We start from the raw sequence: 131,146 nt of genomic DNA on the forward strand, positions 1-131,146 counted from the left end.
TACTGGAGTATCTGAAGAGGAATAACCTCATGACCCAGTATCAGCACGGGTTTACTAGGGACCGTTCATGTCAGACTAATTTGATCAGCTTCTATGAAGAGGTAAGTTCCGGACTGGACCAAGGGAGCCCAGTGGATATAGTGTATATGGACTTTTCAAAAGCTTTTGATACGGTGCCACACAAAAGGTTGTTACATAAAATGAGAATAATGGGGATAGGGGAAAATATGTGTAAGTGGATTGAGAGCTGGCTCAGGGATAGGAAACAAAGGGTGGTTATTAATGGAGCACACTCGGACTGGGTCGCGGTTAGCAGTGGGGTACCACAGGGGTCAGTATTGGGCCCTCTTCTTTTTAACATATTTATTAATAACTTTGTAGGGGGCATTCAGAGTAGAATTTCAATATTTGCAGATGACACTAAACTCTGCAGGGTAATTAATACAGAGGAGGACAATTTTATATTACAGGATGATTTATGTAAACTAGAAGCTTGGGCTGATAAATGGCAAATGAGCTTTAATGGGGATAAATGTAAGGTCATGCACTTGGGTAGAAGTAATAAGATGTATAACTATGTGCTTAATTCTAAATCTCTGGGCAAAACCGTCAATGAAAAAGACCTGGGTGTATGGGTGGATGACAAACTCATATTCAGTGGCCAGTGTCAGGCAGCTGCTACAAAGGCAATTAAAATAATGGGATGCATTAAAAGAGGCATAGATGCTCATGAGGAGAACATAATTTTACCTCTATACAAGTCACTAGTTCGACCACACTTAGAATACTGTGCACAGTTCTGGTCTCCGGTGTATAAGAAAGACATAGCTGAACTAGAGCGGGTGCAGAGAAGAGTGACCAAGGTTATTAGAGGACTGGGGGGTCTGCAATACCAAGATAGGTTATTACACTTGGGGCTATTTAGTTTGGAAAATTGAAGGCTAAGGGGTGATCTTATGTTAATGTATAAATATATGAGGGGACAGTACAAAGACCTTTCTGATGATCTTTTTAATCATAGACCGGTGACAGGGACAAGGGGGCATCCTCTACGTCTGGAGGAAAAAAGCTTTAAGCATAATAACAGACGCAGATTCTTTACTGTAAGAGCAGTGAGACTATGGAACTCTCTGCCGTATGATGTTGTAATGAGTGATTCATTACTTAAATTTAAGAGGGGACTGGATACCTTTCTGGAAAAGTATAATGTTACAGGGTATATATTAGATTCCTTGATAGGGCGTTGATCCAGGGAACTAGTCTTATTGCCGTATGTGGGGTCGGAAAGGAATTTTTTTCCCCATGGTGGAGCTTACTCTTACCACATGGGGTTTTTTTGCTTTCCCCTGGATCAACATGTTAGGGCATGTTAGGCTATAGGTTGAACTAGATGGACTTAAAGTCTTCCTTCAACCTTAATAACTATGTAACATTTATCTTAAAATCCCATTCTACAAGTTATGTCCTCGCTTCATTTGTCCCTTTGAAGTCATCAAATTAATGCGGTGTCCTACAAATTGAAGTGGTCAGCCTCCTTACTGATACCCAATTCCTTCTTTGAATACAGCCGGAGGCCAATCATTTTAAGTCCCTTCTTCAAGGATGTCTTCCAGATGTCTAAACATTATTTCTAGGATCCATAGTAGAGATGTCTCCAGTTTAAGATTTTCTGTTCTCGAAAAAGTGTATAAACCCATACGTGGGGGAGACCATAAACGTAAACTATTTAATACAGAATCCTTTTGGATATTTATGCTAGAAACCAGATGGGTTTCTTTTAATACAAGATCTTATTCTTCAATATTAACAATATTTTTATATGCAAATGGGGTTGTCATTACTTGCTATGCTTTGCTTAATAATTCATTTGTATTTCTATTTTGTACAAGCACTTTTTTTTTTGTATGGAATTTGATATTCCCTAATTGGATACCACACACGTGTATGGTAACGCCTATTACTTGACTATCAGTTTCTTAAATGCCTAATTGTTCAGACAGCAAGTAGACCACGAGTAAGACTTTTGGCAAAACGCGTAGATCTGAAACCTTCTTGTTGCACTGTCATATTACCATCAAGTTTGTTTGGAGCATGTTATATATGGCTAATTAAAAGCTAAGTTTTACAAACAATGTACAAGCTTCCTCGCTGAATTTTTCACACTTTTGGTGTTCGTGCTGCAGCTACTCTGGCTTATTTCTTGCGAAGTATTTCATGCTTAATACCCTGAAAGGTGAGTGGACTTTTTTATTTGTTTGCACTGCCTCCAGTCTATAAGACACACTCACTTATTAGCAAGATCTTTTTCTTGCTAAAAGTGTGTGCGTCAAAGATCCCGCTCAAGGGGGTAATGCTGAACCCCACCGCTGCCAACAATTGTCAAGACATGAACCGGAGAGATCACACAGAATCCCTCCACAACCACCAATTGTCAAATATCACCACCTCAGAGGTTGCGCACTGTTATCTTTCTGTCAAGAACAGCGCTCTGCTGCTCCTATCTTCCGAACAATTACGCGATTGACGGACGATTAAGAGAGCAGGCCTCAGGCTGTTTCCACTAATAGGACTGTTATTGGGAAAATAACAATAAGCGTATGGTATATACACCCCTCATTTCAATAAATGGACTGTATATATATCCCGGGTACGGTAAGAACAACTTGCTGCCACCAAGTTATTTATACAGGCTGACTGGATGCCTGATTTCTGTTAGCATATGGCTTCAGGGTGCGGCTTACAGAATAAAAGGGACAGAATTATTAAATTTTATGTTTAATCCAGAACGATAGGCAGAGTTTATTAAAAAAAATATACAAAAAGTTTTACAAAGGGGACAAAAAATACAGCATATGCAGTGCATAAAATAAACAAGGTTAAAGCAGGAAGCTTACTATGGTGATCAGAGAGATGATTTGGCTTAGGGAAGGAGAGCACTTTGATTGGGAATGTCCAGTGAGAGAGATTGTGCATACACCGATATACAGTATATCTTTCTGCATGAACCCAGATCTTAATTAACCTTGATCTTTTATCAGCACCTAAGTTACACCCAGACTCCCCTCCTTGATGACCTCACGTGGGCTGAGTAGTGGGATGTTCTCAGTCCTTCAGGATTTTATATAATTACCAACAATAACAATAGCATCACTCCTGAAGACTGCAGAAGTTCAAGATCACCACTATGCTTTTTAGCGCGATTCCATATAGATAGTAAACATGACATAGCTGGAGTCAGCGATCTACTGATTTGGGGCTTATAGGCAGGCATTGCTTTATGGATTTTAAGGTTTTCCATGAAAACTATGGTAAGTTGTAAAGTAATTTCCCTTTCTTATTTAATTATACGACTGTCTGTTACATCTTTTTGTACAATTTGTCAATAACAATATATATATTGTTTCTCCTCTAATGAGTTATTTTTGACGGTCAATCAAATATGATTTTCCAGTAATTAATTTTTCACGCTATAGGTATGATAATGGGTTCTCTGTCTGGCATTTTCCAGCGGTGTCGGCACCTGCATTCCTGGGGTTGATGTAAAGTTGTTACATTATGTGAAACCTGCCCCCAATCAGCACTGGTGTCACCATCCCCACATCCCCAAATCAAACATCACAAAGTCAGAGAACAGCTGCAGCCCTGGCTTCCAGTTGATATTCAATACATCCAAGGAGGGGAGGACAGTAAAGCTGGCACTGATTGGGAGCAGGGCTCATGTGATGCAACGACCTCTTGTGAGTCTCGGGAATGTAAGTCCCGACACCACTGGAATGGCACCGGCACCACTGGAATGGCACCGGCACGAAAGCCGAGATGAGTGTTTTTATTTTAACGAGGCCAAACATGGGTAATGACATGGGGTTGTCACGTAAATCATTTCCAACATGATGAACATGGAAAAAAAGCTTCTCCCCTGTGTGACTGCTCTGATGTTCATTAAGTTGAATTACAAGCAAAACAGTTACCACATTAAGATTATAAAAAAGGCTTCTCCCCTAAGAGACTTTACTGGTCAAAAAGAAGAGTTGATTTCTTCACAAAATATTTTCCACATTCTGCACAGAAAAAGGCTTCTCCCCTGTGTGAGTTCTCTGATGTGCGTTAAGACTTGATTTCCTTGTAAAATATTTCCCACATTCTGAACATGAAAAAAACTTCTCCCCTGTGTGAATTCTTTGATGTTTGACAAGACTTGATTTCTCTGCAAAACATTTCCCACATTCCGAACATGAAAAAGGCTTCTCCCCTGTGTGAGTTCTCTGATGTGCGCTAAGATGTGATGTATATCTAAAACATTTCCCACATTCTGAACAAGAAAATAGCTTCTTCCTTGTGTGACTTCTCTGATGTGTGATAAAATTTGATTTTGTTGTAAAATATTTCTCACATTGTGAACATGAAAAAGACTCCGTGTGAATTCTCTGATGTTTGACAATACTTGATTTCTGTGTAAAACATTTCCCACATTCTGAACAGGAAAAAGGCTTCTCCCCTGTGTGAGTTCTCTGATGTGCACTAAGATGTGATGTATTTGTAAAACATTTCTCACATTCTGAACATGAAAATAGCTTCTCCCCTGTGTGACTTCTCTGATGTGTGATAAGATTTGATTTACTTGTAAAATATTTCTCACATTCTGAACAGGAAAAAGGCTTCTCCCCTGTGTGAGTTCTCTGATGTTTGACAAGATTTGATTTCTCTGTAAAACATTTCCCACATTCTGAACATAAAAATGGTTTCTCCCCTGTGTGAGTTCTTTGGTGTCTATCAAGATGCATTTTCCTGTTAAAACATTGCCCACATTCTGAACATGAAAATAGCTTCTCCCCTGTGTGACTTCTCTGATGTGTGATAAGATTTGATTTCCTTGTAAAATATTTCTCACATTCTGAGCAGGAAAAAGGCTTCTCCCCTGTGTGAGTTCTCTGATGTTTGACAAGATTTGATTTATCTGTAAAACATTTCCCACATTCTGAACATGAAAATAGCTTCACCCCTGTGTGAGTTCTCTGATGTTCGAGAAGATTTGATTTCACTGTAAAACATTTCCCACATTCTGAACATAAAAATGGTTTCTCCCCTGTGTGAGTTCTTTGGTGTCTATCAAGATGCATTTTCCTGTTAAAACATTTCCCACATTCTGAACATGAAAATAGTTTCTCCCCTGTGTGACTTCTCTGATGTCTGATAAGATTTGATTTACTTGTAAAATATTTCTCACATTGTGAACATGAAAAAGGTTTCTCTCCTGTGTGAGTTCTCTGGTGATTAACCAGATTTGGTTTCTTGTTAAAACATTTCCCACACTTGGAACAAGAATAGTTATTCTTTACTGAGTGAATGTTTTGATGTTTCAGTGAAGATTTTTCAGAAGGAAAATGATTTCCATATTCTAAACCTGAAAATGATTTTTTTGCTTCATGAGCAGTTAGTTTTTGAATGCTTAATTTGTGACTTTGATTTTCCTTAGTAGTCTGTAATGAATCAGAAGCCAGGACATGTTTGAAAGCATCAGATGAGAGATCATCGCTGTGAAGGGATGATGGTGTGTTTGGAGTAATGGCAGTCCCTTTATTTGTATCCCGTGGAATCTCAAGATCATCTGATTTAAAAATTGAAGATATCAGCTCTCCTTCTGTTCTCCTGGTACAGTCATCTGCCAAGAATAAAATCAGTTATTAATTTTTAATAAAATATCCTTAATTTATATTTTTGAACATTTCTAACTGCCTGTAAAAATAGCAAGTTATGCAAAAATATTGATTCACCAAGACAATGACAGTTCATAGGCTAATCAAAAACCTCATAACATGCACGAGTAGATTGTGGTGCTCGAATAAAAAGCCACCAAACTGTATTGTAGGCAAAAATAATACCAATTAAAACTATACTCATTTGAAAAAAAAAGTCCCCACTCAGGTCCATCATCTGTCAGTGGAAAAACAGATTTCCACATTATTAGTGGCTCAAAGTCTTTTGAAAAGCAACATGGCTTCTAAAAACCAATCCAGCAATGTCAGCTCTGTTGGAAGGTGCCAGATACAAGCTTATTCTCCTCTGGTTCAGTTCTCTGTTCTCAGCTCCCGACTTCTGAATTCATTACCTGTTGTGACCCTGGCCCCTTTACTGACTACTCTTGCATCTTCTGATTTGGCATTTTCTCCGCCTTCCTTGTTCTGACCCGGCAACCTAACTATTCTTCTTCCCATCTCTCACAACAGAACAGCAGGTAACAACGTGGCCCAAGCCTAGGTGTCTCTATATCAGTCCAAATCCGTGTATATCTTTAAACCTCTTTCTGACATATGGGCATAATAGTACGCCGCTGTCGAACACTCTGCCTTTGATGAGGGCACTGGCGGTGAGCTTACATCTTTCCACTCACGTCAGCTGTTTTGAACAGCTGACGTGCCCAGAACAGCCGCGGGTGGAATCGTGATCCACCCGCAGCTATTAACCCGTTAGATGCCACTGTCAAACGCTGACAGAGGCATTTTAACATGCTCTTCTGGTAATCATGGCCAGAAATCTCACCCACTGGTGACCCGTAATGTGATGGCAGGTCACCGATGCATTGGCATTACTACCAGAACTCTCCTGGAGACCTCTAGGTATGTCACTGCTGGATTGCTATGAGTGCCACCCAGTGGTGGACACTCATAGCAAGTGAGTAATTCTGCTACATACAGGTGATCTGATCATCTCCAGTATGTAGCAGAGCTGATCGAGTTATGGCAGCTTTTAGTCTCCCATGAAGACTATTGAAGCATGCCAAAAGTTAAAAAAAAAAGGTTTTTAACATAAAAAAAATATAAGAGTTTAAGTTACCCACCTTTCTCCCCATTCAAAATAAAAGAATAATAATAATAAAAAAAAATCAAACATACACATATTTGGTATAACTGCATTCAGAATCGCTAGATCCATCGATAAAAAAAAAAAAGGATTAACCTCATCGTTAAACGGCGTAGCAAGAAAGAAGTCAAAACACCAGAATTATGTTTTTTTTTGGTCGCTGCAACATTCCATTAAAATGCAGTAACGGGAGATCAAAAGATCGTATCTGCACCAAAATGATATAATTAAAAACGTCAGCTCGGCACGCAAAAAATAAACCCTCACCCAACCGGAGATCCCGAAAATTGGAAACACTACTAGTATCGTAAAATGGCACAATTTTTTTAATTTTTTTTCTTTTTAAACAAAGTTTGGATTTTTTTTTCACCACGTAGAGATGTTTGGTGTCTATGAACAAGTAATGACCTGGAGAATCATAATGGCATGTCAGTTTTAGCATTTAGTGAACCTAATAAAAAAGCAAAAACGAAAAACAAGTGTGGGATTGCACTTTTTTTGGCAATTCCACCGCACTTGGAATTTTTTTCCTATTTTCGAGTACGAGACATGGTAAAACCAATGGTGTAGTTCAAAAGCACAACTCGTCCTGCAAAAAACAAGCCCTCACATAGCCATTTTGACCAAAAAATAAGAAAGTTATGGCTCTGGGAAGAGCAAAAAATGAAAATGCAAAACCAAAAATACCTCTGTTCGATAAGGGGTTAAAGGAAGATGAGCAAGGCAATCCCTGTGATATGGAAAACGGAGTAGATCGCGCCAAGCTTGTTCGTAGTAGCCATATTTGTTTTGCCAGGTGACCATGAACAGTGCCCCCACTATATTGTGTCTCCAAACTATTCAAGCAAGATTTAAATTCAAAAAGCTAAATGGCGCTCCTTCTCGTCTTAACTCCACCATGTGCCCAGACAGTAGTGTACAATTGTATATAGGGTATTGTTGGATTCAAGAGAAGTTGTAAAATTATTTGTAAGGTCCATTTGTTTCCTATTACACTTTTTGATGAATTCCAAAGATATCACAACATAAAGTGACACATGTCAAATTTGAAATATGAGACCTGACTAGGAAGATATCAAAGTATTTTGGGAACTAACTACTGGAGTCAAAAACCGAGTATAGAAAATAACATCTACTGAAATGATCAAACTCAACGGTCTTCATCAGTAAAACATGAGTAACTAAAGGTGAACTTCTCTGGAATAATTAGAGTATGTGGCTTGGTAATTCTTGCACGTTTTGTGGCTGTCTAACAGTCGCAAAACATGCGGCCGCAGAGACTCACACAAGTCATTCAAGAATAGAGAAATTAAGAGTTTACAGGGAAAAAAGTACTTTACTTTTACTGTATAATGACTTGCATATAAAAAGTATTTATTAAAAAAATTATCAATTAAAGTAAACCGAAATTGATTTTTTTAATTCAAAAACTGGAAATTTCAGTGTAATTTATGAAGAAAGCAAGAAGAGCCAAAAATTAAGGACTCAGATACACCCTTTATTAGACATAAGGGAGGTCCTACTACACATTCTGTTCAAATTGTCATGCAGTGGTACTTGTAAACCCATAAAGCTATATGCCAAGTGCCAAAAATTAAAAGCAGGGTCATTCATACTCACTTCAAGGCACCAACTGTACTACCTTATTCAAATATTGTGAACAAAGTGTAGTTGTAGTACTGCTGTCATCTGGTGGTGTGAAAAAGCCGTGTCTAATCCTGGCTTTGTTCATTTCTATCAGAGTGAGCCTGTCAGCAGTTTCTGTTGACAGGTGAAAGTGCCAGTCTTTTGAGATCCCCCAGCGGCACTAAGAACTCGCTCAGACAAGATGCTAGCGCAGGAAAGCACAACACCTCCAAGGCATAGAGGGACAGATCATGCCAGGTGTCCAGCTTTGAGACCCAATATCTGAACGTCACAGAGGAATTATGGAGTATGCTTGTTTTGTAAGCCAGTTACTGCATGACCGTATTTAAAAACATTTCCATCCTTGACAAAAATACCAAGTAATCAGGGCCTGGAAGCTAAGAGGGTGTCATGAAATTGGGCCAGGTCTTTGACAGTGTACCCCTGCATCTGCTGTACATGGTGTGCGTCTCACTCGCCTTGCCTCCTTGGATGGGCAAGCTGCCCCCTGCTGCTAGTGTTGTCTGATGGAGAATGTGTCAACATCTTTTCCTTCTGACCTTCTGGTATATCACCATTTTAGTACACCTCTCCATCTCAGGAGGGAGAGGTGCAAACAGGGGCGCCGCTATCATGAGGCAAGTTGAGCCCTTTGCTTCAGGCGGCAGTCGTCACTCAAAGAAAGGGGGCGGCAGAGAGGCAGTCAGAACACATGATGCAGACTCTCCATAATCCCTGACATTTGCTGAGTGTCACTAGTGCGGTGCGCGCGCCCCTGCTCACAACCCAGAACCTATTGGCTGCTCTGTGCGCACAGGACCTGTGATGAGATCACAGGAGGGGAGGAGTCAGGGGTCACATGATCGGGACCTCCATGGATTGCAGGACTCTGCTTTGCTGTTTGCCATGGTAAGCATGGCATGCTACCTTATGTGTGGGGTCAGGAGGGGTTTACAGTGTGGATGTAGCAGAGAAGTGTGTGTATGAGGTGTATGGAGTGGAGCTGCATGTGGATGAGGTGTACGGAGCGGAGCCGCGTGTGTACAGAGCGGAGCCGTGTGTGCAAGGTGTGTAGGAGTAACTATGTGTGGCCATTATACGGTACACAGTATCATGTGCGGCCATTATACAGTATTGAGCACTGTGTGTGGCCAATATACAGTATGGAGCATCATGTGGGGCCATTATACAGTATGGAGCACCATGTGTGGCCATTATACAGTATGGAGCATCATGTGTGGCCATTATACAGTATGGAGCATCATGTAAAGGCAGTATACAGTATGGAGCACTGTGTCGCCAATAAACAGTATGGCGCATCATGTTTGGCCATTATACAGTATGGAGCTTCATGTGGGGCTATTATACAGTATGGAGCATCATGTGGGGCCATTATACAGTATAGAGCATCATGTGGGGCCATTATACAGTATGGAACATCATGTGGAGCCATTATACAGTATGGAGCATCATGTGGGGCCATTATACAGTATGGAGCATCATGTGGGGCCATTATACAGTATGGAGCATCATGTGGGGCCATTATACAGTATGGAGTATCATGTGTGGCCATTATTCAGTATGGTGCATCATGTGCGGCCATTATACAGTATGGAGCATCATGTGTGGCCAATATACAGTATGCAGCATCATGTGTATGGAGCAATATATGGGGCTCATTATTCTGTATGGAGCACTGTGGTGCCCAGAATACTGTATAGAGGACTTTACTGTCTGATATATGACCTATTGTAGAATGTATGCAGCGCCCCAGAGTCCTGGTCGTTGCAGTACTGATGCTCCGCCGCTAAGGGGAGTGATGGTACGTCCGATGGCACTTAAGGAGTTCACCTGACCAGGTATCACAGACACCAATACACTTCATAGTCTGACCTCCAGGGGGAGCAAAGGGCACTATGCATTAGGCCACTCATCACAATCTGGTAAAACTGGGGGTTGGATAGAAAGTTAGAGAGAAGCTGACTGGGTTGGAACCAGGCAACATCCTGTGGCAGAGGGTGTTGCAGGGGAAGATTCAGGGGGGTCCCTGTCAGGGGTGGGATCCTGACAGAGGACTAGCGAACAGGAAAGAACGTTACAGGACCGCGCCTGCACTTCATTGCGGCGGTACCCCAAGAAAGGACAAGAAGCAAGGTTTATTGTGAAGAGTGAGAAACAAGATCATAGCAAAAAGGAGACAACACCAGTAGGAGTCGTGCTGTAAGATCGAGGCAACATCCTACTGAGGCGCGACGCCGGTGGCCGGAAATGCCGAGGAAGTATTGGCTCCAAGCATTTATTCAAAGCAATGGCAGAACAGTTAATTATAGGTTGGCTGTCTCACCTAAATCACCTAAGCAGACATAGGGGGCAACTGTGGGAGAGGGGCGTCACTAGGGTCCCGGAAGAACTCCAGGTCTACCCGTCATACGGTTGCTTCCTAGCCATATCATCTGGGGGACGGAGAAGAACATTAGAATAGTTGTGTGAGAAGAGAACATCAGAGAAAGAGAACATCAGAGAAAGAACAAAAGGAAGAGAGAGAGAGAACATCAGAGAGACACAACAGTTGGGAAGACTATCCCGTGGGTTCAGCAGGGACGTACTACAACACACAGGCGCTAGAAGGTAGGCACAGATTTCCACCTGCAAAGGGAACTCTGGATGTGCCATCGGACCGGCCGGTCTCAGCCAGCCCTGTTAGCAGTACTCTGGATTGAGGATCCTGAAGCCTTCAGTAAAGAGGTAAAGAGACTGCAACCCTGAGTCCTCGTTATTCACCGTGACTTGCACCACGCACCACCATCACACCTTTTATTGGACGCCCCTTAGCCGGGTCACGGACCGGGTCTAGCCACCGTGACAACCCCAGAACTGAGACAGAGAGGCCCAGTACCGGGTACCCAGCGGCCCTGCATCTGGGGGCGCTCCATGTACAATAGTTATCACTCATGTAATGTATGGGGGACTGTATATGAGATGGGAGCCCTATAGGGGGGCTGTACTGTATATGTGTTTGAGGGGTCGCCGTTTTGAAGTTTTCCTCAGGCAGCAGTGTGGCTAGGTTCACCCCTGGGTGCAAACTTCTCCTTGAAACGTGGGTCTAGCAGGGTGTACAACCAGTACTCTTTTCTGGCTAAAATGAATATAACACGAGAGTCACGGGAAAGGCAGCAGTACATGAAGTATGCCATATGTGCCAAGTTCCCTACAGCCAACACTTCCCTGTCTCCACCATGCTGACTATTCCCCATCTCCTCTAATCTCTTCCTACTCATTCCCCTCCTCAGCCCATCCACATAGGAAACTTGTGTGTGTACTAGACTCTGTTGTGCTCCTATTCCTCTACCTCCTCATTGTTAGCCAATTTCCCCCTAGCATATTAAATGAGGCTGAGCTGGGTAGTATCTCCATGTCTCATGCCTTCCTCCATTTCCACCTGATCTGCAAGTAAAGCTTCATGTTTGTCAGCAGCAACTGTTGAAGTAGGCATAGAAGCGGAAGCATTGTGCTGGTGATGGCATCATCACTGCTCATGATCTTTGTGGAGTTCTCAAGTCTTGGAGAACCGCAAACATGTCATACATCCATGCTGACTCTTCAGTTATGTGCAGAGTCTGACCAGAATACAGACAAGCACGATGGAGCTGGTATTTCACAACTGGTCTCTGCCACTCACAAAGCCTTGCCAGCTTGTGCAGTGTGGCATTCCAATGCATGGCCACGTGGCACACCAGTCAGGGAGCTGGCACCTGCATGTGCTGCTGCAACACTGCCAGAGCGACGGTAGCTGTAGCTGACTGTGGAAATGGGCGCCCATGCGGCATACTTTGATCAGAAGCTCTGGCAACTATGTAGGTTTTCAGCAACTGAGGGCTAGGGCCAATTTCAGTAAGTGTCACATTCAGTTAGAGAAAGTGTGGTGAGGTGACTGCAGCAGTCACAGTCAATAGGCTGCTAGGGAAAGTGTGAGTATGTTACTCAAGGCAGTGCATTGTCAAAAACCCTTCCATGCAAATCCATCTGTAGGCTTGGGAACCTTGAGATGGACATCAGGGCCTTTAAGTGCTCTAAGCCTGCGGAGCTGCAGGGAAAGAAGGACTTCAACTCTCAGAGGCAGGAGGTGATGGAATTTGGGTGCATTGCTTGTGATGGAGAAGAATTCCTAGGGCTAGCGGAGTTAGCAAGAGAGATGCTCTGCCCATACCGAGAATTAGGGCTAAAGTTAAGTCCAGTACCTGTGGGAAAGTCCTTAACCCATTGGGCCCTATCCTATATGCCTTATTGTAATGACCGAAAGCTGTCAATAAAAGTTTGACTGCTTTAACAAATTCAATGTCCCCCGGATTGTTTGCTTTGAAGGTTCTGGAATATGGGAGCATAGAGACAATGGAAGCCTATGGGCCACAAGTAAATGTGGTGCACCCCACACACAGCAGCACTCTGGGACTGGGACACGTTTTGTCTGTAGGGTGCCAGAGTGTGCAGAAGCAGCAGCTCGCCCACAAATACCTCAATCAGTCACCTTACACAAGCATGGTACGTGTGTGAGCTTGCCAACCTTCAGAATCTCCACCAGGTTACACCCATTATCACACACCACCATAGCTGGCTGTAGGGTCTGCGGAGAGAGCCAGAGATCTGTCTGGTCTGTTATTCCTTTCAATAACTCTGCAGCGGTATACAGTTTGTCTCCTTGACAAATTACTTTCAGCGGAGTCTGTTTCCGCTTTGCTAAGACAGTGCTGCAGAGCTTCCAGCTGATGTAGACAACATGCTCTGAGATAGCAAATCAAAGATGATAGATGAGAAGTAGGGGCTCCAGGAACTGGAGTAGGATGTGGAGGAAACCCTGATAGAAGTAGGTCCAACAATCCTACGTGTAGGCAGCACATGTGCCATGCCATGGTGGGACTCGGGCCCAGCCTCCACAAAATCACTCAGTGTGTTGTCAGGGAATTGTAGCATGCCTGAGCACACGTGATTATCAACGTGTTGGACGTTAATTGGACAATCACAGTAACCATGTTGGAAAGGGCACGGGTGATCATAATGAACACGTGCTGGTATAAGGCGGAGACGCCTCACCGGGACAAAATAGTGGCGGCTGGGGACCAAGTAGCAAAGGACCAAATGTGTATACCTGTAGCAGGCCATTTCTTTAATTTATTTCTAGCTATGGGAATTTCACACAAACCAAGTTCTACAGTATATATGACAATAGTCAGTTTTGGAACAACCAAATGTGCAGACCTGTAGCAGGCCAATTTTTCTTTTTTATTTCAAACAAAAAATTTCACCCAAAGCAGGTTATACAGTATGTATACTCCCTGACAGAAGTTATGTGGCTTATAACCTGACGTTAAATTCATCCATTGGTTGTATAAATTATTCTTTTGAAAGCTGAAACCCTCCGAAATGTGGTTTAGGTTAAGAAAATAAATTGGCATCAATGCAGAAATATTGATTAGTTAATATTTCACAGAATGGTCAGATTTTGGCAAGACAAAAGTTTTGTCGCCCACAGAAAGTAATGTGATATTCAAACAAATAATTAACTTAAAATACAAATATATGTTGCCTAACATTGGTGAATGAAGTTGTGGTGCTATTTCATATTTTGTGTGACTTCCATGAGCTTGAAGGACTGCATCCATGCGGTTCAACAATGATTCATACAATTTAATAATGAAGTCATCAGGAATAGCAAAGAATGCCATCTTACATGCCTCCCAGAGTTCATCTAGATTCTTTGGTTTTGTCTTCCAAGCCTCCTCTTTCATCCTACCACAAACATACTCAGTGATGTTCATATGTCTGGTGACTGGGTTGGCCAGTCCTTGAGCACCTTGATCTTTCTGTTTGGAGTATCTAGGGTTAAATCTGGATAGCCTCATTTTGGTTTCTCTGAGGCTTTTTATAGCCTCTTTCTGGGACCTGCTTTGTCGGTTATTCTTCTGCACTCGGCTTAGAGTGACGACCCCTGTGTGCCTGTGCCTGTGTTTGTCAGGACTCTGAACATTTTTTACCTTTTGTGCATTACTGCCCTTTTCCAACATGGCTTCTTTGGTCTCATGTGCACTTGTCTTCCTGCTATAAAACTCCACCCCAGCCTTCAGTCTGTGCTAGATTAAACTGCTTTGCATCCAGCTCCTGATTACTCCCTGGCCTTGCACCTGCACCTGCTCCTGTGAACCTGTGTTGGAGATCCTGCCACTCTGCTCTGAGTTCCTGCTGCCTACACAAGTGTTCAGTAATCCTCCTTTATCTGCTGCTCGTGTTACTTCCATCTGCATTTGCTGGACATGTAAGCTGTTTCTGCTCTGCAAAACCTGAGACTATTAACCAGGCCTCCCTGGTTGAGCTAAGATATGATTTGAACTGCCTAATAGCATATCTATCTGTGTCTGGACTAAGTCAAGGATCTATTCGTGTCAAGTTTCCTCAAGAATAACTGTGCTTCATAGACTTTCTGTTTGTTTGCATCTACCTCTGAAGTTTCCTCTTGACTGCTAAGCTGCGTTTGTTATTTGCACCAGGTGTTGTGGACTTGAGTTTCTCTCTGCACCTGCTTGAATCACCGTGTGATAATATAAACTTTAACACTTATAAAACTGTGTCCTGTTGTCTTGTTCCACACAAAGAGTCTCCTGAATTATCCCCTATAATTATTACAGGATAATCTAGCCATAAAAAAAAAAGGAGACTGCTGGAACAATGACTGCAGAGAGCAGATTAGAGCAGGTGTTTTCCATAATTAGATCACTGCAGAAAGATGTGGAAGGTCTGCAATAGAAGTTTGGAAGCTTTGAACACAATCAACAAGTGTTTGGACAAACTTTGCAGGACTTAAGCAATCGCATGGCAGCCCAGGAAAACAAACTTACTGGCATAGAGTCCCAGTATGGATGGGCTTTTCAGGACATAAGCACGCAAATAGCTGCACAAGTGACTTTACCCTCTGGGCAACCGCCACCAGCTAGCCCACCTAAGTTGCCCCCATTCAGATTTAATGGTGATCGCAACAAATTTCGTGGCTTTGTGAATCAATGTATGCTATATTTTGATGTGCATGCTGACCGTTTTCCTACTGATAGATCCAAAGTATTGTGTGTAATAATGCTACTGACCTCACGAGCGCTCGCCTGGGCGAATCCTATGATTGAGTCTCGTGACCCACGGTTACATGACTTGGATGATTTCTTGGCCGCTATGGCATTAATGTTTGATGACCCTAATCGTCGTGCAACCGCTGAATCTGCTTTGTTGTCTTTACGCCAGGCTAAAAGTTCTGTTATTGAGTATGCCACTGAATTCAGGAGATTGGCGGTAGATACCAATTGGGACAGTTATGCACAATTGCCTATTTTTAAAAGGGGTCTGTCTAGTATTATAAAAGATGAACTAGCTCGCTCAGAGTCACCACAAGAACTAGAGACATTTATACAGCATTGTGTGTGCATAGACATTCGCCTTACTGAGCGTAGGCAGGAGAAATTTGCTGCATATAACCGTATTTCTAACTTTTCCCTTCCTTCCAAAGACCATGCAGGTAAAACATCTCGGGAAGTGGAGGAGGTGCCCATGCAAATTGATTCCGTTCAGAGATGCGAGATCAATGAATGCCGGGAGCATCGCCTTCGTGAAAGTCTATGTTTCTACTGCGGCCAGTCTGACCACTTCTTGATCAATTGTCCTAAGTGTCCTAGACGGCCTAACAAGGTGCTAGCAGAAATAGGGGAGTATGACAACTGTGATGATGAATCTGACATCTCTGAATGTAGCCTGCCTTTAAACGCTGTATTCCATTCACTTTCTATGACTTCACCCCCCAAGGAGCTGAAGGAAAAGAACGCTCACTGTTCTCTCCCTATTAAGATCCTGTGTTCAAGAAAGTGGATTTCCAGTTCAGCTATGATTGACTCTGGTGCAGGTGGCAATTTCATGGATGTCACATTTGCCAAGGAACATGGTATTAAAATTCAGCAAAGAGCCTCTCCAATTACCATGGAAACAGTGGATGGGTCACCTTTAATCTCTGGGCCTGTGGATTAGGAGACCGTACCCCTTGAAATTTTGTTGGAGCCTAATCATCAGGAGCAACTTTCTTTCTTGCTAATTTCTTCTCCTCATTTTCCTGTGATTTTAGGCATTCCTTGGTTGCGTTCTCAGAACCCAATTATCAACTGGGAGACAAAGGAGATTATCTTTCCAACAAGGAGCAACTCAGCGTTAACAGAAGCTGTCCCTGAGTCCACGGCTACGGAACCACATGTACAGGTATCTTCTTTATCTCCAGCATATAAAGAGTTCTCTGACCTCTGTGACAAGAAGAATACAGATCAGCTTCCTCCACACAGGCATTATGACTGTCCCATTGAGCTGCTTCCCGGGGCAGCCATTCCTTTTGGTAACATATACTCTTCGGCCGCACCTGAGCTTCAAGCCTTAAAGGAGTATATTGATGAAAATCTGGCCAAAGGCTTCATACGTCCTTCTTCCTCACCAGCAGGGGCACCCATTTTTTTGTAAAGAAGAAGGATGGGACCCTGAGACCCTGTGTTGACTATCGGGAACTCAATAAGATAACCGTACGAAACCGTTACCCTTTGCCTCTGATTCCCGAATTACTGGAAAGAGTCCGCCATGCTAAGGTGTTCTCCAAGCTGGATCTTCATGGGGCTTATAATTTGGTGCGTATTCGTCAAGGGGATGAGTGGAAGACAGCATTCAGATGCCGGTATGGACACTTTGAATCTCTTGTGATGCCCTTCGGGCTTTGTAACGCCCCTGCAGCATTTCAACACCTTGTTAATGACATCTTCAGAGATTTGTTGGACCAGTTTGTGGTGATCTATTTGGACGATATACTAATCTTTTCTGACTCTCTACAGGAACATGAAGAACAGGTCAAAACTGTTTTAAGACGTCTGAAAGAGAACCAACTGTATATCAAGCCGGAGAAATGCGAGTTCCATCGTTCTGAGATACAGTTCTTGGGTTATATCATCTCTCCCCAGGGGCTGAACATGGAATCTGGTAAGATTTAGGCTATCCTTGACTGGCCGGCACCCAAGAAAATTAAGGAGGTCCAACGTTTTATTAGTTTTGCAAATTTCTACAGACGCTTCATTCGAAATTTTTCTGATATTGTCCGTCCCATTACTTCCTTGACAAAGAAGGAAAAGCCCTTTAAGTGGTCATCACAGGCTCAAGAAGCTTTTGATCTGTTTCACATCAGCACCGCTGTTGATACACCCAGATCCAACACATCCTTTCATTGTGGAGGTGGACGCTTCTGATAATGCTTTGGTGGCTATTCTCTCCCAAAGAACTGGAGAGAAGGGTCTGCTACATCCTTGTGCTTTCTTTTCCCGTAGACTAACCTCAGCAGAGAAGAATTACGACGTGGGAGACAAGGAATTGCTGGCTATTATTGCGGCTTTCAAAGAATGGAGGCATCATCTGGAAGGAGCTGCACAACAGATCATAGTGCTAACTGACCATCGCAATCTAGAGTTCCTTAGATCCGCTAGAGGTCTTTCTCTTCGTCAGGCTCGTTGGAACTTATTCTTAAATCAATTTAACTTTGTTATCTCGTACCGTCCAGGTTCTCGTAATGGGAAGGCTGATGCTTTATCCCAAATCCATGCAGCGGATTCCGTACCTGGAGTCCCGTCCAAGACCATTCTATCTGACGCCAATTTCATCGGAGTTATCCACGATCAGGACTTGTGGAAGGAGTGCAGGGAGGCCTATGAAGGTGATGTATTTCTGGCCAAACCACCTGTTAATATTAATCTTGTCTTTAAGGGTGGCATGTGGTTCAGAGATCGACGTATCTATGTCCCGGAGGTCATCCGTCTGCAGATCCTCAAGTTGGTACATGGCTCCAAGTTGGCTGGTCACAGGGGGGCACAGAAGACACAAGAGTTCCTGAGCCGATTCTTCTGGTGGCCAACTTACCTGAAGGATACCAAGGACTATGTTCTCTCTTGCGAGCTATGTGCCCGTTACAAGACTCCTCATGTGGCACCTACGGGTCTTCTACAACCATTACCTGTTCCATCCCGCCCTTGGGGGTCTATATCAATGGACTTTATTGTGGAGCTGCCTACATCGGGGGCATGAATACAATCATGGTGGTAGTTGATCGCCTGACTAAAGCTGCTCATTTTGTTCCCTGCACCGGCCTCCCCTCTGCTAAAGATACAGTGAACTTGGTTATACAGAATGTCTTTCGGTTGCATGGGGTGCCGGATGAGATCATCTCTGACCATGGAGTACAGTTCACTTCAAGATTCTGGAAGGGGTTTTGCTCTGCACTCAATATTAATGTCTATCTCTCTTCTGCTTACCATCTCCAGACAAATGGTCAGACTGAGCGTATCAACCAGACGCTGGAACAATATCTAAGATGCTATGTCAGCCATCTCCAGGATGATTGGTTGGAGTTGTTGCCGTTAGCCGAATTTTCATATAATAATTCTCAGAGCGCCTCCACTAAATTTACACCTTTGTTTGTCAATCTGGGTTATCATCCGTGTATTTTACCTAGGTCTCCAATTAATTCTCCGGTTCCAGCAGTGGAGGAAAGGCTGACTGAGATGAGACAAAATCTGGAGGTTCTGAAGGAATCTCTGACCACGGCTCAAGAACGTTATAAGAGATCGGCTGATAGATTCCGTAAACCTGCACCCATGTTCAAGGTAGGAGATTCTGTGTGGTTAGCAACTAAGAATCTGAAGTTAAACGTTCCTTCACAAAAACGTGGACAGAAATTCATTGGCCCTTTCAAGATCAACGGTATTGTGAGCTCTGTTGCCTGCCGGCTGAAGCTACCTAGGACAATGAAGGTACACCCAGTTTTTCATGTATCTTTACTAAAGCCTGTATCTCCTAATACCTTCCAGGGACATGTTGTGCCACCTCCGCAGCCTGTGGTGATTGATGGGCAAGAACAATTTGTGGTGGAGGAAATTATTGATTCCAGGATTTGCAGGAATCGGCTCCAATATCTGATAAGATGCCAGGGATATCCCTCTGAGGAAGACTCTTGGGAACCTGTGGAAAACATCAATGCCCAACAGAAGATATCTCTTTTTCATCAGAGATTCCCTGAGAAACCAGGTCCAGGATCGTCCTGAGGCCGCTTCTAAGGAGGGAGTAATGTCAGGACTCTGAACATTTTTTACCTTTTGTGCATTACTGCCCTTTTCCAACATGGCATCTTTGGTCTCATGTGCACTTGTCTTCCTGCTATAAAACTCCACCCCAGCCTTCAGTCTGTGCTAGATTATTCTGCTTTGCATCCAGCTCCTGATTACTCCCTGGCCTTGCACCTGCACCTGTGAACCTGTGTTGGAGATCCTGCCACTCTGCTCTGAGTTCCTGCTGCCTACATCAGTGTTCAGTAATCCTCCTTCATCTGCTGCTCGTGTTACTTCCATCTGCATTTGCTGGACATGTAAGCGGTTTGTGCTCTGCAAAACCTGAAACTATTAACCAGGCCTCCCTGGTTGAGCTAAGATATGATTTGAACTGCCTAATAGCATAGCTATCTGTGTTATGGTCCTGGTGGTTAGGAACACATGCAATGACCTGATAGGTAAACCAGAAATAAAGGACAAGCTCTGGGAATGTGGGAACTTTACTGACCGCAACCCTGATCCTATCAACACACACTATAGGCAGCCGTGGAGCGTTCCTGACTCTGCCTAGACGCCTCTTCACAGCCTGAGAACTAGCTATCCCTAGAGAGAAACAAAGCCTCACTTGCCTCAGAGAAATCTCCCCATAGTATAGACAGCCCCCCCACAAATAATAACGGTGAGTTAAGGGGAAAACACAAACATAGAAATGAAAACAGGTTTTAGCAAATGAGGCCCGCTAATAACTAAATAGTCAGAAGATAGCAAGGAATCTGTGCGGTCAGTATAAAATACTACAAAAATTATCCACGCAGAGAATACAAAAGACCCCCACACCGACTCACGATGTGAGGGGCGCAACTCTGCACCCCAGAGCTTCCAGCTAGCAAGAAAATAGCATATAAGCAAGCTGGACTGAACTCATCATATACTGAGAAACATTTTCAAAAAAGCACTGAGCAAAAATGAACTAGCATGAACTTAGCTTCTCCAGGAGGAGACAGGTCACAAGGGAAGTCCCAGAGAGATCTGAACCAGTACTGAACACAACTACAGCAGGCAACAAGTAAAGGTCCAGGTGGAGTTAAATAGGCAGCCAGCATAGCAGAAAACGAGGCAGCTGGAGCCCAGCTACAGACCAGCCGTATCACTCAAAGCCACCAGAGGGAGCCCATGAACAGAACTCACAAAGTACCACTCATGACCACAGGAGGGAGCCCGAGAACGGAATTCACAACAGTACCCCCCCCTTGAGGAGGGGTCACCGAACCCTCACCAGAGCCCCCAGGCCGATCAGGACGAGCCAAATGAAAGGCAGGAACCAAATCGGCAGCATGGACATCGGAGGCAACAACCCAGGAATTATCCTCCTGACCATAGCCCTTCCATTTAACCAAGTACTGAAGCTTCCGTCTCGAAATACGAGAATCCAAGATCTTCTCCACCACATTCTCCAATTCTCCCTCGACCAACACCGGAGCAGGAGGATCAACAGAAGGAACCACAGGCACCACATACCTCCGCAACAATGACCTATGGAACACATTATGAATGGTAAAAGATGCTGGGAGGTCCAAACGAAATGACACAGGATTGAGGATTTCTGAAATCTTATAAGGACCGATGAAACGAGGCTTGAACTTAGGAGAGGAAACCTTCATAGGAACATAACGAGAAGACAACCATACCAAATCCCCCACACGAAGTCGGGGACCCACACAGCGACGGCGGTTAGCAAAGCGCTGAGCCTTCTCCTGTGACAACGTCAAATTGTCCACTACGTGGTTCCAAATTTGCTGCAACCTATCCACCACAGAATCCACCCCAGGACAGTCAGAAGGCTCAACCTGACCTGAGGAAAAACGAGGATGAAAACCAGAATTACAAAAAAAAGGCGAAACCAAAGTAGCAGAACTAGCCTGATTATTGAGGGCGAACTCAGCCAATGGCAAAAAAGTCACCCAATCATCCTGATCAGCAGAAACAAAACATCTCAGATAAGTTTCCAAGGTCTGATTAGTTCGTTCGGTTTGGCCATTCGTCTGAGGATGGAAGGCCGAAGAAAAAGACAAATCAATGCCCATCTTAGCACAAAAGGACCGCCAAAATCTGGACACAAACTGGGACCCTCTGTCAGACACAATGTTCTCCGGAATACCATGCAAACGAACCACATTCTGAAAAAACAGCGGAACCAAATCAGAGGAGGAAGGCAACTTAGGCAAGGGCACCAAATGGACCATCTTAGAAAAACGATCACAAACCACCCAGATGACAGACATCCTCTGAGAGACTGGAAGATCCGAAATAAAATCCATGGAAATATGCGTCCAGGGCCTCTTTGGGACCAGCAAAGGCAAAAGCAATCCACTGGCACGAGAACAGCAAGGCTTGGCCCGAGCACAAATCCCACAGGACTGCACAAAGGAACGCACATCCCGCGACAAGGAAGGCCACCAAAAGGACCTAGCCACCAAATCCCTGGTACCAAAAATCCCAGGATGACCCGCCAACACCGAAGAATGAACCTCGGAAATAACTCTACTGGTCCATCTATCCGGGACAAACAGTCTCTCCGGTGGACAACGGTCAGGTCTATCGGCCTGAAATTCCTGCAGCACCCGCCGCAAATCAGGGGAGATGGCAGACAAAATCACCCCCTCTCTGAGGATATCAGCCGGTTCAGAAACTCCTGGAGAGTCAGGCACAAAACTCCTAGAAAGGGCATCAGCCTTCACATTCTTTGAGCCCGGAAGGTACGAAACCACGAAATCGAAACGGGAGAAAAACAGCGACCATCGAGCTTGTCTAGGATTTAACCGCTTGGCAGACTCGAGATAAATCAAATTCTTGTGATCCGTCAAGATCACCACGCGATGTTTAGCTCCCTCAAGCCAATGTCGCCACTCCTCGAATGCCCACTTCATTGCCAACAACTCCCGATTACCAACATCATAAATTCCGCTCAGCAGGCGAAAACTTTCTAGAAAAGAAAGCACATGGCCTCATCACAGAGCCATCAGAGCTTCTCTGCGACAAGACAGCCCCTGCTCCAATCTCAGAAGCATCAACCTCGACCTGAAAAGGAAGAGAGACATCCGGCTGATGCAAGACAGGAGCCGAAGAAAACCGACGTTTAAGCTCCTGAAAGGCCTCAACGGCCGCAGAAGACCAATTCATCACATCAGCACTCTTTTTGGTCAAATCCGTCAAAGGCTTAACCACACTAGAAAAATTAGTGATGAAGCGACGGTAAAAATTAGCAAAGCCCAAGAACTTCTGAAGACTCTTCACCGATGTAGGTTGAGTCCAGTCATAAATGGCCTGGACTTTAACTGGATCCATCTCGATAGTAGAAGGGGAAAAAATAAAGCCCAAAAAGGAAACCTTCTGGACTCCGAAGAGACATTTAGAGCCCTTCACAAACAAGGCATTGGCATGCAGGACCTGAAATACCATCCTGACCTGCTTCACATGAGATTCCCAATCATCAGAAAAGACCAAAATATCATCCAGGTACACAATCATAAATCTATCCAGATACTCTCGGAAGATGTCGTGCATGAAGGACTGAAACACAGAAGGGGCATTAGAAAGCCCAAAAGGCATCACCAAGTACTCAAAATGGCCTTCGGGCGTATTAAATGCTGTCTTCCATTCATCGCCCTGTTTTATACGCACAAGATTATAAGCTCCTCGAAGATCTATCTTGGTGAACCAACTAGCCCCCTTAATCCGAGCAAACAGATCGGACAGCAGAGGCAAAGGGTACTGAAATTTGACCGTGATTTTATTTAGAAGGCGATAATCTATACAGGGTCTCAGAGAACCATCCTTCTTGGCCACAAAAAAGAACCCTGCACCCAAAGGTGACGAGGACGGACGAATATGCCCTTTCTCCAAAGACTCCTTTATATAACTCCGCATAGCGGCATGTTCTGGTACAGATAAATTAAAAAGTCGACCCTTAGGGAACTTACTACCAGGAATCAAATTTATAGCACAATCACAATCCCTATGAGGAGGTAGGGCACTGGATTTGGGCTCATCAAATACATCCTGGTAATCCGACAAAAATTCAGGGACTTCAGAAGGAGTAGAAGAAGCAATTGACACCAAAGGAACATCGATGGAACCCCTTGACAACCCCAACTTGACACAGACATTGCTTTCCAATCCAGGACTGGATTATGAACCAGCAGCCATGGCAGACCCAACACGACAATGTCATGCAAATTATGTAACACCAGAAAGCAAATAACCTCCTGATGTGCAGGAGTCTTGCACATGGTCACTTGAGTCCAGTACTGAGGCTTATTCTTGGCAAATGGCGTAGCATCAATTCCCTTTAGTGGAATAGGGAATTGCAAAGGCTCCAAGATAAAACCACAGCGCCTGGCAAATGCCAAATCCATCAAATTCAGGGCAGCGCCTGAATCCACAAAAGCCATAACTGAGTAGGATGACAGAGAGCAAATCAAAGTAACAGACAAAATGAATTTAGGCTGTACAGTACCAATCAATGGTGACAGACTTAGCGAACCTTTTTGTGCGCTTAAAACAATCAGAGATAACATGAGTGGAGTCACCACAGTAAAAGCACAACCCATTCTGACGTCTGTGATTTTGCCGTTCAATTCTGGTCAGAATCCTGTCACATTGCATAGACTCAGGGTTCTGCTCAGAAAACACCGCCAGATGGTGCACAGGTTTGCGCTCCCGCAAACGCCGATCAATCTGAATGGCCAAAGACATTGACTCATTCAGACCCGCAGGCGTGGGGAACCCCACCATAACATCCTTAAGGGCTTCAGAAAGACCCTTTTTGAAAATCCCTGCCAGGGCACACTCATTCCATTGAGTGAGCACAGACCACTTCCTAAACTTCTGACAGTAAACCTCTGCTTCATCCTGACCCTGAGACAGAGCCAGCAAAATCTTTTCTGCCTGGTCTACTAAATTAGGTTCCTCATAAAGCAATCCAAGCGCCAGAAAAAACGCATCCACATTTAGCAATGCAGGATCTCCTGGCGCCAGGGAGAATGCCCAATCTTGAGGGTCACCACGTAACAAAGAAATAATAATTTTAACTTGCTGAGCAGGGTCACCAGAGGAACGGGGTCTCGGAGAAAGAAACAATTTGCAATTATTTTTGAAATTCAAAAACTTAGATCTATCTCTAGAGAACAAATCGGGAATTGGTATTTTAGGCTCTGACATAGGACTGTGAACTACATAATCCTCAATGCCTTGTACCCTTGCAGTGAGATGATCCACACTAGAGGACAGACTTTGAATGTCCATATCTGCAGCTGAGTCCTGAACCACCCAGAGATTAAGGGGAGGAGAGAGGCTAAACACACTGCAGAGGAAAAAAAAAAAACCTCAGAGCTTCTCTTATCCCTCTTTTGCGATGCATTAACACTTTACGGGCCTGCTGTACTGTTATGGTCCTGGTGGTTAGGAACACATGCAATGACCTGATAGGTAAACCAGAAATAAAGGACAAGCTCTGGGAATGTGGGAACTTTACTGACCGCAACCCTGATCCTATCAACACACACTATAGGCAGCCGTGGAGCGTTCCTGACTCTGCCTAGACGCCTCTTCACAGCCTGAGAACTAGCTATCCCTAGAGAGAAACAAAGCCTCACTTGCCTCAGAGAAATTTCCCCAAAGTATAGACAGCCCGAGAACGGAATTCACAACATATCTGTGTCTGGACTAAGTCAAGGATCTATTCGTGTCAAGTTTCCTCAAGAATAACTGTGCTTCATAGACTTTGTTTGTTTGCATCTACCTCTGAAGTTTCCTCTTGACTGCTAAGCTGCGTTTATTATTTGAACCAGGTGTTGTGGATTTGAGTTTCTCTCTGCACCTGCTTGAATCACCATGTGATAATATAAACTTTACCACTTATAAAACTGTGTCCTGTTTTCTTGTTCCACGCAAAGAGTCTCCTGAATTATCCCCTATAATTATTACAGTGTTCTAGCTTGCTTGTATGGTTTTGACCTGGTTCTGTTCCCCGTTGTGATTTTGTCCTTTGATTCTGTACTGTGTATCTGCTTCTCCGAGGTACTGACTCCTGCTATGTCCCTGAATTTTCTTGATTAGCCTGCCCCGTGTACTGTGTTTGCCTTTCTGGTTCACTGACCACCTCTTGTCTTGGATTCCGTCTTCCTCCTGTTTTCTGTTATTTCCCTGGTGTCTGGCATGCCTCTCTCCCCTCTCCCTGGCCCCGGTAGCGTCCATCACTCATCTTCAGGAGCAGCGCGCAAGGCCCCGCCTCCTTCCCCTCTGACCTGCGGTCACGTGCCACAGGTCCTGTCAGTACACTCAACCACCCAGTGCTCTGTTGTCTGCAGCCCCACTGTACAGCTGTAATCTCGCCCAGCTCCTGGATGCTGCGAGTTCAACTGTCACAGTTTGTCTGAGGCGCTGGCTCTCACTATCAGGACTGCTGAAACCGCTGTTAAGTGCCCATCCGGCGGATTCTCCTGACACTTTTCTCTGCCAAGGGCCATTTGGATATTTATACAATCCTTGTACAAACTCCGCCCAAAAAGTACATCCTGACTGGCACTGATTTCAGGACGTAATCTTTCATTGCATGCCCTTCAGTATTCAGTAGTGGACACTGCATATGTGTGCTAACAGACCAAGAAGAAATTAATGAGCTGGTTGTAATCAAAATAGACCTCTCTGCCCAAGAAAGCGGTCCCTGAGAATCTGCCAGGGGCCTGATAAAGGGTCATTGAGGGCTAGAAATGGCCCTGGAGCCTGAGGTTCCCAACCCCTGTTATAAAGGAAGATAATCCATAGACCCCTGAAAGGCAACAACTGGCGGGCCTCATTCAAATATTTTTAAAATGTATTTGCGGTACTCCTACAATCAAAAAAGCTAGGTAAAATGTGCAAAGCCATGAAAACATTATAAGTAGTGATGAGCGAGTATACTCGTTGCTTGGGTTTTCCCGAGCACGCTCGGGTGGTCTCCGAGTATTTGTTAATGTTCGGAGATTTCGTTTTCATCGCTGCAGCTGAATAATTTACAGCTAATAGCCAGCTTGATTACATGTGGGGATTCCCTAGCAACCCCCACATGTACTTAGGCTTGGTAGTAGCTGTAAATCATTCAGCTGCTGCTATGAAAACTAAATCTCCGAACAGTAACAAATACTCGGAGACCACCCGAGTGTGCTTAGAAAAACCCGAACGAGTATACTCGCTCATCACTAATTATAAGGAGGGTAATGCAGTAATCCTCTTCAAGTGTGAGCATCTTCTTCCTCGGTAGGCTTGAGTGACTGCGTCCCCTGTTTCCTGAAGCCCAGTGCAGGGCTGCCATCAGGGCATTACTGCCCTGACTGGCATATGGGGCCCGGTGGGCAGAGGGGGCCCGCATTGGGCCACGTCTCATCTGCTCACCGGGCCCCTACTGGCAGGCTAAACCGGGCCCTTAGTGGCGCTGCGGCAGTTTTTACGCTACTGACGTGCGGGAGGCTGGGAGCTGACATCAGCCACAGCACGCACGTCGCCGACATCTGACATCATTGTCAGTCGCGGGCGAGTGCGCATTTCAGCTGCATGGAGGGAGCTTCGCCCGCTGCAGGAGTGTGGCTAGGTAAGAAGAATTTTTTTTTTACTGAGAGTGGCGATCCGGGGGGCCCGGGGAAGACTGAGACATGGGGACAGATTGGTGAACATGGGAGGGCAGAATGCTCAACAGGGGGGCCCAGAATGCTGGACACGGGGGGGGGGGGGCAGAATGCTGGACACTGGAGGGCAGAATGGTGGACACGGGGGGGCAGAATGGTGGACACGGGGGGGCAGAATGGTGGACATGGGGCAGACATGGGGCAGAATGGTGGACATGGGGGCAGAATGCGAGATACGGGGCATGACGAGACACTGGTGGCATGACTGGAGACACTGGGAGCATGACTGGAGACACTGGGGGCAGGATTGGAGACAGATGGGGCAGAATTGGAGACACGGAGCATGATTGGAGACACGGGGCAGGATGAAAGACATGGGGGCATGACTGGAGACAGATGGGGCAGGATCATGGGGCAGGATGGATACGATGGAGACAGATGTGGCAGGATGGGGAGATCATATGGGGCAGATTGGATACTCATGATGGCAGAATGGGAGAACATATGGCTGAAGCCAGGAATGAGACACACAGGGGCCAAGATGGGGAATATTATTACCATAGGGGCTAATTAAGGGATATTATTACTGCAGTGATGTATTTATGTTTTGAGTATACTGCTTTAAATGGGGGGGGCGGTCCTGTTACTGTGTAGAGTGATACTATGTAGCCTTTTTTTCTTCATGTGGTGTAATGTAGAAGTTGGGAAAAATTAATTAATGTGTTCTGCAAGCGAAGCTTGAGATAACTGTTATTTCCTGCAGAGACGAGCCCAGGCTGTGCTGGATAAAAGATGAAAAACAAAGATGAAGGACTTCACCTAGAGACGTCACTGGTGAGTCAGTGTGTTAGGCCGGTTTCACATTTGCGTTGCAGACGGCTGCGGACTTCCTCAGTGAAGCCCCGCCCTTGGCCGCACCTCTACCACTAGCTCCGCCTATTTCTGTATGCAGCCGGCATGCGGCCAGCGTACCTATCTTTAACATTAGGTACGCAGGTCGTGCCGCTATATACGGATGCTTCCGCATGCGTCGTTTTGACGATGCGGTGACCAGCGTAGAACGCAGCTTGTAGCAATTTTTTTTTCTCCGCATCGTCAAAACGACACATGCGGAAGCATCCGCATACAGCGGCACGACCTGCGTACCTAATGTTAAAGATAGGTACGCAGGCCGCATGCAGAAGTAGGTGGAGCTAGCGGCCGAGGGCAGGGCTTCACGGAGGAAGTCCGCAGCCCTCCGCAGCTCCTCAAAACGCTAGTGTGAAACTAGCCTTACCTATACACTGACACTATACACTGTATACTATATACAGAGCTCCTGTGTATAATGTCACCAGTGATCACTGTATTACCTGTACACAGACACTGCATACTAAGTAGATCTCCTGTGAATACTGGCACTTATGGTGATAGTATTGTATTATTTTTATTATTGCTGATCAGTATTGTGGTATTCAGTCACGATGTGGTGGTAATATGTGGTCTGGACATGGTGTTTTAGCATTTATCCCTTGTATATGCTATTTGGTCATTTTGTGGTGGTAATATGTGGTCTGGTCATGGTGCGGTGGTATTTGTTCCTTGTAAGTGATATTATTCGGTCACTGGTGGCAATATGTGGTCTTCAGTTTTTGTTTTGCGGTATTTGTCCCTTGTTTGTGATATTATTATAATTTATTTATAAAGCACCATTGATTCCATGGTGCTGTACATGAGAAGGGGTTACATACAAGTTACAGATATCACTTACAGTAAACAATCTTACAATGACAGACTGATACAGAGGGGCAAGGACCCTGCCCTTGCGGGCTTACATTCTGCAGGATTATGGGGAAGGAGACAATAGGTTGGGGGTTGCAGGAGCTCCGGTGTTGGTGAGGCGATAGCTTCGGTGGTGATGAGGAGGCAGCGAGGTCAGTGCAGGCTGTAGGCTTTCCTGAAGAGATGAGGTTTCAGATTCCATCTGAAGGATCCGAATGTGTTTGATAGTCGGACGTGTTGGGGCAGAGAATTCCAGAGGATGGGGGATATTCGGGAGAAGTCTTGGAGGCGATTGGATGAGGAGCGAATAAGTGTGGAGGAGAGAAGGAGGTCTTGGGAGGACCTGAGATTACGTGAGGGAAGATATATGGAGATTAGATCAGAGATATATGGAGGAGACAGGTTATGGATGGCTTTGTAGGTCGGTATTAGTAATTTGAACTCGATACGCTGAGGGAATGGGAGCCAGTGAAGAGATTTGCAGAGGGGAGAAGCGGGGGAGTAGTGAGGAGAGAGATGAATTAGTCGGGCAGCAGAGTTAAGGATGGACTGGAGAGGCGCAAGGGTGTTAGCAGGGAGGCCGCAGAAAAGGATGTTGCAGTAGTCAAGGCGGGAGATGATGAGGGCATGCACAAGCATTTTAGAAGATTGAAGGTTGAGGAAAGGACGGATTCTGGAGATATTTTTGAGCTGGAGGCGACAGGAGGTGGAAAGAGCTTGGATGTGCGGTTTGAAGGACAGGGCAGAGTCGAAGGTTACTCCGAGGCAGCGGACTTCCAGTATGGGGGAAAGCATGATGTCATTGATTGCGATAGATAGGTCAGGTAAGGAGGATCTGTGGGGTGGAGGAAAGATGATGAGTTCAGATTTGTTCACTTTGATTTTGAGGAAGCGAGAGGAGAAGAAGGAGGATATAGCTGATAAGCACTCTGGGATTCTGGACAGCAGAGCGGTGACGTCTGGGCCAGAGAGGTAGATCTGAGTGTCATCAGCATAGAGGTGGTACTGGAATCCATGGGACTGTATGAGTTGTCCCAAGCCAAGTGTGTAGATTGAGAAGAGTAGGGGTCCTAGAACAGAGCCTTGGGGGACTCCAACAGAGAGAGGGTGGGATGAGGAGGTAGTGTGGGAGTGGGAGACACTGAATGTGCGGTTGGAAAGGTACGAGGCGATAGGGATAGGGCGAGGTCTTTGATGCCAAAGGAGGAGAGGATCTGTAGTAGGAGGCAGTGGTCAACTGTGTCAAAAGCAGAGGACAGGTCTAGAAGGAGGAGTATAGAGTATGGTCCAGTAGCTTTGGCGGTAAGTCGGTCGTTGGTGATTTTGGTCAGGGCAGTCTCAGTTGAGTGATGGGGGCGGAAACCAGATTGTAGATTGTCGAACAACAAGTTAGATGAGAGGTGGGAGGAAAGTTCAGCGTGGACGTGCTGCTCCAGGAGTTTGGAAGCGAATGGGAGCAGCGATATTGGGCGATAGCTGGACATAGCAGTTGGATCGAGGGTTGGCTTTTTAAGGATAGGCGTGATTGTGGCATGTTTGAACGCAGAAGGGAAGGTGCCAGAAGTTAGTGATAGGTTGAAGAGGTGGGTTAGGGATGGGATTAGTGTGGTGGTGAGGTTGGGGAGGAGGTGGGATGGGGTCGAGCGCACAGGTGGTGAGGTGCGATTTGGAGAGGAGACAATTAAGCCCCCCTTCAGTGATGTTGGATAGGGAGGTTATGGGGTTTGGGCATTTGTCTGGTATACAAAGGGGTTGTGGTGGTTGAACAATGAAGACTTGCCTTGTCTGGTCGATCTTATTTTTAAAGTTGGTGGCAAAGTCCTCAGCAGAGATGAGGGAGGTTGGAGGGGCAGTGGGGGGCGGAGGAGGGAGTTAAAGGTTTTGAATAACTGTTTGGGGTTGTAGGATAGGGAAGATACGAGGGTTGTGAAGTAGGTCTGTTTAGCAGAGGTGAGAGCAGATTTAAAAGCGAGTGTTGCCTGTTTGAATGCAGTGAAGTCATCTTGCGAGTGTGTTTTCTTCCAACGCCGCTCCGCAACCCTGGACACTTGCCGGAGCTTTTTAGTGGTGTTATTGTGCCAAGGTTGTCTACTGATACGTCGCACTCTGCCATGGACGAGAGGGGCAACCGTGTCAATAGCTGATGCGAGAGTGGCATTGTAGAAAGCAGTGGCAGTGTCTGTGTCGTGGAGTGAGGATATGGATGCCAGTGGTAGGATGGAGTCAGAGAGTGTGTGGGCGTCTAGGTGTGCAAGGTTTCTGCGGGGGTGCGCATGTTGTTGGACATGGATGACCGGTGAGGAGGACAGGGATGAGAAGGGGAGCAGATGGTGGTCGGATAGAGGGAGATGGGAGGTGGTGAAGTTAGATAGGGAGCAGAGACGGGTGAATACCAGGTCTAGTGTATGCCCGTCTGTGTGGGTGGTTGCGGAGGACCATTGAGTAAGTCCAAAGGATGAGGTAAGGGACAGAAGTTTGGAGGCTATTGACTGAAGGGTATCAATGGGAATGTTGAAGTCACCCATGATGATGGTGGGAATGTCAGCAGAGAGAAAGTGAAGAAGCCAGGTGGAGAATTGGTCAATAAAGGCAGTTGCTGGGCCCGGAGGTCGGTATATGACTGCCACTTGGAGGTTGGAGGGAGAGTAGATGCGGACAGAATGGACTTCAAAAGAGGGGAGGATAAGGGAGGGAGGAGGCGGGATTGGGTTAAAGGTGCAGTTTTAAGAAAGGAGAAGACCCACTCCTCCACCATGTTTGTTGCCGGGTCGAGGAGTGTGGGTGAAGTGGATGCCTCCGTAACACAGAGCAGCAGGGGAGGCAGTGTCAGAGGGTGTTAGCCATGTTTCTGTGAGGCCAAGGAAGGCAAGATTGCAGCAGAGAAAAAGGTCGTGAATCACATGAAGCTTATTGCAGATTGAGCGGGCATTCCAGAGTGCTCCAGACAGAGGGAGCAGGGGGGTGGGCGTCAGGGGCACGGGTTTTAAGTTGGAAAGATTGTGGTGGTTCATGTTGGATAGGGAGCGATAGGAGGGAGTAGTAATGGGAGGTATGAGATGTGGTGGTCGAGGGATGGGAGATATGTCTCCAGCAGTGAGGAGAAGCAGAGAGAGAGAGAGAGCAGGTGGGAGAAAGAGAGTGGGCGGCTTGTTTTATGTGTTCTTAGGACAGATTTGAGGTTGAGGAGCAGGTCAGCAGAGGAGGACAGGTGGGGAGGAAAGAGGGAAGGGGAGATGATTACTAGGTTAGAGAGTGCTGGGGTTTGTGATAGCGAAGGAGAGAGAGGATTAACTTTTGCCATGCTTCAATAGTCTCCATGGGAGGCTAGAAGATGGCACCACTCGATCGGCTCTGCTACATAGCAGCGATCTGATGTTCACTGCTATGTAGCAGAAATGCAGGTGTGCTGTGAGCGCCGACCACAAGGGGGCTCTCACAGCAGGCCGGCATTAGTAACCATAGGGGTCTCAAGGACCTCTATGGTTACCATCCTGATGCATCGCCGACCCCCGATCATGTGACGGAGGTCGGCGACGAGGTCATTTCCGGCTGCCCGGCCGGAAGCGCCGCTTAAATGCCACTGTCTGCGTTTGACAGCGGCATTTAACAGGTTAATAGCGGCGGGTGAATCGCGATTTCACCCGCCGCTATTGCGCGCCTATGTCAGCTGTACAAAACAGCTGACATGTTGCGACTTTGATCACCACCGGAGCCCACATCAAAGGGGGAGACACGACTTGCGCAGTACTAGTACGGCGCATGTCGTGAAGGGGTTAAAAAATCTTTACACCAAACCAAAAGCTGCCGGCTATATGTGTGATCTAGTGATGGGAACTGTTAATGTGTGATAGGTGAGAAGTGGAGTTTTTCCAAGAGAGAGAGGTGGGACTGTGGACAGTTCGAGGGGTGAAGGCGGGGTGGAGTCTCAAGGGGGTCCCGAAAATTTTGCCAGTATGGGGCCCCGAAATTTCTAGTGGCAGCCCTGCCCAGGTGCAAGGGCTGTAAGTGACCTGACTGCGGGCTGTGCCGGAGTCCCCGACCTATAGAAATGGGCAACAGAATTCTGTCACCTGCACCATCGGATGCTCCTGTATAAGAGGAGGAGAATCCGGGGACAGTACGATCTCTCGGGAGTGGTCTCAAGCGGCATCGAGGAGCTTCTCCCAGGCCCGTTCATTCTTCAAGAAGGGTTGATCCTGCTCCCTTCCTTCTCAGATCATACCCACTGCATAACAGCGATGTTGCCCCTCCATTTTGAGGAATGTGACAACTGGTTCCAGCAGTCAGCAGTTGCAGTCTTCAAAGCCAGTGTTCCTCCTCTACTGCCCACTGGTTGAATGAGATGTGATGAAGGAACCTGAACTCTATGGGCTCCCAACTCCGATGCCAGTTGTATGCAGTGACCTCACCCAAGATGCCAATTGTGGGTACCTTGTGGCTAGTGGGCACCATAGCATTTCTCCAGTCCTGGTCCTGCCTCGCCTCCTTGTTTCTTCTGACAACCCTAGGTCCCGCAGTCCGTGCACCACTTCCTGGGTCCTAACTCTCCCAACTGCAGTCCACAATAACAACCAGCAATAAAGGCTGCAGCCTGGGTTAGTCCTTGGAGGTTCCAGGAAAACATTCTGCTCCTGCCACCCCTGCTGTTGTGCATGCTTTCTCTGGCTCAGACATTCCTCCGGTCACTCCCTCGGGAGTCTGACGTGATTCCACCATCTTTGCTGTCCACCAAGGACGTTTCCCTGTATGGATGACTAATTGAATCCGGAAACATTTTTTAACGCTTTTTTGGAGTGTTATATATCACATATAAAATTACAGGAGGGGCTGGGGGGGCATACACATCACAGGAGATGCTGGGACATATTCATCACTGGGGAGGCCAGGGGGGAATAGACAACACTGAAGGGCTATATACATTACTAGGAAGCACAGACAGCACTGGGGGTATATATGTCTCTAGGGGGAATATACATCACTGGTGGCACATACATCACTGGGGGCTATATACACATCACAGCTGGGGGGATATACAGTACATCTGGGGTAAATGCAGCACTGGAGAATATATATATCATTTGAGGGCACATACAGCCCTGGGGGAGATATACAGCACTGGGGGAAGGGGGATATATAGCACTGGAAGGGACAGACCACCTGGCAGGCACATAGATCACCAAGGGGTCACAGATCACCGGGGGGGGGGGGGGGGGAAGGGGCATGAAGAAAACAGGGTGGCACAGAGATCACAAGGGGGCACATAGCTGAAGGGGACAGAGATCACAGGGGGCACAGGGAACACATGGGTGCACAAATACCACAGGGGGTACAAACTAGGGGGACACAGGAATGACATAGATCACAGGGGTTAAGAAATGAAGGACAGCATCCAGTCCAGGTGAAAGTGTTCACAAAACGATTCCTTTATTTGCCAAAGTGCAACGTTTCGACCCAAATGGGTTTTTATCAAGCATAAAACACATGGGTAATGGCGGATTCTTATAGGGGATGGATTAACATAAACCAATCCCCACAAGGTATCCGCCCACATCAGAAATAACTCTTAAAATTACATATAATAAAAATACATATATCACATCTTAAATATATTACAGATTCCAAGGCAGAGCACAGAAACCGTCGTATAATGGGCAATAAAACCCGCATAACATGCTGGTTAAAGATCTATCCCTGCGTCCTTGGTAACCATCAACCAATGGGTATATATGTAACAACCACTCAAAACTCATCCCACCTATCAGGTTCAATTAGACAATCCAGCCGGTCACATGTATAGAATCAACCAGTCTAATCCATCAAAGTGTTGCACCAATCATGTATAGCACCCAACATGCACTGTGTCACATAACGGCCAACCAAAACAACTCATTCAGTGATGTTTACAAACATCAGCAAGCCAATAGATGAGCTGCTCAACCGTCCAGCATGTTACTCACCTCCAATCAGCAATCCAGCCGGTCACATGTATAGAATCAGCCAGTCTAATCCATCAAAGTGTTGCACCAATCATGTATAGCACCCAACATGCACTGTGTCACATAACGGCCAACCAAAACAACTCATTCAGTGATGTTTACAAACATCAGCAAGCCAATAGATGAGCTGCTCAACCGTCCAGCATGTTACTCACCTCCAATCAGCAATCCAGCCGGTCACATGTATAGAATCAGCCAGTCTAATCCATCAAAGTGTTGCACCAATCATGTATAGCACCCAACATGCACTGTGTCACATAGCGGCCAACCAAAACAACTCATTCAGTGATGTTTACAAACATCAGCAAGGCAATAGATGAGCTGCTCACCCGTCCAGCATGTTACTCCCCTCCAATCAGCAAATGAGCTACGAACATGTAAGAGCCGTGCTCCACGCCCGTGTGCCGGCGTGCGGGCCTGTACGGCTCCACCCACTTCCGCGCCGCCACATAGTGAGGGGAGCAGCCCATGCCCACCGCCGCATCAACGCGCATGTGCACCGGACTCCAAGCACCCAGTCACGAGCTACACATCCAGAGGAGACACCACTAAGAAGAGACGCTTCCTCAATGGGACAGCGCCCCCTGGCTAATTAAAGCAACCCTCAGTGGTATTATTAAATATAATGGAATGTTTGTATAACTATAAAGCTGGCCTATATAACACCGGGTGGGCCCCATAGCTCCACTTACCGCAGCGTCACGCCAAATGACGCAACTCAGTGGGGTGTACAATGTAAGCCCACCATCGCTGCAGACATTTAGACATATATCATATCGGCCACAACCACGTAACCAATCAAATATTAAGACCCTTATTTAGGCTAAGAAGGGAGGATCATGTGTATGTTACATATTATCCAATGGGTATCAGTCCACCCGTAGGGCCATCAGATCTCATGTCTTCTACCCAACTGAAAATATATGTATGAAAACCTAAAAAACAGAACAAAAAGAGAGAAAAACGAAACATGTAAAAACCAATTAAAAACAATCCTATATTCCGATTAAGTCACTGAATAACCTCAGAGCTCCTCAAGATACGCAAATTTGGAGATTGTAATCAATGTTTAGGCCTCCAGGTTGTAAAGACCCTAATTTGGAGATCCACCTCAATTCTTTCTGCTTTAACATCAAGATACGGTCTCCACCTCTCCTAAGTGGTGGTACCCCATCTATCACCCTAAATCTCAGTTGGCTCACAGTATGTCTATTATTGCAAAAATGTTTAGGGACTGGCAACTCCACCATTTTATTTCGAATTGTGCTCTTGTGTTTACCAATGCGTATCTTAACCTCCTTTGTTGTCTCGCCAACATAAACCAGCCCACATGGGCACACTAACATGTAGACCACAAAATTAGACAAACATGTATATCTGCCTTTAATTTTGATTTCTTTCCCTGTATGGGGATGGTAAAAAACCTCCCCTTTTATCATATTACCACAACATGCACAACCAAGACAGGGAAAATTTCCTTGTCTCGGAGGAGCCAAAGTACTTTGTATAGTGGTCTTACAGGAGACCACATCAGAGTGTACCAACCTGTCCTTAAAATTGCGTCCACGTTTATAGGAAAAGACAGGGGGGCGTGAAAATTCGGCTACATTTGGAAGACCTTTATTTAATAGATGCCAGTGCCTTCTCACAATCCCACTAATCTGGTTACTGGCAGTATTGAATGTAGAGACAAATGGTATACGCTTATCAGCACTTTTAGTTCTCTTATTGCTAAATTGTTGTCGTGTCCCACTCAAGATTTTACTCTTATATGTCATCACATCATCAGGGTAACCCCTATCCAGAAACTTCCTGCACATATCATCCAATCTCGGGTCTAACAGGGTGTCATCAGACACTATTCTTCTTACCCTGAGTAACTGGCTCCACGGTAAGGACTCAACCATCTTCCTAGGGTGATGGCTATCAAAATGTAACAAGCTGTTTCTGTCGGTCTCCTTAACAAAAAGATCCGTCATCAGAACAGATCCCTCCTTGTACACCATTGTATCCAAGAATTGGGCCCGCTCCGATGAGTATGTCAAGGTAAAGTTTAATTCAGGGAAAATACCGTTGAGTTCACCCTGGAATTCCAACAGCTCTATCTCATTGCCATCCCACACAACAAAGATGTCGTCGATGTAGCGCCACCAAGCCCGGACGTGGGACCAAAACTTAGAACTGTACACATGCCGGTCCTCGAGTACCGCCATATAGATGTTAGCATATGTGGGGGCCACATTGGACCCCATGGCGGTACCCCTGCGCTGCAGGTAGTAAACATCCCCAAAGAGGAAATAATTCCTCCTGAGGATGAACTCCAGCAGCGAGAGGACCAGCTGTGCACAATCCCGTCCCACATCCGAGCCCGAAAGCGCCACACCGACGGCATCCAGTCCCCTAGAGTGTTCAATGGAAGTATACAGCGAGACAACATCGAAGGATGCCAATATAGTATCAGCAGTCACAGACAGGTGTTCAATCTTTTTCAAAAAATCACTGGTATCCTGTACATATGATTTGGCAGCCATAGCAAACCCACGCAAAATTTTGTCCAAAAAGATGGCCACCTTATTGAAAATAGAGCCCCTGCCAGACACTATAGGGCGCCCTGGTGGATTATAATAATCCTTGTGGATTTTGGGTAGCACATATATTAGTCGTCTGACAGGGCATCCAACAATAAGGAACTCAGATAGCTTCAGGTCAATGAGGCCCTCACGAAGGGCATCACTGACCAGAGACCGTAATTCCTCTTGAAAACGGGCCGTGGGGTCATAAGACAATTTACAATAGACATCTTCATCAGTTAGCTGTCGCATAATCTCCGCCTTATATTTATTAGTATCCATCACCACCACCGCCCCACCTTTATCGGCGGCCTTGATGGTGATTGCAGTATTACTGGAAAGATTGTCAATTGCTTTCTTCTCATCAGATGTCAAATTAGGCTGACCACGATACCTAAACTTCTTTTTAAGGTTTCCAACATCTCTCTCGACTAACTGTATGTAGGCCTCTACAAAATGATTATCGACGGGAGGCTGAAATTTACTCTTATTGTACAGACCCACCCCTTGCAGAGAATAGCCCGTTACAGGATCATCTACCACGCTATCTCTATCTTTCTTATCAGAAAAAAATGAAGCAAGACGACATCTCCTGAAAAATGAAAATAAATCCACTTCCACATTAAACCAATCAGGTCCATTTGTTGGACAGAACGACAGTCCCTTCTCCAACACTCTTACTTCTAATTCAGTCAATACAACAGATGAGATATTTACCACCAATGTCTTTTCAATTAGTTGTTGGTCCCCCGTTTCTCCTCTATATTCTTCATCCTCGATGTGGTATTGCGTGTCAGTCTCTGATTCTGCGGCGGTCTTTTTCCTTCTGTGTTTCCTGCCTCCTCTCCGGCTCCTTCTCTTTGAATAGCATTTTCGGCAGGGCCTCTCCCTAAAAAATGCGTTGAAGTAGACGTGCCTGCATTAGTATCGTCCGCGGAGTCTGATTCACCTGTAGTGAAGCCGAATTGTTGGTTCCTTTCCACCATGCGCTTTTTTCTCCTAGTCTGGAAAGAATTCCTATTCTTCCTGTTTTTAAAAGAAGATGGTTGCTGTCCCATTTGCCAGGAGAAGACACGGCCGTTTTTGTAATCTTCCGCGTCACGGAACCATTTAGTTCTTTTAGTACCCTCGATATCTCTCCGAAATTTCAATAGGGTCTCTTCCAATAAATTTTTGCAGGAACTTAAATCTTGCACCGTCAATTGTACAGCTAACTGCTGCTCCAAGTCAGCAATGTTCTTTTGAATAGTCACTGCTTCCAATTGTAAATACTCGATGTTAAGGAGCATCAGGTCAAAGCAGAACTTATTAGTTATAGACTAATAAGTCTTCCAAATGTAGCCGAATTTTCACGCCCCCCTGTCTGTTCCTATAAACGTGGACGCAATTTTAAGGACAGGTTGGTACACTCTGATGTGGGCTCCTGTAAGACCACTATACAAAGTACTTTGGCTCCTCTGAGACAAGGAAATTTTCCCTGTCTTGGTTGTGCATGTTGTGGTAATATGATAAAAGGGGAGGTTTTTTACCATCCCCATACAGGGAAAGAAATCAAAATTAAAGGCAGATATACATGTTTGTCTAATTTTGTGGTCTACATGTTAGTGTGCCCATGTGGGCTGGTTTATGTTGGCGAGACAACAAAGGAGGTTAAGATACGCATTGGTAAACACAAGAGCACAATTCGAAATAAAATGGTGGAGTTGCCAGTCCCTAAACATTTTTGCAATAATAGACATACTGTGAGCCAACTGAGATTTAGGGTGATAGATGGGGTACCACCACTTAGGAGAGGTGGAGAGCGTATCTTGATGTTAAAGCAGAAAGAATTGAGGTGGATCTCCAAATTAGGGTCTTTACAACCTGGAGGCCTAAACATTGATTACAATCTCCAAATTTGCGTATCTTGAGGAGCTCTGAGGTTATTCAGTGACTTAATCGGAATATAGGATTGTTTTTAATTGGTTTTTACATGTTTCGTTTTTCTCTCTTTTTGTTCTGTTTTTTAGGTTTTCATACATATATTTTCAGTTGGGTAGAAGACATGAGATCTGATGGCCCTACGGGTGGACTGATACCCATTGGATAATATGTAACATACACATGATCCTCCCTTCTTAGCCTAAATAAGGGTCTTAATATTTGATTGGTTACGTGGTTGTGGCCGATATGATATATGTCTAAATGTCTGCAGCGATGGTGGGCTTACATTGTACACCCCACTGAGTTGCGTCATTTGGCGTGACGCTGCGGTAAGTGGAGCTATGGGGCCCACCCGGTGTTATATAGGCCAGCTTTATAGTTATACAAACATTCCATTATATTTAATAATACCACTGAGGGTTGCTTTAATTAGCCAGGGGGCGCTGTCCCATTGAGGAAGCGTCTCTTCTTAGTGGTGTCTCCTCTGGATGTGTAGCTCGTGACTGGGTGCTTGGAGTCCGGTGCACATGCGCGTTGATGCGGCGGTGGGCATGGGCTGCTCCCCTCACTATGTGGCGGCGCGGAAGTGGGTGGAGCCGTACAGGCCCGCACGCCGGCACACGGGCGTGGAGCACGGCTCTTACATGTTCGTAGCTCATTTGCTGATTGGAGGGGAGTAACATGCTGGACGGGTGAGCAGCTCATCTATTGGCTTGCTGATGTTTGTAAACATCACTGAATGAGTTGTTTTGGTTGGCCGTTATGTGACACAGTGCATGTTGGGTGCTATACATGATTGGTGCAACACTGTGATGGATTAGGCTGGTTGATTCTATACATGTGACCGGCTGGATTGTCTAATTGAACCTGATAGGTGGGATGAGTTTTGAGTGGTTGTTACATATATACCCATTGGTTGATGGTTACCAAGGACGCAGGGATAGATCTTTAACCAGCATGTTATGCGGGTTTTATTGCCCATTATACGACGGTTTCTGTGCTCTGCCTTGGAATCTGTAATATATTTAAGATGTGATATATGTATTTTTATTATATGTAATTTTAAGAGTTATTTCTGATGTGGACGGATACCTTGTGGGGATTGGTTTATGTTAATCCATCCCCTATAAGAATCCGCCATTACCCATGTGTTTTATGCTTGATAAAGACCCATTTGGGTCGAAACGTTGCACTTTGGCAAATAAAGGAATCATTTTGTGAACACTTTCACCTGGACTGGATGCTGTCCTTCATTTCTTATCTGGTATGTACATCTTCCATGGGGGTCCAGTGGAACTAGGACGTGCATCCGTTTATCCGTGTGCTGTTGGCCAGCTACCCTTTATATAGATCACAGGAGTGGCACAGATCACAGGGGGGGAATATAGCTGGGGGAGCAGAGAGATCACAGGGGGAACAGATCACCGGGGGGTGGCACAAAGATCATAGAAAGGGGGGCACACAGCTGGGGGGGGGTCACAGAAATCACAGGGGACATATAGATTTGGGGCACAGATCACAGGGGTGCCCATAGATGGAGACACAGATCAGAGGAGGGTCATAGAGTGGGGGGGCACAGAGATCATATTGGGGCAAATAGCTGAGGGGCAGAGATCACCAGCAGAAAAGTACAGAGCTGCAGACACAGATCACTCTGAACTCTCTAGCAGCAGCTCCTCTTCCGGAACAGGAGGACGGGAGTGCATTGGGCACTAACCCCGCCCACCCCAATGACATCATTCATATGCAGGCAGCGTTCTGTAATGAACGCTGAATACTGTGCACTTGAGGGTTAAGGGGCCGGCAGCTGGCAGGATATGGCTGCCGCCCGAGCCTTGTTGACTCCGGGACCTGCCTGCGGGCCGCATGAGGTTCCCCACCCCTGCCCTAATCACTGCCTACAGACTGTATTCAGCCACTCTCCCTGCTCCTGCAACTCTCCCTTCCTCCCTAGGCTAAAAGCAGATTGCATCTGATACAAACTTCAAAGCACAAGATTAGAAGGGCTGTTAGTATGATGGTTCAGCTTCAGCACCAGTGTCTACACTACAGGACTCGGAGATGTTGTACTGAGCACACACACGCCTGGACAAGCACTCTCTCCCTCCAATAACAACTGTCACAGAGCTCTGCAATGGTGTCACTGTGCCAAGCCTGACGCCGCCTACCATTTTAACAACCCCCTGATGATGTCACATAGCAAGGAATGAGTGTAATGCCACTACTAAGATGGCTACAGCATTACAGTGACCCACAGACAATCCCCGCATGCTTTTTGGCTGTGTAACAGGCGCTATACATGTGGGGTGGGGATTCAATTTTGAAAGTGAGCACTGGATAATGCTCACCGAGTAACGAGCACATCCGAGCACCCAGATAATCAAGTGATATCCGAGTATCATAGAGCACATTCGCTCATCCCTAATCGGGATTCTAAGAAGCCAACAGCATCATTACCCTCCGCTTTCTCTTACAGGCCCATCATAACATTTTTTTCAAGTGATTTTCTAACTTGTCAGCACATTCTACGTGCACTGTTATTTGGATTTTACAGATCTGGACAGGTAAAGATCAAAATCTTCTAATGGGTCGTCCGCCAGGGCCTGGGGTACTCGGTACCAGGTCCGGTCTTAAAGGGAATGTCACGGTGGCTGGGCACCCAGGGCACGAACCGGGTCGCAATTAACCCCTTCCCGACCTTTGACGCATACGCTGCGTCATGAAAGTCTGTGCCTTCCCGACCTATGACGCAGCGTATGCGTCATGGAGGGATCGCGTCCCTGCAGATCGGGTGAAGGGGTTAACTCCCATTTTACCCGATCTGCAGAGACAGGGGGAGTGGTGCTTCAGCCCAGGGGGGGTGGCTTCACCCCCCCGTGGCTACGATCGCTCTGATTGGCTGTTGAAAGTGAAACTGCCAATCAGAGCGATTTGTAATATTTCACCTAAAAAACTGGTGAAATATTACAATCCAGCCATGGCCGATGCTGCAATATCATCGGCCATGGCTGGAAATACTGAAGTCACCCCCCCCACACCCACCGATCGCCCCCCCAGCCCTCCGTTAGTCCTCCGGTCCCCTCCGTCCGCCTGCCGGCTCCCCCGTCCTCCTGTCCGCTCCCTCCTTGCTCAGGATCCCCCCCCCCTGTGCTCCGATCACCCCCCCTGTGCTCCGATCCACCCCCCCACCACCCCTTCATACTTACCGATCCTCCCGGTGTCCGGCCGTCTCCTCGCTGGGCGCCGCCATCTTGGAAAATGGCGGGCGCATGCTCAGTACGCCCGCCGAATCTGCCAGTCGGCAGATTCCTTACAAGTACATTTTGATCGCTGTGGTAGGTTCTATCACAGCGATCAAAATAAAAAAAATAATAAATAACCCCCCCCCCTTTATCACCCCCATAGGGACAATAATAAAATAAAGAATTTTTTTTTTTTTTTTTTCCACTAGGGTTAGGGTTAGAACTAGGGTTAGAACTAGGGGTAGGGTTAGGGGTAGGGTTAGGGTTACGGGTAGGGTTAGGGGTAGGGTTATGGCATGTGCACACAGAGCGGATCGGCCGCGGATCCGCAGCGGATCGGTAGCGGATTGGCCGCAGATCGGCAGCGGATTGGCCGTGGATCCGCAGCGGATTGGCCGCTGCGAATTCGAAGCAGTTTTCCATCAGGTTTACAGTACCATGTACACCTAAGGAAAACCAAATCCGCTGTGCCCATGGTGCGGAAAATTCCGTGCAGAAACGCTGCGTTGTATTTTCCGCAGCATGTCAATTCTTTGTGCGGATTCCGCAGCGTTTTACACCTGTTCCTCAATAGGAATCCGCAGGTGAAATCCGCACAAAAAAACACTGGAAATCTGCTGTAAATCCGCAGGTAAAACGCAGTGCCTTTTACCTGCAGATTTTTCAAAAATCGTGCGGAAAAATCTCACACGAATCCGCAACGTGGGCACATAGCCTTAGGGTTAGGGTTGGAATTAGAGTTAGGGTTGGAATTAGGGCTAGGGTTTGAAATAGGGTTAAGATTAGGCTTGTGGTTAGGGTTACGGATAGGGTTAGGGGTGTGTTGGGGTTACAGTTGTGGTTAGGGTTGGGATTAGGGTTACGGTTGGGATTAGGGTTAGGATTAGGGTTGGAATTAGGGTTACGGTTGTGTTGCGGTTAGGGTTATGGTTAGGGGTGTGTTGGGGTTAGGGTTGTGATTAGGGTTATGGCTACAGTTGGGATTAGGATTAGGGGTGTGTTGGGGTTAGTGTTGAAGTTAGAATTGAGGGGTTTCCACTGTTAAGGCACATCAGGGGTCTCCAAACGCAACATGGCGCCACCATTGATTCCAGCCAATCTTGCGTTCAAAAAGTCAAATGGTGCTCCCGCCCTTCCAAGCCCCGACGTGCGCCCAAACAGTGGTTTACCCCCACATTTGGGGTACCAGCGTACTCAGGACAAACTGGGCAACAACTGTTGGGGTCCAATTTCTCCTGTTACCCTTGCAAAAATAAAAAATTACTTGCTAAAACATAATTTCTGAGGAAAGAACAATTATTTTTTATTTTCACGGCTCTGCGTTGTAAACTTCTGTGAAGCACTTGGGGGTTGAACGTGCTCACCACACATCTAGATAAGTTCCTTGGGGGGTCTAGTTTCCAAAATGGGGTCACTTGTGGGGGGTTTCTACTGTTTAGGCACATCAGGGGCTCTGCAAATGCAATGTGACGCCCGCAGACCATTCCATCAAAGTCTGCATTTCAAATGTCACTACTTCCCTTCCGAGCCCTGACGTGCGCCCAAACAGTGGTTTACCCCCACATATGGGGTATGAGCGTACTCACAACAAACTGGGCAACAAATATTGGGGTCCAAATTCTCCTGTTACCCCTGTGAAAATAAAAAATTGCTTGCTAAAACATCTTTTTTGAGGAAAGAAAAATGATTTTTTATTTTCACGGCTCTGCGTTGTAAACTTCTGTGAAGCACTTGGGGGTTCAAAGTGCTCACCACACATCTAGATAAGTTCCTTGGGGGGTCTAGTTTCCAAAATGGGGTCACTTGTGGGGAGTTCCTACTGTTTAGGCACATCAGGGGCTCTGCAAACGCAACCTGATGCCCGCAGAGCATTCCATCAAAGTATGCATTTCAAAACGTCACTACTTCCCTTCCGAACCCCGACGTGTGCCAAAACAGTGGTTTACCCCCACATATGGGGTATCAGCGTACTCAGGAGAAACTGGACAACAACTTTTGGGGTCCAATTTCTCCTGTTACTCTTGCAAAAATAAAAAAATTCTGGGCTAAAAAAATATTTTTGAGGAAAGGAAACATTTTTTATTTTCACGGCTCTGCGTTATAAACTTCTGTGAAGCACTTGGGGGTTCAAAGTGCACACCACACATCTAGATTAGTTCCTTGGGAGGTCTAGTTTCCAAAATGGGGTCACTTGTGCGGGAGCTCCAAAGTTTAGGCACACAGGGGCTCTCCAAACGCGACATGGTGTCCGCTAATGATTGGAGCTAATTTTCCATTCAAAAAGCCAAATGGCGTGCCTTCCCTTCCGAGCCCTGCCGTGCGCCCAAACAGTGGTTTACCCCCACATATGGGGTATCATCGTACTCAGGACAAACTGGACAACAACATTTGGGATCCAATTTCTCCTATTACCCTTGGGAAAATAAAAAATTCTGGGCTAAAAATCATTTTTGAGGAAAGAAAAATTATTTTTTTATTTTCACGGCTCTGCGTTATAAACTTCTGTGAAGCACCTGGGGGTTATAAGTGCTCACTATGCATCTAGATAAGTTCCTTGGGGGGTCTAGTTTCCAAAATGGGGTCACTTGTAGGGGAGCTCCAATGTTTAGGCACACAGGGGCTCTCCAAACGCGACATGGTGTCCGCTAACGATTGGAGCTAATTTTCCATTCAAAAAGTCAAATGGCGCTCCTTCCCTTCCGAGCCTTACCATGTGCCCAAACAGTGGTTTACCCCCACATGTGAGGTATTGGTGTACTCAGGAGAAATTGCCCAACAAAATTTAGGATCCATTTTATCCTGTTGCCCATGTGAAAATGAAAAAATTGAGGCAAAAATAATTTTTTTGTGAAAAAAAAGTACTTTTTCATTTTTACGGATCAATTTGTGAAGCACCTGGGGGTTTAAAGTGCTCACTATGCTTCTAGATAAGTTCCTTGGGGGGTCTAGTTTCCAAAATGGGGTCACTTGTGGGGGAGCTCCAATGTTTAGGCACACGGGGGCTCTCCAAACGTGACATGGTGTCCGCTAAAGATTGGAGCCAATTTTTCATTCAAAAAGTCAAATGGCGCTCCTTCCCTTCCGAGCCCTGCCGTGCGCCCAAACAGTGGTTTACCCCCACATATGAGGTATCAGCGTACTCAGGACAAATTGGACAACAACGTCCGTGGTCCAGTTTCTCCTTTTACCGCTGGGAAAATAAAAAAATTGTTGCTAAAAGATCATTTTTGTGACTAAAAAGTTAAATGTTCATTTTTTACTTCCATGTTGCTTCTGCTGCTGTGAAACACCTGAAGGGTTAATAAACTTCTTGAATGTGGTTTTGAGCACCTTGAGGGGTGCAGTTTTTAGAATGGTGTCACTTTTGGGTATTTTCAGCCATATAGAACCCTCAAAATGACTTCAAATGTGAGGTGGTCCGTAAAAAAAATGGTTTTGTAAATTTTGTTGTAAAAATGAGAAATCACTGGTCAAATTTTAACCCTTATAACTTCCTAGCAAAAAAAAAAATTGTTTCCAAAATTGTGCTGATGTAAAGTAGACATGTGGGAAACGTTATTTATTAACTATTTTGTGTCACATAACTCTCTGGTTTAACAGAATAAAAATTCAAAATGTGAAAATTGCGAAATTTTCAAATTTTTTGCCAAATTTCCGTTTTTTTCAAAAATAAACTCAGAAATTATCGACCTAAATTTACCACTAACATGAAGCCCAATATGTCACGAAAAAACAATCTCAGAATCGCTAGGATCCGTTGAAGCGTTCCTGAGTTATTACCTCATAAAGGGACACTGGTCAGAATTTCAAAAAACGGCAAGGTCATTAAGGCCAAAATAGGCTGGGTCATGAAGGGGTTAAAGGGGAACGGTCATTAAAGGGGTTTTTGAATAAAGTTTGTCTGGACGTCACCTGCGGTGTTTGGTCAGTGGGGACCGACGCCGCTTAAAGGGGTCCTCTGGGCTGATGGTACGGCAGCTAGATGGTGATGCTTCCCACAGGTGAAGTGGAGTCCCCAGGGCTCCCAAGGTATATGGCAAAAATGGGGGGTTGCCGATAAATAGAGGACACAGGGTTGCAGTCTTTACCTGGTTTACTGAGATGATATTCAGCCTCAGTCCAGGGTACCGGCAACAGGTACAGAAGGAGTCCAGGCAGCCCGGAAACAAGTGGAACTCCCCTTGGCAGGTCAGGTTGGGAGCCTTCCACTTTGCACTCACTATTAGTCCCTTGCTACCTGAAGTGTCCTCACAAGGTCCTCGTTTTTCCCTGTCCTGGGACAGTATCTGTATGGAAGGCAGCTTGAGCAGTTCCTTCTGGGGTCTCTGCACGGTGACTCCAGGCTCCTGAATGCTGCTGTACCACAGGTGTGGTGTGGGCAACTCACGTATAGTCCTATGCCCTCTGGTTTTGCTATGGGGCTTGCAGTTCCCCACAGCCTAGCCTCGGGCTCCCGGTACCCAGTTTCTGCGCTCTGGCTTAAGGAGGCCCACTCGCAGCCTCCTCTAGCCCTTGATCTCTCCTCTGCTCCTTTCCCTTCACTGTCTGCTCCAGACTAAACTGACTCCTCCTCCAGACCAGGATCTTTATTCAGGGAAGCTGCACTGAAACCGGGTTTAGAGCTTCCCCTCCTGGCCTGGATTCAGGTGTTGTGTGCATGGTTTATGTGCCAAAGAAATTCTTCTTGTTTCCAGGCATAGCACTACCCTCCCCGAGAGGAAGGCAGCACTACTGTGGTACCCGAACTCCTGGGGTGCCACACTAATCCCAGGGGGTAGGTGGATCCTCCATGTTGTAAGTTCAATAGAAAAGGGCTTTCACAAAATCATTTGAACATTTTCAGGTGGAGGAGAATGTTCAATTTTAGAGGCAAAATGGTGATCACACAATTGTGATACGGCCAAACTACACGACTGATAAAGCAGCCACAGCCGGTGACTGAAAAGAATCTGTGACTTCTCTGTATTTAGTGGTCACTACTCACCTGGGTAGTCATATGTTGGAATCTCCTCTTTACACCGCTCATCACCCCTCACATATGTCTCTGTAGTATTAATATGGGTCAGATCTTCACCCTGAAACAAATGTTGTAAATGTCACAGACAGATGGAGAAGTCACATCTATGAAGAGCTCTAATTCTGCCATCTCCACCGTTCTCATTACACAAGTATAAAACATATAATACTGGTGGATAAAACAAGACTGAGCACAAGACCTTCACAGCCGTCTACACATCATAGGGGAGATCTCATGACACCTTCTCTCCATCTACCTGATGATCCTGAGGAACATAGAGATCTTCTTGTTTACAGTCCTGTGGAAGAAGAGGATGAGGACATCTCTCTGGTGTTGTCCTCTTACTGGATAGATCTGGGGGAAACACATACAGGGACTGAATTCATTCTTTACATGCAGATAATTAGGCCATGTGTATTTAGTCCTGTCTATTACCTGGTGATGTGAGGGGCTGGGGAACCTCCATCATGACGTCCTTGTACAGATCTTTGTGTCCTTCTAAATACTCCCACTCCTCCATGGAGAAATAGACAGCGACATCCTGACACCTTATAGGAACCTGACACATACAATGATACCGTCATCCCCCGATCCCTTCATAGTGTTACTGTATAATGTCCCAGCATTCCCAGCAGTGTCACCTCTCCAGTCAGCAGCTCAGTCATCTTGTACGTGAGTTCTAGGATCTTCCGGTCATTTCGGTCCTCATTTATCAGGGGGTGAGGTGGAGGCCTAGAGACTGGGCTCAGGGGACTTCCCCATCCCTCAGACACAGGGTCCTGACAGCGCTCACTAGAGGTCTTCCTCACTACTGTGTAATCCTGGTTATGGAGAGACACATTAATAAATCTCACTACAGACATTTCCAGAGTCCTCACCTCTCCAGTTCTGTCCATCTGTTATTCCCAAAGATAAGAATGATGTAATGTGACGGTCATCAGAATCTCTCACCTCTCCAGTAAGCCGGAAGAGGATCTCTAGGGTGAGGTGTAATATCCTCTCCACCATCTTGTTCCTGTCGATATCCATCCTTGAGGATTCATTCAGAAAAATTCTCCTAATATACAAGATGTCCACTGAGAAGATCTGATACTGTAGGGAAATGAATAGGAAGAAAATGAGCCAATGTAACCTCATAAAGAATGACAACAAGGTGAACCATACTAGGAGAAAGAATATGTAGATATTGTATTCTCTAGTCTTGTACAGACCGGAACACAAGTTGAATTGCTGACCACGACATCTCTTCCATGCTCCCAATCACTAGCTAAGTTGGCCACTGCTTAGGCAACTTATTGGCTGTAGGAATCATTTGTTTTTTTGGACTGAAACCATCATTGATTGTGGATACTTCACACTAGACCTTGGAAATCAATGTCCCAGAGTCTGGAGGAAGAGCGGAGAGACAGACAATCCAAGCTGCTTGAGGACTAGTGTGAAGCTTCCACAATCAGTGATGGTTTGGGGAGCTATGCCATCTGCTGGTGTAGGTCCACTGTGTTTTATCAAGACCAAAGTCAGTGCAGCAATCTACCAGGAAGTTTTCGGGCACTTCATGCTTCCCTCTGCCGACAAGCTTTTTGGAGATGGAAATGTCAGGGTATGTGCACACGTTGCAGATTTGCCTGCGATTTTTCTGCACTGAATCTGCATCTCTTGGCAGAAAACGCAGGTGCATTTTTGATGTGTTTTTTGCGCGTTTTTGTAAGCTAAATAAAGATGTATTATTGAACAAAAATATTTGTGATGTAATTTCTTGTCCAACCTCCTTTTTTACGTTTGTCCAACCCACACTCCATTACACACACAGATAGATAGATAGAAGGAATGAGATGAAGGAATGAGATAGATATATCTATCTTATTCCTTCTATCTATCCCTCCCGTTCCTTCTATCTATCCCATATCTATAGATAGAAGGAATGAGATAGATCTATTATATAGATAGATCTACATATAGATAGATCTATAGATATATGAATAGATAGATCTATTTATCTATCTATAGATATATGTATGGATAGATATATCTATGGATAGATGTAGATAGATATATGGATAGTTAGGCTACTTTCACACATCAGGTTTTTTTCAGGCAGGCAGGATCCTGCAAATTTTTGAAAAAACGGATCAGTTGCAAATAGTGAAAAACTACTAATCCTATAGTAGTGAAAGTTAAAAAAAAGAGCCAGAAAAAAGTATTTTAATATTCTTAATTTCACCATACTTATCATATTCGATCACCTGCAAAAAATTAAAAATAATATACCAACCGTATACTCCCTGTCCGACGCAGTCCAATTAATAACGAGTGTCCCACGACGATCTCCCCTATAGAACAGTGACATCGGGTGATGTCACCGCTCTATAGGCCTCCAGTGATACACTGACAGGAGACAATGATCCGATGGGTGTTGAGGTCCGGTCCGGGGCCTCCCATCTTCTTACAATCACATCCTCTTCTTGTCTTCATGCTGCAGCTCCGGCGCAGGCGTACTTTGCCCTGTTGAGGGCAGAGCAAAGTACTGCAGTGAGCAGGCGCCGGGAAAGGTCAGAGAGGCCCAGCGCCTGCGCAATGCAGTACTTTGCTCTGCCCTCAACAGGGCAGACAAAGTACGCCTGCGCCGGAACTACGGCGTGAAGACAAGAAGAGGACATCATTCAATGAAGATGGGAGGCCCCGGACCGGACCGCAGCGGGGAATGCCCCTGGGTGAGTATATTATAACCTCTTTTTCTCATCTTTCAGAATACATCGGGGGCTTATCTACAGCATTCGAGAATGCATAGAGAATAATGGAGCCTCCAGCACCGACCTCCACCCGCAGAGCCGCACTCCACATAGAGAATAATGGAGCCTCCACCACCGACCTCCACCCGCAGAGCCGCACTCCACATAGAGAATAATGGAGCCTCCAGCACCGACCTTCACCCGCAGAGCCGCACTCCACATAGAGAATAATGGAGCCTCCAGCACCGACCTCCACCCGCAGAGCCGCACTCCACATAGAGAATAATGGGGCCTCCAGCACCGACCTCCACCAGCAGAGCCGCACTCCACATAGAGAATAATGGAGCCTCCAGCACCGACCTCCACCCGCAGAGCCGAACTCCACATAGAGAATAATGGAGCCTCCAGCACCGACCTCCACCCGCAGAGCCGCACTCCACATAGAGAATAATGGAGCCTCCAGCACCAACCTCCACCCGCAGAGCCGCACTCCACATAGGGAATAATGGAGCCTCCAGCACCGACCTCCACCCGCAGAGCCGCACTCCACATAGAGAATAATGGGGCCTCCAGCACCGACCTCCACCAGCAGAGCCGCACTCCACATAGAGAATAATGGAGCCTCCAGCACCGACCTCCACCCGCAGAGCCGCTGTCATGTCCCACGACTTGGGAAATCATTCAATGTTTTGCATTGCTTGTGTTCTATCCTTCTTTCTAGGCAGAAGTTTGCTTTTCCCTGTATTTTGTCCCAACTCTCTCACTGTAGTCCTGTGATGTATGTTTGGTCACGCCCTTATTCTCCATTTTGTCATCATCACCATATCTGTATGCATCTTCTACATGTCCTCTGTTGAATATTCCTTTTTACCTGCTACTTTCATCATAATACAAGAATTTCGGTTAAAGCAATCCTCTTTTCCTGGAGTCTTCTTACATGAGATCGTGGCTGAGTTAAGCTATCTGATAAATCGGTATGAACGTGAGTACAGGTCAATACGGAAGCGCCCAAAAGAATAGGTCTATCCAGGCACCACTGCGTTCTACATACCCATGAGTCAGAATAGTAAAAAGGAATAGCCTGCCTTCAGAGACAGTAACTCAAGGTCTGTGCTGAACCTCAGTGGAAAAGGACATTTCCCAGATACACAGTAACCCAGTTCCCAGCCAGACCCCAGCGTGCATAGAAGCACACACTGCAGATAAACAGTGAGAAGTATAACCCTCATCATCCACTCTTCCTGCCTGCAAACAAATCATGTCTGAAGCGAGGTATACAATGTCCCTACCAGACTTACAGACACAGGAAAGAGACCTAGATCCCCATCCACCAGCTAGTGAAAGGGGAAAACGTACAGTTAAACCTACATGGAAAGTCATGGAGAATTTAGAGACTGAAAAAGGTGTTGTATATCGTGATGTGTCTTCACTATGGGAGAAAGTGCTGAGTCACATAGACACTGTATCAAGGCCTGCTTCTCATGAGTTACCACTAGAGGGAGTCCTAGAACAATTATGCACAGCATACCAAAGGTATATGGAGAAGACTGACCAATACATTACTCTCCTGAAAAAACTGAATCTGCCAGAGACTTTAAAAGAATTGCAAAGTTTCCAGCAACTTAATTCTGAAAGGGACTACACCGTACGCGACATTAAGACAAAGATAGAGGCTAAAATTGCACGGACACCAGATGCATCATCTCGCTCATCCAAATCGTCTAAGCACTCAAAACGCTCATCTAGGTCAAGTTCATCAAAATATTCCACTCTCAGCCAGCAGCTTATAAGGGCACGTGCTAAGGCAGAAACGTCTAAGATACAAGCAGCCTTTGCGCAAAGGAGAGCAGAAATGGATGCAGCCACAGCACAAAAGAGAGCAGAAATAGAAGCAGCCAGAGCAGAAATGGATGCAGCCACAGCACAAAAGAGAGCAGAAATGGATGCGGATGCAGCACGCAAGGAAGCTCTGGAGAAGGAATGTGAGCACGCAACAGCCATGGCGGAGTTAAGGATCCTGGAGCGAGCTATCAGTGGGAGTCAAAGAGACAGCATCAGTTTGTGTGAAGTGGAGGCGGAGGACCCTATTGAACGCACAAGAGACTACGTGCTAAGCCAAAATGGCGAACCGCAGATCATCACTAACACTTCTGATGGCGTTCATGCTTCTCCAGGACACCAGGATGCCAATCAACTTACAGAACCCTACACTCAAGGTCAGTACAATGCTCCCAAACTTGAACTTCCTTCGTATTCCAGTATGCGCCAAGACCCTGCATCTCATCAAACTCCACAGGCTATTATCTACACGCAACCCAATATACCGGCAGGTCATTATACTCTCGACAACCGCATAGTGCCAGCTCCGCATGTAGCAGAGACTATACCCACCAAACCGGTTGCTGGACTAAATGCATATGCCACTCCATACTTACCCACGTTTCAAGGCCAAGACGTCTCCACTCCTATGTACAACACCGCTCAGCCCACATTCGTGCATCCTAAGTCAGAAAGAACAGACATGTCTGACTTCGCAAGGTACATGATTCGCCGCGAACTTACTAAAACCGGTCTCACAAGGTTTGACGACCAACCTGAAAATTACAGAGGTTGGAAAAATGCCTTTAGAACCGTAACTAGTGACCCCGGCATCACTGCTGCCGAAGAGCTGGACCTGCTAATCAGATGGCTAGGACCACAATCCACAGAGCGTGTCAAGAGACTCAGGTCTGTACATATCAGTAATCCAATGGCTGGTCTCATGGCTGCATGGGAAAGACTAGAGAAAAACTTTGGCAGTCCAGAAGCCATAGAGGATGCACTGTTCAAGCGTCTACAGAGTTTTCCAAAGATAGCAAGCAAAGACAGTTCAAAGTTCCTGGAGCTCAGTGACTTGCTGTTAGAGCTCCATCTGGCCAAGGCAGACACCCACCTACCTGGCCTCAGCTATCTGGACACTGCTCGTGGAGTAAATCCCATTATCTCCAAGCTACCGTACAACGTGCAAGAAAGGTGGACTACACTAGGGTCAAAATACAAGAAAGACCATCAAGTGTCATTTCCTCCATTCTCCTACTTCTGTGAGTTTATAAAAGATGTGGCAGAACGCAAGAACGACCCAAGCTTTTCCTACCAAGAATCCAGTGGCCCAGCTTCACCTCCTTCTAAATACGTCAGCGCACGCTCGAACGACAGAAACCGCAGGGGTCCAGTGTCAGTGAAGAAGACGGATATTCTTCCCATACCAACATCAGCCCCAGGCAAGAGTAACAAAAGTGAAAAGATAGAGAACCCAAATCGTGAGTGTCCCATCCACAAGAAGCCACATCCCTTAAAAAAGTGCATCGGCTTCAGGAAGAAACCGCTCCTAGAACGCAAGGAGCTTCTAAAGAAGTTCGGGGTATGCTACAGATGTTGTGCTTCTACTGAACACCTTGCTAAAGACTGTAAAACTACAATTAAGTGCATGGAGTGTGACAGTGAGGACCACGTACAAGCACTCCACCCATTCCGTCCTGACTCTACACTTACTCCTTCCCCCACCACGAGCCATGGCGGGGAGGACGCAGCTCAAACTGCAAGCCATACCACAATATCTTCTTCATGCACAGAAGTCTGCGGAGAAGACCTCTGGGACAAGTCCTGTGCGAAGATTTGCCTGGTGAACGTATATCCCAACGGTCACCCAGAGAAAGCCGTGAAGGTGTACGTCCTTCTGGATGATCAGAGCAACCGATCACTTGCAAGGTCAGAACTCTTTGATATGTTTAACTTAAAGGGAAATGCCTACCCTTACACCTTAGGTACCTGCAGTGGTGTTACAGAGGTTTATGGGAGAAGGGCCAGTGGTCTTACAGCGACATCTCTCGAGAACACCGTCGAGATACCGTTACCTACACTGGTCGAGTGCAACCAGATTCCATCCAATCGAGAAGAGATCCCAACGCCAGAGGCTGCTCTTCATCACCAACATCTCAAGGGGATAGCAAACAAGATACCAGCCCTCAACAACAGTGCAGATATCCTGATTCTGCTTGGCAGAGACATTCTCCGGCTGCACAAGGTGCGTCAGCAAATTAATGGACCACACGATGCACCATTTGCCCAACGCTTAGATCTAGGCTGGGTAATCATAGGCAATGTTTGCATACACAAGATGAAGAGACCCAACAACATCTCCTCTTACAAGACACACATCTTGTCAAATGGTCGCAGCACCCATTTCCAACCATGCCCACATCACTACTGGGTGAAAGAGAAAGTGAGCAACACCAAGTGGCAACAGGAATCCTTCAACAACATGAACACACTCCAGTCCTGGGAAGAAAACCTCGGGTCATCAGTGTTCGATTCCACAAGTAATGACAACAAGTTGGCACCCACAAGGGAAGATAAAGAATTTATAAAGGTTATGGATAAAGAATTTGTTCAAGACGACTCCAACAGTTGGGTAGCTCCTTTACCCTTTCGTTTCCCAAGAGTGAGGTTGCCGAACAACCTGCAGCAAGCAACTGCAAGGTTCTCATCCTTAAAGCGTACCCTAAAGAGGAAACCAGAGATGGAGAAGCATTTCATTGACTTTATGCAGAACATCTTTGACAGAAATCATGCTGAACCTGCGCCACCACTGAGGGAGGGAGAAGAATGTTGGTATCTTCCATCCTTTGGTGTCTATCACCCTCGCAAGCCTAATCAGATCAGAGTGGTGTTTGACTCCAGTGCTCAGTTTGAAGGCCTCTCTCTCAATAACCTGCTCCTAACTGGGCCCAACCTGAACAACAGCCTCCTTGGAGTATTGATCCGCTTCAGACAAGAACCTGTTGCCATAATGGCCGACATTCAGCAGATGTTTCATTGCTTCATTGTGAAAGAAGACAACAGAAACTATCTTAGGTTCCTATGGCACAAGGACAACAACGTCAACAATCAGGTCATAGACTACCGGATGAAGGTCCATGTCTTCGGCAACAGTCCCTCACCTGCTGTGGCGATCTATGGACTGAGACGGACAGCCCAGGAAGGTGAGAGAGAGTACGGTTCCGATGCTCGGCAATTTGTAGAGAAGAACTTCTACGTGGACGATGGGCTCAAGTCCTTGCCCACAAGCGAAGATGCAATTGACCTACTCTCCAGGACACAGGAAATGCTATCCACATCAAACCTCAGACTCCACAAGATTATCTCTAACAGTCAAGAGGTAATGAACGCGTTTCCATCTGAGGACCGTGCCTCAAACCTAAAGGACCTCAACTTGGGTTCTGATGTTCCTCCAACACAGCGCAGCCTTGGTCTACTGTGGGATATCAAACGGGACACCTTCACCTTCCAAGTGTCACCCTATGACAAACCCTTTACCAAACGAGGAGTCCTATCTGTCATAAATAGCATCTATGATCCTCTCGGGTTTGTAGCACCCATCACTATTCAAGGCAAGATACTGTTAAGACAGCTTACGGCTGAGAACACGGATTGGGACACCCCGCTGCCAACTCAGAAACAGCAAAGGTGGGAGGCATGGAAGAAGTCTCTGAAGTTCTTAGAGCAACTCCAAGTCCCACGTTGTTATTCTCCAAGATCATCTTTGACTGCAATCAGAAGAGAAGTCCATATTTTCTCTGACGCATCTACAGAAGCCATAGCCACAGTAGCTTATCTGATGACCTTAGGAGCTAACAAGGTACACTGTGGTTTCATCCTGGGTAAAGCCAAGTTAACTCCAAAGCCTGCACACTCTGTACCCAGACTTGAGCTTTGCGCTGCGGTATTGGCAGTAGAAATTGCTGAAGTTGTACAAGACGTAATGAACGCGTTTCCATCTGAGGACCACGCCACAAACCTAAAGGACCTCAACTTGGGTTCTGATGTTTCTCCAGCCACACTTCTCACACAGAAGATTGGAGCTGCTACAGTTCCGCCTGGGAACTTCGATAATAAGGACATTTACAGACGTCAGTGGAGGCAAGTACAACACCTGGCTAACGTGTTTTGGCATCGATGGAAGACCAAATATTTACACTTGCTTCAAAACCGTCACAAATGGCAGACGCCCAGTCCGAATCTCCAAGAAGGAGACCTTGTTCTCTTAAAGGATACAGAGGCTCATCGTAATGACTGGCCAATGGGACTTATCACCAAGGTCCTACCCAGTGAGGACGGAAAGACTCGTAAGGTAGAAGTTAAGGTGACAAAAGGGGGCTCTACCCGAACCTTCTTCCGCCCGGTCACTGAACTCGTGCTGCTTCTACGAAAGGAGGACATCACATGAACTGAACATGCTCCTGGACGTTGTTCACGGCGGGGAGCATTCCTCCTCATCCCCCAGTTTATTGAATGTTGACATTTTCCATTGGATTGAACCTTTAACATTCCCATTGGATTCTGGGTTGGTGGAAGAGTTTGCATGTTTGCGGCTTCCCCAATCTGAAGATGGGTTTTATATACTTGAACTTATCTTTCGGTGTGATCTACGGGTCAACAACAACGAGTTGGACTTAAAAATCTTTTATGTTTTATTATTGCATGCACGTTTTCTTCCTCTTGTTTTTTCAGGTTCGAATGACTTCGAAGAATTACGGACATCGTGAAATCCAAGGATTTCAGACGGGGAGTGTCATGTCCCACGACTTGGGAAATCATTCAATGTTTTGCATTGCTTGTGTTCTATCCTTCTTTCTAGGCAGAAGTTTGCTTTTCCCTGTATTTTGTCCCAACTCTCTCACTGTAGTCCTGTGATGTATGTTTGTTCACGCCCTTATTCTCCATTTTGTCATCATCACCATATCTGTATGCATCTTCTACATGTCCTCTGTTGAATATTCCTTTTTACCTGCTACTTTCATCATAATACAAGAATTTCGGTTAAAGCAATCCTCTTTTCCTGGAGTCTTCTTACATGAGATCGTGGCTGAGTTAAGCTATCTGATAAATCGGTATGAACGTGAGTACAGGTCAATACGGAAGCGCCCAAAAGAATAGGTCTATCCAGGCACCACTGCGTTCTACATACCCATGAGTCAGAATAGCCGCACTCCACATAGAGAATAATGGGGCCTCCAGCACCGACCTCCACCCGCAGAGCCGCACTCCACATAGAGAATAATGGAGCCTCCCCCACCGACCTCCACCCGCAGAGCCGCACTCCACATAGAGAATAATGGAGCCTCCAGCACCGACCTCCACCCGCAGAGCCGCACTCCACATAGGGAATAATGGAGCCTCCAGCACCGACCTCCACCCGCAGAGCCGCACTCCACATAGAGAATAATGGGGCCTCCAGCACCGACCTCCACCAGCAGAGCCGCACTCCACATAGAGAATAATGGAGCCTCCAGCACCGACCTCCACCCGCAGAGCCGCACTCCACATAGAGAATAATGGAGCCTCCAGCACCGACCTTCACCCGCAGAGCCGCACTCCACATAGAGAATAATGGAGCCTCCAGCACCGACCTCCACCCGCAGAGCCGCACTCCACATAGAGAATAATGGGGCCTCCAGCACCGACCTCCACCAGCAGAGCCGCACTTCACATAGAGAATAATGGAGCCTCCAGCACCGACCTCCACCCGCAGAGCCGCACTCCACATAGAGAATAATGGAGCCTCCAGCACCGACCTCCACCCGCAGAGCCACACTCCACATAGAGAATAATGGAGCCTCCAGCACCGACCTCCACCCGCAGAGCCGCACTCCACATAGAGAATAATGGAGCCTCCAGCACCGACCTCCACCCGCAGAGCCGCACTCCACATAGAGAATAATGGGGCCTCCAGCACCCACCTCCACCCGCAGAGCCACACTCCACATAGAGAATAATGGAGCCTCCAGCACCGACCTCCACCCGCAGAGCCGCACTCCACATAGAGAATAATGGGGCCTCCAGCACCCACCTCCACCCGCAGAGCCGCACTCCACAGAGAATAATGGAGCCTCCAGCACCCACCTCCACCCGCAGAGCCGCACTCCACAGAGAATAATGGAGCCTCCAGCACCGACCTCCACCCGCAGAGCCGCACTCCACATAGAGAATAATGGGGCCTCCAGCACCCACCTCCACCCGCAGAGCCGAACTCCACATAGAGAATAATGGAGCCTCCAGCACCGACCTCCACCCGCAGAGCCGCACTCCACATAGAGAATAATGGAGCCTCCAGCACCGACCTCCACCCGCAGAGCCGCAGTCCACATAGAGAATAATGGAGCCTCCACCACCGACCTCCACCCGCAGAGCCGCACAGGACCTGTGATGAGGTCACAGGAGGGGAGGAGTCAGGGGTCACATGATCAGGGGCCTCAGTGTATCCTCCAGGACTCCGCTGTGCTGGTTGTCATGGTGCTGGATGAGGGGACGTTTATGTGTGGGGTCAGGAGGGGTTTACAGTGTGGATGTAGCAGAGCCGTGTGTGTGCGGAGTGTACGGATCGGAGTCGTGTGTGTTCGAGGTGTACGGAGCGAAACCGTGTGTGTATGAGGTGTACTGACTGGAGCAGCATGTGTACGAGGTGTATGGAGCGGGAACCGCGTGTGTACGGAGCAGACCCGAGTGTGTACGAGGTGTACGTAGCGGAGCAGTGTGCGTACGAGATGTACAGAGCGGAGCCTTGTGTATATGAGGTGTAAGGAGCTGAGCCATGTGTGTGCGAGGTGTACGGATCGGAGTGTGTGCGAGGTGTACGGATCGGAGTATGTGCTGTAACGTGCCCTGGTCTCCCATCACGTGAATATAATGTCCCCTCTGCAGCATACCTTCTGCACCATCAGGGTCCCTTCGACTGAAGATTGGCTACTGGCGTTGTTGCATATAAAGAGACAGAGTCCATTTCAAACTTATAACGTAAAACTTTACTTTCCTCTGTTCGCAGCACATCTTGTTCAGATACAGCATCAGCATCAATTTCCATACTTTACACATTCGCGACTGTCCCTGCACTTCTGTCTACGTCCTTCAGTATGTGCCCGTGTCTTACCGCCTCTTGCGGCATCGCAGCGTCCTCCCTGTCCAGACTCACTACACTTGGTATTCCCGCGTCCGTTTCGCGCCGGACGGGAGCATCAGCCCAGGCAATGATCTGACACATGATGAGTGACTTGCATCCCCGTACTGCTTAGGACCTCCTTTCCAGCTTCTGCTCCACACTGTTGTACTTCTGACCCTTCTGGGCCCTGGATGGCGGAGCTGCTCGCTTACAACTTTTCAGAGCTACTGGGTAGCTCGGGCTCTAAGACCCACCCAAGCTGTTCAGGCTCCCTAGCCCCTCTGACTCCAACCAGGAAACTGTTCCTGCCTTATCCCAGGAGACTCCTCCTATAATAACTATTTACTATACTAAGCTTTTACTACCTAATCCTACTGTGCCCCATTTAGTGTCCTAAAAAAGGTACTGCGCTTTCCCTAAGTAACCATCTTCATTAAACAGCATATACATAAGGACAATATATAAATATATGCATATAACAGCACTAGATACGGCATTTAACTTCAACAACATGCTTCATTTAGTACTAGCTTCAACCAGGAAGTGCTTAAAGGGGTGAGGGCATATACCAGTCTCTGTCACCACTTACATTTGTCCATGTAGTATTACAAAGTTTGAGGGAGAATTCTTTGTTTGCTAAAATTAAGAAATTTATTTTTTCTGCTCAGGAAATTTCACTTCTTGGGATCATTTTATCGGCTGATGATGAGTGTAAGATGGATCCTTGGAAGGTGAAGCCATAATAGATTGGGTCCAACCTAGTGACCTGAAAGCATTACAACATTTTGTAGGATTCACCATCTATTTTAGAAAATTCATTAGGGGTTTAGTCAGATTGCTGAACCTCTTCCTGACCTCATACATAAGGGGGCAGATATCAAAGTTTGGCCACCGAATGCTATCAGGGCTTTTGAAAAATTTAAAAAATGTTCTATGTCTGCTCCAGTTCTAATTCAACCCGATCTCCAAGAACCATTTATTGTGGAGGTGGATATTTTGGAGGTCGGGGTTGGGGCAGTTTTATCTCAGGGTTCCAAAACACTGACCAATTTGCAGCCAGGTGTGTTAGGGCTAGCAGAACGCACCTAATGAATGTATATATTTTATTAGGATAGATGCGTTCGCAGCCCGGGGTCCACCGTGCAGGAGAACCTGCTGCTAGCAAATAGCGGAACTAAATGGCGGTGTTAGCTAACTCTGTTACTTCACAGAGCAGCCGTGAACTCAAAGCACTGCGCCCTGTTAGACACCACAGAGGCACAGGCTAACTGTCTAAACAAGAACAGTCAGTGGTCTTGCATGCACACGAAACTCCTTGCCGGAGGTGCCAGCATTCTAGGGGCTTATTTCGGCCAGGTCCCTGAACACACAAGCATACAAACTCCTCGCCGGAGGTCCCAGCATTCTAGGGGCTTATTTCAGCCGGGTCCCTGAACACACTCATAAAAGACCACACTGGCGCGAAGTACATAAATGAAAGCAATACTAGCGCATGACCGAGCCTTAAATAGTTGCAGCACGTACAGGACCTACGAAGAAGGACCAATGAGAGGTTGCCACAGAGCGTGAGCACCTACAGGACCTTAGCTCCAGTGTCTGATCATGTGACCCTCGATCTCCACTGAGAGATCTTACTCTGGGCATGCTCAGAACGAGAAAAGCAGGACTTAGTCCCAGAAGCGTCTGCTCGCTGCTGCCCAGCACTGACTTCAATGGCAGAAGCAGGAAAAGCAGCAGTAACTTTCTGTACAGAGTCAGACTGAGCAAGACACTGGGACTGACGTCTCTGCTGAGCAGACTCCACTGCGGCAGGAGAAGAATGGGAGACCGCAGCGGGGATGGCCCGAGATTCCCCCTGTGCAGAGACCGGAGCTTGACCCCTAACAAGGTGCTTAATTTTCAAAACAATTTTCATCTGTTGAAAGAAATGATGCTGTTGGAAATTGTGAGTTACTCACCGTTAAGGCTACTTTCACACTAGCGTCGGGCTCGGCATTTTTCCAGCGCATCCGCTGCCCCATTGTGAGGTGCGGAGAGGTCGGGGCGGAGTTCCGGCCACGCATGCGCGGTCGGAAAAAGCGGACCGTCGGGAGCAAAAAACGTTACATGTAACTTTTTTGCTCCCAACGGTCCGCCACAACACGGCGCAACCGTCGCACGACAGTTGCGACGTGTCACTAATGTTAGTCAATGCAGAAAAAACGCATCCTGCAAGCACTTTTGCAGGATGCGTTTTTTCTGCAAAACGACGCATTGCGACGTATTGCAGTTAACGCTAGTGTGAAAGTAGCCTTAATTAGCTTTTAAGTAATGAAGACATTTTCTGGAGTTCATCAAGTCACTGCGGACACTGACCATCAGAGTTTAGCAATTATAAAAACTTGGTTCCAGCTCACCCACTTGCTCTATGCTCATCCACCTGGAACTCAGACATCGGCCTCGCCCTGGCATAACATCAAGGAAAATAGAAAAAATTGGAGCCTGGCTCAACAGGACTGGATTTTCCTTTTCTTTTTGTTTTTCAATAGATAATAATATAGTGCATACAAAAGAAAAATTTACATGGTCGATTTGACCCAGTCGACGCGTTTCGGCTGCATTAAGCAGTCTTACTCATGAGTTTAGCGTATATTGAATCAGTTAAACAGCTAGACAGTCCAGATGTCCTTAGTTTTCTCTAGATTCAATTTCTCCCTCACTTTCAGGCTGGTGTCCAAAATTGTGAAGATTGAGGCACTATCATGCAGTTTTAGTTCAGTTTCTCCTCCAAAACTTTCATTCTCCCTAAGGTCATGTGCTATACTCGGAGTTTGAAGCTGAGATCCGTAAAGTTCAGTCGTTAGCTCCTTCCACCACTCCTGGGTCCAAATTATTTGTAGATGTGTATCTAGGATTGCATCTATTGCAGGAGTTTAATGATTCCATCTTGAGTCCTGGGGTCACAGCTATGCGGAAAGCTATTACTAGGCTATTTTGCTGGCCATCTTTGAATAATATTAAAGATTTATATCCGCTTGCGAAGTTTGTGCAAATGCTAAAGTAACAATCCGGAAGCGGAATTTGCTCTGTTGCCATTTCCAGAAAAGTCTCTGTCTGGTGGGAAGACTGTTATTTGAGAAGTGGTTGACCGATTCAGTAAACAGGCTCATTTTGTTCCTTTGTGAGGGTTACCTAATGCTGAGACATTCTCCAGGTTGTTTATTTGTCATGTTGTGATACTGCATGGAATTCCTCTCAACATTGTGTCTGATAAGGGAGTGCAATTTGTCTCCAATTCATGGAGAGCTTTTTGTAATAAAAAATGGGGATCGATTTTTCATTTTTCTCTGCTTACCACTCTGAAACCATCGGTCAGGCAGAAGGGACAAATCAATATTTGGAACAAATTTTAAGGTGTTTTGTTGCGGTTCAGCAGGAGGACTGGCCTTCATTCTTAGTACCTTTTGCTCATTTTGCCTTTAACAGTCAAATCAGTCAGTTCACTGTCGCTGTTTTTTTGTGTTTCGAAAATTTACATAACTGGGGATGAAAATCATGAGATAAGTTTTTAATTTCGGGGGATAGAGGTCGCCATGCAAAAACATGAGGGTGTTAGACAGAAAAAAAGACCTACATCCATCAAGTTCAGCCTTTCTCCATCAATTATACTTTTTTTGTTATTAAATTATCTATAACCCACAATGTTATGTGTACTGAGGAAATCACTCAGCCCTTTTTAAAGGCTGTTATAGTGTCTGCAATTACTACCTCTTGTTGTATGGCATTCCATAGTCTGAATGCTTTAACTGTAAAGAAACTTTTCCGGATGGAATGGCCTTTCTTCCACCCCTAATGAATGCCCTCTAGTCCTTAATATAGTCTTTGGAAGGAATAAGTCAGCTAGAGATAGTCTCTCCATAGACCCCAGAGCATCCCCTAGGAATAAGATTAAATCACCGTCATACAATGCCACCTTCTTTTTCTTGGCCCCATATTTAAATTCATTTATCTCAGACGTTTTACTAATTACTGACGCAAATGTTTCAATTGCTATTGCAAACAATAAGGGAGACAGGGGGCACTCTTGTCTTGTAATTCTGGGAAACAAACATTCATCAGACATAGAGCCATTCACTCTTATTTTGGCCTTTGGGTCGGAATAAAACAATTACACCCATTTTATAAATTTGTTACCAAACTCCAGCTGCCGCAATGTCGCCCAAAAGCCAGGATTACCCCTTACATTCGAGATAACTATTTTAACCGACCCCAACATATTTTATGTAGTAGATATGTTGTTTCCAATATCCTATCAGCAGAGCATTTCCGTCTTTCCTGTAGTACTCTGGCAAAGCGCATTCCCATACTTTCAGTTGACTCTGTGCCTCTTGGTCAGGGAAATTTTACGCAAGTTAGGGAAATTTTACGCAAGTAGTGCATGGTGTGAACCTGCAGATAGCGCCTCTTCACAGGGAGCTCCTTTCTTGTTATATTTTGGAAAGTCTCCCCCCTACTCCTATTGAGCTGTGTCTTCCCTGGTTGACTAAAAATAATCCGCTCATAGGCGGGCAAGCCAGAGACATTATTAAGTGGAGTGATTTTTGCAAAAGTAATTGCCTAGGTGCTACTATCTCCAGTGTCCCCTGTCCAATTTTGAGGAAGTGTTCTCTGAAAAAGGGTGTCAAGAACTGCCTCCTTATCATGTATATATCTGTCCTTGGATTAAAAACGTAAAAGCGGATGCTTTGTCTGGGAGTTTCCCTGGGGGTGGGAGTACTGATGATGCGGTCCGTATTTTGCAAGAAGAGGTGGTCGTCTCCTCAGTGTGTTCTGAACTTGAGGGTGAGGTGTTGAAGGCTCAGGGGGACTCCCCTACTGGTCCATCAGGGAAATTGTTTGTAATATTAAAGATTATTATTATTACTTGTTCATCTGCATTTTATAATTTTAAAGGAACATCATGACTCAGGCAGTAAGGCGACTTTGGACCTCCTTTCTCATCGTTTCTGGTGCCAAAGGTTGCGTAAGGATGTAGTTGACTTTGTGTCTTCATGTTCTATCTGTGCGTGTTCCAAGACCCCACATACTCGTCTGTCTGGGGCTTTTTTGCCATTGACCATTCCTGACTGACCATGGACTCATTTACTCATTGATTTCATTACGGATCTTCCTTCATCCTGAAAACTTTTATCTTAATTGACGTTGATAGGTTTAGTAAAATGGTGCATTTTATTGCTTTACCTGCTCTCCCTAATGTGAAGATACTGGCTCAGTTGTTTATCACTGAGAGCGTGAAGCTTCACTGGGTTCGCTCCAATGTGATTGTAACAACCCTGCCGGCATCACTCCATGGCCTTCCATTCCCCACCTGCCTGTTACATCAACTCACTCACCCAGTGCCATGCTGTGAGATCTGTCTGCTGCCGGCTCCATGCCATGTGCTTCGTGGCCGCTTGCTCTGTGTACACTTTCTGGCTGTGTGCATAGGGGGGCGGCGCCAGCCACTCCAGATTCTTATTGAGACTGTGTGCACCTCCCTAAGGTGTCCCTGGCCAATGGCCTAGAGGCCTCTGATACTTAAGGCATCCTCACCCATTGGAGGATGCCTGAGCAAACTATTTCCCTCAGTTAGCACTTGCTACTGAGCTGCCAGGTCGTGTCTGTTTCCTGTCTCAGAGGGCTGCAATTAGCAGGCCTTCATCTGTGTTCTGTTTGTGTATCCGTGTCCGTTCCTGTCTGTACTCTGGTCTATGTCCGTTCCTGTTCCTTCTTTGTCATTTGTCATTTCCCACTCTGTTGTGTGTACCTCCGCCTTATCTTTCTGCTCTGCTTGCCACTATCAGTGGCTCTGCACCTCTCTGCTCTTTTCGCCACTACCCGTGGTTCTGCGCTAATCTGCTCAGTTCTGCCACAACCTGAGGTTCTGTGCCTCTTAGCTTTCCTCACCACAACCTGTGGTTCTGCACTCTCTGGCACTTGGCATTACCTCCTGCGGTTCTGGCTCTTGGCTCTGCCTCCAGCGCCTCCGCTCTTGGCTCTGCCTCCAGCGTCTCCGCTCTTGGCTCTGCCTCCAGCGACTCTGCTCTTGGCTCCGCCTCCAGCGTCTCCGCTCTCCAGCGTCTCCGTTCTTGGCTCCGCCTCCAGCGGCTCCGCCCCCTGCGGCTCCGCTCTTGGTTCCACCCCCTGCGGCTCCGCTCTTGGCTCTGCCTTCTCCTTCTCTGCCCTTAGCTCTGCCTTCTCCTTCTCTACTCTTAGCTCCACCTCCTGCTCTTACTCCGCCTCCTGTGATTCTGCTTTGCATCCACTCTTGCTCTACCTTTATTCAGCAACTTGCTGTACGGGTCTCTACCTGTTTCTTTATGTTCACCAGTCTGAACAGGTTCTTACCTGTTTCCATACATCCACCTGTATACCAGTTCCTACCAGAGTATCAGCCCTGTCTGCCAGTGCCAGCCGTGCCCGTCTGTCTGCCTGAGTGCCAGCCGCGCCCGTCTGCCTGCCTGTGTCTCCTGTTATGATCCCAATGGCAGAGGATCTCTGGTATTCCGGCAAGATAGCAAAAACATAAATACTGCTCTAGGGAGGTGGAAACTGGGCTAACCGCATACCTGATCCTAACACAAACAACTAGAAGCAGCCGGTGAACGTGCCTACGTTGGTTCTAGACGTCTCGAGCCAGCCGGAGAACTGTCTACCCCTAGAGGGAAAATAAGACCTCACTTGCCTCCAGAGAAATTGAACCCCAAAAATATAGAAAGCCCCCAACAAATAATAACGGTGAGGCAAGAAGAAAACACAAACGTAGAGATGAACTAGATTTCAGCAAAGTGAGGCCCACTAGTCTAGATAGGCAGAAAATAGATAGTGGACTATGTGGTCAGCAGAAAACCCTACAAAAACATCCACGCTGAACATTCAAGAACCCCCACACCGACTGACGGTGCGGGGGGAGAACATCAGCACCCGTAGAGCTTCCAGCGAGCCAGAAAATCAAATATAAGCAAGCTGGACAAAAACACTGAAAAATGCAAACGATCCAAATTATTCAAAACAGACTTAGCTTTTCTTGCATGAGACAGACTGAAAGGAATCCGGAGGAGACCATATAGGTCTGGATACAACGATGCCAGGCAAGAGACTGAGTCCAGAGGAGACTTAAATAGGGAACACCCGCTGCTTAACGACACAGCTGGAGCTCAGGCCTGCAACAAGACATGCCTAACACAATACCGTTAGTGACCACCAGAGGGAGCCCAGAAACACAGTTCACAACAGTACCCCCCCCCCCTTGAAGAGGGGTCACCGAACCCTCACCAAGACCCCCAGGGCGATCAGGATGAGCAGCATGAAAGGCATGAACCAAACCAGCCGCATGAACATCAGAGGCGACAACCCAGGAATTATCCTCCTGACCATAGCCTTTCCACTTAACTAAATACTGGAGCTTCCGTCTAGAGATACGAGAATCCAGAATCTTCTCCACCACGTACTCCAACTCGCCCTCAACCAAAACCGGGGCAGGAGGCTCAAACAGCAGGAACCACAGGCACCACGTACCGCCGCAACAAGGACCTATGGAACACATTATGAATAGCAAATGACGCTGGGAGGTCCAAGCGAAAAGACACCGGGTTAAGGATTTCCAAAATCTTATAAGGACCGATAAAGCGAGGCTTGAACTTAGGAGAGGAGACTTTCAAAGGAACATGCCGAGAAGACAACCAAACCAAATCCCCAACACGAAGTCGGGGACCCACACCGTGGCGGCGGTTGGCAAAACGCTGGGCCTTGTCTTGTGACAATCTCAAATTGTCCACCACATGGTTCCAAATCCGCTGCAACCTATCCGCCACAGAATCAACCCCAGGACAGTCAGAAGGTCCAACCTGGCCCGAGGAGAAACGAGGATGAAAACCAGAGTTGCAGAAAAAGGGTGAAACCAAAGTGGCAGAACTAGCCCGATTATTAAGGGCAAACTCGGCCAGTGGCAAAAAGGTAACCCAGTCGTCCTGATCAGCAGAAACAAAACATCTCAAATAAGTCTCCAACGTCTGATTAGTTCGCTCGGTCTGGCCATTAGTCTGAGGATGAAAAGCCGACGAAAAAGACAAATCAATACCCATCTTAGCACAAAAGGATCGCCAGAATCTGGACACAAACTGGGATCCTCTGTCAGACACAATATTCTCAGGGATGCCGTGCAAACGAACCACATTCTGAAAGAACAAAGGGACCAAATCAGAGGAGGAAGGCAACTTAGGCAAGGGCACCAAATGGACCATTTTAGAAAAACGATCGCACACCACCCAGATGACAGACATCTTCCGAGATACCGGAAGATCTGAAATGAAATCCATGGAAATGTGCGTCCAAGGCCTCTTTGGGATAGGCAAGGGCAAAAGCAACCCGCTGGCACGAGAACAGCAAGGCTTAGCCCGAGCACAAATCCCACAGGACTGCACAAAAGAACGCACATCCCGCGACAAGGAAGGCCACCAAAAGGACCTAGCCACCAAATCTCTGGTACCGAAAATCCCAGGATGTCCCGCCAACACCGAAGAATGAACCTCAGAAATAACTCTGCTGGTCCATCTATCAGGGACAAACAATCTCTCTGGTGGGCAACGATCAGGCCTATCAGCCTGAAATTTCTGCAGCACTCGTCGCAAATCTGGGGAAATGGCAGACAAAATCACTCCCTCTCTGAGAATACCAGCCGGCTCAGAGACTCCCGGAGAGTCAGGCACAAAACTCCTAGAAAGTGCATCAGCCTTCACGTTCTTCGAGCCAGGCAGGTACGAGACCACAAAGTCAAAACGGGAGAAAAACAACGACCAACGAGCCTGTCTAGGATTCAGGCGCTTGGCAGACTCGAGGTAGATCAGATTTTTATGATCAGTCAAGACCACCACACGATGTCTAGCTCCCTCGAGCCAATGTCGCCACTCCTCAAATGCCCACTTCATAGCCAACAACTCCCGATTACCAACATTGTAGTTCCGCTCAGCAGGCGAAAATTTCCTTGAAAAGAAGGCGCATGGCTTCATCACGGAGCCATCAGAACTTTTTTGCGACAAAACAGCCCCTGCACCAATTTCAGAAGCATCAAATTCAACCTGGAAGGGAAGAGAGACATCCGGCTGGCACAAGACTGGCGCTGAAGTAAACCGACGCTTCAGCTCCCGAAAGGCCTCCACGGCCGCAGGAGACCAATTAGCAACATCAGAACCCTTCTTGGTCATATCCATCAAAGGTTTAACCACGCTGGAAAAATTAGCGATAAAACGACGGTAAAAATTAGCAAAGCCCAAGAACTTCTGCAGGCTCTTAACAGACGTGGGCTGAGTCCAGTCATGAATGGCACGGACCTTGACTGGGTCCATCTCCACAGTAGAAGGGGGAAAAATAAAACCCAAAAAAGAAACCTTCTGTACCCCAAAGATACATTTTGAGCCCTTCACAAATAGAGCATTCTCCCGCAGAACCTGAAACACCATCCTGACCTGGTTCACATGGGACTCCCAATCATCAGAAAAAACCAAAATATCATCCAGATAAATAATCATGAATTTATCCAGATATTTCCGGAAGATGTCATGCATGAAGGACTGAAACACAGAAGGGGCATTAGATAATCCGAAAGGCATCACCAGGTACTCAAAATGACCCTCGGGCGTATTAAATGCCGTTTTCCATTCATCTCCCTGCTTTATGCGCACAAGGTTATACGCACCACGAAGATCTATCTTGGTAAACCAACTGGATCCCTTAATCCGAGCAAACAAATCAGACAACAATGGCAAAGGATACTGAAATTTAACCGTGATCTTATTCAGAAGACGATAATCTATACAAGGTCTCAAAGACCCGTCTTTCTTGCCCACAAAAAATAATCCTGCACCAAGAGGGGACGAGGATGGGCGAATATGTCCCTTCTCCAATAACTCCTTTATATAACTCCGCATCGCGGCATGCTCTGGCACAGATAAATTAAAGAGTCGTCCCTTAGGAAACTTACTACCAGGAATCAAATCTATAGCACATTCACAGTCCCTATGAGGAGGAAGGGCACTGGACCTGGTCTCATTAAATACATCCTGAAAGTCTGACAAAAACTCAGGGATCTCAGAAGGAGTAGAAGAAGCAATAGACACCAATGGAGAATCGCCATGAATCCCCTGACACCCCCAACTAGACACAGTCACAGCTTTCCAATCTAAAACTGGATTATGGGCCTGTAACCATGGCAGACCCAAAACGACAACATCATGCATTTTATGCAGTACCAGAAAACGAATCACCTCCTGGTGTACAGGAGTCATGCACATGGTCACTTGCGTCCAATACTGAGGTTTATTCTCTGCCAATGGCGTAGAATCAATTCCTCTAAGAGGAATAGGATTTTCCAAAGGCTCCAGGACAAAACCGCAGCGCTTGGCAAACGACAAATCCATCAGACTTAAAGCAGCACCAGAATCCACAAAAGCCATAACTGGGTAAGAAGATAATGAACAAATTAAAGTCACAGACAAAATAAACTTAGGTTGAAAAGTACCAATGGCGACAGGATTAGCTTCTTTTTTTAAACGTTTAAAGCATGCTGAGATAACATGTGTTGAATCACCACAGTAGAAACACAACCCATTTTGACGTCTATGATTTTGTCGCTCGGCTCTGGTCAAAATTCTGTCACATTGCATAGAATCAGGTGACCGTTCAGACAGCACCGCCAAAGGATTAACAGATTTGCACTCCCGCAAACGTCGATCAATTTGAATGGCCAGAGCCATTGAATCATTCAGACCTGTAGGGATAGGAAACCCCACCATCACATCTTTAATGGCTTCAGAAAGACCATTTCTGAAATTTGCGGCCAGTGCACACTCATTCCATTGAGTAAGCACGGACCATTTCCGAAATTTTTGGCAATATACCTCAGCTTCGTCCTGACCCTGAGAGATAGCCAGCAACATTTTTTCAGCCTGATTTTCAAGATTAGGCTCCTAATAAAGCAAACCAAGCGCCAGGAAAAACGCATCAACATTCACCAATGCAGGATCTCCCGGCGCCAGAGAGAAGGCCCAATCTTGAGGGTCGCCGCGCAAGAAGGAAATAACAATCTTAACTTGCTGAGCGGAACCACCAGAGGAACGAGGTTAACAGAGACAGAAACAATTTACAATTATTCCTAAAATTCAGGAACTTAGATCTATCTCCAAAAAACGGCTCAGGAATAGGTATTTTTGGTTCAGACATAGGGCTATGGATAACAAAATCCTGAATGCTTTGCACCCTAGCAGCAAGCTGATCCACACTAGAAGTCAGAGTCTGGACATTCATATCTGCAGCAGAGTTTCAGCCACTCAGAGAAAAAAGGGGATGGAAGAAGCTAGGCAAACTGCAGCAAAAAAACCCAAAAAACTCAGAACTTCTTTTTAATCCCGCTTCTGCGATGCATGAAACATTTTCTTTGGGCCTGGCATTCTGTTATGATCCCAATGGAAGAGGATCTCTGATATTCCGGCAAGATAGCAAAAACATAAATACTGCTCTAGGGAGGTGGAAACTGGGCTAACCGCATACCTGATCCTAACACAAACAACTAGAAGCAGCCGGTGAACGTGCCTACGTTGGTTCTAGACATCTCGAGCCAGCCGGAGAACTGTCTACCCCTAGAGGGAAAATAAGACCTCACTTGCCTCCAGAGAAATTGAACCCCAAAGATATAGAAAGCCCCCAACAAATAATAACGGTGAGGCAAGAAGAAAACACAAACGTAGAGATGAACTAGATTTCAGCAAAGTGAGGCCCACTAGTCTAGATAGGCAGAAAATAGATAGTGGACTATGCGGTCAGCAGAAAACCCTACAAAAACATCCACGCTGAACATTCAAGAACCCCCACACCGACTGACGGTGCGGGGGGAGAACATCAGCACCCTTAGAGCTTCCAGCAAGCCAGAAAATCAAATATAAGCAAGCTGGACAAAAACACTGAAAAATGCAAACGATCCAAATTGTTCAAAACAGACTTAGCTTTTCTTGCATGAGACAGACTGAAAGGAATCCGGAGGAGACCATATAGGTCTGGATACAACGATGCCAGGCAAGAGACTGAGTCCAGAGGAGACTTAAATAGGGAACACCCGCTGCTTAACGACACAGCTGGAGCTCAGGCCTGCAACAAGACATGCCTAACACAATACCGTTAGTGACCACCAGAGGGAGCCCAGAAACACAGTTCACAACAGTCTCCGTCAAGCCAGTCTGCCCGTCAGGGCCTCTGCCATACCCGTCCGTCAGCCAGTGTCACAGCCGGGCCTGCCTGCCTGTGTCTTGTCCCCGGTGGGATCAGCATCCACAGTCCGACTCCACCCTGGAGTGGTACCTGGTAGCTTCCTATTGCACAAGTCTGACCTCACCATCAGAGGCTCCAGCGAACACCTAGGAAGCTACTTAGTTGCGCCCCTTCCAGGGAAGTTTGGTCTGTGGTCCAGTGGGGCCACACCCCCAGGCGCCCGCGCCAACCAGTCTCGGCGTGAGCGTTACAGTGATGTCAGATAGGGGGAACCAATTTCTAGCTAAATTTTGGAGGGCATTCTATCCTCGTTTAGGGATGCATCTATCCTTTTCTTCAGCGTTTCATCCTCAAACTAATGACCAGACTGAACGCCTAAACCAAAGTTTGGAAACTTAATGCAGATGCTTTGTGTCAGATAACTAGGAGGATTGGTATGCATTAAACAATCATTGCAGTGAGTCCATTGTTAAATCGCCATTTTTTTGGCTCGTAATGTTACCATCCACAATTCTGTACCTTCAGTAAAGATGAGTCTTCAGTAGTGTTGAGCGATACCGTCCGATACTTGAAAGTATCGGTATCGGATAGTATCGGCCGATACCCGAAAAGTATCGGATATCGCCGATACCGATACCCGATACCAATACAAGTCAATGGGACACCAAGTATCGGAAGGTATCCTGATGGTTCCCAGGGTCTGAAGGAGAGGAAACTCTCCTTCAGGCCCTGGGATCCATATTAATGTGTAAAATAAAGAATTAAAATAAAAAATATTGATATAATCACCTCTCCGGAGGCCCCTGGACATCACCGCTGGTAACCGGCAGCCTTCTTTGCTTAAAATGAGCGCGTTTAGGGCCTTCCATGATGTCACGGCTTCTGATTGGTCGCGTGCCGCTCATGTGACCGCCACGCGACCAATCACAAGCCGCGACATCATTCTCAGGTCCTAAATTCCTAGAATGAGGAGTTTAGGGCCTGAGAATGACGTCGCGACTTGTGATTGGTCGCGTGGCGGTCACATGAGCGGCACGCGACCAATCAGAAGCCGTGACGTCATGGAAGGCCCTAAACACGCTCATTTTAAGCAAAGAAGGCTGCCGGTTACCAGCGGTGATGTCCAGGGGCCTCCGGAGAGGTGAGTATATCAATATTTTTTATTTTAATTCTCTATTTTACACAGTAATATGGATCCGATACCGATTCCCGATACCACAAAAGTATCGGAACTCGGTATCGGAATTCCGATACCGCAAGTATCGGCCGATACCCGATACTTGCGGTATTGGAATGCTTAACACTAGTCTTCAGGGGTTCCTGAGAAGGAACAACTATTTTCTTCGCTCTCATCTGTGTGGAAGGGATTCAGGATGTTGAGGGACAAATGCAAACGTTTGGTTGATAAGAAACGATTGTTAGGTCCGGACCTGGGGGTGAATGATTTAGTATGGCTATCCACCAAAAATGTTAAACTGAAAGTTCCTTCTTGGAAATTAGGCTCTAGGGCGTTTGGTGCTTATAAGGTGGTCACTGTAATCAACCCTTTACATCTCAAGCTTCCGTGGACTCTCAAGATTCATAATGTTTTTCACATGTCTTAACTTAAAAAATTTGCGTAAAAACTGTGTAGCAGTCACCTTTAACGCCGCCACCAGTTATTGTTGATGGCAATTTAGAATTTCAGTAGCGAAAATCATCGATTCCTGTATGGTTAGACTCTCTGTAAATTACCTGGTACATTGGAAAGCACATGGTCCAGAGGTGAAGATGTGTGTCACGACTCAGCAGTCGGGTGACCCTCGACCAGGGGCTTCTTCCCTGTCCCTAACACTAGGGGTGCACTAGCTCGCCTTGCTCCCTGGGATACTTCAGATGACTAAGATACCAGGGCCTCCGCCCTTGCTTTATCTCATAAGTTAGCCCACATGGCAACATGTACAAGGGTTAACAGAATACTCCAGGAATACAAAATATTCACTCAGATGTAACAGAGGAATGCAACGGGGTGTGAAGGTAAGGGAATAAACAAAAGTAGAAAGGATAAGGAATTACCACGCATACAGACCAAGCAAAAGTCACTAATAACTCCTTCAGCTCTCCTTCTCATATGTACTCCGCATTTAAAATTAAACAGAAGTACTTCTTCTCAGCACCGGAGTAGGAGCAATCAGATGCTTTGGTTTTCTAGCTCCACACAGTCTCAGTAACCCTATGACAGTAACCCCTCTTCTACGAGAGACCTCCGGAACCTCAGGACTAGGATTATCAGGGTGAGCCATGCGAAAAGTCTGGACCAGTCTGGTCGTAAGAACATCAGATGCTGGTACCCAAATCCTCTCCTCAGGACCATACCCCCTCCAATGTACCAGATACTGAAGCGACCGACGAACAAGACGAGAGTCCAAAATATTCGCAATCTGAAACTAAATTACCATTGACAATGACTGGAGATGGTGGTAGTGGTGATGGTACAGAAGACGTAATGTATTTTTTGAGGGGAGAACAATGAAATACATTATGGATCCTAAAGGTTGGCAGTAAAGTAAGGCAAAATGCTAGGGGATTGACGATGGCGATGATCTTATAAGGACCGATAAACATTCGATCCAGTTTCCAAGATGGAACTTTCAACTTAATGTTCCAAGAGGACAACCACACCAAGTCACCAACACACAGGTCTGGACTCACCAAACATCTCCGATCAGCTGCATTCTTATATTTGGAACCCATCTTCCTCAAATTATTAGTCACCCCCTGCTGTATGGAAGATGAAAACCATTCTTCCTCCTGTAATCCAGAAGGGCGATTACCATTAAAAGAACTAAACTGAGTATGAAACTCATGCCCTGAAAAACATGGACTTACCGTTCGATTCCTGACAACAATTATTTTCAGTGAATTTGGCTAATGGTAAATAGGTAAACCAGTTTTTCTGACTTTCAGAAACGAAACACCTGAGATACGTCTCTAGCTTCTGGTTAACCTGTTCAGTCTGTCCAATAGACTGCGGGTGAAAAGCAGAAGAAAATGACAAATGAATCCCCAGACGGGTGCAAAATGCCCTCCAAAACTTAGAGACAAACTGCACCCCCCGATCAGAAACAATATCAGTCGGGATCCAATGCAATCATAATAATAATAATTTATTTATATAGCACCAACATATGCCGCAGCGCTTTACAAATTATAGAGGGGATTTGTACAGACAATAGATATTACAGCATAACAAAAATCACAGTTCAAAATAGATACCAGGAGGAATGAGGGCCCTGCTCGCAAGCTTACAAACTATGAGGAAAAAGGGGAGAGACGAGAGGTGGATGGTAACATTTGCTTTCGTTGTTCACACCAGCCTTAGTGTAAGGATCGGGTGTTCATGTAAAGCTGCATGAACCAGTTAACAGCCTAAGTATGTAACAGTACAGCCCAGAGGGCTATTAACTGCATAAAGTGTATGAGAACATGATGCGAGGAATCTGATTATGGTTTAAGTTTTTTGAATGGGCCGCACAGGGATAGTTAGGTTAATGTGTTGAGGCAGTAAGCCAGTCTGAACAAATGTGTTTTTAGGGCACGCTTAAAACTGTGGGGATTGGGGATTAATCGTATTAACCTGGGTAGTGCATTCCAAAGAATTGGTGAAGCACGTGAAAAGTATTGGAGATGGAACTGGGAGGTTCTGATTATTGAGGATGCTAACCTCAGATCATTAGCAGAACGGAGAGCACGGGTAGGGTGGTAGACTGAGACCAGGGAGGAGATGTAGGGTGGTGCTGAGTTTTGGAGTGCTTTGTGGATGAGGGTAATAGTTTTGTACTGGATTCTGGAGTGGATGGGTAACCAGTGTAATGACTGGCACAGGGTAGAGGCATCGCTGTAACGGTTGGTGAGGAATATAATCCTGGCTGCAGCATTCAGGACAGATTGGAGCAGGGAGAGTTTGGTAAGAGGGAGGCCAATTAGTAGAGAGTTACAATAGTCCAGATGAGAATGAATGAGTGAAACAGTAAGAATTTTTGCAGAGTCGAAAGTAAGAAAAGGGCGAATTCTAGAAATGTTTTTGAGACGCAGATAAGAAGAGCGAGCCAGTGATCGGATGTGGGGGAGTGAGGGAAAGCTTGAAATCAAATATGACCCCAAGGCAGCGGGCATGTTGCTTGGGAGTAATGGTGGAACCAGACAGGGACATGGCAATGTCAGGCAAAGGTAGGTTAGTAGAGGGAGAGAACACGAGGAGTTCAGTTTTTGACAGGCTCAGTTTCAGATAGAGGGAGAACATGATGTTAGAGACAGCAGTAAGACGATCACTAGTGTTTTCTAAAAAGGCAGGCGTGATATCAAGAGAAGAGGTGTATAATTGGGTGTCGTCAGCATAGAGATGGTACTGGAAACCATATCTACTAATTGTTTGTCTAATAGGGGTAGTGTAGAAAAAGAAGAGGAGGAGGCCTAGGACTGATCCTTGAGGAACTTCAACAGTAAGGGGAAGGTGAAAGGAGGAAGAACCAGCAAAAGATACAATGAGGGAGCTGTCAGAGAGATAGGAGGAGAACCAGGAGAGAATGGTGTCCTTGAGGCCGATTGAGTGTAGCATAGTGAGGAGGAGCTGATGATCTGAGTCCCCTGCCAGGGCCATGAGGTACCCGGTACCGGGTCCGGTGTTCACAGAGGGATGTCACGGTGGCGATCCAGTCCGTGGCCCTGGGCACCCATGTAAAAGGGAAATTGATTAAAGTTCGTATTTGTGACACCACCATTGGTATTCAGTCAGTAGGGACCGACGCTGCTTTAAGGGGTCCTCTGGGGTGATGTTATGGCAGCTAGATGGTATAACTTCCCACAGGTGTAGTATATCCCCAGGGCTCCCGGTGTGTAGATGGAAGATGGTGAATGGTGCAGTAATGAATGAGGACACAGGTTTGCAGTCTCTTTACCTGGTTTATTGAAGGCTTCAAGCAACCGCAGTCCAGGGCACCAGATCACAGGACAGGCAGGGTCCGGAAGGCTTAGAAGCAAATCCAGAGTCCCCCTTACCAGGTGGAGTTAAAAGCCTTCCTTATAGCGCGGTGGTATTATAGTCCCTTACTGCCTATAGCGTCTGATAAGTTCCTCACAGTTCTCTCTGTCCTCTATAAAGGTGGGACACAAACCCGTATGGCAGGTGACTTGACCCTTTTTACAGGGTCTCTATCATGACCCGAGCTCTATGTGTCACTGTGCCTCCTGGGTGTTAGGGCGGACAGGTGATATGTAAACCAGCTGTCCTGCCGGTTTCTGCTGTCAGTCTCAGAGTCCCTCACAACCTTGGTGTTCCAGCTACCAGTAATCTGCACCAGCCAGGGAGGTAGCTAATTCACTGCTCTGCTCCACTGGTATCATTCTCCTGTGCTTCGCTCTCCTGCACACTTTCCACAAGCTGTCCTTTCCTTCTCAATTCTCCTTCTTCAGGAGCTGTAGCAACTCTGGTTACACGGCTCCTTCAGTCCTTCCGACACTCAATGTCTGACTGCTCTCTTCTCTGTCCTCTGACAGAATCTTTAATCTGCTTTCCCTTCAGACCATAATATAGGGAAGTTCCCCTTAATCTGGGTTCAGACCTCCCCCTTCTGGCCTGGAGTGTGAACATGTTGTGTGTATGGTGATTACCTGATAAAGGATATCCTTCATCGCTTCTAAGCGTGACATCACTCTCCCCATCAGGAAAGCAATGTCACTGTGACGACCAGTTATTTGATCATCAGAGACTTTACTGAGGGCAGTTTCAGTAGAGTGTAAAGAGCAGAAACCAGATTGAAGAGGGTCGAGAAGAGAGTTATTTGAGAGATAGCGGGTAAGACGGGAGAGGACCAGGCGTTTGAGGAGTTTAGAGATGAAGGGAAGATTAGAGACAGGTCTATAATTAGTGGCACAGTTTTGATCGAGGGATGGTTTTTTAAGTAATGGATGTATGAAGGCATGCTTAAATGAGGAGAGAAAAATATCAGAAGAGAGAAAGGTTGAATATTTTTGTTAGGTGAGAGGTGACAGCCGGGGAAAGGGACTGGAGGAAATGTGATGGAATGGGGTTACTGGTGCAAGTGGTCGGGAGGAGATGATGCATGGAACCTGATTACTTGTTCTTCTGTAACTGGTTCAAAGTCAGAAAGTGAACTAGATGCAGTGGGGGAGGGAGGATGGTGCATGGTATGAAGGGGTTGGGACATAATTTCCTGTCGGATGTGGCACATTTTTTCTTTGACGTAATTGGCCAGATTGTCAGCGTGGAGTTCCGTGGTTGGGGCCTGCACTCTTTGGTTGAAAAGGGAATGGAAAGTGTCAAAGAGACGTTTAGGGTTATTGGACAGTGAGGTGATGAAGGTGCTAAAATAGGTTTGTTTGGAGAGGTGAAGGGCAGATGTTTTATGCATGAACTTATAATGGATGAAATCTTCGGGTAGATTAGATTTTCTCCACAGAAACCAGAGGTTCAGCACACCTGGAGCACCGCTGCAGGAAACGTGTTTGCAGAGCGTGCCATGGTTGTCGCCGTCTGTGCCGAGTTGTTCTATGTATAGGAGGTGCAATTTCATCCAAGGCACTGTTTAGGGTTTCATTGTAATACTTCAGTGCAGAAAAAGGACATGAGATGGAGGAGATAGGTGCCAATGAGGACTGCAAGTTCTTCATAAGTTTCTGGGTGTTAATGGTCTGTATATTTCTATAAGTGTGGAAAGTGGGGGTGACCTGAGTGGGATGGCAGTTCTTGATAGAGAATGAAAGAAGGTTGTGGTCAGAGAGCGGGAGAGGGGAGTTTGTGAAATTGTCCACCGAGCAAAGCCGGGAGAACACCAAGTCAAGGGAGTTTCCGTCTTCATGCGTTGGAGAGTTAGTATGCTGCGAGAGGCCAAAAGAGGAGGTTAGAGATAAAAGGTGAGAAGCAGATTGGGAGAGGGGAAAAGCAATGGGGATGTTGAAATCACCCATGATGAGGGTGGGGATGTCACAGGAGAGAAAGTGCGGAAGCCAGGTGGCAAAGTGATCCAGGAACTGATGAGAGGGGCCGGGAGGACGATACACCAATTTTCCCTGACCAAACCTTGCGCCAAGGATTTGGTGTTCGGTAATGCTGATAAAGCGAAAAAATTAGACATTTTACTAAATCTTCCACCTTCAGAAATACAGTATTACCCGCCGACACGGGTAGTGGGTAGATCTGTGATTAAATCGACCAACAAGTGAGTCCAAGATTTGATGGGAATTTCCAATGGTTGGAAAGCCCCTGATGGAAGAGTGTGAGAGGTCTTAGAACAGGCACAGACAATGCAGGCAGCTACGTACTCCCGAACATTCTGATGAGCACCTGGCCACCAAAAACGCAGAGTAAGCAAATCAGTGGTGGCATTATCAGGGTGTCCGGCTAACACTGAATTATGATGTTTGCTATGGACTCTAAGATGGAGATTTACAGAGACAGACAGTTTACCAAGTGGACAAGCAGCAGGGACATCTGTTATGGACCTGGTGGTTAGGAGCACCTGGAATGACCTGATGATTAAACCAGAAATAGGGACAAGCTCTGGGGAAGTGGGAACTCTGCTCACCGCAAACCCTACTCCTATCACAGACACTAGAAATAGCCGTGGAGTGTACCTAACTCTCCCTAGACGCCTCTTCACAGCCTAAGAGCTAACTACCCCTAAAGAGAGAAGTAGAAGCCTTACCTTGCCTCAGAGAAATTCCCCAAAGGAAAAGGCAGCCCCCACATATATTGACTGTGAGTTAAGAGGAAAGTCACAAACACAGGAATGAAACAGGTTTTAGCAAAGGAGGCCAGTCTTCACTAAATAGTCAGAGGATAGAAAAGGGAACTATGCGGTCAGCACAAAAAGACTACAAAAGCCACGCAGATATGCAAAAAGACCTCCACACCGACTCACGGTGTGGAGGTGCAACTCTGCACCCCCAGAGCTTCCAGCTAGCAAGGAAATATCATGATAGCAAGCTGGACTAGAATTTAGCAGTACTAAGAAATATATTCAGGAAGCAGTAACAACAAATGAACTATCAGGGACTTAGCTTCTGCTGGAGTAGACAGGTCATCAGAGAAGTCCAAGAGAGATCTGAACCAATACTGAGACATTGGCAGCTGGCATGAAGTAACGATCTGAGTGGAGTTAAATAGGGAAGCCAGCATAGCAATAAACGAGGGCAGCTGGGAAAGCCAACCTCAAGGACCAGCAGTTCCACTCAAAGCCACCAGAGGGAGTCCAAGGACAGAACTCACCACAGTACCATTCATGACCACAGGAGGGAGTCCGAGAACGGAATTCACAACAGTACCCCCCCCTTGAGGAGGGGTCACCGAACCCTCACCAGGGCCCCCAGGCCGATCAGGACGGGCCAAATGAAAGGCACGAACTAAATCGGCAGCATGGACATCGGAGGCAACAACCCAGGAATTATCCTCCTGACCATAGCCCTTCCACTTAACCAGGTACTGGAGCTTCCGTCTTGAAATGCGAGAATCCAAAATCTTCTCTACCACATACTCCAACTCCCCCTCGACCAACACCGGAGCAGGAGGATCAACGGAGGGAACCATAGGCGCCACATATCTCCGCAACAACGACCTATGGAACACATTATGGATGGCAAAAGAAGCTGGAAGGACCAAACGAAATGACACAGGATTGAGAATTTCAGAAATCTTATAAGGACCAATGAAACGAGGTTTAAACTTAGGAGAAGAAACCTTCATAGGAACATAACGAGAAGACAACCAAACCAAATCCCCAACACGAAGTCGGGGACCAACACAGCGACGGCGGTTAGCGAAACGTTGAGCCTTCTCTTGGGACAACGTCAAATTGTCCACTACGTGAGTCCAAATTTGCTGCAACCTGTCCACCACAGAATCCACCCCAGGACAGTCAGAAGGCTCAACCTGTCCCGAAGAAAAACGAGGATGAAACCCAGAATTGCAAAAAAAAGGCGAAACCAAAGTAGCCGAGCTAGCCCGATTATTAAGGGCGAACTCAGCCAATGGCAAGAAGGTCACCCAATCATCCTGATCAGCAGAAACAAAGCATCTCAGATAGGTTTCCAAAGTCTGATTGGTTCGTTCGGTTTGGCCATTTGTCTGAGGATGGAAAGCCGAAGAAAAAGACAAATCAATGCCCATCTTAGCACAAAAGGACCGCCAAAACCTAGAGACAAACTGGGAACCTCTGTCAGACACAATGTTCTCCGGAATGCCATGCAAACGAACCACATGCTGAAAAAATAGTGGAACCAAATCCGAGGAGGAAGGTAATTTAGGCAAGGGTACCAAATGGACCATCTTAGAAAAGCGATCACAAACCACCCAGATGACAGACATCCTTTGAGAGACAGGAAGATCTGAAATAAAATCCATGGAGACATGCGTCCAGGGCCTTTTCGGGACCGGCAAGGGCAAAAGTAACCCACTGGCATGAGAACAGCAGGGCTTGGCCCGAGCACAAGTCCCACAGGACTGCACAAAAGAACGCACATCCCGTGACAAGGAAGGCAACCAAAAGGACCTAGCCACCAAATCTCTGGTACCAAAAATCCCAGGATGACCAGCCAACACCGAACAGTGAACCTCAGAAATAACTCTGCTAGTCCATCTATCAGGGACAAACAGTCTCTCCGCTGGACAACGGTCAGGTCTATCAGCCTGGAACTCCTGCAGCACCCGCCGCAAATCAGGTGAGATGGCAGACAGAATTACCCCCTCTTTGAGAATACCAGCCGGCTCAGGAACTCCCGGGGAATCAGGCACAAAACTCCTTGAAAGGGCATCGGCCTTCACATTCTTAGAACCCGGAAGGTACGAAACCACAAAATTGAAACGGGAGAAAAACAGCGACCAACGAGCTTGTCTAGGATTCAACCGCTTGGCAGACTCGAGATAAGTCAGATTCTTGTGATCTGTCAAGACCACCACGCGATGCTTGGCTCCTTCAAGCCAATGTCGCCACTCCTCGAATGCCCACTTCATAGCCAACAACTCCCGATTGCCAACATCATAATTACGCTCAGCAGGTGAAAACTTTCTCGAAAAGAAAGCACATGGCTTCATTACAGAGCAATCCGAACTTCTCTGAGACAAAACAGCCCCTGCTCCAATTTCAGAAGCATCAACCTCGACCTGAAAAGGGAGCGAAACATCTGGCTGACACAACACAGGAGCTGAAGAGAAACGACGTTTCAACTCCTGAAAAGCCTCAACGGCCGCAGAGGACCAATTCACCACATCAGCACCCTTCTTGGTCAAATCAGTCAACGGTTTAACAACACTAGAAAAATTAGCGATGAAGCGACGGTAAAAATTGGCAAAGCCCAGAAATTTCTGAAGGCTCTTCACAGATGTAGGCCGAGTCCAATCATAAATAGCTTGGACTTTAACAGGATCCATCTCGATAGTAGAAGGGGAAAAAATGAAGCCCAAAAAGGAAACCTTCTCAACTCCAAAGAGACACTTAGATCCCTTCACAAACAAGGAATTAGCACAAAGGACCTGGAACACCATTCTGACCTGCTTCACATGGGACTCCCAATCATCCAAAAAGACCAAAATATCATCCAAATATACGATCATGAATCTATCCAGATACTTTTGGAAGATGTCATGCATAAAGGACTGAAACACAGAGGGAGCATTAGAAAGGCCGAATGGCATCACCAGGTACTCAAAATGGCCCTCAGGCGTATTAAATGCTGTTTTCCATTCATCGCCCTGTTTAATACGCACGAGATTATACGCCCCTCGAAGGTCTATCTTGGTGAACCAACTAGCCCCCTTAATCCGAGCAAATAAATCAGACAGTAGAGGCAAAGGGTACTGAAATTTGACCGTGATTTTATTAAGAAGGCGGTAATCTATACAAGGTCTCAGAGAACCATCCTTCTTGGCCACAAAAAAGAACCCTGCTCCCAATGGTGACGACGACGGGCGGATATGCCCTTTCTCCAAGGTCTCCTTTATATAACTCCGCATAGCGGCGTGTTCTGGCACAGACAAATTGAAAAGTCGTCCCTTAGGGAACTTGCTACCAGGAATCAAATTAATAGCACAATCACAATCCCTATGAGGAGGTAGGGTACAAGACTTGGGCTCATCAAATACATCCCGGTAATCCGACAAAAACTCAGGGACTTCAGAAGGAGTGGAGGAAGAAATTGACAACAATGAAACATCCCCATGTACCCCTTGACAGCCCCAACTGGACACCGACATTGATTTCCAATCCAATACTGGATTATGGACCTGCAGCCATGGCAAACCCAACACGACCACATCATGCAAATTATGCAACACCAAAAAGCGAATATCCTCCTGATGCGCAGGAGCCATGCACATGGTCAACTGGGTCCAGTACTGAGGCTTATTCTTGGCCAAATGCGTAGCATCAATTCCCCTCAAAGGAATGGGATGCTGCAATGGCTCCAAGAAAAAACCACAGCGCCTGGCAAACTCTAACTCCATCAAATTCAGGGCAGCGCCTGAATCCACAAATGCCATAACAGAATAGGATGACAAAGAGCAAATCAGAGTAACGGACAAAAGAAATTTAGGCTGTACAGTCCCAATGGTGACAGACCTAGCGAACCGCTTAGTGCGCTTAGGACAATCAGAGATAGCATGAGTGGAGTCACCACAGTAAAAACACAGCCCATTCTGACATCTATGTTCTTGCCGTTCAGCTCTGGTCAAAGTCCTATCACATTGCATAGGCTCAGGCCTCTGCTCAGAGGATACCGCCAAATGGTGCACAGTTTTGCGCTCGCGTAAGCGCCGATCGATCTGTATGGCCAAGGACATTGATTCATTCAGACCAGCAGGCGTGGGGAACCCCACCATAACATCCTTAAGGGCTTCAGAAAGACCCTTTCTGAAAATTGCTGCCAGGGCACACTCATTCCACTGAGTAAGCACAGACCACTTTCTGAACTTCTGGCAATATACCTCCGCTTCATCCTGACCCTGACACAAAGCCAGCAAAATTTTCTCTGCCTGATCCACAGAATTCGGTTCATCATAAAGCAATCCCAGCGCCAGAAAAAACGCATCTACATTACGCAATGCAGGATCTCCTGGCGCCAGGGCGAATGCCCAGTCTTGAGGGTCGCCACGCAACAAAGAAATAATGATTCTCACTTGCTGAATAGGGTCACCAGAAGAGCGGGGTTTCAGAGCAAGAAACAGTTTACAATTGTTTTTGAAATTCAGAAATTTAGATCTATCCCCAGAAAACAAATCAGGAATTGGAATTCTAGGCTCCAACATAGGATTCTGAACTACATAATCTTGAATGTTTTGTACCCTTGCAGCGAGTTGATCTACACTAGAGGACAGACCTTGAATGTCCATATCCACACCTGAGTTCTGAACCACCCAGAGTTTAAGGGGAAAAGAAAGGCAAAACACACTGCAGAGAAAAAAAAATGGTCTCAGAACTTCTCTTTTCCCTCTATTGAGATGCATTAACACTTTGTGGGCCAGCTGTACTGTTATGGACCTGGTGGTTAGGTGCACCAGGAATGACCTGATAGTTAAACACGGAATCGGGATGAGCTCTGGGGAAATGGGAACTCTGCTGACCGCAAACCCTACTCCTATCAACACAACTAGAAATAGCCGTGGAGCGTGCCTGACTCTGCCTAGACGCCTCTTCACAGCCTAAGAGCTAACTACCCCTAAAGAAAGGAAACAAAGCCTCACTTGCCTCAGAGAAATTTCCCCAAAGGTAAAAGCAGCCCCCCACAAGTATTGACTGTGAGTTAAGAGGAAATCACAAACACAGGATGAAATAGGCTTTAGCAAAGAGAGGCCAGTCTAACTAAACAGATTGAGGATAGAAAAGGGATCTTTGCAGTCAACACAACAAACTACAAAAACCACGCAGAGTGTGCAAAAAATACCCCCGCACCGACTCACGGTGCGGTGGTGCCACTCTGCACCCCCAGAGCTTCCAGCTAGCCAGGCAGTTTCATGATAGCAAGCTGGACTAGAACTTAGCAAGAAAAACAATAAGTAACAAATGAACAAGCCGGAACTTAGCTTTTGCTGGAGTAGACAGGTCCTCAGAAAGATCCAGGAGAGATCTGAACCAGTACTAGAACATTGACAGCTGGCATGGAGTAACGATCTGAGTGGAGTTAAATAGAGAATCCTAGCCTAGCCCTAAACGAGGGCAGCTGGGGAAGGAATCTCAGAACCAGCAGCTCCCCTCACAGCCACCAGAGGGAGTCCAAGGACAGAACTCACCGAAGTACCATTCATGACCACAGGAGGTAGTTCGAGAACGGAATTCACAACAAATAGCCGTGGAGCGTACCTAACTCTCCCTAGACGCCTCTTCACAGCCTAAGAGCTAACTTACTGTTATGGACCTGGTGGTTAGGAGCACCTGGAATGACCTGATGATTAAACCAGAAATAGGGACAAGCTCTGGGGAAGTGGGAACTCTGCTGACCGCAAACCCTACTCCTATCACACACACTAGAAATAGCCGTGGAGCGTACCTAACTCTCCCTAGATGCCTCTTCACAGCCTAATAGCTAACTACCCCTAGAGAGAGAAGTAGAAGCCTTACCTTGCCTCAGAGAAATTCCCCAAAGGAAAAGGCAGCCCCCACATATATTGACTGTGAGTTAAGAGGAAAGTCACAAACACAGGAATTAAACAGGTTTTAGCAAAGGAGGCCAGTCTTCACTAAATAGTCAGAGGATAGAAAAGGGAACTATGCGGTCAGCACAAAAAGACTACAAAAGCCACGCAGATATGCAAAAAGACCTCCACACCGACTCACGGTGTGGAGGTGCAACTCTGCACCCCCAGAGCTTCCAGCTAGCAAGGAAATATCATGATAGCAAGCTGGACTAGAATTTAGCAGTACTAAGAAATATATTCAGGAAGCAGTAACAACAAATGAACTATCAGGGACTTAGCTTCTGCTGGAGTAGACAGGTCATCAGAGAAGTCCAAGAGATATCTGAACCAATACTGAGACATTGGCAGCTGGCATGAAGTAACGATCTGAGTGGAGTTAAATAGGGAAGCCAGTATAGCAATAAACGAGGGCAACTGGGAAAGCCAACCTCAAGGACCAGCAGTTCCACTCAAAGCCACCAGAGGGAGTCCAAGGACAGAACTCACCACAGTACCATTCATGACCACAGGAGAGAGTCCGAGAACGGAATTCACAACAGACATCCCCCTGAATGTCAACAACCTCTCTTTTCAGATCAGAGAATATAGATGCCATAACCACCCCTTACGCCAGACAACAGACAATTTATAAGGATGTGATGCTGCACCCACCTGCATGGGTTCCTCAGTAGGTTCAGTGCTGACCTCCCTTGACCCCGGACCTCCCGCACACAGAGGTGACTCCCTATGTCTCTAGCGAAGACGGCAATCATCCCGCATTGCCAGAGACAAGGCTGCCTCAAGGTATTCAGGAGTCTCATACAGAGCCAAGGCTTCCTTCACCATTACAGTTACACCCTGACTACAGAGTGCGGGGTCATTCCACTTAGTGTCAGTGGCTCACCTCCAGAACTCAGAGCAATATTCCTCTGCTAAAGAGATGAAATAGAGGTCATCATAAATAAGGCCCAGTGCCTGAAAAAATCCCTCCACCGTCTGAAGCTGCAGAGTCGAAAGGGAGAGAAAACACCCATGCTTGGGGGTAACCCTGAAGGAGTAAGATGACTGTTCACACACGCTGCTCCTCTGTACCTGAGGAAACTGAATGTAACTTGAAGTACAGTTTACAGGCCTCTCTGCAAACAACAAACATGTCATGCCACCCACCGAACTTGTCAAGCAGTGCCACCTTGGGCTCCACTATGGTTTGCCTCAGAGACAAGATTCCCACACCAGATGTATTAGGGTGCTGCAAAACCACAGTGCATAAATCTGCCACCTCCAGACTGAGCTGCTGCAATTGCCCTGACAGAGCAGTGATTAGATCCATAATGGATCAGAGAAAATGGTTGCGGTCAGAGCTAATGTCACGACACAGCTGTCGTGTGACCCGGGACCAGGGGCTCCTTCCCTGTCCCTAACACTAGGGGGCACCCTAGCTCGCCCTGCTCCCTGGGATACTTCAGATGGCGAAGATGCTGGGGCCTTATCTAAGTTAGACCTTCTTCTGTTTTCTTCCCCCCATGGAAGAGGGGGCTCTACAATGCATCGTCGTACACCAACCCGACAAACAAGGCAACATGGACAAGGGTTAACAGAAAACTCCAGGAATACAAAATATTCACTCACATGTAACAGAGGAATGCACCGGGGTGTGCAGGTAAGGGAATAAACAAAATCAGAGAAGGATAAGGAATTACCACTCATACAAAACCAAACAACAGTCACTAATAACGTCTTCAATTCTCCTTCTCATATGTACTCCTGTCCCACTGTTAAGGTACCGTCACATTAAGCGACGCTGCAGCGATAGCGACAACGATGCCGATCGCTGCAGCATCGCTGTTTGGTCGCTGGAGAGCTGTCACACAGACCGCTCTCCAGCGACCAAAGATGCCGAGGTCCCCGGGTAACCAGGGTAAACATCGGGTTGCTAAGCGCAGGGCCGCGCTTAGTAACCCGATGTTTACCCTGGTTACCAGCGTAAAAGTAAAAAAAACAAACAGTACATACTCACCAGCGTCCCCCAGCTTCTGCTTCCTGACACTGACTGAGCTCCGGCCCTAACAGCAGAGCGGTGACGTCACCGCTGTGCTTTCACTTTCACTTTTTAGGGCCGGCGCTCAGTAAGTGTCAGGAAGCAGACGCTGGGGGAGGTATGACGCTGGGTGAGTATGTACCGTTTGTTTTTTTTACTTTTACGCTGGTAACCAGGGTAAACATCGGGTTACTAAGCGCGGCCCTGCGCTTAGTAACCCGATGTTTACCCTGGTTACCAGTGTAAAACATCGCTGGTATCGTTGCTTTTGGTGTCAAACACAACGATACACAGCGATCGGACGACCAAATAAAGTTCTGGACTTTATTCAGCGACCAGCGACATCACAGCAGGATCCTGATCGCTGCTGCGTGTCAAACTAAACGATATCGCTAGCGAGGACGCTGCAACGTCACGGATCGCTAGCGATATCGTTTAGTGTGACGGTACCTTTAGCCATGGAGCAAATGTCAGCTCTGACGAGGATTAGTAACAGATAATAAAGGGAAAAGGGGTGGCTAACCGAGCACAGCTGTGAGAACAGGGATTTCCAACATGGTCGATTATCCCCGTTCTGCCAGAAGAAATAATCACATTTAAAATGAAGGGAAGTGCTTCTTCTCAGCGCCGGAATAGGAGCAATCAGACGATGCGGTCTTCTGCCTCCAAACTGTCGCGGTAACCCTGTGACAATGTGAGTGCCAGCATCTGAGGTGAATGCCGGTAGGTTGATATGGTCCTTCCATTTGGCCCATTCGGGTAATCCTGGCACCATGGGTCCTAGTGCCCTTTGTAGAAGGGGGGTACTGTCAGGAGTGTGTCACACCAACCTAGGAGATCTAGTGGGTAGAAGATAACTGCTTATTGTGAATCACAGTGCTTCCATTTAGCTTGTGTATTTGGATACCATATTAAATTAATTTGGTTTCCTTTGGTGCTGAAGTGGTTAATGACCCTCTCTATGCTTCTCAGAAACATAAAGCTCCATTTCAGCTGCTTCTTATCTGGTCGTTAACTCTTCCTATAAAACATGACCAGACCTGCTCTGTCCTGCTGGTGAAAGCGCTGCTTCCTTGCTCTAAGGAGATGCTGTGCTCTGTGAAAAAGCTAAGTGGTTGAAGTTTGGAGTTGTGGTGTTCTGAAGTTTGGTGTTGTATATGTGTGTTTATTTCCTGGTCTTTTTTCCCATTCACCTTATTTCACCCTTTCCCTATCCTCCTCCCTATTGTTGATTAGTGTTTTTGTATGATAGAGATTTTCTGTGATCCCTATTTTGTCTTTGTGTCTGGTTTACCTTTCATTTCTGTCCCATGCCTCGTTGGGTTGGGGAGATGACATATTAGGGTTTATACAGGAGCATAGTAAGGTCGGAAACTTGGGCCTCTCTACCTTTAATAGTACTCCTGGGACAGGAATAGTTAGGGTCCCTGCTCCAGGAACAGTTTTAGGCCCCTCTTCTTTACTGAAGACAGTCACAGCGTGACAATTGTCAACAAAATAAAACACACCCAAAAATAAGAGAACTCCCTATAAAACCCCAACCATAACACGCAGATATAAAACACCTTTCTGCAGGTGAGGCTGTGGGTGAAGTATTTCCATAGCTATCTCTTTTAAAGTAGAAAAATAACGGCCTAGTCACTGTTGAGCATATGGTTAGAATTCCCCCTGGAACCCAAGTCTCCTTGGGGGATAATTCAACCCCAATTAGGCATAAAAACAGCGATATAATAAAACCAACAATCATAAAGAAATAATGGGACGGCACAAGAAAAATACGAGCTCCATTGAATAGGGCTGATTATCGGACCACCAGCATGCAGGTTTCACGACAGCTGTGGGTATGTGGTGCTCTGCATGAATATACCAACAACGAGATCCACAATGCAGTAAAAGAGCTGAAAGATGCGGCACTCACCCAATTGAAGCTGTGTAATTCGTGAATTTTATTGAAGACAAGCTTTTACATCCATCAGGACATCAGGTACATAAAGAGGGTGCGGTATTGGAGTACGGACGTACGGACGTACCTAGATCTGGGTGATCCCTTGCCTGTGACAGGAGTATCTCCGGCTCGGTAGTGTAAAATGTTAGCCAGTGCATGTTTTGGTGGAGGTCCATGAGGAAGAGGAAGAGGCCTTTCTATAATGTATAGGGGGTTTATTTTTCAAGTCAAATTATAAATTTCAGCCAGCTTTTAAAGAATTCAGTAGGAGAGGAGCCTTCTTTTTTTTCAGACACACCAACAGTCATATATTATTATGCCTTGATCTTTTTTCAAGGTCATCTGTTTTTGCCAGCAGTTGTGCTGCAAACCTGTTCTCATTGCTTGTATCAGCTATCTGATTCTCAATGGCGCCGACTCTGCCTTCCACTGCCCCTGCTCTGTTTTCTATTTTCTGCAGTTTGTGACTTATACCTGCTCATCTTTAAGAACACCAAACTGTACATTCATAGCAGATAGAGATGATTTACAATGTACCACAGCCATGAAAACGTCTTTTAAAGTAGGTTCCACAGGTACCTATATATCCCCTTGGTGAAGATTAGGTTGTGGGGCAGATAGAACTGTGCCAGTTCCACGGTCTTTTCGCCATCTTCATTAATATGGTCTCCTCTCCCATCTCCTCCGCACCTGACTTCCGATCCAGAACCTATGCACAGCAGTGGGGTAGGTGCTAAATGAAGACTACTGTCACCTACTGAGACCTGTGTTTCTGTGCAGAAAAAAAAAATTACTCCAGCATGGCCACGATTTTCCTCCTCCTCGTCTCCCCTGCTCAATCTGTCTCCAGCGTGATCATCTTGGAGCTGAATGTCCGCTTCTCCCGCCGTGTTTCTGTAGCATTTCCCGATCATTTTTGGGCATATGCGGATGTATTTGACAAGAAAGAAGCTGAGACGTTACTTCCACATAAGGCCACATAATTGTCCTATAGACCTGTTTCCGGCATCCTAACCTCCACAAGGCCATATTTACCTGATGTCCCAAGCAGAGACTCTAGCCATGTCTGAGTATGTCAAATAAAATTTGGCTAGGGGTTTCATTCAAAAATCTTCTCCAGGTGGAGCCTGCTTCTTCTTTGTAAAGAAAAAAAAAAGATGGGACAGCTTTCAACACCCGGGGCGATCATTATGAGTACTGAGTTATGCCGTTCAGGCTCAGCAATGCCAAAGCTACCTTCCAAGAATTTACAAATAATATCTTTTGTGAGACCTTCTCTACATTTGTGTCTTCTACCTGTTATATACCTTGATCTTTTCAGCAGACCGTCCTCTCATAGGTGGAAAGTCTGTCAAGTTCTGCAATGACTCCGAGCCGCCTGTATGCTAAATTTGAGAAATGTTTCTTTATACAATCTTTTCTCCCTTTCCTAGGTTATATAGGAGATGGATCCAGAAAAGGTGTCTTTCATCCTTGAGTGACCGCGTCTTGACAGAGTTAAAGCAATCCAGTGATTCCTAGGATACGCCAACTACTACTGGCAGTTCATTTCACATTTCTCACCCTGGACCACTCTGATCTCCACCATGAGAAGGTTGGAGGAGTGTTTAAACTAGGGATTGGGGGGGAGGGTATTCATTTTATAGGAGGGGAAGATAGTGCAGATAGAGACCTGGGCACAAATAAGGAAGTTGGGGGTGGCGGTGGCATGGGGGGTGGGGTTAGAACAGTTAGTAATTTAAGAAAGAATAGAGGTACAGAGAGTAACATCAAGTGCATGTATACTAATGCCAGAAGCCTCGCCAACAAAATGGATGTATTAGAACTAATGTTGTTGGAGCATAATTATGACATGGTGGGGATATCTGAGACGTGGCTGGATGAGAGCCATGACTGGGCTGTTAACTTGCAGGGCTATAGCCTGTTCAGAAATGACCGTACAGATAAGCGAGGGGGAGGGGTGTGTCTATATGTAAAATCTTCCTTAAAACCCATCCTGCGTGATAATATAGGTGAATTTAATGAAAATGTAGAGTCCCTGTGGGTGGAGATAAGGGGAGGGGGAAAAAATAATAAATTACTGATAGGGATTTGTTATAAATCTCCAAAAATAATGGAAGCAATGGAGAATATCCTCGTAAAGCAAATAGATGAAGCTGCGACTCAAGGAGAAGTCATTATTATGGGGGACTTCAACTACCCTGAAATAGATTGGGGAACAGAAACTTGCAGTTCCAGCAAAGGTAATCGGTTTTTGACAACTATGAGAGACAATTACCTTTCACAACTGGTTCAGGACCCAACAAGGAGGGGGGCACTGCTAGACCTAATATTAACCAACAGGCCAGACCGCATATCAAATATAAGGGTTGGGGGTCACTTGGGGAATAGTGATCACAAAATAATAAGTTTTCATGTCTCCTTTAATAAGATGTGTAGTAGAGGGGTGACAAGGACACTAAACTTCAGGAGGGCAAATTTCCAACGGATGAGAGAGGATCTTGGTGCAATTAACTGGGACGATATCCTGAGACACAAAAATACACAAAGAAAATGGGAGACGTTTATTAGCATCCTGGATAGGACCTGTGCACAGTATATACCGTATGGGAATAAACATACTAGAAATAGGAGGAAACCAATGTGGCTAAATAGAGCTGTAAGGGGCGCAATAAGGGACAAAAAGAAAGCATTTAGAGAATTAAAGGAAGTAGGTAGTGAGGAGGCATTAAATAAATACAGAAAATTAAATAAATTCTGTAAAAAGCAAATCAAGGCAGCAAAGATTGAGACAGAAAGACTCATTGCCAGAGAGAGTAAAAATAATCCCAAAATATTCTTTAACTATATAAATAGTAAGAAACTAAAAAATGACAGTGTTGGCCCCCTTAAAAATAATCTGGGGGAAATGGTGGATGAGGAAAAAGCCAATATGCTAAATGACTTTTTTTCATCAGTATTTACAAAAGAAAATCCCATGGCAGACAAAATGACTAGTGATAAAAATTCCCCATTAAATGTCACCTGCTTAACCCAGCAGGAAGTACAGCGGCGTCTAAAAATAACTAAAATTGACAAATCTCCGGGCCCGGATGGGATACACCCCCGAGTACTGCAGGAATTAAGTACAGTCATTGATAGACCATTATTTTTAATCTTTAAAGACTCCATAATAACAGGGTCTGTACCACAGGACTGGCGTATAGCAAATGTGGTGCCAATATTCAAAAAAGGGGCAAAAACTGAACTCGGTAATTATAGGCCAGTAAGCTTAACCTCTACTGTGGGTAAAATCCTGGAGGGCATTCTAAGGGATACTATACTGGAGTATCTGAAGAGGAATAACCTTATGACCCAGTATCAGCACGGGTTTACTAGGGACCGTTCATGTCAGACTAATTTGATCAGCTTCTATGAAGAGGTAAGTTCCGGACTGGACCAAGGGAACCCAGTAGATGTAGTGTATATGGACTTTTCCAAAGCTTTTGATACGGTGCCACACAAAAGGTTGTTACATAAAATGAGAGTAATGGGGATAGGGGAAAATATGTGTAAGTGGGTTGAGAGCTGGCTCAGGGATAGGAAACAAAGGGTGGTTATTAATGGAGCACACTTGGACTGGGTTGAGGTTAGCAGTGGGGTACCACAAGGGTCAGTATTGGGCCCTCTTCTTTTTAACATATTTATTAATGACCTTGTAGGGGGCATTCAGAGTAGAATTTCAATATTTGCAGATGACACTAAACTCTGCAGGGTAATCAATACAGAGGAGGACAATTTTATATTACAGGATGATTTATGTAAACTAGAAGCTTGGGCTGATAAATGGCAAATGAGCTTTAATGGGGATAAATGTAAGGTCATGCACTTGGGTAGAAGTAATAAGATGTATAACTATGTGCTTAATTCTAAAACTCTGGGCAAAACCGTCAATGAAAAAGACAATGACAAATGACAAACTCATATTCAGTGGCCAGTGTCAGGCAGCTGCTACAAAGGCAAATAAAATAATGGGATGTATTAAAAGAGGCATAGATGCTCATGAGGAGAACATAATTTTACCTCTATACAAGTCACTAGTTCGACCACACTTAGAATACTGTGCACAGTTCTGGTCTCCGGTGTATAAGAAAGACATAGCTGAACTGGAGCGGGTGCAGAGAAGAGCGACCAAGGTTATTAGAGGACTGGGGGGTCTGCAATACCAAGATAGGTTATTACACTTGGGGCTAATTAGTTTGGAAAAACGAAGACTAAGGGGTGATCTTATTTTAATGTATAAATATATGAGGGGACAGTACAAAGACCTTTCTGATGATCTTTTTAATCATAGACCTGAGACAGGGACAAGGGGGCATCCTCTATGTCTGGAGGAAAGAAGGTTTAAGGATAATAACAGACGCGGATTCTTTACTGTAAGAGCAGTGAGACTATGGAACTCTCTGCCGTATGATGCTGTAATGAGTGATTCATTAATTAAATTTAAGAGGGGACTGGATACCTTTCTGGAAAAGTATAATGTTACAGGGTATATACACTAGATTCCTTGATAAGGCGTTGATCCAGGGAACTAGTCTGATTGCCGTATGTGGAGTCGGGAAGGAATTTTTTTCCCCATGGTGGAGTTACTCTTTGCCACATGGGTTTTTTTTGCCTTCCTCTGGATCAACATGTTAGGGCATGTTAGGTTAGGCTATGGGTTGAACTAGATGGACTTACAGTCTTCCTTCAACCTTAATAACTATGTAACTATGTAACTATGATCCGTAAGGATGCCGACCCTAACGTATGGACTCCAGAAGCCGAGAGTGCTTTTCTTTCTCTAAAGCAGGCCTTCTTCTCTGCTCCGGTATTACATTGTCCAGACATGAACAAACAGTTCTTCTGGAGGTTGACGCCTCATCATCTGGAGCTGGAGCCATTCTTACTCAGAAGTCTCCTTCTGGCTGTATGGAAACCTGTGGTTTCTTCTCCAAAGCCAAAAGCCTTTTCTGCCCCAGAGAGCAACTACTGAATTGGCGACCGACAGTTGTTAGCAATTAAGATGACTCTTGAGGAGTGGTGATACCTTTTTGAGGAAGCGGTCCATCATGTCTTTATTTATACCGACCAAAAGAACCTGGCTTATCTGCAGACCGTGCAAAGGCTGAACCCACTCAGTCTAGGTGGTCGCTGTTTTTTGCCCATTAGGATTTCATCTGGCATTTTCAGCCTGGTGATGCACTTTCCTGCTCCTTTCTGTCCACTGATCAAGAGTAAGAACCTCAAATCCTCATCGAGCCATCCAAGATGGTTATTGAGGCTCAGGAAAACCTGTCCCAAATCTGCTAGAAAAGACTTTAGTGGCAGAGCCAGCTAAGAGGTGAGTTCTGCAATGAGGGCATTATTCCAAGGTGGCTGGACAGAAAAAGACTTTGCAGCTTATATCTCGCCACTGCTGGTGGCCTACCATGCGTACATGCGTAATGAAATTGTGGAGTTAGTTTCCGCTTGTCCTCCCTGTGCCGTAAGAATCCTACGCAAATCCCATCTGGGCGAATCCTACTGCTCCTGGTGCCCTCAGCTCCTTGGCAGCATATTGGTATGGATTTTATTACAGATCTTCCTGTGTCAAAAACCTAAACAAAATTTTCATTTAGGGTGTAATTTTTGAAAAAAAAAAAACACATAGAAAAACCCTAAAAACATTCCTTTTATTAAATATACTTTAAAAATTCTAAAAATTCCAAAAAAACACAGATACAAAAAAGCACCTTTCAGTCCTTAAGAACAAGGTTTGTGTATATTAGTATATACACACTTATACAGAGATTTTAGGAAAAAATTATTCCTGTCATGTCCCTACCAACACCCTAATAATCTGGTATCCTTCCTGACAGCAGAGGTTGGCACCCTAAATTCGATATGGCGCCCCCGCTCCACGTCGACTGTCCCTTATATCCCTGCAAACCCCTTGTCTAGGAGAATAAATATAACATGCATGCCAGACAACAAGATGTGTATGACACTTACTAAGTTCAGCCCAGCTAGGATATAAATCAAGCTCTATATATGGGTCTCTTTTAATCTTTATCAAGATTAATATAGTAAATAATTCTAATGATGTCTATATATTGCCTCAGTTAAGTAGCAAACAGAAAAAGAGCTGTCCATGGTGACAATTGCTACATCCCTCCTGTGCTGTTCAGTTTATCCTGATAGACTTTCAGCCATACATGAACATTTATGTAATGGTAATATACTCAGTTCTATTATCTATTGTATTTGTTATACTTTGCTGCCATCTACTGGCCATTGCTGTATTACACTGTAATATTTTGTTATGGTACTTTCCCATAATACCTCTCTGTCTATAGCTCTTCCTATCTTTTTCCTTCTCTTCCTGTTTTTATACTCCGTGCCATCTTAGAACACACATGTGCTGCAGAGCTGGAGAAAGGATTATCTTGTTACCTCTAACCTGGAGCTTCTACTATCTCTAATTTGGTGCTTCTGTGACAGCTGTAACCTACAGTCCTCACTCCTACCTCATCTTCATTCCTTCATCTTCCCTGACATCTTACCTCATCTCATCAAGGTACTGTAAATAAAGCCTGTTGAATTCATCACTGCATCATCATTCCGGACTACCATGCACAGCTGATAAGGACTAGGAGCACAGGTTGGCGAGTAATGCTATCCGCCATTGTTTATACAGAGATTCATGATCACATCCCTCAGACACATCTCATCCACATATATCGGTGGCAGAATAGTAACAAGAGACCTAAGTCTACAGTGTCTGTGTGCATATGCATTGTCTGCTAGCAAGTCTTAACCGTCCGCCATCATAGCTAAAACATGTCCACAAAAGGCACCGTGGACCCATCTGCAAGTGAAGCACATCAGGTTCCTGATGCCACAGATGCTGCAGGAGCAGAGTCCACACTTACTGCAGAGAAAGACATATGACCCAGACGTGTAACTAAACCGACACAAAAGGCAGAGAGAACTTTGAGACTAGTAGAGACGAGTTCCACGATAACCTAGAACATTTATGGGGCAGAGTTGATCACTATTTAGCAGCTCTTCCACGCTCTCACAATGACACAGATTTAACCGCCACATTGAAGAGTTTATCTGCCGCCTATGATCGCTACCAGAGACTGCAAAGTACATCACATTCCTGAGTAACTGTGACATGGAAGATGCCCGAGCAGAACTAGCTGAAAGGGAAACTCTTCTCCAAGAAAAGACCTCATTAGTACGAGATGCTCAGGATAAAGCAGAACTCCGCATCGCTCACCTCCAAGAGGTTAGGTCACATCGCACAACATCGACCAAAATTACATCTCCATCTTCCAGATCATCTCACTCCACGAAGTCAACATTGTCCGACAAGCTACTGGAGACCAGTGCGGCTGCAGAGGAAGCTAGAGTAAAAAGCTCCTTTGCTAAGAGGGAGGCTGAAGTGGAAGTAGAAGCTCAAAGAATTGAGATGGAGGCTCAAAGGAAATGAAAAATACTCCAAGCAGAAAGGGAAGAAGCAACAGCCCTTGCTAAACTGAAGGTCCTTGAACAAGCATTGGGACAAGAAGATAATTCGGACTGTCTTATTCCTGGAGAAATGGAGGACTCAGCTGATCGCACTTCTGACTATGTGCTAAGACATTTAACATCTGCATCAGCACCACCTCCAGTTTCTAACACGGATGCGCCCGCAAGTCAAGAAATGTCGCCACCTACTGCCGACAAGGTAACTTCCAGCAATAACTCAGAATTTAGGCCACAGCCAGCAGAACCTATAGTGTTAAAATAACAGCGTGTGCACTACTGGAATAGGTGCCGCGGTAGGTTCCCACACCTTGTGAAACTTAAAGAAGAAACCTGGCACTCAACTTAATGCTCGTGTCAATTTAATGTAGTACACAAAACGTTTCGGTCCTATGTCCGGACCTTCATCAGTTACGTACTGCTAGGATGAAGAGGTGACCGATGGCAGCATGTGTCATAGATACACGGAAGCCTGCGCCTGTCAAATGCGCTGAGAGGGCATGGGTGGATGGCTTATAGTAAATGGCCGTGGTGGCGTGTATCGGAGTACAGACGCGATATCCACCGCTGGTGCATCCACCCATGCCCTCTCAGCGCATTTGACAGGCGCAGGCTTCCGTGTATCTATGACACATGCTGCCATCGGTCACCTCTTCATCCTAGCAGTACGTAACTGATGAAGGTCCGGACATAGGACCGAAACGTTTTGTGTACTACATTAAATTGACACGAGCATTAAGTTGAGTGCCAGGTTTCTTCTTTAAGCAGAACCTATAGAGACAAAACCACAGTTTAACCCTTATGCCGCATCATTTTGTACTGATTTGTCGCAGTCATATAAGCCAGAGAACTTACATCCCCTACGGATACCACAAGTTCATCCTGCCACAATGACCGGGAGATCGAACATGTCTGACTTCGCCAGAAACATGATTCGCAGGGAGTTAATAAACATTAGTCTCTCAAAGTTTGATGATCGTGTCAAGAATTATAGAGCCTGGAAATCGACCTTTCAAGCAGTGATCCAAGACCTTAATCTCACTGGCAAGGAACAACTGGATTTGCTTGTTAACTGGTTAGGCCCTGAATCAGCAGAGTGCATAAAGACAATAAGGGCAGTTCATGTGGACTATTCAGATGCAGGTCTTATTGCAGCCTGGGAGAGACTGGAACAAACCTACAGCAGCTCAGAAGCCATAGAACGTGCCTTATTTAAAAGACTGCAAACCTTCCCAAAGATAACTAACAAGGACAATAGGAAACTTCAAGATTTGAGCGACCAGCTAAAGGAAATAGAATTGGCGAAATTAGACCCACGTCTCTCAGGACTGAGCTACCTAGATACTGCTCATGGCGTTAATCCAATAGTGTCCAAGTTGCCACACGGCATGCAGGATAAATTGGCAGACCACGGCTCATGGTATAAAAGGCAGCTGTTGTGAATTTGGTTTCTGGGCTCCCCCGGTGGTCACTGGTGGTACTGAACGTGGGTTTGTCATCTCCTCTGTTCACCTGTTTCCATCAGGATGTGGGAGTTTCTATTTAGCCTTGCTCCTCAGTCATTTCTATGCCGGCCAACAATGTTACCAGAAGCATTTCTGTTGCATGTTCCTGCTCCTAGACTACTTTCAGCTAAGTTGGATTTTTGTCCTAAGTTTGTTTGCATTTTTGTTCCAGTTCTCTGTGTTTGAATATTTCTGAGACTGGAAGCTCTTGTGAACTGAAATTGCCACTCTGGTGTCATGAGTTGATATTAGAGTTCTAAAGTAATTTCAGGATGGAATTTTGAATAGGGTTTTCAGCTGGCCGTGAAGTCCCCTTTTCTGTCTTCCTTCTATCTAGTAAGCGGACCTCAATTTTGCTATACCTATTTTCATACTTCGTATGTCAATTTCCTCTAATATCACCGACAATATTTGTGGGGGCTACTGTCCGCCTTTTGGGGAAAATTTCTCTAGAGGTGAGCCAGGTCTGTATTTTCCTCTGCTAGGGTCAGTCAGTTCTCCGGCTGGCGCTGGGCGTCTAGGGATAAAACGTAGGCACGCTACCCGGCCACTTTCAGTTGTTGTGATAGGTTTAGCTCACGGTCAGCTCGAGTTCCCATCTTCCAAGAGCTAGTCCTTTTTGTATGCTCAACTATGTTCTCTGTGTGTTTAGAACCATGACAGTTTGGCCGGCCAAGGGTTAAAATAATTGGCTGAAAAAAGGAGAGAATTAGAAGTCTGCAGAGAATTTTTATTTTTTTTTTATTTTTTTTTATTTTTTTTTTTTCCTGAGTTTGCTTCTCTGCTTATACTGCAGCCTTCGTCTCTCTCTCCTTCTAATCCTTGAATGGCTCTGATCTCACCTGATTAAAATGGATCCTCAGAGTTTAGCTACTGGTTTGAGTAATCTCGCTAATAAGGTTCAAAGTTTACAGGATTTTGTTATTCATGCTCCAATATCTGAACCTAGAATCCCTTTACCTGAATTTTTCTCCGGGGATAGATCTCGCTTTCAGAATTTCAAACATAATTGTAAATTGTTTTTGTCTCTGAGATCTCGCTCCGCTGGAGATCCTGCACAGCAGGTCAGGATTGTAATTTCCTTACTCCGGGGCGACCCTCAGGATTGGGCATTTGCTTTGGCACCAGGGGATCCTGCGTTGCTCAATGTGGATGCGTTTTTTCTAGCTTTGGGGTTGCTTTATGAGGAACCCCATTTAGAGATTCAGGCTGAAAAAGCCTTGATGGCCCTGTCCCAGGGTACAGATGAGGCGGAAATATACTGCCAAAAATTTCGTAAGTGGTCTGTGCTTACTCAGTGGAATGAGTGCGCCCTGGCGGCGATTTTCAGAGAGGGTCTCTCTGATGCCATTAAGGATGTTATGGTGGGGTTCCCTGTGCCTGCAGGTCTGAATGAGTCCATGACAATGGCTATTCAGATTGATCGGCGTTTGCGGGAGCGCAAACCTGTGCACCATTTGGCGGTGTCTACTGAGAAGGCGCCAGAGAATATGCAATGTGATAGAATTCTGTCTAGAAGCGAACGGCAGAACTTTAGGCGAAAAAATGGGTTATGCTTCTATTGTGGTGATGCAACTCATGTTATATCAGCATGCTCTAAACGTACAAAGAAGGTTGATAAGTCTGTTTCAATCAGCACTTTACAGTCTAAGTTTATTCTATCTGTGACCCTGATTTGCTCTTTATCGTCAATTACCGCGGACGCTTATGTCGACTCTGGCGCCGCTTTGAGTCTTATGGATTGGTCCTTTGCCAAATGCTGTGGTTATGATTTAGAGCCTTTGGAAGTTCCTATACCTCTGAAGGGTATTGACTCCACGCCATTGGCTAGTAATAAACCACAATACTGGACACAAGTGACTATGCGTATTAATCCGGATCACCAGGAGATTATTCGCTTTCTTGTATTGTATAATCTACATGATGTTTTGGTGCTTGGATTGCCATGGCTGCAATCTCATAACCCAGTCCTTGACTGGAAAGCAATGTCTGTGTTAAGCTGGGGATGTCAGGGGACTCATGGGGACGTACCTTTGGTTGCCATTTCGTCATCTGTTCCCTCTGAGATTCCGGAATTCTTATCTGATTATCGTGACGTTTTTGAGGAACCTAAACTTGGTTCACTGCCTCCGCACAGAGATTGCGATTGTACAATAGATCTGATTCCGGGCAGTAAGTTTCCAAAAGGTCGTTTATTTAATCTGTCTGTGCCTGAACATGCTGCTATGCGTGAATATATTAAGGAGTCCTTGGAAAAGGGACATATTCGTCCTTCGTCATCTCCTTTAGGAGCCGGCTTTTTCTTTGTATCTAAAAAGGATGGCTCTTTGAGGCCGTGTATTGATTATCGGCTTTTGAATAAAATCACGATTAAATATCAGTACCCTTTGCCATTGCTTACTGATTTGTTTGCTCGCATAAAGGGGGCCAAGTGGTTCTCTAAGATTGATCTTCGTGGGGCGTATAATTTAGTGCGAATTAAGCAGGGGGACGAGTGGAAAACCGCATTTAATACGCCTGAGGGTCATTTTGAGTATTTAGTAATGCCTTTTGGTCTTTCAAATGCCCCTTCAGTCTTTCAGTCCTTTATGCATGACATTTTCCGTGAATATTTGGATAAATTTATGATTGTGTATTTGGATGATATTTTGATTTTTTCGGATGACTGGGACTCTCATGTCCAGCAGGTCAGGAAGGTTTTTCAGGTTTTGCGCTCTAATTCCTTGTGTGTAAAGGGTTCTAAGTGCATTTTTGGGGTTCAAAAGATTTCTTTTTTGGGGTATATTTTTTCCCCCTCTTCCATTGAGATGGATCCTGTCAAGGTTCAGGCTATTTGCGATTGGACGCAACCCTCTTCTCTTAAGAGCCTTCAGAAATTCTTGGGCTTTGCTAATTTCTACCGTCGATTTATAACTGGGTTTTCTGATGTTGCTAAACCACTGACTGATTTGACTAAGAAGGGTGCTGATGTTGCTGATTGGTCCCCTGCTGCTGTGGAGGCCTTTCGGGAGCTTAAGCGCCGCTTTTCTTCCGCCCCTGTATTGCGTCAGCCTGATGTTACTCTTCCTTTTCAGGTTGAGGTCGACGCTTCAGAAATTGGAGCTGGGGCGGTTTTGTCGCAGAAAAGTTCCGACTGCTCCGTGATGAGACCTTGCGCGTTCTTTTCTCGTAAATTTTCGCCCGCGGAGCGAAATTATGATATTGGTAATCGTGAACTCTTAGCTATGAAGTGGGCTTTTGAGGAATGGCGTCATTGGCTTGAGGGGGCTAGACATCAGGTGGTGGTATTGACCGACCACAAGAATTTGATTTATCTTGAGTCTGCCAGGCGCCTGAATCCTAGACAGGCGCGCTGGTCGTTATTTTTCTCTCGGTTTAATTTTGTGGTTTCATACCTACCAGGTTCTAAAAATGTGAAGGCGGATGCCCTTTCTAGGAGTTTTGAGCCTGATTCTCCTGGTAATTCTGAACCTACGGGTATCCTTAAGGAGGGAGTGATTTTATCTGCTGTCTCCCCAGACCTGCGACGGGCCTTGCAGGAGTTTCAGGCGGATAGACCTGATCGTTGCCCGCCTGGTAGAATGTTTGTTCCTGATGATTGGACCAGTAGAGTCATCTCGGAGGTCCATTCTTCTGCGTTGGCAGGGCATCCTGGAATCTTTGGTACCAGGGAGTTGGTGGCTAGGTCCTTCTGGTGGCCTTCCCTGTCACGAGATGTGCGAGGTTTTGTGCAGTCTTGTGATGTTTGTGCTCGGGCCAAGCCTTGTTGTTCTCGGGCTAGTGGGTTGTTGTTGCCCTTGCCTATTCCGAAGAGGCCTTGGACTCACATCTCGATGGATTTTATTTCTGATCTCCCTGTTTCTCAGAAGATGTCTGTCATCTGGGTGGTGTGTGACCGTTTCTCTAAGATGGTCCATTTGGTTCCCTTGCCTAAGTTGCCTTCCTCATCCGAGTTGGTTCCTCTGTTTTTTCAAAATGTGGTTCGCTTGCATGGTATTCCGGAGAATATCGTTTCTGACAGGGGGACCCAATTCGTGTCTAGATTTTGGCGAGCGTTCTGCGCTAGGATGGGCATTGATTTGTCTTTTTCGTCTGCTTTCCATCCTCAGACTAATGGCCAGACCGAGCGAACTAATCAGACCTTGGAGACTTATTTGAGGTGTTTTGTCTCTGTGGATCAGGATGATTGGGTTGCCTTCTTGCCCTTGGCGGAGTTTGCCCTCAATAATCGGGCTAGTTCTGCCACTTTGGTTTCTCCTTTCTTCTGTAATTCGGGGTTTCATCCTCGTTTCTCTTCCGGTCAGGTGGAGCCTTCGGATTGTCCTGGAGTGGATGCTGTGGTGGAGAGGTTGCATCAGATTTGGGGGCAGGTGGTGGACAATTTGAAGTTGTCCCAGGAGAAGACTCAGCATTTTGCCAACCGCCGTCGTCGTGTTGGTCCTCGTCTTTGTGTTGGGGATTTGGTGTGGTTATCTTCTCGGTTTGTCCCTATGAAGGTTTCTTCTCCTAAGTTTAAGCCTCGGTTCATCGGCCCGTACAGGATATTGGAGATTCTTAACCCTGTGTCCTTTCGTTTGGACCTCCCTGCATCTTTTTCTATTCATAATGTCTTCCATCGGTCATTGTTGCGCAGGTATGAGGTACCTGTTGTGCCTTCCGTTGAGCCTCCTGCTCCGGTGTTGGTTGAGGGTGAGTTGGAGTACGTTGTGGAGAAGATCTTGGACTCCCGTGTTTCCAGACGGAGACTTCAGTATTTGGTCAAGTGGAAGGGCTACGGTCAGGAGGATAATTCTTGGGTGACAGCCTCTGATGTTCATGCCTCCGATTTGGTCCGTGCCTTTCATAGGGCTCATCCTGATCGCCCTGGTGGTTCTGGTGAGGGTTCGGTGCCCCCTCCTTGAGGGGGGGGTACTGTTGTGAATTTGGTTTCTGGGCTCCCCCGGTGGTCACTGGTGGTACTGAACGTGGGTTTGTCATCTCCTCTGTTCACCTGTTTCCATCAGGATGTGGGAGTTTCTATTTAGCCTTGCTCCTCAGTCATTTCTATGCCGGCCAACAATGTTACCAGAAGCATTTCTGTTGCATGTTCCTGCTCCTAGACTACTTTCAGCTAAGTTGGATTTTTGTCCTAAGTTTGTTTGCATTTTTGTTCCAGTTCTCTGCGTTTGAATATTTCTGAGACTGGAAGCTCTTGTGAACTGAAATTGCCACTCTGGTGTCATGAGTTGATATTAGAGTTCTAAAGTAATTTCAGGATGGAATTTTGAATAGGGTTTTCAGCTGGCCGTGAAGTCCCCTTTTCTGTCTTCCTTCTATCTAGTAAGCGGACCTCAATTTTGCTATACCTATTTTCATACTTCGTATGTCAATTTCCTCTAATATCACCGACAATATTTGTGGGGGCTACTGTCCGCCTTTTGGGGAAAATTTCTCTAGAGGTGAGCCAGGTCTGTATTTTCCTCTGCTAGGGTCAGTCAGTTCTCCGGCTGGCGCTGGGCGTCTAGGGATAAAACGTAGGCACGCTACCCGGCCACTTTCAGTTGTTGTGATAGGTTTAGCTCACGGTCAGCTCGAGTTCCCATCTTCCAAGAGCTAGTCCTTTTTGTATGCTCAACTATGTTCTCTGTGTGTTTAGAACCATGACAGGCAGCATGATGTGTCCTTTCCCCCCTTTTCACATTTTTCCAGATTCATCAGTGACCAAGCTCGGAAGAAAAATGATCCCAGCTTCGACTTCACTGAGCCTACTCCATCATCATCTACAAGGTATGATAACATTGCCAAATGTAGAGATTCAAGGAACACCGTATCCGTGAGAAAGACTGACGTTCCACTTACTACACCTGCCTTCACTAAAACAAATAATGTTGCTCCTAAAGTCATGGACAGTAACGGTATGTGCCCTATCCACAAAAGGCCTCACCCACTTGAAGAATGCCGTGAATTCAGAGCAAGGACTTTGCAGGAGCGTAAAGATACCCTCAAGGAGCTTGGGATATGTTATAAGTGTTGCGACTCCTCAGACCACCTCGCTAAGGACTGTAAGGCCGCCATTAAGTGTACTGAATGCAGCAGTGATAAACACGTCATAGCCATGCATCCCACGCCAGCTCCACACAACTCACAACCTTCTGCAACATCCAATCCTGGTCAAAGGCATGGCAGGGAGCCACAAGTTACTGACCCAATTGCAACTGATGTTTCCTCCTCATGTATTGAGGTTTGTGGAGAAGGGACTGTTCCTAAATGCTGTGCCAAGGTATGTGTCATGATCTCTGCAGGCAGAGATCATAGCAAGCCTATAGAGGGACAAGCTCTCGGAAGATGGAACTATACTGACCATGAACTAAGTCTGCCGCGCAACTAGAAATAGCCAGGTAGCATTTCCTATTTATCGCTAGATGCCCAGCTCTGGCCTAAGACCTAAATAGCTAGCAGAGGGAAATATAAGACCTGGCTCACCTCTAGAGAAATATTCCAAAGAAGACAGTAGCCCCCCACATATAATGACGGTGAGTTCAGATGAAACAACAAACGCAGCAGGAAAATAGTCTTAGCAAATTTGAGGTCCGCTTACTAGATAGCAGAAGACAGATAGTATACTTTCATGGTCAGCAGAAAAACACTAACAAAACACCATCCAGAGATTACCTTAAACTCTGGCATTAACTCATAACGCCAGAGTAGCAATCCCTGATCAACGAGAGCTTTCCAGACACAGTAACAAAACTTCAGCTGTGAACTGGAACAAATAGGCAAAACAAAACATGGACAAAAGTCCAACTTATCTAGTAGTTGTCTAGAAGCAGGAACAAGCACTGAGAGGCATCAGATAACATTGTTGACCGGCAAGAAACCACCAGAGAAATGAGCTTAAATAGCGACACCCACTACTGATGGAACCAGGTGAAACAGGAAAGAGGATGACAAGTCCAATTCCACAAGCGGCCACCGGGGGAGCCCAGAATCCAAATTCACAACAGTACCCCCCCCTCAAGGAGGGGGCACCGAACCCTCACCAGATCCACCAGGGCGACCAGGATGAGCCCTATGGAAGGCACGAACAAGATCAGAAGCATGAACATCAGATGCATTGACCCAAGAATTATCCTCCTGGCCGTAACCCTTCCAGTTGACCAGATACTGGAGTCTCCGTCTGGAAACACGAGAGTCCAAAATTTTCTCCACAACGTACTCCAACTCACCCTCAACCAACACCGGAGCAGGAGGCTCAACTGAAGGTACAACAGGTACCTCATACCTGCGCAATAACGACCGATGAAAAACGTTATGAATGGAAAAGGACGCAGGGAGGTCCAAACGGAAAGAAACAGGATTAAGAATCTCCAATATTCTATAAGGGCCGATGAACCGAGGTTTAAACTTAGGAGAAGAGACCCTCATAGGGACAAAACGAGAAGACAACCACACCAAATCTCCAACACAAAGCCGAGAACCAACACGACGATGACGGTTGGCAAAACGCTGAGTCTTCTCCTGGGACAACTTCAAATTGTCCATAACCTGCCCCCAGATGTGATGCAATCTCTCCACCACCGCATCCACTCCAGGACAATCCGAGGATTCCACCTGACCGGAGGAAAATCGAGGGTGAAACCCCGAATTACAGAAAAACGGGGACACCAAGGTGGAAGAGCTGGCCCGATTATTGAGGGCGAACTCTGCCAATGGCAAAAAAGCAACCCAATCATCCTGGTCAGCAGAGACAAAACACCTCAGATATGTCTCAAGGGTCTGATTAGTCCGCTCGGTCTGGCCATTAGTCTGAGGGTGAAAAGCAGATGAAAAAGACAAATCTATGCCCATCCTAGCACAGAATGCCCGCCAAAATCTAGACACAAATTGGGTACCTCTGTCAGAAACAATATTCTCAGGAATACCGTGCAATCGGACAACATTCTGAAAAAACAGAGGAACCAACTCAGAAGAAGAAGGCAACTTGGGCAGAGGAACCAAATGGACCATTTTAGAGAAACGGTCACAGACCACCCAGATGACAGACATCTTCTGGGAAACAGGCAGATCTGAAATAAAATCCATCGAGATGTGTGTCCAAGGCCTCTTAGGAATAGGCAAGGGCAACAGCAGTCCGCTAGCCCGAGAACTACAAGACTTGGCCCGAGCACAAACGTCACATGACTGCACAAAGACTCGCACATCTCGTGACAGGGAAGGCCACCAGAAGGATCTTGCCACCAAATCCCTGGTACCAAAAATTCCGGGATGACCTGCCAATGCAGAAGAATGTACCTCAGAGATGACTCTGCTGGTCCAATCATCCGGAACAAACAGTCTATCAGGCGGACAACGATCCGGTCTATCCGCCTGAAACTCTTGCAAGGACCGCCGCAGATCAGGAGAAACGGCCGACAAAATTACTCCCTCCCTAAGGATACCTGTGGGTTCAGAATTACCAGGAGAGTCCGGGTCAAAACTCCTAGAAAGGGCATCTGCCTTAACATTCTTAGAACCCGGTAGGTATGACACCACAAAATTAAAGCGAGAAAAAAATAAAGACCAGCGCGCCTGTCTAGGATTCAGGCGTCTGGCAGTCTCAAGATAAATCAAATTTTTGTGGTCAGTCAATACCACCACCTGATGCCTAGCCCCCTCGAGCCAATGGCGCCACTCCTCAAATGCCCACTTCATGGCCAAAAGCTCCCGATTCCCAACATCATAATTCCGCTCTGCGGGCGAAAATTTGCGAGAAAAGAAGGCACAAGGCCTAATGACGGAGCAGTCGGAACCTTTCTGCGACAACACTGCCCCAGCTCCGATCTCCGAAGCGTCAACCTCAACCTGAAAAGGCAGATTCACATCAGGCTGACGCAACACAGGGGCAGAGGCAAAACGGCGCTTAAGCTCCTGAAAGGCCTCTACAGCATGAGGGGACCAATTAGCAACATCAGCGCCTTGTCTGGTCAAATCAGTCAGTGGTTTAACGACATCCGAAAAACCAGCAATAAATCGGCGGTAAAAGTTGGCAAAGCCCAAAAATCTCTGAAGACCCTTAAGAGAGGAGGGCTGAGTCCAGTCACAAATAGCTTGCACCTTGACGGGATCCATCTCAATGGAAGAGGGAGAAAAAATATACCCTAAAAAGGAAATTTTCTGGACCCCAAAAACGCACTTAGACCCCTTCACACATAAAGAATTAGACCGCAGAACCTGAAAAACTCTCCTGACCTGCTGGACATGAGAGTCCCAGTCATCAGAAAAAATCAGAATATCATCCAGATATATTATCATAAATTTATCCAGAAAATCGCGGAAAATATCATGCATAAAAGACTGGAAAACTGAAGGGGCATTAGAAAGACCAAAAGGCATGACCAAATACTCAAAGTGGCCCTCGGGCGTATTAAATGCGGTCTTCCACTCATCCCCCTGCCTGATCCGCACCAAATTATACGCCCCACGAAGATCAATTTTAGAGAACCACTTAGCACCCTCTATACGAGCAAACAAATCAGTAAGCAATGGCAATGGGTATTGATACTTAACAGTGATCTTATTCAGAAGCCGATAATCAATACATGGTCTCAAAGAGCCGTCTTTTTTTGAGACAAAGAAAAACCCAGCTCCCAAGGGAGAAGAAGATGGACGAATATGTCCCTTTTCCAAAGACTCCTTTATATATTCCCGCATAGCAGCATGTTCCGGCACAGACAGATTAAACAAACGACCCTTTGGATATCTACAACCCGGTATCAAATCTATGGCACAATCGCACTCACGGTGCGGAGGTAACGACCCAAGCTTGGGTTCGTCAAAGACGTCTTGATAATCAGAGAGGAACTCAGGGACTTCAGAGGGAATGGACGACGAAATAGAAACCAAAGGTAAGTCCCCATGAATACCCTTACATCCCCAGCTCAACACAGACATTGCTCTCCAGTCCAAGACTGGGTTGTGAGACTGCAACCATGGCAATCCCAGTACCAAATCGTCATGTAAATTATACAGCACCAGGAAACGAATAATCTCCTGGTGATCCGGATTGATACGCATGGTTACTTGTGTCCAGTATTGTGGTTTATTATTAGCCAATGGGGTGGAGTCAATCCCCTTCAGAGGAATAAGAGTCTCCAAAGGCTCTAAATCAAAACCACAACGATTGGCAAAGGACCAATCCATAAGACTCAGAGCGGCGCCAGAGTCAACATAGGCGTCCGTGGCAATGGATGACAAAGAGCAAATCAGGGTTACAGACAAAATAAACTTAGACTGAATGGTGCCAATGGAAACAGACTTATCAAGCTTCTTTGTACGCCTAGAGCATGCTGATATAACATGAGTAGAATCCCCACAATAGAAACACAATCCATTCTTCCGTCTAAAATTCTGTCGCTCGCTCCTGGACAGAATTCTATCACACTGCATACTTTCTGGCGTCTTTTCCATAGACACCGCCAGATGGTGCACCGGTTTGCGCTCCCGCAGACGCCTATCAATCTGAATAGCCATTGTCATGGACTCATTCAGACCTGCAGGCACAGGGAACCCCACCATAACATCCTTAACGGCATCAGAGAGACCTTCTCTGAAAGTTGCCGCCAAGGCGCACTCATTCCACTGAGTAAGCACAGACCATTTACGGAATTTTTGGCAGAAAACTTCAGCTTCGTCTTGCCCCTGAGATAGTGCCATCAAAGTTTTTTCTGCCTGAAGTTCCAAATGAGGTTCCTCATAAAGCAAGCCCAAGGCCAGAAAAAACGCATCCACATCGCGTAACGCAGGATCCCCTGCTGGCAATGAGAAGGCCCAATCTTGAGGGTCACCCCTGAGCAAGGAAATCACAATCCTAACCTGCTGAGCAGGGTCTCCAGCTGAACGAGACTTCAGGGACAAATAAAGCTTACAATTATTTCGGAAATTCTGGAAGCTAGCTCTATTCCCTGTGAAGAACTCCGGCAAAGGAATTCTCGGCTCAGATACCGGAGCATGTACCACAAAATCTTGTAAATTTTGTACTTTCGTGATGAGATTATTCAAACCCGCAGTTACACTCTGGAGATCCATTATTGTCAGGTGCACACAGAGCCATACAGAGATTAGGAGGAGAGAGAGAAAAAAGACTGCAGCAAGGCAGACTGGAGGAAAAAAAAAAAAAAAAATTCCAGCAGACTTCTTATAACTCTCCTTTCTCAACCTGGGTCTTTAACACTTTATTGGCCGGTCAAACTGTCATGATCTCTGCAGGCAGAGATCATAGCAAGCCTATAGAGGGACAAGCTCTCGGAAGATGGAACTATACTGACCATGAACTAAGTCTGCCGCGCAACTAGAAATAGCCAGGTAGCATTTCCTATTTATCGCTAGATGCCCAGCTCTGGCCTAAGACCTAAATAGCTAGCAGAGGGAAATATAAGACCTGGCTCACCTCTAGAGAAATATTCCAAAGAAGACAGTAGCCCCCCACATATAATGACGGTGAGTTCAGATGAAACAACAAACGCAGCAGGAAAATAGTCTTAGCAAATTTGAGGTCCGCTTACTAGATAGCAGAAGACAGATAGTATACTTTCATGGTCAGCAGAAAAACACTAACAAACACCATCCAGAGATTACCTTAAACTCTGGCATTAACTCATAACGCCAGAGTAGCAATCCCTGATCAACGAGAGCTTTCCAGACACAGTAACAAAACTTCAGCTGTGAACTGGAACAAATAGGCAAAACAAAACATGGACAAAAGTCCAACTTATCTAGTAGTTGTCTAGAAGCAGGAACAAGCACTGAGAGGCATCAGATAACATTGTTGACCGGCAAGAAACCACCAGAGAAATGAGCTTAAATAGCGACACCCACTACTGATGGAACCAGGTGAAACAGGAAAGAGGATGACAAGTCCAATTCCACAAGCGGCCACCGGGGGAGCCCAGAATCCAAATTCACAACAGGTATGTCTGGTTAAGGTCTATCCAGAAGGACAACCCGACAAGGCCTCCAAAATGTATGCCACAATAGATGAGCAAAGTAACCGATCTCTAGCAAGGCCCAAATTCTATGAGATCTTCAACATAAAGGGACAAACGACTCCATACACCCTCAACACCTGCTCTGGTCGTATTGAGACTTCTGGCAGGAGAGCCTCTGGGTGCATAGTCTCTTTAATCAAGGGAAACGTGTATATACCCTTTCCAACCCTAATTGAATGTGACCAGATACCTGATAACATGGAAGAGATTCCCACGTCGGAAGCTGCGCTTCATCATCGCCACTTGAGGCACCTGACTAAAGAAATTCCTCTTTGGACACGAATGCTGATGTTCTAATCCTACTCGGGAGGAACATTCTGAAGGTCCACAAGGTGTGCCAACAATGCAATGGCCCAGATGATGCTCCATGCTCCCAAAGACTCAACCTAGGCTGGGTAATCGTGGGCGATGTATGTCACAAGGCATCCGAAGTCAATGCCTGTAGAACGTATGTGCTCCAAAATGGTCGTGCAACTCACTTTAAGCCATGCCCTCATCACTACGAAGTAAAAGAGTAAAAGAAAGGTTCTCTGATTGCATCCGGGAGCCTGACATCATTCCCATTACCTACGGTGATGACTTATGGAGAACAGTGTTTCACACAGCAAAAGATGACAACAAAGTCGCCTTATCCATAGAAGAGAAGGAGTTTCTTAATATGATGGACAGTGGATTCTTCAAAAATGAATCTGGCCGCTGGGTTGCTCCCTTACCCTTCAATGCTTCAAGGACCAGGCTTCGTAACAACAGAGAACAGGCCTTATCTAGATTCATCTCACTGCAGAGAAGCCTAGGCCTGAGGTGGAACTTGCTAAAGGACTCCTTCAGCTTTCAGGTTAGTGGTGCAGAAAAACCATTTACTAAGCGTGGGGTTCTGTCAGTGGTGAGCAGTGTATATGATCCACTTGGGTTTGTCGCACCTCTGACTATACAAAGGCTAGCTCCTGCTAAGGTGGAAGTCATGGAGAGAATCTCTTTGCACCTTGGATAAGATCCACATACCATGTTGTTACACTCCGGCATCCCTAGCTACGAGTCAAAGGAAAGAGATTCATGTATTTGCTGATGCTTCCACTGAAGCTATTGCCACTGTCGCTTACTTGAAAGACTCTAACAATGAAGCCCATGTTGGATTTCTGTTTGGAAAGGCTAAACTGGCTCCTAAACCCGAGCACACCATACCCAGACTCGAGCTCTGTGGGGCTGTACTAGCCATAGAGATTTCAGACTTCATACAGAGCGAACTAGATATTCGAGTGGATGACACAAAATTCTACACAGACAGTAAGGTAGTTCTGGGCTACATATATAACCAGACGAAACGTTTCTACGTCTATGTCAGCAACCGTGTGGAAAGGATCAGGAAATCCTCTAAACCCCAGCAATGGCAGCATGTCCCATCCCATCTTAACCCTGCAGACCTTGCTACTAGACCAGTGTCCATTAGTGCCTTCACAACCTCTACTTGGTTAACAGGAGCAGAGTTCCTTCACGACCATTGCAAAGAGACTGCCGTTGAAGACAGCTTCAACCTTCAGGATCCAGATGTCGACCCAGAGATCCGTCCTGATGTCAAGGCATTTTTTCACTCGGTTATGTTAGAAGAAGGTATTGATCTATTTCTTGGATTAATCCTCTTAATTTCCTCTGTTACCAATTTCATAAAAATATCTATAGTGCCCTGTTCTCCTAGGGGTGACATTTTTGTGCTTTTTGGTTTCAGGTCCGTAAAAGTACCTTCCCCTATCCCCCTGGCTCCTTCTTCTGCTAGTTCCATCAGAAGGCGTACATCACTTAATTCATCCGCTTCTATACCTAGTTCTTGACATTTTGTCCTGTCATTTTGAGCAAAGAACTTCCTCCATCTGAGTTTCCTCAGAAAGAGGTTAATATTGTTGACCCACAAGAATGGATCAAATTTTGATGTTGGAACAAATGACATACCTGCCATTAAAATCTGTCTTTCATCTGATGTTAAAATATGATTTGATAGATGTTATTTTTTCCGTCATTCCCTTTTTGACGTCTCACTATATTTTCAGGTATTCTATCCTCATTCAATTTTATTTGATGTGTGCAATCGTACGACCCTGAAATGGTATCGTATGTCTCGATTCTCTAAAAAAGAGGGAGCGGCTGATGACGCACCCGATGAGGATGACGCATATGCTTGTCCCTGTTCCATACGTTCTGAGCTTCGCCATCTACTTGTATTTCCTCTTTTCCCCCTTCCTTTTGGTCTTCTAAAGGGTCTAAAGGGGTATCTTGAGTGATATTCAGGGTCTGATGACTCAATGTCAGACGAGGAAATATCAATCATGTTGGGTCTAATATTTGTCTGGGTATTGTTCAATGGAGGGTAGGCTTTCTTCACCTTAAAATCTGTAAGGTCTTTGATAAACTTTTTATGTTTTTTGTCCTTTAAGGACAGCTGGTATTTTTCAACTGCTAGTTTCAGGTTTTCAACTTTTATTGTAAACTCAGGGGATGTTTTAAACTTTAAAATGCTGTCAATTATTTCTTTCAAACTAGTTGAGGATTTTTCAAAGGTGGTCTTTTCCTCCTCTAGCAGGATCTGCATAAACCTCAAAGATGAAGCTATGCTTTCTTTTTCCCACTTGTCTAATAAACTTGTAGATCTACTCCTTAACCTCTTCGTGACCCAGCCTATTTTGACCTTAATGACCTGGCCATTTTTTCCAATGTCCCTTTATGAGGTAATAACTCAGGAACGCTTCAACGGATCATAGCGATTCTGAGATTGTTTTTCTTTGTGACAAATTGGGCTTCATGTTAGTAGTAAATTTAGGTCGATAATTTTTGCGTTTATTTGTGAAAAAATCGGAAATTTGGCGAAAATTTTGCAATTTTTATTCTGTTAAACCAGAGAGTTATGTGACACAAAATAGTTAATAAATAACATTACCCACAAGTCTACTTTACATCAGCACAATTTTGGAAAGACATTTTTTTTTTGCTAGGAAGTTATAAGGTTAAAATTTTACCAGCGATTTCTCATTTTTACAACAAAATTTACAAAACCACTTTTTTTTAGGGACCACCTCACATTTGAAGTTAGTTTGAGGGATCTATATGGCTGAAAATACCCAAAAGTGACACATTAAAAAAACTGCACCCTTCAAGGGGCTCAAAACCACATACAAGAAGTTTATTAACCCTTCAGGTGCTTCACAGCAGCAGAAGCAACATGGAAGGGAAAAGGGGTAAAAGGAGAAACTGGACCCCGAAAGTTATTGTACAATTTGTCCTGAGTACGCCGATACCCCATATGTGGGGGGGAACCACTGTTTGGGCGCACAACAGGGCTCGGAAGGGAAGGAGCGCCATTTGACTTTTTGAATGAAAAATTGGCTCCAATCTTTAGCGGACATCATGTCGCATTTGGAGAGCCCCTGTGTGCCTAAATATTGGAGCACCCCCACAAGTGACCTCATTTTGGAAACTAGACCCCCCAAGGAACTTATCTAGATGCATAGTGAGCACTTTGAACCCCCAGGTGCTTCACAAATTGATCCGTAAAAATGAAAAAGTACTTTTTTTCACACAAAAAAAATTTTGCCTCAATTTTTTCATTGTCACATGGGCAACAGGATAAAATGGATCCTAAAATTTGTTGGGCAATTTGTCCTGAGTACGCCAATACCTCACATGTGGGGGTAAACCACTGTTTGGGCACACGGCAAGGCTCGGAAGGGAAGGAGCGCCATTTGACTTTTGAATTAAAAATTAGCTCCAATCGTTAGCGAAGACTATGTCGCGTTTGGAGAGCCCCTGTGTGCCTAAATACTGGAGCTTCCCCACAATTGACCCCATTTTGGAAACTAGACCTTCCAAGGAACTAATCTAGATGTGTGGTGAGCACTTTTAACCCCCAAGTTCTTCACAGAAGTTTATAACGCAGAGACGTGAAAATAAAAAATCATTTTTCTTTCCTCAAAAATTATTTTTTTGGCCCGCAATTTTTTATTTTCACAAGGGTAACAGGAGAAATTGGACCCCAAAAGGTGTTGTCCAATTTGTCCTGAGTACGCTGATACCCCATATGTGGTGGGAAACCACTGGTTGGGCACACATCAGGGCTCAGAAGGGAAGTATTGACATTTTGGAATGCAGACTTTGATGGAATGGTCTGCGGGCGTAATGTTTGCAGAGCCCCTTATGTGCCTAAACAGTAGAAACCCCCCACAATTTACCCCATATTGGAAACTAGACCCCCCAAGGAACCTATCTAGATGTGTGGTGCACTTTGAACCCCCAAGTGCTTCACAGAAATTTATAATGCAGAGCCGTGAAAATAAAAAATCATTTTTTTTCACACAAAAATAAGTTTTTAGCCCCCATTTTGTTATTTTTCCCAAGGGTAACAGGAGAAATTAGACCCCCAAAGTTGTTGTGCTATTTTCCTGAGTATGCTTATGCCCCATATGTTTGGGTAAACCACTGTTTGGGCGCACGTCGGGGCTCAGAAGGGAGGGAGCACCATTTGACTTTTTGAACGCAAGATTGGCAGGAATCAATGGTGGCACCATGTCGCGTTTGGAGACCCCTGATGAAACCCTCAATTCTAACTCCAACACTAACCCTAACCCTAATCCCAACTCTAGTCATAACCCTAATCACATCCCTAACCCCAACACACCCCTAACCACAACCCTAACCCCAACACACCCCTAACCCTAATCTCAACCCTAACCCCAACACACTCCTAACCCTAACCACAAGCCTAATCTTAACCATAACCCTAACCACAAGCCTAACCCTAACCCCAACACACCCCTAACCCTAATCTTAACCCTATTTCCAACCCCAACCCTAACTTTAATTCCAACCCTAACCCTAAGGCTATGTGCCCACGTTGTGGATTCGTGTGAGGATTTTTCCACACAGTTTTTGAAAAATCCGCAGGTAAAGCGCAGTGCGTATTACTTGCGGATTTACCACGGATTTCCAGTGTTTTTTGTGCAGATTTCACCTGTGGATTCCTATTGAGAAACAGGTGTAAAAAGCTGCAGAATCTGCACAAAGAATTGATATGCTGCGGAAAATACAACCGCACAGTATTTTCCACACCATGGGCACAGCGGATTGGTGTTCCATACATTTACATGGTACTGAAAACATGATGGAAAACTGCTACGAATCCGCAGTGGCCAATACGCTGCGGATCCGCAGCCAAGTCCGCACCGTGTGCATATAGCCCAATTCTAACCCTAACCCTAGTTGTGACCCTAACCCTAGTGCTAACCCTAACCCTAGCCCTAACCATAACCCTAGCCCTAACCCTAGTTCTAACCCTAACTCTAGTGGAAAAATAAAAGTAAATATATTTTCTTTATTTTATTATTGTCCCTACCTATGGGGGTGATAAAGGGGGGTTTATTTATTATTTTTTATTCTGATCGCTGTGATAGAACCTATCAAAGTGATCAAAATGTACCTGGAATGAATCTGCCACTGCGCATGTCCCCGCCATTTTGGAAGATGTCGGCGCCCATGCAGAAGACGGATGGACACCGGGAGGGACACCGGAGGTCGGTAAGTATGCGGGTGTGGGATCGGACAGCGGGGGGTGAGATCGGACTGCGGGGGGAGTGGACAGGAGGACAGATGGGTGCAGAGCACAGGACAGGACAGGACGGAGAATGGAGGCAGTGGATCGGTAGTGGTGGCAGATCGCAGTCTCCAGCCATGGCCGACGTTATTGCAGCATCGGCCGTGGCTGGATTGTAATATTTCAGCAATTTTCATTGTTGAAATATTACGATAGCTCTGATTGAAAGTGAAACGTCACTTTCAACAGCCAATCAGAGCGATCGTAGCTACGGGGGGGGGGTTGAGGCCAGCCCCCTGGGCTGAAGTACCACTCCCCCTTTCCCTGCAGGTTGGGTGAAATTACAGTTAACCCTTTCACCTGGCCTGCAGGGACGCGATCATTCTGTGAAGCAGCTTATGCGTCACAGGTCGGATTGGACCGACTTTCATGACGCATACGCTGTGTCACAGGTCAGGAAGGGGTTAAACCTGGATAAATATTGATCCTAAGGCCCCTAGGTACAATACCTTGTTTCATGTAATTTTCTAGTGACTGCACCTCCCACCACGACTTAATATTTTCTTTATATGTAAAGGAACCCCGCCATTGCATTTAGAAAAAAACCCAAACAAAATTTTCACTTAGGGTGTCACCATCCGATCTCATTAAAACGGGGGATTCCTAAGGGACAATTCCTCAGATTACGGAGGAACAGTTCCATGGACACTGACTATGACAATAAGTCTAAGGAACTGAAAAAGAGATTCCGTGATTGTGGATATCTGAGGGCTATTATAGATCAAGCCTGCTATAATGCCTGGACTACTCACTTTAGTTAATCCACGCAAGCCACCTAATGAAGACTCCATGAAGAGACTTAGGCCATGTGCACACGATGCAGATTTGGTGCAGAATTTTCTGCACAAAATCTGCACAAAATCTGCATCTTCTGGCAGATCACGCAGCTGCGTTTTTTGTGCGTTTTTTGCAGTGCAGTTTTGGTGCAGTTTTGTAGTGCGTTTTTAGTGCGTTTTTTGTGCGTTTTTTTATGCTGATTTGTCAGCTTTTTAAAGCTAAATAAAGAGATAAAAATATATATATTTACGTGATGTCATTTCCTAGTCCAACCTCTTCTCAATCTCCATTTTGGAAAGCCATAACCACTTTCTGACATGCCTCACCATGAGTGCTGGTAATGAAGAACACAGGGAAGAAAGTAGCCCACCGCATACCGAACAGCATGTTGAAAACTTCTGTCCGGATACGCAGGCCACAACGCCTCCAGATGATTGGGGTTTTACTGGAGTATATGAACCAGCAAAGATTGCAGGTAAGGCTACTTTCACATTTCCGGCTTTTGTCAAGCGTTGCAATGCCTCGTTCTGTGGAAAAAATGCATCCTGCAAAGTTGCCCGCAGGATGTGTTTTTTCACCATAGACTTGTATTACCGACACATCGCGACGTATGGACACACGTTCCATACGTCATGCACTGTATGCGTTGGTATTTGTTGGACCGTTGTAGCGAACAAACGTTCAAGGGAACACTTTTTCGTACTCCGGGTCCTGCAATTTTAAAGTGTGCAGGCGCTACCGGAACACAGCCCCCTCCTCCCCTCCTCCCTCAGACTTAACTATGGGCTGCAGACGCATTGAAACACTGCATCTGCTGCCCACATTGCACAGATTTTGCACAACATGCGTCGGTATGTTGCGCTGACGACGGCGGCGTACTGACGGATGCGTGAAATAAGCCTTGGCTAATTGCACATTTCATTTTTTTGTTCCCCTCACAATGCCTCCTTTTGGGAATAAAATGCATCCTGCAAATGTGCCTGCAGGATGCGTATCTTTACCATAGACTTGTATTGCCAACAGATCGTGACATATGGCCACACGTTGCGTCCGTCGTGCACTGGATGCGTCGGGTTTTCGCAAACCGTCGTCTTTGAAAAACGTTCAAGGGAACTATTTTCTGTCCGTTGCATCCACTGTTTCAGACTGCGCATGCCTAGCAGGAAATATCGCTCTCATGCTATTTCTTCACCCAGCAGTCTGGTGGAAATGTGAAAGCACACACTTCCATCTGTACATTGCGCTGATGATTCGTGACAGCAACTACCGACGGAAGTGTGAAAGAAGCCTAAGCTACACCATGTGTACAATAATATTACATGTCTCTTTTTTTGACTGTGTTGTGCAGTAACGCATATTTTTCCTACAGTCGCAGACCAGAAGACGAAAAATGTGGGTACACCCAATAGTGGAACAAAGAACTATGAAGGGACATTTTAATGTGCTATATCAAGATTTGAGGAGGTAAGTTTTTCTTATGTGAAATGACTTCCTGTAAACTTATCCATGTCTGACCGAACCTTTTTACTCCTTTTTTCCAGATACCCAGAGAAATTCATAGCGTTTTGTCGGCTGAGCATACCCGCTTTTGATCATCTTCTTTCTGTTGTCCGTGCTGAGCTGACATACGAGGACACTGTGATGCGGAAGTCCATCTCTGCTGAGGAAAGGCTGCTCATCACCTTGCGGTAAGTATTTTTCAATTTTTTGTTTTGTTTGTCATAAGTACTCTTTGACACGTCAATGTCTCCGGTACGTGTGGTGAAAGTTTTCCCGTGTCCTGGAGACACTGACAGATGACCATTTAAAGGGAACCTGTCCCCCCCAAAATCGACTCTGAGCTAAGGCCACCGGCATCAGGGGCTTATCTACATCATTCTGTAATGCTGTAGGTAAGCCCCTGATGCTGGTCGGCTTACCTCACCCTCGATTTTGGTGGGGACAATTTCCCTTTGACGGCTGGGATCACACATACGCAATATATGTCCGAGTCTCGCCGGTGAAATCCCACCTCTGGCGCCGACACTCATGAGCGGAGCGTGCAGCTCCATGTGTTGCTATGTGGGTGCACGCTCCGCTCCGGAATCCAGAAGCAAGAGGAGTCATTTCACCGGCGAGATTCGGCCGTATCTCGCGTATGTGTGATCACAGTCCAATGTTTGGGTGTACGCACAGGTCAGCTAGGTGTTATGTAAATTTTTTTTTTCTTTTTTACATTTTCCGGGTGCATGGTACACAAACACATACACACATGGCTGGCCACCACGAAAGAAAAGTGCTGTTGAACAGCAGAAGGTGATGAAGAGGATCGCGTTATTCTCCCTGGCTCAGCACACAAACTCTTTATCACGTGCTGCTGGTGACCAGCGCGTTTCTTCTTCCATGGTGGCCATCCATGTGTTACTAATGTCTGACACAGTTACACACCTGTACACAGATATCACTGGTCAATTAGTCCTTACTGTTAGTATTGTGACATATGGAACAAACCTGTCAGTAGTTTTTCCCGCTATAGAACATGTTGAAAACCAACCTATCTACTGCATTGTTACATTGACTGGGGAAGTTTGACTGGGGAGTTATTGGCAGCATTGTAAAAGGTTCTTGAAAAAACAGAAAGGCGGTGACATAGCGGCCCTAACTGCTGACAGGTTTCCTTTAACTTGAGGGTGACATTACTAATAATCTTTTCTTTCCTTGCAGATTTCTGGCCACAGGAGAGAGCTATACATCCCTGCACCTCCAATTTACAGTTGGTAAATCCACCATCTCTCAAATTGTGAGGTGCACATGTACCGTCATCTGGCAGAAGTTGCAGCCCATCGTGATCCCTTCCCCAACCGAGGAGACTTGGCTGCAGGTTGCAGCAGGCTTTCAGTCTGTGGCCAATTTCCCAAACTGCATAGGTGCAGTCGATGGTAAACATGTAAGGGTTCAGCAGCCACCACGATCAGGATCACGCTTCTTTAATTATAAGAAGTATTTTTCAGTGGTCCTGATGGCGGTGGCTGATGCCCATTACAAATTTGTTGCCATTGATGTTGGTGCCTATGGTAGTACCGGGGATTCTCGGGTGTTGCGAACTTCACAGATTGGGACGCAAATTCTTCAAGATGGCGGAACGCTCCCAGCCCCAAGACCTTTGCCGGGTTCCACACATCCAGTACCCTTTGTGAGGGTATCGGATGAGGCCTTTGCTTTAACTACCAACCTGCTGCGCCCATACCCACGAAGGGGACTGGATGCCCTACGGAGGATTTTTAATTATCGGCTGAGTCGTGCACGAAGATATGTGGAATGCACCTTTGGTATCATGAGTAGTCAGTGGAGGATCTTTCACACACCCATCCAGCCGGACATTGACACCGTTGACATGGTGATTAAGGCTTGCTGTGTGCTTCACAACTATGCTCGTGACTACAGCACTGACATAGATGTGGAGCACCAGCAGCCTGTATTGAATCCAGTGGTCGGTGTGGGTCTGGGAAGACCATCCAGCTCCGGTGTGTGTGTGAGAGAAACCTTCACTGACTACTTTATGAGTCCAGAAGGTGCCGTGCACTGGCAATACTCCTGTGTCGGTGATGTGCAGCCGGGCCAGCAGAGGATGGATGAAAAATAACCCGAACACTGAAAATTAAAGTGAAGACCAAGAATAATTTTTCACTTTTTTTGGTAAAAAATTGGTATTTTCTTTTCACTTATTAAAAAAAATTTATAATCTAACTATTTTTGGCTTTATTTCAAATTATACTTTTTTTTTTCTTTTTAATCTAATTATGAGTGATGGGAAAAAGAGATTATGTAATGCTGAGGGCCAATTGTGTGTGTGTGTGTGATCCCGTGAACGGAGGGTTACCATAGTGGCTTCATCAGAGCCCAGTCATTAGTTGTAGGCCTAGAAAGATATTTTTTTCGTCGTATATTCTATAGGTCCAAGAAATTTTATTTTAAAAATAAGAAAAGGCAAATTTTAGGGAGTTTAGTAAATACAGTTTGAAAAATACACTATGGGATGGTGAAAATCCAAATTTTTGTTATAAATCATTTAAAAAAGGTATGAAAAAAATAGTCCTTGCTTTGTTTAACTTCATTCTTTTATTAATTATTTTTTAAAGAAATCACAATTATAGCACGAGTTGATTTTCTGAAAAAACTTGTTGGGTATGGGTATTCAAAAATAGTGTGACAGAATATAATGGAACAGCATTATGACTGTCAACATTGTAACTAATTTAACATAGTATACTCTTGGCCAAATAAAAAGTGGTCAGAGTTGGTATCAGAATAGTACTGGCTGGTAGGCCGGTGATACCGTTGGTCATGCTGCATTGGCTGTGGCGGTGGTGTTGGTGGTGGTGGTGGTGGAGGTCTCACACTCCGTGTGATACCTGTTACAATGTCCGCTAGTGGGGCAATTGGTGCAGGTTCTTCGAATGCGTCCAAAAGGGCATGGACAGAGCTCATGAATTTGCTCAGTCTTTCCGGTGCCAATAACCGTGCCTTGTTTGCAATAGTAGACCCAAAAAGATCAAGATAATCTTCTTTGGCCGATTTGTTCAGAAGATCAATGGTCTCATTGACTCTTTTTGTGGTTTTATCTTCTTTTTTTTTGCCTAATTTTTTTTTGGGGGGTGGGACTGTTATTGGCACCGGAACAACAGAGGTTTCTTGGGTTCTTGGCACATCACTTTGGTCAGCCGAAGATGTTGCACTGGAACATATTCCCGAAGTGCCAGCGACAACAGGGATAGAGTCTTGTGAGCCCAAAGCAGATGCGTCATCGGCTGACTCAGCTGTTGAGTCCTCTACGGGGTCAGGAGCTGGAATGTTCCCTTCAGTGCTGTGAAAAAAAAGGAATTTTTAAGTTTGATACAATAAATTATATTCATAAGTACTGCATTCACTTTAGTTTTAACAAATCACCTTCTCAAAGTCCTGCTTGTGATCAAGAAACTTAGCTCATCATACAAGCTGAAGCTCCCTTTCACCGGGGAAGACCCGCTTTTGGACTGGCTGGTCAGAAATTTTTGGAAGCGGTCTCGCACTGAGCGCCAACGCTGTCTGACTTCTTTATCTAAAACAATAAAATATGAGCATTACATTCCCTTTAAAAAAAAAAATTCTGCAAGGTGTAAAAAAAAAAAACTTACTAATTTGCTGCTGCAGGCTATAGGTGTAGCTGTCATAATGCGGATAGAGGTCACGTACAATCCTCGTCCAGCAATTTTCACCGGCATACTTGTCTTTATAGGCCTCATCGGCCAGGTCCCATATGGCGGGCATGTCCCTTATCTATAATGGATAACAAAATGTTATTAAAAACCTTCCTCAGATGTCATAGTTAGACATTAAAAAAAGGAAGAATATAAATTTTTTTTTGGAAATTGTAGACACACCGATATGTTATATACAGTGGGGCAAAAAAGTATTTAGTCAGTCAGCAATAGTGCAAGTTCCACCACTTAAAAAGATGAGAGGCATCTGTAATTTACATCATAGGTAAAAAACATAAAAAAAACATAAAAAACAGACAATGTGATTTTCTGGATTTTTTGTTCTCAGTTTGTCTCCCATAGTTGAGGTCTACCTATGATGTAAATTACAGACACCTCTCATCTTTTTAAGTGGTGGAACTTGCACTATTGCTGACTGACTAAATACTTTTTTGCCCCACTGTATATATGTGTGTATGTATGTATGTATGTATATATATATATATATATATGTATATGTAGCGCCCCCACCGCCGCAGGGCCGAGGGGTACCCGGTACCGGGCCTCTGAGTCTCTGCTCTGGGGTTGTCACGGTGGCTACGCCCCGGTCCGTGACCCTGCCGTGGGGCGCACAGTGAATAGGTAGGTAGATGTAGATGGTGGTGACGGTAATGGTGCAGTTGTGGGGTGCAGGTCGCGGTAAATAACGAGGACACCAGGTTGCAGTCTCTTTACCTCTTTACTGAAGATCTCTGGGTCCTCAGTCCGGAATACGGTTCACCAGGCTGCGCAAGTCCGGCCGGTCCAATGGCACCTCCAGAGTTCTCTTCACAGGTGGAAATCTGTGCCTTCCCCCTAGCGCTATGTGTTGTGGTCCTTCCCTGCTGTGCTTACGGAAAGTACCCCACAACGGTTGTGTCTGTTTCTTAAGTTCCCTCACAACTCGATTAGATGATGTTCTGCTAATCCTCCGTCCCTCCCTGATGTTCTGGTTAGGACGGCACCCGTTTGACGGGTAGGCTCGGAGCTCTTCCGGGACCCTAGAGTCGCCCCTCTCCACAAGTTGCCCCCCAAGACTGCATAGGTGATTTGAGTTAGACAGCCCGCCTTAGACTGACTGTCCTGCCGCTGTTTAGAGTATTGCTTGAAGCTGGATATTATGATACTCCCTCGGCGTTCCGGCCACCGGTTGTGCGCCTCAGTAGGATGTTGCTTTGGTCTTACAGCACGACTCCTACTGGTATTCTCCTATTGCTATGATCTCGTTTCTCACTCAGCACAATCTATCTCGCTTCTTATCCTTTCTTGGGCACCGCCGCTATCCTGAGCAGGCACGGTCCCGTTACGTTCGCTCAAGTTGCCAAGCCTCTGTCAGGATCCCACCCCTGACAGAGACCCTACTGTATCTTCCCCCACAACACCCTCTGCCACAAGGTGTTGCCTGGTTCCAACCCAGTCAGCTTCTGATCTCACTTCCTGCCTGACCCCCAGTTTACCCACTATGGTGGGGAGTGGCCTAGTGAATAGAACCCTTAGCTCCCCCCGGAGGCCCGGCTGTGAAATGTATTGGTGTCTGTGATACCTGGTCAGATGAACTCCTTCAGTGCCATCAGACGTACCATAGCTCCCCTTAGTGGCGGAGCCACAGTACTGCAACGACCAGGACTCTGGGGCGCTGCATATATATATATATATATATATATATATATATATATATATATATATATGTATGTATATGTACTATATAATTGTAGGGTCACTTCCTTCTTTCTGTCCTTCTGTCTGTCATGGATATTCATTGGTCACGGCCTCTGTCATGGAATCCAAGTCGCTGACTGGTCTCGCCAGCTGCCTGTCATGGCTGCCGCGACCAATCAGCGACGGCCACAGTCCGATTAGTCCCTCCCTACTCCCCTGCAGTCAGTGCCCGGCACCCGCTCCATACTCCCCACAGTCACTGCTCACACAGGGTTAAGGACAGTGGTAACGGACCGCGTTATGCCGCGGGTAACTCACTCCGTTACCGCCGCTATTAACCCTGTGTGACCAAGTTTTTACTATTGATGCTGCCTATGCAGCCTCAATAGTAAAAGGATCTAATGTTAAAAATAATTAAAAATCATTATATACTCACCTTCCGCCACCTTGCCCAATCCTTGCGATGCTCCGGTGACCGCTCCATGCAAGCGGCAGGTTCCAGTGGCAAGGATGGTCTGGGAGAAGGACCGGCCATGACGTCACGGTCATGTCAAGGTGGAGGAAGGTGAGTATATAATGATTTTTTATTTTTTAACCTGTGACATACGTGGCTGGGCAATCTACTACATAGCTGGGCAATATACTACCTGACTGGCCAATATACTACGTGGCTGGGCAATATATTACGTGGACATGCATATTCTAGAATACCCAATGCATTACAATCGGGCCACCATCTAGTGGGGTAATAAGGGGTTGACATTGTAAGGTGACGTTAACCCCAGTTAATAATGGAGAGGGTCTGTAAGACGCCTATCCATTATTAACCCCTGAAAAAAAATTGGCGTGCGCTCCCGCCCAATTTTCATGTCCAGAAAGGGAAAGCCAGCGACTGCAGGCTGCTAATTTGTAGCCAGGGAAGGGGTTAATCTTCCCAAGCTATGAATATCAGCCCACAGCTGTCTGCGTGGCCTTACTGGCTATTAAAATAGGAGGACCCCAGAAAAAAATGACATAGGGTCCCCCTATATTTTATAGCCAGAAAAAGCTACGCAGACAGCTGCGGGCTGATTTTCATAGCCTAGAGAGGGGCCATGGATATTGCCCCCCCCCAGGCTACAACTACCAGCCTGCAGCCACCCCAGAAATGGCGCATCTCTAAGATGCGCCAAATCTGGCGCTTAGCCTCTCTCTTCCCACTCCCGTGTAGCGGTGGGATATGGGGTAATGAAGGGGTTAACGTCACCTTGACATTGTAAGGTGACGTTAACCCCAGTTAATAATGGAGAAGCGTCTGTAAGATGCCTATCCATTATTAACCCCAAATTACTGAACACAAAAAAAAGACACAGGAAAAAGTATTTTAATTTTCTAAATTTTACCATACTTACCAATCACACAATCTGTTCTTCTCTTTTCCGACGTAGTCCATTAATATCGAGTGTCCCACGACGATCTGCCATGGAGAACAGCCACACCAGGAGATGTGACTGCTCTCCATGGCTGCCAAAACACACTGACAGGAGCGAAAGCTCCTGCAGTGTGCCTGCGCATGCGCGCGAGTTTACCGGCGTTCAATGAACTCCGGGACTCTCGCTTTACAACACTGCTGAGAAATTTCAAGGCAGTTCAATTGCCGTAAAGTGAGCTCCCGGAGTTCATTTAGCTCCAGGAAAAGAACGGGCAGCTCCGATACACTGCAGGAGCGATTAACTCCTGCAGTGTATCACCGGAGGACGTCGTGGGACAACCTATTAATGGATTACGACGGAAAAGATTATTTTTAATTTTTTTTTTTCATTTTGGGAGAAGAATGATCGAGGAAGGTGGCCTTCGGGGACTTATGTGGTGAGTATGTGCAGCGCCCCAGAGTCCTGGTCGTTGCAGTACTGTGGCTCCGCCACAATGGGGAGCTATGGTACATCTGATGGCACTGAAGGAGTTCATCTGACCAGGTATCACAGACACCAATACATTTCACAGCCGGGCCTCCGGGGGGAGCTAAGGGTTCTATTCACTAGGCCACTCCCCACCATAGTGGGTAAACTGGGGGTCAGGCAGGAAGTTAGATTAGAAGCTGACTGGGTTGGAACCAGGCAACACCTTGTGGCAGAGGGTGTTGTGGGGGAAGATACAGTAGGGTCTCTGTCAGGGGTGGGATCCTGACAGAGGCTTGGCAACTTGAACGAACGTAACGGGACCGCGCCTGCTCAGGATAGCGGCGGTGCCCAAGGAGGGACTAGAAGCGAGATAGATTGTGCTGAGTGAGAAACGAGATCAAAGCGATAGGAGAATACCAGTAGGAGTCGTGCTGTAAGACCGAGGCAACATTCTACTGAGGCGCACAACCGGTGGCCGGAACGCCGAGAGAGTATTATAACATTCAGCTTCAAGCAATACTCTAAACAGCGGCAGGACAGTCAGTCTCAGGCGGGCTGTCTAACTCAAATCACCTATGAAGTCTTGGGGGGCAACTTGTGGAGAGGGGCGTCTCTAGGGTCCCGGAAGAGCTCCGAGCCTACCCGTCAAACGGGTGCCGTTCCTACCCGAACCTCAGGGAGGGACGGAGGATTAGCAGAACATCATCTAGTCGAGTTGTGAGGGAACTTAAGAAACAGACACAACAGTTGTGGGGACTTTCCGTAAGCACAGCAGGGAAGGACCACAACACATAGCGCAAGCAGGAAGGCACAGATTTCCACCTGTGCAGAGAACTCTGGAGGTGCCATTGGACCGGCCGGACTTGCGCAGCCTGGTGAACCGTATTCTGGACTGAGGACCCAGAGATCTTCAGTAAAGAGGTAAAGAGACTGCAACCTGGTGTCCTCGTTATTTACCGCGACCTGCACCCCACAACTGCACCATCATCACTACTTATGGCACTGGACGCTCCCCACTGACAGACAGGGCCACGGACCGGGTCTAGCCACCGTGACAACCCCAGAACTGAGACTCAGAGGCCCGGCTCCGGGTACCCCTCGGCCCTTTGGCGGTGTGGGGGCGCTCCATATGTACTACATGTTATATGTGTGTTTGTGTTTTTAACCCATTGTAGTCAGTCGCCTGACGATGGGACAACTCTCCCATCATCACATTTCGATGGGAGCAGTAGTCCCATCCGACGAATGACTACAATGAGTTACTACTGACAGACAGACACACAGACACACACAGACAGACACTATACATACCATTTCTACCATACGCCTCACATCGATCCCCATCCGACTGTACGACTCCATTTTCACTACACTCCGCCCACTCACTTCCTCCTCTTTACTGACGTCACTTCCTTCTGCTGCGGTTTTGACACCCAAATCGGCATAAAATCTGCAGATGGTATTTACATCTGCAGTTTTTATGCGGATTTGACCCACAGAATGGGAGTCAATGGGTGCAGAAACGCTGCAGTTCTGCACAAAAGAAGTGACATGCACTTCTTTGAAATCTGCAGCGTTTCTGCACGGATTTTTCTGCACCATGTGCACAGCTTTTTTTTTTTCACATTGATTTACATTGTTCTGTAAATCACAGTGCAGTTCTGCAGCAGAAAAAAACGCTGCAGAACTGCACTAAATCTGCATGGTGTGCACATACCCTTATAGGCACATATGATGACCAACAGCCAGAAATAATGAGAATACTAAGAAAATGCTGGGGAATTCTAAAAACTGACCCCGATCTGTCCAAATGGATTTCCCCATATCCATCAGTGACATAGAGAAGGGGGAGATCAATAAAAGAGCAAATCGTTAGTAGCCACTATACCCCCCCCAAAAAAAAGAAGGGACATGGTTAAATCAGAGATCGGTAGGGACCTTTAGATGTGGACATTGCAGCTTCTGTAAATATATTACACCCTCAAACACGTTTAAGAGCTCAGTTACCAAAAGAATTTATAAATACAAATGCTTTGAAAACTGTAGGACCGAGGGGGTGATCTGCTTGTGCACATGTTCCTGCCCCAAAAGATTATGTGGGTAAAACCAAGAGACAATTACGTGTTAGAATAGGAGAGCATCTGGGAGATATCAGGAACAAGAGAGACACCCCAATAGCAAGGGATGTGAATTCTCAACATCTGGGTGACCTTGAAAGCATTAGATTTAGAACCATTGAAGTGGTTACTCCATCTGTAAGACAAGGCAACTGGGACAAAAAAATTCTACAGAGGGAAAGTAGGTGGACATTTTGGCTAGAGAGTTTGAGTCCAGCTGGTTTAAATGAGCAAATTAGCTTCGTAAGTTTCATATGAGTTTGTTGTTTTGTAGAAAAATTTCTGATAAAAGAACCCTATTAAACCAATTGAACCTACTATCGGTTGATGTGTGCCAATATTGGATTGAGCACTATAGCAATGGAAGCACTTATAATGGTATGTAAATATACGGGAGGGGGTTATCGATAACCCTTCTTCTGGGTCCCATTATTCTCTTTGGATCCAATATGTATAACCTGCCTTGTGGACTGTGCACAATTTTACAAAAGACAATCAAAACTTGTCTTTAATCAGACGCTAAATTTTAAATTATATATCGGGGGCGCTTTAAAAAGAAATAAACATCTGTAATAAAGGTGCATAATGCGCACCTCAGTAGATTTAAATACATGTACAGTAGCAGATTAAACTGTCTGACTACGGGCTAGATGGATAATGCGGAATGAATGCCTGTAGCTGCAGAATAGTAAATACGGTGCGCTCCTACTATCAGTGGAACGCAATCTGCGTGCCAAAGACCGGAAGTCTGCTTTTAGGAAGCTAGGCTGACACGCATATGCGTTCCACCGACCGGAAGAATATCCAAATACCGGAAGTACTATCCAGCGCGGCAGACACGAGATTGTAAAGACAGCTAGGGTCTCACAAGTGCCTCTGATTGAGGTAATCATGGGTCCGTGGCTATAAATAAGAGGCGTGAACAGCCCATTTTTATTTTATATCCTAGCTGGGCTGAACTTAGTGTCATACACACCTTGTTGTTTGGTATGCATGTTGGATTTATTCTCCTAGACGAGGGGTTTGCAGGGATATAAGGGACAGTCAACATGGAGCGGGGGCTGTTATGACCCCAGTGGACAGGGTCTCAGAGGAACGTGTAAGTCTGCGAGATTCAAAAATCCAGCTCATAGGGCTGTGGTAACTGGGTTGACCAAATAGCTACTCCTAACGCCAACACTAGAAGTAGCCGGGGATCATGCCTACGGTGATCGCTAGATGACTCGCGCCAGCCGGAGAATCTAACTACCCCTAGGAGAAGAAAACAAAGACCTCTCTTGCCTCCAGAGAAAGGGACCCCAAAGCAAGATACAAGCCCCCCACAAATAATAACGGTGAGGTAAGAGGAAATGACAAACACAGAAATGAACCAGGTTCAGCAAAGAGAGGCCAGCTTACTAATAGCAGAATATAGCAAGATAACTTATCTGGTCAACAAAAACCCTATAAAAATCCACGCTGGAGATTCAAGAACCCCCGAACCGTCTAACGGTCCGGGGGAGAACACCAGCCCCCTAGAGCTTCCAGCAAAGGTCAGGATACAGATTGGAACAAGCTGGACAAAAATACCAAACAAAACAAAAGCAAAAAGCAAGGAAGCAGACTTAGCTTGAAATACAGGAACCAGGATCATAGGACAAGAGCACAACAGATTAGCTCTGATTTCAACGATGCCAGGCATTGAACTGAAGGTCCAGGGAGCTTATATAGCAACGCCCCTGAACTAACGGCCCAGGTGAGGATATAGGAAAAGACAGAAGCTCCAGAGTCAAATCACTAATGACCACTAGAGGGAGCAAAAAGCAAAATCACAACAGGGGGCGCCATATCGAATTTAGGGGTGCCAACCTCTGCTGTCAGGAAGGCTACCAGATTATTAGGGTGTTGGTAGGGACATGAGAGGAATATTTTTTTCCTAAAATCCCTGTATAAGTGTGTCTATACTGATATACACAAACCTTGGTCTTAAGGACTGAAAGGTGCTGTATTGTATCTGCATTTTTTTGGAATTTTTAAAGCATATTTAATAAAAGTAACGTTTTTAGGGATTTCCTGTGGGTTTTTTTTCAAAGATCTTCCTGTGTCCTCAGGCTGTACTGTCACTTAGATAGTGGTAGATCACTTCACGACAATGGCACATTTCACTCCATTGTCAGGTCTTCAGTCTGCTCTAGAACTTGAGAACTTCATTCAGCACACCTTCTATTTTCATGGAAATTAATGTCACATCATTTCTGACTAAGGTGGCCAGTTCAGATACAAAGTTTGGTGGGCTTTGTGTAAACTTCTAAACCTTGTCTTGAATTTCTCATCTGCATACCATCCTCAATCTAATGGACAAGTGGCAGATACTGGCAAACCTCTTGAGGCACTTCACTAATGCACATCATGACAATTGGGTCAAACTCTTACCTTGAGCAGAGTTCTCCTATAACAACCACATAAGTGAGTCTTTTGCGAGTTCTCCATTGTTGTAGACACGCGGGTTAGTAGTTGCTATCGTCAGCTAGCCCGGCTGCCTTAAAAAAGACCGCATGGACCTGGGCTCATCCCACTGAACATCCAAACTCCTTTCCCGTGGGCAAAATACCACTCAGGAAACACAGGATGATGAAAAAACAGTGTAGCAATAATTTATTGAACCAACAGACAATAACATGGTGGTGCAAAATTACAAAGTTTCACCCTCCGCTAACTCGCTGGGTGTAGAGCAGATGCAACTTCGGAGCTTTCAGGGCCAACTACTCCCACTTGTGGCACCCCACTTTTGTCAGGCACCCACAGAGAGGACGTAAGGACAAGCTTAGGAAGCTGACAGTCCATTGAGGCATATGACTGAAGGGTCACAACCTGGCTTGTCCGTACATCTCCATGGGGCAAGGTGAAGGGTGCTTCCCCAAACGTACCATGGGTTCAGTGATGATCAGTGGAGGATCTGTATTCTTGCAGCTAGGGCCATGGTCCTTAAGCTGGCATCCTGTACAATGTCAAATCTTTGTTCCTTTTGGTGGAGCTTGGCAGATGTCCTGTATTGTGTTCCTGGCTGTGGTTTTGTAAAGTAACTCTGATAAACGGGCAGATCCCTTTTATAGTTCACAGCTCTTATTCACGCATTTTTCCACAGGATTGGGTGAATTGTGGCAGGGGCTCATCTCTCAATGTTTGAATATTTAATCAATCTGCATAGATTGTCCTCTGTTTTGCAGGTTAACAAACTGGATGATCTGGTACAATGAGTAATGAACACAATAGCAAACATTGATTGTTCAATGACCCTGCCTCCCTTGCTTGCAAAGATAGCAGACGATAACCTGCAGGAGCTGATATAAGAGGTAAACAGCACCCATTCAGCAATTTCAC

The 131,146-nt window shown here is 45.9% G+C and overlaps 2 protein-coding genes across 3 annotated transcripts; both read right to left on the reverse strand.

Annotated features, from left to right (window-relative positions):
- Positions 1-2,764: 2,764 nt before the first annotated feature.
- Positions 2,765-58,748, reverse strand: LOC143768045 (uncharacterized). Of its 2 annotated transcripts, XM_077256700.1 has the most exons (7): positions 58,583-58,748; positions 48,756-48,896; positions 48,446-48,625; positions 48,240-48,363; positions 48,061-48,158; positions 47,772-47,862; positions 2,765-5,659 (listed from the first exon to the last, which is right to left on the reverse strand). In XM_077256700.1, the coding sequence occupies exons 1-7, from the start codon at positions 58,607-58,609 to the stop codon at positions 4,038-4,040; spliced, it is 2,283 nt and encodes a 760-aa protein (XP_077112815.1). In that variant the 5' UTR covers positions 58,610-58,748; the 3' UTR covers positions 2,765-4,037. The 2 variants fall into 2 exon arrangements, with proteins under 2 accessions (XP_077112815.1, XP_077112814.1); XM_077256699.1 differs by lacking the exon at positions 58,583-58,748 and having other exon boundaries at positions 48,756-49,083.
- Positions 58,749-120,957: 62,209 nt separating this feature from the next.
- On the reverse strand, positions 120,958-122,166 carry LOC143769355 (uncharacterized). The gene is made up of 3 exons (XM_077257835.1): positions 122,029-122,166; positions 121,802-121,952; positions 120,958-121,718 (listed from the first exon to the last, which is right to left on the reverse strand). Exons 1-3 carry the CDS (start codon positions 122,159-122,161, stop codon positions 121,106-121,108), a joined length of 897 nt encoding a protein of 298 aa, XP_077113950.1. The 5' UTR covers positions 122,162-122,166; the 3' UTR covers positions 120,958-121,105.
- Between the last annotated feature and the right edge of the window lie 8,980 nt (positions 122,167-131,146).

Source organism: Ranitomeya variabilis, chromosome 4 (genome assembly GCF_051348905.1).
Source record: "Ranitomeya variabilis isolate aRanVar5 chromosome 4, aRanVar5.hap1, whole genome shotgun sequence".
Lineage (NCBI taxonomy): Eukaryota > Metazoa > Chordata > Amphibia > Anura > Dendrobatidae > Ranitomeya > Ranitomeya variabilis.

Coding starts and splice junctions, on each gene's coding strand:
- LOC143768045 (XM_077256699.1), bottom strand. CDS start 48,941: ATGAGGTTACATTGGCTCATTTTCTTCCTATTCATTTCCCTACAGTAT. Junction 48,626..48,755: donor TCTTCCGGCTTACTGGAGAG/GTGAGAGATTCT, acceptor CTCCATAACCAG/GATTACACAGTAGTGAGGAA. Junction 47,863..48,060: donor ATGTTCCTCAGGATCATCAG/GTAGATGGAGAG, acceptor CATTTGTTTCAG/GGTGAAGATCTGACCCATAT.
- LOC143769355 (XM_077257835.1), bottom strand. CDS start 122,161: ATGCCCGCCATATGGGACCTGGCCGATGAGGCCTATAAAGACAAGTAT. Junction 121,953..122,028: donor TAGCCTGCAGCAGCAAATTA/GTAAGTTTTTTT, acceptor TTATTGTTTTAG/ATAAAGAAGTCAGACAGCGT. Junction 121,719..121,801: donor ACAAGCAGGACTTTGAGAAG/GTGATTTGTTAA, acceptor TTTTTTTCACAG/CACTGAAGGGAACATTCCAG.